Source organism: Eschscholzia californica, unplaced genomic scaffold (genome assembly GCF_041429995.1).
Source record: "Eschscholzia californica isolate CP2 unplaced genomic scaffold, dmEscCali1.0.p SCAF_4, whole genome shotgun sequence".
NCBI classification, from domain to species: domain Eukaryota; kingdom Viridiplantae; phylum Streptophyta; class Magnoliopsida; order Ranunculales; family Papaveraceae; genus Eschscholzia; species Eschscholzia californica.
This window is the reverse complement of record NW_028238461.1, coordinates 51,412,426-51,541,681: the sequence shown is the minus strand read 5'-3', so window position 1 is coordinate 51,541,681 and position 129,256 is coordinate 51,412,426. Positions and strand designations below refer to the sequence as shown.

Genomic DNA, 129,256 nt, shown 5'->3' with positions numbered 1-129,256 from the left:
TATACTCTACAAAAGGTGCTACATAATTCAGCTAATGTTGTACCCCATCCATTAAAGCACTCACACTTAAAGTAATTAAATTTTACATTTTTTTCTAAATATAGTGTCTAGTTATAAAACTTATTTAAATTTATTATAAAATAAGTTTTAGCTTCTACCCACACGAAGCTATATGAAATATGAAATTTTCAAATGTTATTATAAATATTTATTTAACTTTTTCTTTTAGTTAAAAATAAAGATTTTCTAATTATTTAAACATATAGATTACAGATTTGACTTAAAAGTTTTAAAATATCTGATACAAAATCTAATGATAGATTTAAATTTTTTAATTATCTTCATTAAAACAAATACTTTGTACTTATAAAATAAAGATTTTGTTAAATAAAAGTTTATAAAAAAGGATAATTTATAAACAAGTTTTTATAAAGTGAAATCATTTATCAAATACCTTTGTCCTTCGGTTCTAACACCATTTAAGAATGTGTTTACAAATTTAAATTTTTCATTATAATTTTCTCTTTAGGTAACTTTCTCTACAATTCACAAAAAATTAATGTATTATAATTTATTAGAAAATTACTGTATAATAGTTCAATAGAAAATTATATGTAGATGTAATAATCTCGGTTAATTCAGATTCATAAAATCTTACAACAAATATAGATTTTTTGGATTATCTCATATAAATTTTTTGTTAATAAGACATTATAAAATAAAAATAATTATGAATAAGGATTTTGTAAGATAAAAGTTTGACAAATTAAATTTTTTATAAAATAAAGAATATCGAAGAATGTAATAAAATCTTTGTTAATAAAAACTCTTTAATGGGGTGTCTTTAACACTTAAAATAGTGTCAATTAAAGAGGCTTACCAATTGCCTCTGATAAATTAATTTGAGAATGGGAGAAGCTAAAGCACCCGCAAAATTGTTTTAGTACTTGAGGACAATCTCCTTTGACCCTAACATATATGGGCATAGGGGGGGATTTTGGCCCGAAAACCCGGAACCCGCCCACGACCGTCCGAGACCGAAGGGTCCGTGACCGTCCGATGCCCGAATCGGTCCGTACCCGCCCGCCCGAAAGATCTTAAGCGGACGGACGTGGGCATAGGTCCTTTACCCGGTGGTCCGACCAAGTCCGCCCGCTTATATCGTCCGCTCGACCGAACCCGTCCACACCCGTCCGTTTATCCTACCCGTTATACCCGTCCGCCTATATGATTGATTTTAAGCCTTCATATTTGTAGAGTTAGCTACAACCATTAGATTTCAAGAGTAAAAATAAATAACCATAGAAATCACTTTTCTTAATTTTGTCTTCGTCGTTCTACTTCTTTAGTCTGTATCTCCTCCAAAATCTCAGTATCTCATCAATAACCCGAGAATCCACAATAAACCGGTCGTAATCTATGAGAAGAAGCATAGAAACCGATCATAATCCATGAGAAATCTCAATGCTTATCTTGCGATTTTGAATTCATTTACTTTTTAGAATTGTAAAGTGGGAGTTTTAGAAAGTTGTATTTAACGACTAAACATTTTAAGTTTCGAATAAAAGTTTCTTTATTTGTTCATTAGTGACCGGTGTCCGCCCGACCGATACCCGGTTTGCCCGACTATCAAAATGGTCACGGACGGGCACTTTGTTGGAGAAAAATCCAAAATGTCCGCCCGTTTTGTCCGGATGTCCGAGTGGACACTTAGGACTCGTGTCCGTTCCGCCCGGACCGGTTGAGTTAGTGTCCGTTTCCCGCCCGTCCGGACCGATTCCCACCCCTAATGGGCACCAGGGCACAGATCAACCCGTCCGAAATCCAAAGCAAGGCTTTAGACGCAAATCAGTCCGAGAGCTTTCGGGCTGGTTCAGTTCGGCCCCCTTGCTTTGAGTTTTAGACTAGCACTTTGCTTAAGCTATCCAACTGCCATGTCCGAAACTAATCAGACTGGTCTCATTCCGAAACCAGTCCATGAGTAGGTTGAGGGTATTTTTAATGGTGGATTTTTATTAAGGTATTTTCTCTCTCTAACTCCTCACCATAGATCAAGGTTGGTTTGGAATCAAAGTTCTTCCTGTCATGATTTTACTCTCTTTCTTTCTCTAAAACAAGATTTTTTTTTATCTCTCTAGCTCATCACTATTGATCGATGATGATGGGTTTGGAAACAAGATTGTTTCTATGATAAGGTGTTGATGATGATTGTAGGGGCGGGGGTAAGTGTGAACTAGGGCTCCAACCTGGGGGGGTACTATATTCATATTCTCCAACGAAGAAGTAGCGAAGTCGGTCTTGGCCCGGTGGTAAGAGGGATGGTTTTATGTGTTGATGATCTGAGTGTGACTCTTCCTTCAAGGGTTCAATATAATATGCCCCCGACTTTTGACTTATATTAAGAGTTTAGACCCTTGTATTTACCTAATGTTTTAAAATAATTTCTGAATCATATTTCTTCATGAGTCAACATTTTACTCTCTTTTTTTCTCTCAAAAGTATATTTTTTCCGTGTCTTTTCCTTCAATTTTCTGCTCACGTTAACTTAATCTTCTCTTTTGTAGGGTTCATTATAAGAGGGATGGTTTTATGTGTTGATGATCTGAGTGTGACTCTTCCTTCAAGGGTTCATTATAACAGACCCCCAACTTTTGACTTATATTAAGAGTTTAGACCCTTGTATTTACCTAATGTTTTAAAATAATTTCTGAAATCATATTTCTTCATGAGTCAACATTTTACTCTTTTTTTTCTCTCAAAAGTATATTTTTCCGTATCTTTTCCTTCAATTTTCTGGTCACGTTAACTTAATCTTCTCTTTTGTAGGGTTCATTATAAATGATCCCCAATTTTTACTTATATTATAGTTTAGTATTTTGCTCTGAAATCATATTTCCTCATGAGTCAGTATTTGTTTAATGTTTTAAAATGATCTCTGAAATCATATTTTCTCATGAGTCAGTATTTTGCTCTCCCTGAAAAATACTTTTTCCTATCTTTTCCTTCTTCCTATCGCAACAGATATTGAATATTGAAGATCTTCTTAAACTTTTTTGTTTCGATAATCTCTTTCTGTCTCTAACCAAATTTGAAATATAATTCAATAGTGAAATTTTTTAATCTTTGATGAACTGTATTCCTTATATTTAATTATTTTTTGTACTCATTCATTGTGAAACTTAAAAAATATCGATATCGTGAGATGTATAATACCAAAAAAAAAATTGTATCAAAAACTGCTTCTAAATTTTAGGTAGCAAGTACTAAATATTTTGACTTATTGTAGTCTTAAGTTGGCTTTTTTTGAGTTCAAATTATGGCTTTGCCCCGGCTAGATTGGATAATCTTACATAAACATTGATCCAACCTTTAAGCTAAGTAGAATACAAAAATTATAAGATGACTGGCTACGACATATAATATAATTTGACAACTCTCATAGTCTAAATAAGTTGAGAGAATCTCATTAAGATGTGACGTGAGCTGAGAGAAACCTTTTAACAAGAGCAATGAATAAAAATCATCAACAAGATAATTCCATCTAAGATTCACCTCATAAACAAGGCCAAATAACATGAAAAAAAAAAGGTTACAAAAGTCCATTCCCATAATTCTTTGAAACATTTAACCATGTATGTTCTAAATCCCTAGTAAAACTCAGCTCTCTTCCAAATAATACAGTATTATGATTTGCATTAGCGATGATCTTAACATCTGCCAAAGGCACCTTCATTTTCACATTGTCAATACACTCTAATGGAACCACTTGATCCTTGTCACCTTGAATAACAATTAGTTTAATTTCCGACGAATTCACAGCTTCCAGATAGTCATCCATTAGCTTTGCTCCTCCACATATCACATTGTGCATCGTGTGCCATGCTGAATGATGGGTGTGCCTTGTCAAGTCCATTAACATGAATGGGAGCTCCCTGAAAACATATAAACGTTGTTAGGTCAGAGCTTGCCCTGGCCAAAACCAAAGGGAGTTCAAGATTTGAGACTTCACATTGTTTTGACAGCCTTGGACGGATTTTGGGCATAAATTTTTGGAATGTGGCCGACCCGAGAACCCTAATAGATTTTAAAATTTAGTATGCACACGACCTGCCAGTCGCCTAAGTATCCAAGGGTGCAGGACCCATTTGCCATCCCTAACTCTGCCTGGTGAGGAAAGCATTTCAACAAGTAGGATTTGACATGTAAATTCTAAAATGAGCAAATCAAGACAATATAGGCACACTTGGCACTCTAGATATATAGGACTAAAGACATTGAAACATTGGAGATCATGTGTAGAAGATAAATTGAAGTTATGAAATTGATGTTGGAACTTGCCTTTTTCGAGTTAGTAGCTTGAGAAGCCATTCCCATGTCCTATGGTTTCTGCAGATGAAGAAGCAAATGCTTCTTCCCAAGTGTTCATACCATGACATAACTGAAGAACCAAATAGTAATGGTGGCCACAGTCTTCTCTCAGCAACTCTGTTGAGAGTTGTTAAACTTGCTTTCTCTTTTGATGAAGAAAAGTAAGGCTGAAAATAAAACAAAGAATCACCATGAGATTACAAGGATAAATAAGCCTAATCTGTGAAACATGCTTGCTTACCTTAAGCATCCTATATCTACGAAAGGAAATCGAAAGAAAAAAAAAAATCATTTCGTAACAAGGAATGCGGAAATTGTGAACTTTTTGTTTGATGACCTAGTTTTCATGACTTCTCGGATTCGAGGCTTTACTCGCTTCGTATTCCCTTAAACGTATGTTGACCTATACAAGAACAAAGCTGACTAACTACCCCACCATTTGGTCATTTAAGTTGTTAATGCTTATAATGTAAGGGAGTATTAATCAAACAGTACTTAGTATTAATTAGTGAACTTACAGGGGCAATCAAGGTGATTGTTTTGACAGATTTCTTGTACTTTGAAGCTAAAGCCAATGCAATTATACAACCCATTGAATGAGCAACTATATGAAAAGAATCACCTAATTGAAACTTATTGATAACAGATCTTTCCACCATTTCCAAATGATCTTTCATTGTGTATAAACAATCCCATGGTTTTGGGCTTTTACCAAACCCTAATAGATCCACTGCAAACAACCTGAAATTCTGTTTTCCATTCTCAGAGAGATTAGGAAACACTGATTCTGTCCAAAAGGATGAAGAAGAAAGAAACCCATGTAAGAATATCACATTTTCATTTTCTAGACATTCTTCAGAGGGTTCTTTAACAACTACATGAAGCTTCATATCTTCAAGTTTCTGCCATGAAAGACAAGATTCACAATCACAATCAGACCATCTATTTTTCAAAATCAATCCATCTTTCTTGTCAAAACCCTCTTTCTCTTTTTTCAAATCAAGAAAACCCATAACCTTGAAAATGTTTTTCCTCTTATATAGAGTCTCAGAAAGTTCAATTTCTCCATTCTGTTCATCACCATTAACAGAGCTTCCATGATTTCCTCTGTTTTCATTACAATAACATGATGAGAAACCATTTTCTTCCTTGATACCATCAATAAATCTATAAAAGTAACAAAGAAGAATGTCTAATAAATCCAAGAACACAAAAACAATGAAACTAATTCCTGAGATAAGATTGTTGATAGCTTTTTCCACCCATTTAGTAGTTGTAAATGACAAAATTTGGGGCATTTTTAGGCAAAAGAGATGACATTTTTTTTCTAGATTGGGAATTTATACAAGTTTTGTACCAAATGAAATTGTGATAGAAGAAACTCCACGTATTACACATTTTTCTAGAAGATCGCAGCGTATGGGGAATCTGGCTATAGTGATTTTATTCCAATAGAAAAGTGCCACTTGTAGTCATTTGGTTACGTTGACAATGTTATAAATGACAATAAGGAGACCATTCCTTCAACAAAAAAAAAAAAAGAACAGTTGACTATTTCAATATGATTGGTATTAAGAAATTACTAATACCAATTATGAATATCATCAACCATTTACTATATTTGCCTTTTTTTTTTCCTCTTGCTATAATTGTATACGAGAAGATTGACGGAACAACGGACTATTTCAATATGACTAGTATTAAGAAATAATACCAATTATGAATATGCTTGACCATTTACTATATTTGCCTCTTGCAACAATTTCTTTTTACTTTTTTTTTTTACTATACTTGTGTACGAGAAGATTGACATAACAATTGACCAGTATTTTAAAATGATAGTGTTTTATAGTTTAGGAATTACAAAATATAATCGATAGTTTGATTGTTGAAAAACTAATTTAATGTTTAACACTAATAAACACTTAACCATCAAAGTGCCAATAGTAAAGAGTGTGTTCTGTATTAGGACAGTAACTCGACATAAGAGAAAGGATGATATCCAAAATTGGTATGTTTAGCGACAAACCTTATTTATAGTTTGTCTGACATTGCGTATGTTAGCCATGTTGAATTGGAGATCCGCTGGTAAAAAAGAGAAATACTAGTAAATGATTAATGAGTGCATTCTAATTATGAAGTAAACAAAAATGTAATTTAATTAGGTTGTCTCAAATAAAATGTTGGTTCAAACAAGGGGTAGGAATTGGGTCGGGTTCGGCTGCCTATGTGTACCTGCGGTCTAGATTCAGACGATTCCCCGCAGCTAATATTAGAGAACAAGGGGGGGCGCTTTTTATAACAATGGGAGTGGTTTTTAGAACTTCTCTTTTGCTTCTTCTCCCACTCCCGCAATTTCTCCCCGGGTAGAAAGATGCAGCAGCAGATTCAGCAGCAGCAGCAGCAGCAGCCAATGGCAATCAACCAGCAACCGGAGACGATGGATCAGGTTGAATCCACCGCGGAGGCGCCACCCAAACAGGTAGCACTGGCAATGGAGAGACTATCAAGTGCCGCTCGTCTGATTGCAGATATCAGGTTGGGTGCGGATCGAATTCTCGAAGCACTCTTTGTTGTTGCTCAACCTTATCAAACCAACATACCCTTTCATCTAATCTTGAAAGAAGGGACTTCCATGACTCAACATCTTCAAGATCTTCGGAAAGTCGGTAATTTCCCTACCCTTCAAACAAAAAACCCTTTTTTTCTACTCATTAAATAATGTATGAAAACCCTAGGCGAAGTAACAGGTTCTGTTTGTTTAGTGTAAAAACCTTCAGTTTTTCTTGAAATTAATATAAGTTTTACTCAAAGGCAATTGTATAGGGCTGACGGGGAAGGCCTGAAAATGTAATTTTTGACGGCTCCTATTGTCACTCACAATCTTCTCCAAATTTTCATGATTGATTAACATTCCCCCAATTTCCCTCCATTTTCCAATGTGCTAGGTTATTCTCATGTTTTAGCAATCATTAGTCAAATTCATTAGTATTAGCCTTTTAGGGTTAAACTCACTACTTATAAACCCTAAATCTGGAAAAAGGGATTATTTGGTTCTTTCAGAAAACTAATATACACTTCAAGTAATTTATGTTTTGCTATCGTAACTGTTTTAGGACCCTTTAAGTTATATCATATAAGATCCATTATAAGGGAAATAGAGTTGTGTATGTATTTTATGTGAATATGTGATACAATATTTTGACTTGTTAAGTGGATATTTGTTATGAAGACGTGTTCTGGATCACAGGGCGAACAGACCCTAAGCCTCTTAAATCGAATACGGAAATAGTAAAATTTTCCAACCATGTCGTTTTCTATGAACCAGGTAGATATGAAGGGGCCCTGGTGGTTCGCCAAGTCTGTTTTCATTAAAAATAATTGTGTAAGGAAATTTGCAGAGTCTGTTTCAACCTTTAGTGGATTGTCGTTGACTGATCTCCATCTTATCCCGTTTGATGATTGATAATTTAACTATATCCAGTCTTTTTTTTTTTGTGTAAGGAAAGTTTTTTTTTGAAAACTATATCCAGTCTTAAGTAACTCTTAGATGTCTTCATTTGAATTAAAATCGTCTTGTAATACTAATAACTCTAGTGAACTAATGTTTCATAGTAAAATTGTACCTATATCAAGATTGCATTTCTAATCAAGAACGGTGAAGTATTTTCTGGGAGTACTTGGCTGTTCTATTACACGTAGTTTGATTTGGTAAAATATTAGTGCACTCTACCTAGAAGGGCTACTGAGTATTGGGAAGTTGATTTTTCTAGGGTCACTGGATGTTAATAATATTTGCAAATAGAGAGTTCAGGTTAAAATTTTGGATTGTCAATTGGGTGTGGCTAAAGAGATTTTGAGATTCCACTATAGGCTGTAGCTGATACATAAGTGAGTATTAGCGAATTAGGGTACTATATGCATCATCTAATGTGTAGTGACTTTTTATTTAGGAAAGCAACTGGAAGATTCTGGAGTTCTAAATGGATCTCTTAAATCACGAAGCAATTCTTGGGGCTTACACATGCCTCTTGTTTGCCCTGATGGCGCTGTTGTTGCATATGCATGGAAACGTCAACTTGCCGGGCAAGCTGGTGCATCTGCTGTTGACAGGACAAGGTAACTTTGACATATCAGCAAAGCTTTTCTGTTTGTTTTCTTTTCTACATTTGTTAATAAATGCTGTAAATGATCGGCAATAAAAGAGTTTAAAACCCATTCCTATCACTTTCTCTGAATCGTTTGCAGGCTAGCTCTGAAATCATTTACTGATCAGAAGAGACGATTCTTTCCCCACCTAGAAGATGAGTCATCTGGCCAGACTTCTTCTGCAGACTCTGGTTCTTCTAAAAAACAGTGTGGTCCTCAAGGATCAGTCTTGGGTCAAGGAGAAGAGCTAAGTGAAGATAGAACGTTGTCTGAGGTTTTGACACGTTTTGAAAAACAGGCTCCTAATATTAGAATTTTCACCTACCAACGCTTGGATTGGCTGAATAGAGCATCTTCTTTGTCATCTACATCAAGTGAGTCTTCAGTGGAGGGTTCCAAGGAACATAATTTTCAGAGAGAAAATAGACTAAGAACGGGATCATTGGGTGCTGTGGCTGCTGAACGGATTTCCGTGATTGAGTTACTTGTTCCTTCTGTTTTCAGAGCTGTCGTTTCATTACATCCTGCTGGTTCCATGGACCCTGATTCAGTGGCATTCTTTTCTCCGGACGAGGTAATACTTTAACAGATGCTATCTTTTTTTAGCTGACAAGTATATATGTAGAAAAGTTTCCAAATCTTCATATCATCAGTTGAGATGTATCAGCTTACGTTTGTGAGTTAAGTATGACTCTACCAGCAATCTGTGAAAAATATTTTTCTGTAACTCAAAAAAGTATGGTCTTGCGAGATTTTAAGAAAGTAAAAATATGCAATGGTAAGCTTTAGTGTTAATTGAGCTAGATTAACTTAAGTTCATCAAGTAGACCTTACTGGTTTTTTGCCGCCTTACTGGTTGTTGTCTTGGGCCTTGGGACACTTTTATTTTGAATTGATGATGAACTGAAGATCTCCTATCAGTATTGAGCTGTTGTATTGTGGTTGACTACTTCATTGGTTGTCTTGTTTTTTCTTCATATCAATCTAGACTTGTTCAAGTTATAACTGACATGAGACCTTAGACCTCTATTCTAAGAATTAAAACATTGTTTTGAGCAACAGAGGAAAGTTGCAATTGAAGAGCTTTGAAGGGTTATATGAAATAAAACACTCACTTGATTAAATTGATACATATCTCAAGGAAAAACAGTTCGAATGTAATCCATGAGTCTGTTAGTATTATGTGAGCATCCCAGTAGCCCTCTCTATAGATAAAATGTTGAGTCATCTTAGATATCTTTGAAATAGTTGCATCCTGCATGATATTCGCTTACCACTTTATTCACTACAATGAGATCTTTACTATATGTGACTGTTTGAATGGTTTATTCGAGGATGAAGGTAAGAAACTTGCTTAAACACTTGTAGAAAACAACCACTTGGCTTTTCTTTGACAATATATTAAATACACATGTTCTTGCATATATTAGTAATGTATTGTTTTGTATCCGTGAAAATCTATTTAAGTTCGCTAAGTTGCTAGGTATCACACTTCTTCATCTTTGGTATTGATTCTATTAATAGTTTGTCTTTAATAGGGAGGCAGCTATTTACATGCAAGAGGCTATTCTGTCTACAATGTTTTCAGACATTTGGCGGTCATCACTCTTTCCTTGTCCTTTACTTTTACTGTGTTTTGCCAGCCAGAGACTTAGATATCATTTATTTCGTTAATTTAGATTGTGTTTCGTTGCATTATTGCAGGGGCACGCTGTGAAGGCATTGCAGTATTTTGTGGGCACTAAACCTGACTCTGCATTGTATCTTCTTTTGGTACTCTCTCTCCTCCCACCTTTACTTCTTAAAATACTGTAAATTGCATAAGTTCCAAATTAAGTAATGTCGTCTAACTCTTTACTTCTCTGTTTTGTTTTCTACTTTTAGCACTGGATCTGCAATTATCAAACTTTATTCACTAAACCTTGCAGGTAAGAATGGGATCTGAAACTTTGAACTTTTCCTTCTTCTTATTAATTTGTTCTTGGTCTTATTGGTTTAACTTGTTTCATGGTGCAGCAAGTGCAAACGTCTTCTAGCAATGGACAGGCAATCAGCTTTAATATTGCCTCCCATTCAACGGTCATATCGTCATAATTTTGGGTCCATTCAATCATCAGTGTCAATAGATGACCATTATCCCAATCTTTTCAAAGCGTATCATATTGGTTGTTCTTCAGATGAAGGCCTGCCACACCATGGAGTTTAGGTGCGAAGGTTTGTTAGCTAAACCTTCTGGATTTCGAAATATAAAAAATCAATTGATTCAATTGACATGTTCTACTTTTTGTAAATATATACAAGGCAGACTAACTTGAACGAGAACGGTCATAAACTAATCTTGCAAGCGATTGGCAGTTGCCTAGTTGGGACCTAAAGTAACTCGAACTCTCCAGTGTAGGGCGGCCCGAATTGATATCGTGAACGCCTCCCAAGCCCATCCCCCTTTTGTTATTAGAATACTTTATCTTTCTTCCCCTATCTTAGGCCTTTAAGAGGGAAAAGAGGTGAAAGGAAGTAGGAATGTAAGAAGAAGCGTATGTTTGTAAAAGAGTACGGAATTTAAACACGATTGCGTAGTCCCTCTTTGGTGTCGCCTGTGGGATGAGACCTGCCCTCAGTGAGTCGGATCAAGTAGTGACGGCAGATACTTAGCTAAATGCTTTCTTTAAGATCTGAACCTACTTCTAGTATTCTACTTAGAGGCAAAAGCATTTGAAAAGGTCAGGATGAGTGGGAATTTATCAGCATTATGGTGTTAAAACTGTTCATATCATGCTTAGGGTGTCACCAAACTCCACCTGAACACATGAGATGTTTCAAAACCCAGTGTTGCGAAACTCACTAGCTACAACTATGTCAGCAAAAAAATTACACTTCTGTTAATTAGTAGAAGACCTTTGAGAGGTCACCTTGAACACTTCTGTTAATTAGTACACACCTATATTTTGCCTCGAGGCGTACGCCTCAATGCGCATCTTATGCGCCTTTTTGAACATTGGTTGTGCGAAGCTTTTTATTTATTTATTTTACCGAGGAACGTCAATATCTGATAATGAATCAATCCTTACTGACTTCGATTTGTTCTCTACTTTTCTTATGCAGTCGATAGTGATATCATCCTAGCCTGTAGTCTGTATCGTTGTAGTTCTATTCCACTATTCTTTTCTAAATACAGTTGCTTATAAACTCGCATGTCATTTTCTTTTCTCTGCAGAATTAGGTGCTTAGATGCAGTAATTTTATCCATGATAACAGTTTGAATTTGCTCGGTTCATCTCGAAAAGCACATATCGGGATTGGAGAAACAAAGACTGAGCACGGTTTGATGGTGCACTTTCTTTTGGTTGATTTTCTGTATGAAGTGTGGCAAAGACGAGGGAATACCTAACATTGTGTACAAATAGGCTCACAACCTTTGAGTTGATTGCCCGTCCAACTCTAAAGATATAAAAAATCATGTAATGCCAAATGGGGTATTTTCATAATTTACTAGAGTTATTAATATGGATGGTGATTTTCTATTGTAGAAACTGTGAGGGTCCCATTATAAAACCTTCAAATTTAGGGAAGTCTTGTTCTCTGTGGAATAACTTATCAAGTAGAAGTAATTGAATGCTCTTTAATTATTTTTTTCCCCATCAGGATTAAGGTCACCTTGTAATATATTTTGCATTGAAATTGTGTAATTTTCCTGGAGCTTATCCTTATTTCTTAGTGCCGTCAACTCGTTATCATCGTTTACTTTCTTATTACTTATTTCATTTTATCATCGGTTACTTTCTTATTACTTATTTCATTCTAACTGCTTTATTCTCCATCTTCCTATAACTCATTATAGTTAACATATACTTACTATTATAGATTTGTTTCATGATAAAAACAATCTCATGCTGACGATCTAGATAGCGAAGGAGATGAAGACTATCCTTGTTTTCAAGTATTATCTACCTTTAACAAACCCCCATCATGTCATCTTCGGCATTCTTATTCTTATTTTTTATTTATTTTTACTGTTTTATTCGATTGTTTTCTCCATTTGTTGTCTTTCTGAACTTTTTAAGCATCAATTATACTTAAAAAGTAGGGTTATTCTCTAATGGCCCCCAACTTTGTGACCAGCTTCCCGCCTGGTCCCCTACTTTACGAGAAATACCCATATGGCCCCCTTTTTCCGTTAACTTTAACTTTCCGTCACTCTCTCTCCTCAATCTCTTTTTCTCTCTCTGTCATGTCACGCCACATCATCTGCTACGCCACCTCATCACCTTCTCCGGCAGAGGTCGTCGGCCGGCCAAATTTTCGACCGGCGACCTTCAAACTAAAAAAAAAATTCTCTCTCTCTAAAATTACTCCGGCGAAGGTCTCCCTTCGCCGGAGTGGTCTGTTCTTCACTGAACAGACCAAGGTATGTCTTGAAGAACAGATCTCGGGTTTGTTCTTCAAGAACAGACCACTCCGGCGAAGGGAGACCTTCGCCAGAGTAATCTTAGAGAGAGAGAGAGGAAGAGAGAAATTTTTTTTTTTTTTTTTTTTTAGTTTGAAGGTCGCCGGTCGGAAATTTGGTCGGCCGTCGACCTCTGTCGGAGAAGGTGATGAGGTGGCGTAACAGATGATGTGGCGTGACATGGCAGAGAGAGAAAAAGAGATGGAGGAAAGAGAGTGACGGAAAGTTAAAGTTAACGGCAAAAGGGAGCCATATGGATATATCTCGTAAAGTAGGGGGCCAGGCAGGAAGCTGGTCACAAAGTTGGGGGCCATTAGGGAAATAACCCTAAAAAGTATATGAAATTGATGTTTTTTTCTAGTTTAAAGGAGACTTTTTTTATGAAGATTTTAACCTACTATACTAGTTTAAAGGAGACTTAACCTACTATACTAGCATTTTAGAAAACAATACAAAACCTCTAAGCTTTGGTTGGTTTGTTTTTCAATTTTCAGATTATATACCTTGAAAACCATATCTCTCTTTCTCTGTCTAGCAAGGAATAAGTAGTACACCAAAACAAAAGGAACAAAGAGCATAAAAAGGAAGTGACATAACAAACCAAAAGTCATGTCTCTTCAATAAGGCTACTGCAAATAAACTTGCTAAAAATGGAGTTTTTGATATGAAAGGTAATTGAAAACCTCTGCTTCTTTCATGTTCCACTTCAACAAGTAATAATCATGGCTACCTAATCTCCCTTTATTTCTATAGGAAAAGAAAGAACACACTTCCTATCCTTGTCAATATTTTGTTCCTTCTCAAAACCCCACATTGAATGTGAAATCTTTTTTGAGCTTCCTCTTAGTGATATCTATTAAATGTTGCAGTGGGATATCATAATTGAGATTTGGAGACATGAAGTCATGAAGACCTTGTCTATACTAGTCTATTGCATGTTAACAAGTTACCCTAACTTCATAAACACTCAAAAATTGGACACATAGATCTTGATATGGTTAATGGATTAAACTAAAAATTGTCATTGGATCGACGAAAAAAAAAAAAATCAGAAAACGAGTGCTCTAACACATAAATTGAAGACATGTCTTCCATAACTGCGTTTGATCCTCACATATTTAATATAAGTTTGTTAATTGCGTTCTTCTTCTGTGGTTGTTTTTACCTTCACGCTTTTATTTTGCTCTTATAATATCCTATATTCAGTCTTCTGTCTATTGGTATAAGGTCATTATCAGCATTAGTAAAATGATTGTTCCAACAACTTCCCCAAACCCATTTAATTTCATAAGAAAAACATGTCTTGGCTAGAACAGTAGTCTCTGTGACCTCATGAGAAAATCAGTTACCACTCCACTAATTTTCTAATACTATTAGTTAAACATTAGAAAAAACATTCAAACCATGTGAACTCTAATTCAAACATAAAATATTGTCACGATTACACGGAAATAACAACTATATATTTCAATGTGCACGTAAGTTATCATACCAAATGAATGACGGATTTTAGATCCATCTAATGTAATTAGATCTTAAAGCAAAACTCTATTAAAAACCTTCGACTTTCGACTGTATTCTATATGTATATTCCACTAATTGCTTACTTTAATATCTAATTTGTTTGTTGAGAGATAATTAGGATCCCTACCTTAAGGAATTAGAGTTAGACATACATATTCTCTTACCACATTAGAGTTAGAATATCCTTTTTAAAAAAATATTGAGGATGTACTTTTTCACCTGCTGTGTGCCTGTGTCACTCTTTTCCTCTCTGCTTTTCATCTGTTTTTGTTTGGTTATTTAATTACTTGCAGATTTGATCAAAATTCTTTAAATTATTTTAGCAGTAAAAATAAGAAACTAATCCTCATATTTCTTAAACAAATTGTGATTAAAGTACACAACAAATTGAACTAATCCAGATTTTGTGTGAGGACAGGACAACCTGAGATTGTGCAAATAACATTAGTAGAACAATGAATACCCATAAAATTAAGGGCTTTGGATTCCTTAGATAAGAAACACTGGATCACAAAGTGTGAAGAGGTATCAACCTCTGACAATGATGATCTCGGTTGAGGCCGAGAGATAGAGAGATCGAGTGAGAGAGAGAGCTCGTCTCGGTTGAGGCCGAGAGATAGAGTGATCGAGTGAGGGAGAGAGCTTGACTCGGTTGGAAGCCGAGAGTGAGAGAGATAGAGAAATCGTGAAGGAGAGATAGAGATGGAAGAGATCAAGTACAAAGAGTTGGTTAGTTACAGTTAACAATTGTATTCTCTTTGTATTGATAATTAATGAAGTTTACACAAGTAGTATATATAGGGTTTACAATGAATATAGGGTTTCCTATTCTAAATATATTGTTTCTATGACTAAAGATACTAAGAATATATATTATGGAAGTTTCCATTATGTACACAAGATAGCCCACTCGGTTGGCCGAGTGGACTTGGGGCGGTATCCCCTAATACTCCCCCTCAAGTTGGAGCAGTAATCGAAGTAATGCCCAACTTGCCAATAATAGTCTTGAATGAGTCAGCTCCTAAAGGTTTTGTGAATATGTCGGCAAGCTGATTGTCTGAAGATGTGAAGCGTGTGGCAATTATATTATCTTTGATCTTCTCGCGAACAATGTGGCAGTCGATTTCGATGTGCTTGGTGCGTTCATGGAAGACCGGATTGTCTGCAATGTGGAGGGCCGCCCGATTGTCACAGTAAACTGTCATCGGGCTAGAATGGTCGATGCCAAAATCGAGTAAGAGATATTTGAGCCATTGGAGCTCACAAGTGAGAAAGGCGAGAGCACGATATTCTGCTTCAGCAGAAGATTTAGCAACCGTATGTTGCTTCTTGGATTTCCATGATAATGGACTTGAACCAAGCATGGTAAAGTAGCCGGTGGTAGAGCGGCGAGTAGTTGGGCAACCAGCCCAATCAGAATCACAGTAGCCTGTGATGTGAAGAGAGCTGTCAGCGGATAAAAAAATTCCATTATTGAGGGAACCTTTGAGATAACGGACCACACGATGAGCAGCATCTAAGTGGACTTGACTTGGAGTCTGCATAAATTGACTCAAATTATTTACCGCATAGGAGATATCGGGCCGTGTAACGGTGAGATAGATGAGTCGACCGATTAGTCGACGGTAGACTGAAGGATCCTTTAAAGGAACTCCATCAGTGGGACTTAGACGCAATTTTTGTTCCATAGGAAAATCCGAGGGACGAGAAGCGGTGAGTCCGGAATCTTTGATAATGTCAAGGGCATATTTGCGTTGACCAAGAAATATGCCTTTGGAAGAACGGGAAACTTCGATACCGAGGAAGTATTGTAATCGTCCCAAATCCTTGAGGGAGAATGTATGGTCAAGGAAGGACTTGAGTTTGGAAATGGCGACTTCGTTATTTCCTGTAATGATGATGTCGTCGACGTAGACGAGAACGAATATTTGCGTGGATTTCGAAGAATATGTGAATAGGGAGTAATCACTTTTGGATTGAGAAAAGCCTCTATCTAAGAGGACTGAGGAAAATTTGGAAAACCATTGTCTAGATGCCTGTTTAAGGCCATAGAGCGATTTTTGTAGACGACAGACTTTGGACTCCCCCTGAGTGGAGAATCCGGGAGGAAGTTTCATATAGACCTCTTCATTCAAGTCACCCTGAAGGAAGGCATTATTGACATCAAGTTGGTGGAGTGACCACCCTTTGATGGCTGCAATGGAAAGAAAGACCCGAACAGTTGCTAGCTTAGCTACCGGGGCAAATGTATCGGTATAGTCTAAGCCTTCAACTTGAGTGTAGCCTTTGGCGACAAGGCGAGCCTTAAAGCGCTCGATAGAGCCATCAGACTTGAATTTTACTTTATATACCCATTTGCAACCAATTGGGCGTTTTCCTGGGGGTAAGGGGACGATGGACCATGTATTGTTAGCTTCCAAAGCGGAGATTTCTTTGGACATAGCTTCTCGCCAATGAGGAGATTTCATGGCTTGAGTGAAAGAAGTAGGTTCAACCGTGGATAAGACGGAAGAGAGAAAAATTTGATGAGACGTTGAGAAAGAATTGATAGAAAAATAGTTCTCGATTGGATACTTGATGTTGACGGATGGAGTGGAACAAACATAGTCCTTTAAATGTCTTGGCGGACGATGTTGACGGGTAGGTCGTTCCACGATGATGGGAGATGGTTCGGCGACCTCTACTGGTGCGTCCGGTGTAGCCGATGGAGTCTCGCGTTGAATCGAGACTCCCGGTGTAGCCGATGAAGTCTCGGTTTGAGCCGAGGGAGATGAATCGGGTGGTGCTATAGGCACCACCGTAGGATTTGACGACGGAGGTGATGAAGTCACCTCTGTCGGTTGGCCGATCGGGGAATTGGAATCGGTAGTCACCGATGGGACCGAAGGCGGGATAGCCGGAAATGTGAACGAACCATCGTCCGGAATGGAGATGAAGTGACGAAGTGAATCGGTGGACGGTGAGAGGGAGGTTAATGGCCGAGACATCGGAAATCTTGTTTCATGAAATACGACATCCCGAGATGTATAAATTCGACGAGAATGAAGGTCATATATACGGTATCCCTTTTGACCATTAGGGTAACCAAGAAATATACCGGCGGAAGCACGGGGATCCATTTTTGTTTTGACTAACGGGATACGGGCATAACAGAGACACCCAAACACACGTAAGTGTGAAAGATCGGGTGGAGAACCCATTAAGACTTCATGTGGGGAAAGGCCACGAAGAATTGGAGTAGGCAGTTTATTGATTAAATAGACTGCAGTTAAGACACACTCTCCCCAAAAAGAGAGAGGGAGATGAGCCTGTAAACGGATCGAACGAGCCACTTCAAGAATGTGGCGGTGTTTTCTTTCCACCACCCCATTTTGTTGAGGTGTATGGGTACAACTTCTTTGGTGAATAACTCCTTTGGAAAGGAACCAAGATTGTAAGTGATTATTCATGAATTCAGTACCGTTATCTGAACGGAAAACTTTGATTTTAGTGTTAAATTGAGTGGAGACGTAATTGAAAAAATTTGATATTATTTTGAATGTGTCGGATTTTGAACACATGAGAAAAATCCACGTGCAACGAGAGAAATCGTCTACGAGGGTAAGAAAATATCGACAACCGTTAGTGGAGGGAACCGGAAAAGGTCCCCAAACATCGGCATGAATTAAATCAAAAGAATTAGCGGAAGTTGAATTATGAGATGGAAACGGTAAACGGGTTTGTTTAGAACGGGGACAAACATCGCACGGCACTTTATTATTAATATTAATAGAATTCATACATGGAATGCGAGAAATAAAATATTGAAGACGAGACATAGATGGGTGGCCAAGACGCCAATGCCATAAATTAGATGAAATACTACTAGGACTACTATCCAAACTAGTAATTGAAAAAACTGGACGCTCCGTGCGAAGAAAATAGAGATCGTCGTGAAGACTACCATGCCCAATCGTTTTCCTCGTCCTTTTGTCCTGAAAGATACATAAGTCGGAGTCAAATAAGATGGTGCATTGGAGAGATTTAGATAGTTGAGAAATTGAGATAAGATTGACTTGAAAAGATGGGATATGTAATACATCTTGTAAATATAAATCATTAGAGAAAAAAATTGATCCTATATGGAGAACACGGACTCGAGAACCATCCGGTAATCTAACAAAAAGGTTAGGAGGAGCGCTTGAATACGTAGAAAAACGAGTAAGTGTCGAACATATGTGTTTTGCGGCACCGGAGTCTATAACCCAAGGAGGAGAAAAGGAAGAAGAAAACGTACCCGTGAGATTAATTCGAGGAGAGTCGAATGGATTAGCCGATTGCTTTTGTTGATCCAAGAGAGCAATGAGCGATTTGAATTGATCGGCGGTGAGAGAGGAGACGTTTGGAGTCGAGTTGCCGGATTGGTCTTGAACGGCGGCGGCTAGAGGACCCGTTCGGTTTCGGGTACGAGGACGATCACCGGATTGAGGTGGATAACCATGGAGTTGATAACATGTTGATATAGTATGTCCATGGATTTTGCAATGATCACAAAACGGGCGAGGACGTTTTGGGCGTTGTTTATCCGATCGATCAAAAGAGGAACGTCCATTGTCATGGGAGCCGACGGCAAGAGTAGCAGCTTCATTGTTGTTAATGGTGTTCAATAAACTTTGCTGAATTTCTTCTTGCTTAACAAGGGAATGAATACGAAGGATGGATGGAAAGGGGTCCATTAATAAGATTTGGCTTCGAATAGCCGAAAACCGGTCGTCAAGACCTTGAAGGAATTCCATAGCTCTATCTTGATTTGTACGATCAAGAAGAGATCTTGCATGTCCGCAAATACATGATTCAGTAGTCATGAGAGAATTTAATTCATCTTGGAGAGATTTTAGATTAGTGAAATAAGTGGAGACATCGGAACCACTTTGCTTGAGTGAGGAAATAGCCCGTTTGAGTTGAAAAACCTTCGGAGCATTGGTTTGATAGAACCGGTCATGGAGATCTTTCCAAACATCATAAGCATTGTCATCATAAAGAATTGATGAACGAAGAGAAGGGTCAACGGAGTTGACGAGCCAACTTGAAACTAAGTCGTTGCAACGACTCCAAACATGTAAATCAATAGGATCGGTAGGTTTGGGGATAGTTCCATCAACAAAACCTAACTTGTCCTTTGCCCGAAGAGCCTTGATCATTCCTCGAGACCATGAAGAATAGTTATCACCCGTAAGAAGTGGTGTGATAAGGACAGTAGTAGGAGAATCCGAATGGTGAACATCGAATGGACCACCAGGAATTGGTTGAGAATTAACAACGGTTTCAGAGTCGTTGGTAGACATGATTAAAAAAAATAACTAGCTCTTATACCATGTGAAGAGGTATCAACCTCTGACAATGATGATCTCGGTTGAGGCCGAGAGATAGAGAGATCGAGTGAGAGAGAGAGCTCGTCTCGGTTGAGGCCGAGAGATAGAGTGATCGAGTGAGGGAGAGAGCTTGACTCGGTTGGAAGCCGAGAGTGAGAGAGATAGAGAAATCGTGAAGGAGAGATAGAGATGGAAGAGATCAAGTACAAAGAGTTGGTTAGTTACAGTTAACAATTGTATTCTCTTTGTATTGATAATTAATGAAGTTTACACAAGTAGTATATATAGGGTTTACAATGAATATAGGGTTTCCTATTCTAAATATATTGTTTCTATGACTAAAGATACTAAGAATATATATTATGGAAGTTTCCATTATGTACACAAGATAGCCCACTCGGTTGGCCGAGTGGACTTGGGGCGGTATCCCCTAATACAAAGAGAGAGAGAGAGAGAAGAAACATAAGTCTAGAAAACAAAAATGTTTGTAGAATTATTGAAACACAATTAGTGGTACTTGCTTTTTTTTTTCTATTCATCATAAATTCTCTCTCTCTACCTTTTCTTCAATTTGTTCTGTTTTTTGTTCTTTCCTTCTTGAATGTTGTCTATACATTAAGCTCTAAAATTACCTCCTCTCACAAACCCTTACTCTTCTTTTATGGTCAGATTAAGTAGCTCCAACTCCTAGAAAATCAATGAAAGGAATGCATATCTTTTCACCCTCATTATCAATCTTCCTATCTTTACTGAGATTGTTCTTCTTGTTAATAAATTCAGCTACTGATACATCAAAATTTGATTCTGAATATCCGGTTTGATCCCCACCAATAACCATCATCATGGGTCCAGATTGATAGAAAGCAGAACCATCAAATTTCTTGAAAGACACCATTTTTCCTTCAGATAAACCTATAACAAAAATTAAGTTTAAGAAAATAAGACAAAACCCATATTGAATTAGATCATAAGAAACAAGATAACAAATGAATTAGAAACATACCCATTTGGAATTGATGATCATAGAGATGTGGGTAATGTTGTTGAGTACTAAATCTAGTGATTAAACCAGGATGAACTCTGCTTGAAGAAGAATTAAGAGAAAGATCAGTACAAGTTGAAGCAGCAGATTCATCAATAGTGCTTGATTCACTACATGCATTGTTTTCATGGGTGATTTCCATATTCTTAGGGATCTGAGAAGGACTAGAAGAAGAAGAAGAAGATGAAGTGGGTTTTCTTCTTCTATAAACACTTGATTGTTCTCTGTGTTTTCTAGCCATTATAACATGCCAATGATTCTTAACAGCATTATCAGTTCTTCCAGGGAATAAAGTAGATATCATGGCCCATTTATTCCCATATAATCTATGAGCTGCCAACAATCTATCTTCTTCTTCTTCACTAAAAGCTCTCCTGTTAATCCTTGGATCTAACTGATTAAACCATCTTAATCTGCAACTTTTTCCTGCACAATAACAGTAAACATCAAAACTAATGAATACTAATCAAACCCAAGACAGTTGTTTTTCATGAAGAACTCAACATTCAAAGTCTATTTTTTTTTATTACCTGATCTTCCTTCAAGCTTTTCAGCAATGAGATTCCAGTTTTGAGGACCATATTGAGAAACAAGTTCTTTGAGTTTATCATCTTCAGCTGGTCTCCAATGTCCTCTTGAACACAATTTATTAGATTGAACAATTTCATGATCCTTATTTGATGTAAAGATTTCACCTTTTTCATCTTTACCATCTTTCTTCATCACATTCATTCCTCTGTTTTCTTTTGAGATCTGATAGCTCAAATCCTGATTTTTTTGCTCTAATGGTTGAAAACCCATCTCAGATTTGATGCATAATCTTTTATTATGATAATGTTCCATACCCCCAAAGCTAGGTGGTGGTGGTGGAGGAGGAAGAAAGGTTTCACCTTTAAACCCTCTGAAACAACAACCTTCATTATCAAGTTTTTGAGAAACAGAGGAAGATTGAAGATGTTTTATCAAACTCATTTTCATCATCTAGAAAATGGGTTAAATTAGAAGTTTTAAAATAAATAGAAGAACCCAAACTTGAATCAGTGAACAGAGGTATATAAGGTAGATGAAGGACTCTAATGGTTTTTGAATTGGAAAAAGAGTGAGAAAAGATTAGAAAAACTCAAATTGGGTTATTTTTTGTTTTCCCCTTTCTTAGTTTCTCTCTCTAAATAAATCTGTTTGAAGGATGTTTGTTAATCAGAAAGAAATCAGAAAGCTTTTATATTTGAAATAAGTTACTACTTTTTTTTCAATGTGGTGTTCTTCTTTTATAAGCTAGAAAATGGAGAAAGGATGGGGGGGGGGGGGGGTTTGGTTTTCTATTTGGGTTTTCTGTTATTTGGGATTAACTTTAGGGACGTCAAAAGCATTTTTAGAAAAACAGAGTAGTGTGTAAGAGTTTACTAAGAGAGAGAGAGAGAGAGAGAGATCAAAACCCAAAAAGAAGGACAAACTTCTCTCTTTCTCTCTCTATAGTCAGGGTTCCTTACTTTGAGAGTGATCTCTCTCTCTTTCTCTCTCTAGTTTGTTGGGATGCATGCAACTCAAGAACCACTCGTGTGGCTTCTCTTTTCTCTCTCTCTCTCTTCATGTTTCTCTTGTCCTTGACAAAAGAAAACCAGGACTTGTTTGTCTCTTTTTGATATTTTATTTTATTTTATTTTCAAATGGAAGGAAGAAATAACAAGGAAAGGGGATAATAAACCCTATAAATTTTTATACTTAGGGGTAGTGGATAGGGATTTAGAAGGACATTCGTGGACAAAATGTCTCGTAGACATTTCGAGATATTTTAAGACATTTGTCTGTAGACAAAATGTCTTTATAGACATTTCAAGACATTAGATTCATAGACAAAATGTCTTTATAGACATTTCAAGACATTTGGTTTATAGACAAAATGTTTTGGAGACATTTCAACGTATTGAATCCATAGACAAAATGTGTAGTGGATATTATTATTGTTACTTTTTTTATTATTATTAGTATTATTAATATTATTATTATTATCTCATCATGGATGACAATTGGTAGGCATTTATTATTTTAGTATTATCATTATTCTCTAACCACACAAAATAATATATTTGTACTCATATTTTAAAAATATATTTTTCGAGTTTTGTGGACATCTGTGGATATCTGAGGAATTTATGGACAATTGGTGGACATTTATTTATTTAATTTTATTATTATCGTCTAATCATATGAAATAAAAATAATTTTACCATTATTTCGAAAATATATTTTTCGACTTTGGTAGCCATCTGTAGATATCTGTGAACATTGATGGACAATTGGTAAATATGTATTATTTTATATAGTATACTAATATATTAATATAATAATATAATAATATAATATAGTAATATGATAATAATATCATTATTACTATAATATAATATAATATAATATAATATAATATAATATGATATAATAATATAATAATACAATAATATAGTAACATATAATAAGATAATAATAATATAACATAGTAATATAATAATAAGATAATATTATAAAATATAATAATAATAATAATACAATAATATAATAATAATAATACAATAATATAGTAATATAAGAAAATAATGTAATAATAATAGGATAATAATAATATAATATAATATAGTAATATGATAATAATATCATTATTGCTATAATATAATATAATAATAATACAATAATATAGTAACATATAATAAGATAATAATAATATAGTATAATAATATAATAATAAGATAATATTATAATAATACAATAATAAGATAATATTATAATAATATAATAATAGTATAATATAGTAATGGCAATAATATCATTATAACTATAATAAAGTATTATAATAATTAATATTTTTATATATTATTTATTATAAATTATTTAATCTAATTTGATAATAATAATTATTTTTATCTTTCTTAATGAAATGTCCACAAGTGTCTTCCATATTTTGAGAGACATTTTCTCTCCAAAAGCTCTCCAAATTTACACTAAAATGTCCTCACATGTCTCCAAAACCAATTTGTCTTGAAATGTCCTTAATTTCGTGTCTCTAACGAATACCACAGACATTTCAGGACATTTGAAATGTCTCAAACGAATAACACGGACATTTACAGACATTTTGAGACATTTAAAATGTCCCCAACCAATAACACAGACATTTTGATGTCCCCAACCACTACCCCCCCCCCCCCCCTAGATTCCTAAATTGTTTTCATTTCAACAAAAAAAACTCCTAAACTGTTTTTTTAAGAATTGATGTAACCTAGCTTCATAATTTGCAGGCTAATGTATTATTTGACAAGCACTGTGTTTCGAACTCATGACTCATAAGGTGGAAGACTAACAAAGAACAGTTGGTCGTTCAGAACTTATATTATACCAATTATTTGAGCAATTTTAAAATGTATGGTTGATGAAGATACCCATAAATCGATTGAACTAGTCTAGATTACCAAGTATTGACCAATCTTTACATTTCTCATATAATATGGACAATTTTAGATGACTCAAAATGACTGAATCATCACTATTTTGTTCAGATAGCGACAAATTATTTAAGTATAGGTGGTAAATCTAAAGCTAAACAAAAAATTATTCCCTGAATTTAAGGGACTCTAATTATGACGGTTATATCATTCTCACTTGCTTATATTACTCCATATATATTTTAGGTAAAAGACTAATATTGTTTTCTTTTTTTTTTTTTTTTTTTTTTTTTGGAAGAAAAACTTCATTACAACTAAAAGTTCAGTACAAAGCAATGAAGTAAACAGAAGGACTAGAAGCCCAAGTCAGACAAGACGAGGGACTAAAGCAAACTAGACTCAAAGATAGAGGGCAGCTTGTGCCACGTTATGCGCTAACGTGTTAGCAGCCCGTGGAATGAAAAAGAAGTGCACAGATTGAAGACCCAATATGATGTTTCGTGCTTCCAGAACCCTAGATCTAATGCGCCAAGGTATGGAATCTGGACCGTCCGTTACAGCCGTGATGATGAGTTGGGCGTCCCCCTCTATATAAGCCTTGGAAAACCCTAAATCTGCCGCTCTTCTACAAGCTAAGAGAAGTGCTTCCGCTTCACTTTCCATGGCAGATCTAGGGTTTATTCTTACACCTTCTTCATGTATCTTTTCTCCACTAGCATTTCTTATAACCACTCCCACAGAAGCACCATGATCGTTATAAGCACCGTCGAAGTTGATTTTGACCGTGTCTGTTGGAATTGGAACCCAACTCAAATCTGAATTGATGGTTACGATTTCTGGAGCACCAAAAGAAGCATGCGTCATCCGCCAAGCTTTGAGGATGATTCGTTGAGGATGTATATCCATGTTGTTAAAATGTTTGTTGTTTCTCTCCAACCAGAAACTCCAAATCAGGTATAGATAAAAAGAAGCCTTCAATTGATTTTCTTTAGATAAGATAATAAGGTTCTTGATAGTAATAACTGGTTCATCTTCTTTCACACAAGGTTCGAACTCCTGGGCTGCTGTCCAAATTTCTGTAAAAATAGGACACTCCCCAAACAGATGGCGAGTTGATTCTTCTTCTTGGTTGCATAACAAACAGATGGTGGAGATGTGGATGTTACCCTTTCTTATATTGGTAAGGACAGGTAGTCCCTTGTTTATTAGCTTCCATATGAATTGTAGGACCTTAGGTTGAATATGTTTAAGTTTCCATAGATTCGACCAAGGAAAATTATCTCCTGCTCTAGGGTTTTGATGTGTCTGTGAAATTTCTTTAAAGAATGACTTGGTTGTGAAATTTCCATGAATAGTTGGAGTCCAAACCAATCTGTCCAGTGAGTTGAATTCAGAAAGTGGAATTTGTAGAATAGCTGTAACCGAACTCGGATCAAAGTATTCATTCAATAATTCACTATTCCATGTGAAATCCATATGATTTATCAAGTCTGAAACCCAACAAATATTTTCAGGTAGTTGTGTTCTACATTGAGGTCTGAAGTCTGACAAATCTGGAATCCATGGGTCTTCAATTATATTCACCCTAGAGCCATCTCCGATGATCCAACAACACTTTCTCCGGAGCACTTCTTTGACTTCCATCAACGAATTCCAAAGAGGAGTAGCAGTACTAATTTTATTTTCATTCCAAAAGTTATTTGACTTGTAATATTTAGATATCAGTATTTTAGCCCATGTAGCATTAGGGTTAGTCAGGAGTCTCCAGGCTAGTTTAGCCACTTTCAAGTAATATCTATATTATAATTGACCATTGTTTTCATGATTAAAGATTCAAAATTGAGTTTAAACTTTAAGTAGTACTTGATTACTTAGAGAGAATAAAATCGAACCCATATAGTATAAACTATATACATGTTGTACTTATTGAAGTTTACGTGAACTAACATTTTTTAGTACATGAATCATTTCGTATCTTTGAACCACAATAATTAAAAGATTTTGCTACAAAAATAATATACTTTTACCTACCGATAAACGAATATGCCCACTTGACAATGACTTTGAAAACTAATCCAAAAATATATTTCATAACTTATGAGATTACTTAAATCTAAAAGTAAAACACAACATGCACAAATCAATTAGTTCTAATCATTTTGTCTCGAGATAGATCTGCATTGGCGATTAAATATTTCACCAATAATTATTCTCAGAGAACATAATTTCAAAAGATGGGTGATTACTTAATGGTTGGAATCGTCTAATTATACAAGGTCATAGTAATGATTTTGGTGCTCTTTAATTTAAGTTTGAAGTCCATATCACTATTTGTAATGTGATATCTTAACAAAATTTACATGAATAATCTAAAAATTTAATTATCTTTATAACTAAAAAGAAATTAATCTTATTATCAAGTCGGTGTTTTATCTATCGAGTATTAAATTATTTTTAATTTACAACCAAATAAATGTAAACAAAATTTTATGAGTGTTGTGATATAATGACTTACGAAACAAAACTTACTCCATGGTGAAAACATGGAGTAAAAATACTTCATGGTGAAAGATTAGAAGTAAAAAAGCAAGAGAGGCAAAGAGGGCTCATCACAAGTTGAACACTTAAGAGTTTCTATAAATAGCTAACCCTAATTTTTTTCAGCTGGAATCCAATGACGTTCTTGTTTCCACTTTTCCACCTCTGCAATAATGTTCTTCTTTTGCCCACTTGAAATACTCATTCTTTTTTCTGCTCTTCTATTTTTGTGTAATGCTTGAGGAGGACTTTGATATTTTTTACTTGATATTTACTCCACCAAGTCCGAAAATAAACATTTTCTTTTGTCTAATTTCTTTTACTTAATATGAGTGTCTCAATCTCCACTATAAATAATGATATCCAACCTCAAGTTGTTAAAAAACCAGTGTGTAACTAAGAAATAGTATACATTTTTTGATGTAGTGAAAAACAAAAATATGGTCTTCTTAGAAAATACACACATGCATTGCTACTTTTTTTCTCATATCAAATTCGAAAAGTTATTACATTCGATACATCATGAACAAATATATAAATTGGATAAACTTAACAACTACCGATCATTAAAGATATTTTTTCAACAACAAAAAGAGAGATCACTAAAGACATTTTAGGTCCCAAAGACCATATAAGGACCGTTAAGATGATCCTAGGAGCATGACAGTCAATTCCTACACATACTTTTAGTATACCCTTAACACAACCAATAAATGAGCTCTACAAGATGATGTACTTATGGGATGTTATCGGCTTAAAGAATATAGGTAATTCATACATATTTTATACACATTTGTACTTCTACGTTAACAAAAAAAAATACACAATATTTGGTCCCTTATCATGTGTATTTTTTTAATTACACTAGGTTTCCTCCCCGTCCTACGGACGGAGAATATCTCTCTTGGCTAACGCCGTTAGATCGAATATTTCTTAATTTCTTCAACCTTACAAAAAGAATCTAAATTAAATTAATAGTGAAAAGTTTTTTTGGAATAGTAGTTTCTTTGTGAACAATTTTTTAGTATAATCTTTCGAATAAATTTGGATGCTACTATATGCAACTTCAGTTTTGCTAAAGACAACTATTAGACAAAAATAACTAAATAAAACTAACAAAAATATTGTCCTAAATTGCTAAACAACACCAACACCAAAATTCAAGTATAACCGAATTTCTCCTCCATTCTATACACAACTCTACAAAAATTATTAAACAAAATAACTAAATAAAATTAATTGAATTTCGTCTTAAATTGGTAAACCCAACACTAAAAGAAAAAAAAATCAACTATAATCGAATTTTTTCTCAAAATTCAAATTTCTATTACCATAATTAATTATTCATAAATAAAATATATTCGAACATTAAACTAAGAAGTTAACCAAATATTAACAAATAACAAAAAAAAACAAATATATATTTTCAAAAAAAAATCCAACGGATATTGTTCAACAAAAAAAAAATCCAACGGTTATATTTTCAACAAAAAAAATCCCACGGGATATTCATAAAATCATACTACATAAAATCACTATGTATATTTTTAAGCTTAGTTTAAACCTTAATAATGTATATTTCATAAAATCATGCTACATAAAAATAATGTATATTTTTTGAAACCTATAACACTACTTCTTTTTTTAGATAATACTAATACAACTAATTTTATTTTTGTTTAATTATTTTAATAGAGGAAAAAATTGTGGCTATTAAATAATTTTGGGAAGTTAACATTGTTGTATTTAGCAATCTAAGATTCAAAAATTATTTGCTAGATAAAACCAATAAACCGATCTCTGGTGTTGTTTAGCAATTTAATAAAAAAAATATATGGTTGAGTCTAGCAAATAGCTTTATGAAGCAATTATGCAGCTTCATTTAGCATTTGTCATAAATTTTGACATAAATACAGGGAGTTTCAAAATCGATTTTCAAAACTAATTTACCTCTCTTGAAGAGTAACCGTGAGGATTAGTGGAGAGATTTGAGGGCACGACCTCCCCTTTTTTCTCTATATTCTAAAGGTGGGGTACTTTTACTTAATTACCCCAAAAATATTTATGTAATTACAAAAATGTGTTTAAACCGTTTTTATTCATGAATTATCGTCCGTTGGATAAGGCTCAAACCAAATCTCTGGACGGCCGTACTTATCCTCTGAATAATTGACCGACCTGTTTTAATATAATAGATGGGTACACTGGACAATTACAATTACACATTATGGGATAAATTAGATTGGGTACGTCAAAAAAAGATGAAATATGCTCATAATTGTCACGAATTATCATAAAAACACCCATATACCTTAAAAGCTATCCCTTAATAATAACACAGAATCAATAATGGACGGATTTATAACCATACAAACTCACTTTAGTTTTCGTTTAGTTAGTACCTAATAAAAAATGAAAATTGATTATTCTTATTGTCTCTCTAAAAAAGAAGACATGAAAGGAGAGATAATAATCCCAACAAACTCTTTTGATGTCCCCTTTTCTCCCATCTTGTTTTTGCTTTTTTCCTCCCTCTCATTTTGTGTTTACCTTTTTTTCTGATGAAAATAAAACCGTTTCGGTTTCAAGAATGACGAAATATATCCGTTACACGTACATGTAACATAATCACCAAACACGTGTAACGGCCAAAGACACGTCAAAAATGGGGGGAACCGATGAAACATCGTAACGGTTTTTTTTTTCTCAATTAAAGCCAAAGGGTGTATGTAACTGGTGGGGGGTGTAATGAGGAAAAAGACAGACATGATATCCTTCAGGATACGGTTGGTACAAGATGGGTCCCTCTCACTCTTACATATTAACAGTATATGTCCCTTTTTTGATAATTTTAAATGTGAGGTCCACCCCTCTTTTTTTTTTGAGTAAGGTCCACCCTCTTTGGTGCAGTTGTTAGACATCTTAAGTCCATGAGATCGTGAGATCGAGTCTCGGTGAAAGTAGTTTGCCACCAAAATTTATCTCATGTAATTTAGACAATAAATAAAGTAAATAATGTAATAAATTTGTCGAGTTTTAGGCCTCTTTCATGTTGTTGGACTTTAGGCCTCTTTCATTAATGGTAAATTAGGCGATTATCGTGTTCATCACATCTTCACGATCGTAGTTGATTTCTCAAAAAAATTAAAATAAAAATGTGACAAAATATTTTGGTAATTTCAAATATTACAGTATCTCATATGTTTTTAAAAAAAAATTCATTATCCTAATTTGTTATACTGTCCAGTAACTTCTCCTTTATTTTTACAGTTGATTATCCCTTTCTAATAAGAGGATATGTGACATAATTGTAATTTGTAAAGGTCGGGATTTTAAAGGAAAAAAAAATCGGAGTGCAAATACTTTGTCAAAATGTGGTCAATTTTGTTTGACTAATTCTTTTCCAATTGTTAGAGGGAAGCAACTTGAAGTGGAACATTTTCACTTCGTCTTTTTGTTCTCATAACTCCACGACCATTTTTTTTATCTAACTCTGGTAATAGTCGCCGAGAAACGACCCAGTTCCGGCAATCTTCCATTTTTTGAGAACATTTATTCTCTTCCGTCCACTATCACAATTATTTTTCTCTCTCTCTTCTCCTCCCTCTCTATTTCTTCGATTCTTCTCTCTCTAGCCATTTTCCGACGATGAAAACATCGTTGAAAAATGACATTGGTTTGGGGATCTCCTAAACCAGTCAGTGGTTTGGGATTCTCCCAAAACAGATTGGTTTTGATACCCTTCGCTGAATTAGGTAAAGGTAGAGAAGAGAGGAATGAGGAATAAAGAGAAGGATACACCGAGGTGGTGGTGGACATAGAGACAGAAAAAACTTGGGGAAAATAGTGGTGGTGGTGGCCGGATTTTAAGTAAATCACTTTGTCTCCTACTTCTCTAGTAGATATAGCACATGTGTGTTAGGAAAGATTTTAGTAGTCAAAGAACTAGTAATACAATTATGAACCAGATTGCACAATTAACTAAAACCCAAATTGTCTAGAAAGGGATTTTAGGAAGCTCCATTAAACTCTCTATAGAATATAAGAGAAATCCAGACATATCCCATTTGATAACCAAATTCTTTTTTTCTAGGAAAAACTATATAATGTATAACTATGACATGTAAGTGCTTGATTAAGAGAATGTCTTCATAATATTCTGTCACATGTTATGCAAATCTCCCATATATTCTTTAAGCTCAAAACTCATTGTATCTTAGCTTAAATGTTAGTAGTATTTTATTCTATTTTAAATTAACATCATGTCGAAACTTTAGGATATAATCCACGTCATCCTTCATTAAAATTATTATTAAATACGTGTTATTATCATACGGGTGGGTCGGTACCTATTAATTATGAAGGGCAATGGACTTGTCCACGTCATAGTGTCGGTCATAGAACACATTCTTCAATCTCCCCTAGTATAATCAAATAATGGATCAAGGAGTTAACAAGGAGACAAATCCAAAACCCTAACCTTATTAGAGGAGGTGTACTCTCCATCTCTCTCTCTCTAATCTAATCTCCAACCATTTGTATGGATGGTCTGTCTGGGTGGGGTTAGTTGGGATTGTCCCTCTTTTAAGGCTAAAAGGCAAAGAATGCAGTCTTTGTTGAATAAGAGGAGGAAGAGGGACAAAACTTTGTGGACATCACCACCATGGAATTGAACAAGTAGGTTAGAACTCACTCTCACTTTGTTTTAGTTTTTTGTTTGACCCTAAACACAAAACTTTCAACAAACTTTTCACTTTAATTTCTTCCACTCTCTCTCTTTGCTCAAACCACCCCAAATTCCATATACTCCTTGACTGAGGGAGTTTAAATTGAACTTGACATGACAATAATTGAGTGGTGGTGGCAAACACTACTCAAATCTTTATAAGAAACTTTTCTTTGTCATACGAATCTTTAAGGTGATCTAGCTAGGATAGTCAAATTTAATCAACTCTAACTTTTCTTTTCTTTTTTTAAATAATGCACGTGTTGTTCTAAATCCTCGAGAAAGTATCTTTGGTCGACAAGTTTTTTTTTTTTTTAAGGCAAACATAACATCTATTGATTTGCAAAGTTAGTTACAATGATGTCATGATGAGATAAGGAGCAGTTAGGAATACAAGTAGACAACTCTACACAAGTTTAAGATCTTCAATGTGTCCCTAGAATAATACACCTTTCCACCTACTCATTAATTCACTCTCATCCATCAACTATTCTACTCACATCCAAATAGTAATAATAATTAACCCATATCTAATATGGGTTTTATTAGCATTGTCTCGCATCTTGAAAATAATTCAAAACTAAGTAACTTTAGTCCTACGTAGACGTAGAGGACAAGGGCTAAGTGACTTCGGTGTTGACCCTGAAGGAAGAATTGTTTCACATTGGCTGACACTAAAATTTTGTAGAAGCTACCTCTATTTGAAGGTATCGATTGAGAACTGGTTATGGGTGTTATGTTTTAGTTTTAGATGCTTAGCTTATGTAACCGTTGCTTCATTTTATAAACTGTTGTTAGATAAATAAGGTTTATATAGAATTAAGAACATTATCCTTTTCTTACAAGCTAATTTGTAAATGGTGTTAGGTCCAACTAGCTCTTAACATGGTTTTCGTTGATATAGTGTTGTCAATTAAAAAACAAGTGCTCGGAACTTGACATTAGTTCCAAAATATATTTGATAAATACAACAATTCTTTTTACCCAAGTTAAAACGAATCGCTTCCAACAAGAAAAAAAAGTTAAAAGAAACACTAACTAATCTGCAGAATTTTGAGTTCCATTGTATATCCAATTAGGTACGTGCGTTTTAGGAATTTGATATTTTATGTTTTCGATTTCCTCAAATGTGATAATTTCTAGGGTTTTTTAATTCCTTCTTTGTTCCTTTTAGGAACTTAGATTAGTATTTTAATTCTCTATTTTAATTTTGCAGAGTGGAGTGTTCACTACTATAACAAATAAAGCATAGAAGATAATAATTAACAAGGTGTGGGTAACTCTAATCTAAACCCTTTCTGATCTCTCTCTTAACAACATAATAATATTTCAATTAGAAACTAAAATTATTTTAAAAAAGGAAAACTAAATAGCATCCTATGTGTATTCACCATTTTTGGCCATGTTGGAAAAGACACTAAAATAGTAATAGGACAGAACATGTATAACAACACCAACTAAATTATTCCAATATCGAGATTTAGATGTGTATTATATATCGATAAATATGCACCGAACTCTTGTTTCGTTTAAATATTGGCGTAATTGGTATCAATAACATTATCCCAATTATAAAATTTCTTTCTTGAAGTTTCCCCTAATTTGGATCTCTATCTTGAAGGGTGTGTAAAGTATAACCAAGCCCAATATGGCAATATCTACATAATCAAACGGTATTTTTTTTATGAAATAATCAAATGGTATTTATTAAGACAAATGCTAAATGAAGCTGCATAATTGCTTCATAAAGCTATTTGCTAGACACAACTATATATTTTTTATTAAATTGCTAAACAACACCAGAGATCGATTTATTGATTTTATCTAGCAAATAATTTTTTGAATCTTAGATTGCTAAATACAACTATGTTAACTTCCCAAAATTATTTAATAGACACAATTTTTTCCTTTATTAAATTATTAAACAAAAATAAAATTGGTTGTATTAGTATTATCTAAAAAAAATAGTATTATAGGTTTTAAAAAAATATACATTATTTTTATATAGCATGATTTTATGAAATATACATTATTAAGGTTTAAACTAAGCTTAAAAATATACATAGTGATTTTATGTAGTATGATTTTATGAATATCCCATGGGATTTTTTTTGTTGAAAATATAACCGTTGGATTTTTTTTTTAATATATATTTGTTTTTTTTTATTTGTTAATATTTTGTTAACTTCTTAGTTTAATGTTCGAATATATTTTATTTATGAATAATTAATTATGGTAATTTGAATTTTGAGAAAAAATTCGATTATATTTGATTTTTTTTCTTTTAGTGTTGGGTTTACCAATTTAAGACGAAATTCAATTAATTTTATTTAGTTATTTTGTTTAATAATTTTTGTAGAGTTGTGTATAGAATGGAGGAGAAATTCGGTTATACTTGATTTTTGGTGTTGGTGTTGTTTAGCAATTTAGGACAATATTTTTGTTAGTTTTATGTAGTTATTTTTGTCTAATAGTTGTCTTTAGCAAAACTGAAGTTGCATATAGTAACATCCTTTATTAATATATTTTTTCTACTAGAAAAAGGGAAGATCCGTTTGCATAAAATAACAGAATAATTTGCCCTTATTAATAAGTTTTAAATAAATAAAAATGTTTTTCAAGAAATTAGAGTCTATAGTGTTCCTACTCAATCAACTCGAGGACGAAATATTTGTTTCAAGTGATTTTGGAAAATTCTATAAGCACCCGTAGAGCCTTTGACTTGGGCCAATGTGGGCAAGCAAGTTTCAAAAGCTCTGTGACGTGCCTATAGACTAATTGGTGTTACATTTAAGTTAAGCACACAAGTTTTCTAGGCAGGCCAAAAAGAACAAGAGAAATTATCCAAATTTTCCTTTTTGGAAATTATCTAAAATTACTCACGCCAAATTTATAAAAAAGGACTCGTCAACTTTTTTATCCAAAATTATTTCTGCACGAGTAGAGTTTGCACTGATTTCATTAGATTTGGCGCAGTTTGCACAGGTTTGCATTCGGATATCATGTCCGTAATAATATGTTGCAACGAAAAAAAATTGTAATAATATTCATGTCTTTTTAACGAAAATATGATAAATTATATTTATCCCTTCATTTTGGTTCCTCCCCCAACCCTCCACCGATGTGGCGACATATCACTTGAGTATATTTTCTCACAATCCTCTCTTCAATTGCTCCACACAAGTGATATATTGCCACATTCGCGGAGGGCTAGGGGAGGGACCCAAAATGGAGGGATGAATATAATTTCTCTAGACAGATATCCTCCCCCCATGAGCTTTGTCCAATGCTCAACAAAATGTTGGTAAGGAGTTGCTATCCAAAGTAGTTTACTTGTTTTATCCTAGTAAAGATCCACTTATCCAGAATCCTTTTCAAAGCATTTAATGGCTGCCATTCTTTATGCAAAATGCCCAAGATATGATATCCTCATTTCCCCAATTCTCCCCCAAACACTCACACACAATCTCCTCATACCATTTTCTAAACTCAAAATATGTTTTCTCCAACAACAACCATGGAAGCAACATTAGCATCTCTTTCTTACTATAAATATCAGAGAAACCCTCTTCTCTATCCTCCTTCTTCTTCTCAATCTTCAACCTTGGTCTCTTCCAATTCTGTGTGTTTTAAGAACTCAACAAGGAGTTCACTTCAAAGTGGGAAGTTGAAGAGGAGTAATCTGAGACCTTTAAATGCTTCTTCTAATGCTGATAGTATTTCTTCAGACCAAATTGAAGAAAAATGGCTTCTTGAACCTGTAGGTTTGTGATTTTTGCCTTTTATTAACACCTTGATTGTTTCTTACATGAATTGTTAGCTCAATTCAATCAATGGGTTGACATATATTTGAAGTATAAACAAATTCAATGAATTGTTAGCTCAATTGGATCAATGGGTTGTGAGTTATGGCTAAAAATGTTGGAAATTTACTCAATTTTGTGGTTTCAAGCATTTCATTTTCATAATCTTTGGGTCCATTCTTAGAATTGTTAGGTTCTATTAAAACCATAACAAAACTAGATGATTATGTTTCTATGGGTTGAACTTGTTAATATATAATGATCTCAATTTAATTAATGAAATACCTCAGAGACATTGAGTAAAACGAAAAGATACCGTCAGGTCCATTAGGCGAAGGTTGCCCGTTTCTCTACCCATTTACGAGATCCGATAATTATGTGAGATACATTCTTCGAGATTTTCTAGCAAATGGCAATTACCATAGTTCACCTTAGATAGTTTAGATAATACATTGATTTTCTTCCTAATCAAGCCTATTGTGTTCTTCTCGCGTCGTTCTTTTCCAATCCTTAGCAACCTAGATATATGACATATCGCATATTATATAAGAAGCCTTAATACTCATTATGTGGATCAATGTGTAAAGGTGATGGAGATTCAAGACATATCGGTTTCAAAGTTTCACTACCAGATGCATATGAAATAAACTCAGTAAGTGCTTTCTCGACTTCAAACAATCTTATTTACAACCAAAAAGTGGTATTATGTTAAATGAATGACTTCTTGTGGATTTCTCCAGAGTGTAGTAACTGTCGGACGTGTTCCTGAGAAAGCAGACATGGTAATTCCTGTGGCCACAGGTAATTCCGTACTTCAAAATCACACTATTACTGTAATATGCGATATGATCTCACCTATATATATATATATATATATACTTAATGTTTTTGTTTACTATAAACAGTATCGGGTGTTCATGCTCGGATTAAGAAGAAAGATGGAAGTCTTCTTGTTACAGATCTCAATAGCACAAACGGAACCTTCGTCAATGAGAAAAGATTGAGAGCCGGTGAGGTTGCCGAAGCATTGCCAGGAAATTATATTACTTTCGGTATGTCTCTCTAACTTACCCTTGATTCAAAATATATACTGATTTCCACTCTCTTTAAGTACTCTGATTTTCTTGACTAAGAATTAGTGTCCTTGTTAAAAAGAATAGGAAAAGGATAGATGAAGGAATATGCTTGAAAAGTGAAATAATAGGATTATGGAAGTAGACGATTTCTCTAAGAATTCGCTCAAGAAGTATTCCAAAAAATGTTGATCGTAAATGAAAAGATTGTTTACGTAGAAAAACAAATATGGATTCGCATTCATATACATGAGAGTTACATAGGAACAATAAGAATCTTTGATTCTCTTTTGAAAAAAGAGAAATAGCTTTCTTTTGAGTAATAAGACTATTCCAATTGAGAGATGCTAGAATCACAAAAGATTTTGACAAAAAAAAGTTCCCAGCTGATGTGGCAGTTGTGATTTTCATCTCTCAACGGCCTAGATTTGGTCAAAGTTTGAAACCACACCCGCCACATCAGCTGGGAACCTTTTTTTGTCAAAACCTTTTGTAACTTTATCATTTCCCATTCCAATTAGGATACTCATGGAGAAAGAATCGCAATAAATGCAAAGAGGGGGCATCTTGTATCCAAGAGCGAAGGGTTTGAACTAAAATTTCCAGATGGACGGGGTGGGGTATTAGTATATCTGACACATGATTTAAATATGATAATTTATCATCTAAAAAAGGAAATATTGAATGAATTGATCGTAAATTATGAGATTTTGTTATACCTTTTCCTTCTATAGAAGATCCCAATCGCAGTGAAAGTGGAATTTCCACAATAACTGCAAATCCCTCGGATATCATTTGATAATAAACATTTTTATTGTGTCCAACAAATTGATTTTGTTTAAAAACATTAGCCGAAATAATCAAATACGTCTGTTGATACATTCGAGTATTTTTAACTGTTTGTTTTTCGATATTGTTGTCTTTAGGTGATTCCAATCTAGCAATTTTTCGCGTTTCAAAGCTTAAGAAAGTTGATCTTCCGGAGGAACCGGAAAAATCTGAAGTTAAATTTGATGCTGATGTTCAAACAGATAATGCAGAAATAACAAGCTAAGAGCATGACTTGTTCCTTGAGAATTCTAGCCTTCTAGGTACAATAAACAAACTTATATTAAGGGCCGGATAGTATCCGAATTGTGTCTATTATGTACTTTATCGCCCTTTTGACATTGAAATATAATGAAATGAGGAAGAATTTTCGAGGAAGTTTTACTTTAGTAGGATCATAAAACAGGTTTCATTCTTTAGCTGCACTCTCTGTAAAGAGATCACATATTTCACCAGAAACGAAAAATGAGAAAAACAGGTATATCTAGTTATGCTGCGCATTCTAACAATCTCCTGAACTCGAATATATCGATCTTCCCATCGCCATTTTCATCGAAAGCATTTATCATTTCCTCACAGTCTTTTAGCTCTATCCCTTCTTTCATTCCCAATTTATTCAAGACTATCTTCAACTTTCTCCCATCAATATACCCTTCTCCATCATTATCAAACACTGCAAAAGCTTCTTCCAATTCTTCAATGGTGGCTACTTTCTCATCGAGAAAGACACTGATGTCGTTGGAAAGTCGACAACCTCTACACTTATTATTATCATTGCATTCTTCCTCGTTATTGTAAGGAGTATTATTGCTTGTGATTTTTAGCTTTTCCAACACTACATCGATATCTCTTTTCATTAGCAATCCTTCATTTTGCTTGCAACACTTAGAATAATAATTGATAGTACAAAATTTATCATCTCTTATGCTTTGTACTTCATCCTCCTTGGTGTGATTAAACCATAAATTCATGTGACCATAGAAATGTTGAAATTCAACAAGTAGACAAACTAAACTGCGAAAAAATGATGACATAACAACGGTTTGGATCAAAACGGAGAACGGGTTTCTGAGTTCTACCATGGGGTATTGTTTATCTTGAAGAGGGTTTTAGTGAGAGTATAGTTGCTTATAGTGAAGTTTAATTGGTTCTTAAGGAACTTATTTTGTTCAATAATGGCTCTATCTCATTCTGTATAAATATGGATTATGGTGTTGGGAAAAGCACTGAGGTTATAAAATAAAAAATGCTTTAGGAAGATGGCAAGAAAGTGCATTGTGAATTGATGAAAAAACTCTGAACTAAACTAATGAGTTTGCTTTCATTTTGGGGAATAAAGAAGGAGGTCAAGGAAGAAGTGTGAAGTCCTTTTAGGCAAAGTCATTTTGAAATTACTTAACTATTTACTTGCCCAGTCTTCCTTGTTGACTCCACTAAATTGGGTAAGAATATTCTTTTCCCACTTTCTCCAACCTCTTTCTCTACTGTTCAACAAATATGATTGCTAGTTCACTATGCTCATCGTAATTTCGAGGAGTCGGTCGTGCAATTTCTCAGATTCTATAAAGACAGGAATGTTTACAACCAGACCTCCCAATTTCTACTCTCACATATGAAAGGGGTGTGAGAGTAGACTTACATGGACATAGTGCACTCTAATAAGTAAAAAAAAGCCAAGAATTAATGTAATATCGAAGTGTTTTTTGTTTATGGTCAATTGGTTTTGAGTTGAACGACCACATACTTAAAATCGTATCTGAAGGCCTCTACAAGTAATTGGTCTAACGGCTACAACTGCACCACATAACCCAAAAACGACACGTATTTAGATTCAAAGAATGCCACGCAGAATAAAACATGTGAGAGTAGTATCACGCGTGAAATTGATATTTTCGATATAATACCCAAGTCATCTAAGGATGATTCCCAATCGAGAATTTCTCAATTGGATGAACATAAACTTAACAAAAACTCAACACTTTGTCTTCTTTCTTCACCAAAACCCTATCCATGCTCAGAGCAGAGGAATCCCTTAATTTGACATAATCAGCTTTAAAGTTATATTTTGTTTGATAGCAAATAAAAAAAACAGCTAGCTAGCTAGTGTTGTTGTAATATATGAGAGAATTCAACATGAATGAATTGATGATGCCTCAGTGTGTGCGTCACAGAACCTGATGCAGATGAACTTCAACCCTAAAATCCATTCAATCAAGACACAATCAATCAATTACCTCTCTTTTAAGTATGTGAATCCTGTGAGTATATGTATAGAAATGACAAAAACCATTAGAAAGATAAAGAATCCATCTGTTTCCCTCACTACCCATCTCTCTTTCTCTCACTAAAATTAGTAGTTTAAATTCTCACTCACTATTTCTCTCTGATCAATCATGCATACAACATTAAAAAGAAGAAAGAAAAAAGGCCGGCCTGGGGAGGCCAGTAAGCTGCCAGCATGTGAGATTGGTACCCCCTTTCACTTAAAAGCAAAGTTTCCATCTTTGGCTAAAATCCAAATAAACTCCTCAATCCTTATCAAATAACACCACACATCTATGAACTGAAACTCTGAACTCAAGTCAAAATTAACAACAGACAGACAGTAGCAGTAGTAGTAATACCATAACTGATACTCATTTCCTATGTTACTTCTACTTTTTACTGGTATAAACTCAGACATTAACCGACATTTTGTTGTCATTTTAGGTAACATCCATTGAACCCCACATACTTCTCTCTATTTTACACCCAACTCATTGGACCTTTTCCTATCTTGTTTTTTTTTGCCAACCATGGCATAAAAATATCTAAGTGATACCAACATAGAACTTTAGCCTTCCAAGTTTGTTGTTATCCAACTCAAAATTAATCAATAATCAGTCTGTTTTCGAGAAGTATATTTTTGATTACTACATCACCTTTCTATAGTACGACACTATTCTCAAAATATCTACTCAAAATGTCAAAATAGAAGACCATTACACATTGTTGTTATTATCTTTTAGATCTATAATAAGAAAATCTGAAGTGAACAAACAAGAAGATGAAGACTCCATTAACAACAATTCCATCATCGGGTGGTTTCGTCACGGCATAAAGACGGTTTGAAGAAGATTCAAAGACGGATTTGATGAGAGTTCCTCACTCTAAGAACGGATTCAAGGACGGTTTTTGAAGTTTTCATAGGCGATTTATACATGGTTGTGATTCGTGGAGAAGAGAAAATGGATTTCGGATATGGTTCGTACATGAACATCAACGAAGATCTGGATTGCAAGAATTAAATCAAACGACGAGAATTGACTAAGTTATCTCTTCATCGGATTGTTATTAATACTAGTATCATCATAGTACTACTTCTAATTTTCAATTTTATTTGTATTACGAATTCTATTTTGTCGACCTTTAGGGTTTTAAGTCTCAGATCTTCAAGATCTCCTTTTGTCGGCCTTTAGGGTCTTTTCTTTGGGTCAATGTCGTGTCAATTTCTTTCCCTTCATGAGGCACTTTGCATTCGAAAGTCCTATGAATTTATCTTGTGTAACTCTCATGAAGTTTTCAGATGAGATGAATAACAATTATCTACCATGTAACCTTGTGATTGTTATCACTAATGAATGAAAGTATGGTTTTACTAAAGAAAAAAAAAAAAACACATTGTTCTTATTATATAAAATAAACCGTAATTAACTGATACCAGTTTAACCAAGTGGGGAGCTAATATATTAAGTACGAAGAGACTATCCCCAAATTTGCCTTAAGATTACAAAATGAACTTATATATGAGGCGTAGTACTAGCTTAATATGATGTAGAGGTAATTTTTTAAGTTTTTGGTATAGGAAGAGCAATGTTTAGTTAAGGCAGTGCATTAGGTAGAGAGAGCGTCCTTCTAGAATAAGGAGAGATAAACACTATTTTCTAAAATATTCCAAAATTAACTTGCAGAGTCGGTTTTAGAGCAATTATTTTAGAGTAATTGTAAAAAACTTTGAAGTTTGAAAAAAGAAACAACTGTGATTTTTCGACAACTGTGATTTTTCGGGACGACGGGATCTTCATTGTGTTTAATACCGGACCGAAAGACCGATTTCTAAACGGGTGTCTATTTTATTCTCTACAGACTTTTGGTCGGATTTTTATATGAAAACTCTGACCATCATAATAGATACCCGTTCGGATATGTCAAAAACCGGTCCATCCGGACCGATTTCATCCCGAATTATACAGATAAAATGTGTTTATTATTGCGATAGAATGGTTGATAAATTTTCACTTCGACTAATAATAAATTATAAAGTGGATATTTTAACCGCTAGTAAAAAATAATGAAAGGTAATTTTTTTAATCTTTAAAATAAGATTATCCTCAAAACTAAATGAAATCAATTAAAATTGTGAGTTTGTTACAAAAATTCTCATCCATATTTCTAAGAATTTTGATATAAACAAGGAAGATTTTGATTTGTCACGTATAGGGTGACATTAGCTTAACAGATGAGGTGACCAAGAAACATTAGTTCAACAAAAAAAAAAGAAACATTTGGGGGTATAATACTTAGTGATGAAGGATGAACCGTACTGGAGGGAGTACAGAGAGAAAGTGGACTAGGGCACAAAAAGGCAAGCAAAACGCGTACTGTACATGGTCGGTTGGGTTTTTTCTCAACAGTAATAAAACTGTTCGATCTTTAAGCCACCCTTTGTGACGCATCTCTGTCCTATCCTTTATTATTTTATATTAATATGCAAATGGAAACTAGAGAGAGATTGAGGCAAGTTAGAACGATTAGGGGCTGCTTGTCGGTGTCCACACTCCACAGTGAACACAATGCCCCAACAATCTAACTTCTCCTTCAGCCCCCAACTCGCATAACATTTTTTTTTTCTCAAGTGGTAAGATCCCAACCATAATATAATTCTGAGATTCTATTTAGTCCCACATTGGTGGTAAGACAAGAAATAGTTATTTTTAAGTGGGGAGGAATTTTTTGTCTTCTTCACTAGTTTTTGCAATGAGATAGATTTTTTGGAGCAGGTAAGACCCATGGGCTACATCCACAAATGACTTAAATGTCTAAGTTTACCACAATCTTTTAGTCTGCGGTTGAGAGGAAGATAGTCTTTGACGTCCGATGCGTGAAAAGAAAGATTGTTGGAGTTAATTCTACCAGATGTGGGAGAGAGTGGTGCTCATTTTAGACGTCCGAGAAAAAGACACATCTCTTGAACTAGCTTTTGGAGTGAGATATGTTAAAGAATATTTTAGACAAGGCAAACGGACTACCCCTACAATAACATCTTGTGGAATAACAATGGTCGTAGACCACTAAAATGAGTGTTTTAAGGCGCATTCAATTGAAATGCAATTTTATCCTATAAATTGTTTTAATTTTGTTGTACTATTAGTTTTTCTCAAAACAATTCTTTTCCTTTAGTAAAGATGTTTTTTTGTTGGAAGTTCTTTAGAAAAGATTGGGAGGTAGAAAGATTTAGTACTCTTGCACTCGTGATATTTTTATTTTTATGTTTATTTTTTTTCATAAAATTAGTTGAAAAATTGATCGATATTTTCTAAATATTTTTGGGGAGTACGGTCATGTTGCTCTATAAAAAGTCAAAAATGTTATTCTGCCCATCAGTAAGCAAGCAAAATTCAAACGGTCTGATAGATAGGCACGATTTAGAAAAATATGTGAGATTCATTTATCTCTTTAGATTTTGTATGTCTATCTACTTCGGTCGGCTTTCATAAAAAAAAAATCTACTTCGGTCGAGATTCTGACCACTTAAAAATATTGAATATCTCTTTTGAATAAACTAATTAGATAAAAAACAACAGCTATGAGGAGTTTTGGTTGCCAAAATTTTCAAAAGATTGCAATAGAGTCCCAACCTCCATCACATGCAGTTAAACAATCCAGCCGAAAACCAAGCTTCTCTTGTTCCTCTCTTATCTCTCCATGTCCATTTAAAATGACCTAGTTTTTCCAACTTCTTGCCTCTTAAGGAACTATCTTATATCTTAAGAAACACATGTTCTTATAGATTTATGTGTTGTATTTGTGTCTGTCTAACATCATAGCAACTGTACTCCTCTTCTTTTTGACAGTGACTTGTGAGGTTCCCATCATATATGTTTCTATCAACGATTAGAGTCAACTAGAGTCAAACAACTCTCGGCTACACCACACTTACACTCGGTGGAACTAGTCAATTAACTAATTGGCCATAATATCTTGATGTATCTTTTACTTAATCTTATGTAAATCTTATGTAACCAAACCTATATATACTTTTGTAACAACATTGATTTGATAATAGAGAATTGAGTTTGAATCTCAACTTTCCCTCTCTTCTCATCTTCCCATACTCGGTTCTCTCTCTCACTTTCTATCTCACAGAGACTCAACCGAGTCTCCCTCTCTCATCTCTTCTTATTACTTCTTATGGTATTAGAGCAAATCACGATTTTTTTTTAAGCTATGAGTTCATCCGACGTCTCGGGCACCACTGTCAACCCTCACCAAACCACCACCACCACGTTTGATGTTCATCATTCCGACTCCCCAACAACCATTTTGATCACTCCTTTGCTTTCCGGCGACAATTATCCTTCATGGTCTCGTGCCATGAAGATGGCTCTTCGCGCCAAAAGCAAGTTCGTCTTTGTTGATGGAACTATTCCTCGTCCATCTTCTCCCACCGAATTGGAATCATGGGAAAGATGCAATGACTTAGTCACTAGTTGGCTTCTGAACTCCGTTGAACCGGACATTCGTCAATCAATCTTGTATGATGAAAGCGCTGCAGAAATATGGAGAAATCTTCATGAACGTTTCCATCATACAAACGCTCCCAAAATCTTCCAACTCAAGCGTGCCATCTCTTGTTTAAAACAAGAAGGTTCTGACGTATCGGCTTACTTCACGCGTTTGAAATCTATTCAAGACGAACTTAACTCGCTTATTGCTATCGAACCATGTATGTGTGGACATGGTAAGTCAATTTTCGAACGATACAATCAAGATCGTTCAATGGAATTCTTACAAGGTTTACATGATCGTTTCTCTGCGATTAGAAGTCAGATTCTTATTATGGATCCATTCCCTTCCCTTCTTCGTATTCACAGCTTGGTTAAGCAAGAGGAAGTGCAACAAAACTTAAGTAACGATTCCTCCATGAATCCCGAAGCTGCTGTCCTTGCTGTCAACAATGCAAACCGTGGTTCTTTTCATCATTCGGATCGTCCCGAACGATTCGAGAAACAACGAACCAAGAGGCAACGTCCATTCTGTGATCACTGCCGTGTCCATGGTCATTTCATCTCCACTTGTTACAAGCTTCATGGCTTTCCTGATCGTCACCGTAATCAAGCAACTGCTGCCTCGGTTCAGCCTATCGGTAACCCTAATGCGGCGCCTTTAGCGACTTCCTTTACACCCGAACAGTACAACCATATTTGCAACCTTCTGGCCCAGCCGAAACAGTCTGCAGGCACCTCTTCTACACCACCTCCTTCGACTCCAACAGCAACAGTCAAGCTCGGCCAGGATGCTAGTGTAAACCTCACGGGTATGTTTACTACCTCTTCGTCTTGGGTCATTGACTCGGGCGCTTCTAAACACATTTGTTCCGATTTATCTTTATTTTCTACTTATAACCGAGCTCCTCCGGATTACTTTGTTCGACTTCCGGATGATACACGGATACAAGTCCTTCATATTGGTAGTATTTACTTCACTAATAATTTTTATCTTCACAATGTTCTCCACATTCCTTCGTTTAAATTTCATTTAATTTCCGTATCGGAAATCTCTCGTTCACTCGCTTGTGACGTTATATTCAATTCTTTTTCATGTACCTTTCAGGACCCAGTGACGGGCAAGAGGATTGGACATGGTGATCCCAAGGATGGTCTCTATTTTCTTCACACGGAACCCAAAATTTTATTTTCTGCTTTTCGTACTTGTAATTCCGTTTCGGATTTATGGCATTGTCGTTTAGGTCATCCTAGCTTATCTCGTTTAAAATTCTTGTCTAGTAAGTTACCTTATGTTTCTTTGAATTTAAATAATAAGATTCCGTGTGATATTTGTCCGTTATCTAAACAGACTCGTTTGCCATTTCCTATTAGTACTAGTAGCTCTTCAAAACCTTTTGAATTGGTTCATGCAGACTTATGGGGACCGTTCTCTGTTCCCTCCTTTTCCGGCAATCGTTATTTTCTTACGCTTGTCGATGATTTCTCGAGATGTACGTGGGTTTTTCTTTTACCTCACAAATCAAATACTAAGCAATATCTTTCCAATTTTCTTAATTATGTCCGTACACAATTTAGTACTGACATTTCTTCCCTCCATTCGGGAAATGGTAGCGTAATATTTCCGAAAATCCAAACACTTCGTTCCGATAATGGAACCGAATTTTTAAATAAAGATGTTCAAAATTGGCTAAACTCTAATGGTATTCTACACCAAAGATCATGTCCCTACACACCCCAACAGAATGGGGTGGTAGAACGTAAACACAGACACATATTAGAAGTGGCTAGATCTCTTAGGTTACAGGCACATCTACCCCTCGAATTTTGGGCTGAATGTGTTCTGACTGCAGTATACATAATAAATAAATTACCTTCACCTTTGCTTCATGGGTTATCACCACATGAAAAATTACTCGGTTCCCCCCCATCTCTAACTCATTTAAGAGTATTTGGTTGTCTCTGCTATGCTCGTCATCCGTCCCCGAAAACAAAAATGGATCCACGTTCCATTCCCGGCATATTCATTGGATACCCACACGGCCAGAAAGGCTATAAGATTTTTTGTTTTTCCTCCAAGAAAATCATCGTCTCTCGCGATGTTATCTTTCGAGAAGATCGTTTTCCCATGAGTACCCTTCTTCCGCCTTCTCCAAATTCCTCTCGTCCCTTCATCAATATTCATGATGACGGCTCTTTTCATCCCCCTTTCGGTTCGACGTCAACTCCAATTTCGGATCCTTCTTCTCCCATCGTCCCTGGTTCCTCTACAGGCACACCGGTCACTGATCCTATTTCCTCTACAGGCACACCGGTCAACGTCCCTGTTTCTTCTACAGGCACACCGGTTATTGATCCATCAGTATCACTTGCCAAACCTCCTGCTTCTTCAGGCACCACTCCTTCTACAGGCACCTCAGCTCCACTAGTCTCTGCCGACCACTCAACTTCTCCTTCTGCTTCTACAGGCACCTCCCCCGCCTCCAACAGTGAGGTAACCGTCCCATTACATCCCTCTCGTCCAGCCCGATTACGTCGTGTTCCAACACGCCTTCATGACTATCATTGTAATGCTTTACCAACGCCGGATTCTTCCTCTTCTATCACTTATCCATTGATCAATCACATTTCTTATGACAATTTTTCACATGATCACAAAATATTTCTCACTTCCGTTCTATCTCAAACGGAACCTCGCTCATTTTCCCAAGCAATGACCTCTTCTCATTGGCGAGAGGCAATGTCTAAGGAAATAGTTGCCTTAGAATCTAATCATACTTGGTCTCTTGTCGATCTCCCTCCTGGAAAAAGACCCATTGGCTGTAAATGGGTCTATAAAATCAAACATCGCTCCGATGGTTCCATCGAAAGGTATAAGGCACGTCTTGTGGCCAAAGGTTACACCCAGATTGAGGGATTAGATTACACGGATACCTTCGCGCCAGTTGCAAAATTGGTTACAGTCCGTGTACTACTGTCCATTGCTGCCGTCAAGGGTTGGTCCCTCCACCAACTTGACGTCAATAATGCCTTCCTCCAAGGTGATCTCGACGAAGAGGTCTTCATGAAACCCCCACCCGGTTTTTCTAGTAAGGGGGAGCAACGTGTTTGTAAACTTAACAAGTCCCTTTATGGTTTAAAGCAGGCATCGCGCCAATGGTTTGCGAAATTCTCCTCTGCTTTGCTATCTCATGGTTTTTCTCAATCTTTTGCAGATTACTCTCTATTCACCTATTCCAAGGGTTCAACTGTAGTTTATGTTCTAGTTTATGTTGATGATATAATCATCACAGGTAACGATACTACAGCAATTTCAAAGCTGAAATCTTTCCTCGATACCACCTTTTCTCTCAAAGATCTCGGCCGACTACAATACTTCCTTGGTATCGAGGTTTCCCGTTCTACTCATGGCATATTTTTATGTCAACGTCGTTATTCACTTGATATTCTCGAAGATTCTGGTCTCACTGCTTCCCGTCCTTCCGCTTTTCCTATGGACCAGAAACTTCGGCTCAATTCAACTGATGGTGATTTACTTCCTGATCCCACTATATATAGACGTCTCATTGGTCGTCTGATTTATCTCACGGTCACCCGACCCGATATTACTTATGCAGTCAACACTCTCAGTCAATTTATGCAATCTCCACGTAGTACACATCTCGACGCCGCTCACAAGGTATTACGGTATCTCAAAGGTTCTTTTGGTAAAGGAATTTTTTTATCTTCTACGAGTTCCCTACATGTTTCGGGTTTCAGTGATTCCGACTGGGCTGGTTGCCCCACTACCCGACGCTCCACCACTGGTTACATCACTTTTCTTGGCGATAGTCCCCTCTCTTGGAAATCCAAGAAACAATCTACGGTCGCTAGATCATCTGCAGAGGCCGAATATCGTGCCTTGGCATCTCTGACTTGCGAATTACAATGGATAAAATTTCTCCTTCAAGACCTCGGTATTTCTCATCCTGCTCCAATGACTGTATATTGCGACAACAAGGCTGCTCTACATATTGCAGACAACCCGGTTTTTCACGAGAGAACGAAACACATCGAAATTGATTGTCATCTGGTTCGTGAGAAGATCAAAAGCAAACTAATTACGACAAGATATACACCAACAACGGAGCAACTGGCGGATGTCTTTACAAAACCGTTGGGTTCTGACGTTTTTCAACGATTAATTGGCAAGTTGGGCTTATCTTCGATCTCCGCTCCAACTTGAGGGGGAGTATCAACGATTAGAGTCAACTAGAGTCAAACAACTCTCGGCTACACCACACTTACACTCGGTGGAACTAGTCAATTAACTAATTGGCCATAATATCTTGATGTATCTTTTACTTAATCTTATGTAAATCTTATGTAACCAAACCTATATATACTTTTGTAACAACATTGATTTGATAATAGAGAATTGAGTTTGAATCTCAACTTTCCCTCTCTTCTCATCTTCCCATACTCGGTTCTCTCTCTCACTTTCTATCTCACAGAGACTCAACCGAGTCTCCCTCTCTCATCTCTTCTTATTACTTCTTAGTTTCTACCAAAATCCAATCATTTTTTTTAACACAAAATGAAAATAGTGGAATTTAACATTAGTTCTGTTTTCAGTTTTTACTGTAGTTGTATTTTATATGATCAAATATCGAATTTTGTATGTGATTTAGATATATGTGTTTGTTGTCCACTTTGTGAGAATAGTCTCACATGGGAGAATGGGTAACTAGCAACCAAGAATATAAAGAATAGGTCCTCTACACTCATTGTCGATTGGTTTTGAATTGGATGACCACAAACTTAACACACTTGTCCTTCTGATGTATCGAACAAATCTCCACTTAAATTGTGAAGTTACATAATTTTTGTTATTCGCATATAATTTTTGTTATTCGCATTTCTTTCATACAAGTCTCACAAACATCAAGACAGAGGTTGTGGATACAAGTGTCAGTGGCGACCGTTATCGGTGATACTGTACTATTGACTACTCATTAATTTTGAAGTCATATGTCTTTTTGTAACGAAATATCTAGTACCAACGAGTTGATTTTGACTCGTGCATCAATATGGACCATGGGTATGACGACTTTGTGTGTCATGTGTTCCACTAAAAGGTAATCATCAATCACTTTTTTGTCAAAGAAAAAAATCACTAGTATCCATTATAATTATAGGAAGATTCAAAAGAAAAAAAGAACATTTAGTGTTAGTGTCATAGAAAAACACTGATATTAGCATTGGAGTCAAGAGTTTGTCTGTTATAAAGTTTGGGTCAAAGACTAATCATTGACCCAGTTGACTAGAGACGGTCGTTAACAAACGTTAGTTTGTGACCCGAATGCTAATGCCGGTATTTTTTCATTAACCCTAACGCTAACATTACCTTTTAATCATTGGAACATGTGCGCCATAAGGAAAATTGATGAAAGATGTGTCGATTTCAGGGGTGTACGCATTTTGATGGAGAACTTGTGAAACGTAGAGCGGAGCCTAGTCCTAAGCTAGCTCTCCACCATCGTTAGCACTGCGAAGGGCATGAACCCTCACCACAAAACCCGCCAATAGAGAGTCATGGACACCAACGACCTACCATTGGTAGAAAGACAAGTTGTATTACTAAAGGTCACTCCAATTGATCTACTGCTTAGCACGTGTCCCTTCAGTATATCAAGGAAATAGTCGTAAGAACTCGTTCGATGAGCTTCCCAGATGGTAACTGTATCAAATATTTAGGAAGAAACTGAAATCCATGTGATATTTGTGAAAATATTTTAGAAAGTATAGAGAGTAAGAAAGGTGAGCACCATGAGAACAAAGAAAAAATGATCTAGAAAATTTGTAAGGAAAAGAATCTCATATTTCGAGACACGGGTACAACAATTTCCACATCGAAAAGACGCAACAATTTTAGGACGCGCATTAGGTGCAGAATAAAACATGTTCCCTCTACGATCGACATATTGAATTCGATGAACATTTATGTTTTTGAATTACATTGTACTTTTGCTAGATTGATCAATATGCCTTAATTTGGTATTACAATTTACTTCTGAGATATTTACTGTTAAGGTCAACGTAAAGTACCGACATTAGCATTTGAGGGACAGTAACGATTGTTAACGACCGTCTATAGTTAGTTTGTAACTCAGACTATAACAGACAAACTCTTGACCGAAATGCTAATGTCAATTTTGGTTTGAGCCTCGCACCAAAAAAAAGAAAAGTTGGATGGGATGTATTTTTTTTTTTTGTTGAAATGGATGGGATGTAGGTTTTAGTGAAATTAGAGAATTAAAGTCACTTATGTTTTTTGTCAGTGTGTGGAGCTTGTACCTAGTATTTGGATATTTCACCTTAAACCTCCATTAGAAGGGCAATATAGTCATTTCAAAATGTAAAACTAGCTGCCAACCGTCTTACTCTATATCATCAACATTCCCTTCTCCCCTGTATTTAAATACCACCATATTCATCTCTTTCAATTCTGTTTCTGTCTGTGTTAATCTCTCTCTCTTCTTTTCTTATTCATTTTTGGGTAATTTTTGAATTTGGGTTTCAATTTGTTGATTTCATTGATTTCTGAGAGAGAAGAGGAATAAGAAAATGGAAGATCATCAGGCAGTTCCAGACTCAAATAGTAGTCCTAACAACAACAACAACAACAACAATAATAGTAGTAATAACAGCAATGGGTCTTCTAATAAAACAGGAGAACCAGTTAGATCAAGATGGACACCAAAACCAGAACAAATATTGATTCTTGAATCAATCTTCAATAGTGGAATGGTTAATCCACCTAAAGATGAAACTGTAAGAATCAGAAAATTACTTGAGAAATATGGAGCTGTTGGTGATGCTAATGTTTTCTATTGGTTTCAAAATCGTCGGTCAAGATCAAGACGTCGTCAAAGACAGATTCAAGCTGGTTTACTTAATGATTCCACCGCCGTCGCCGCCGCCATTAGAGCTCCTCTTTCAGCAGCAGCTGCTGGTTCAAATAATACTGGTGGTGTAATTCAATACAATCATCATCATCATATTCATCATCATGAACCCTTACCCATTTCTTCACCACCTTCAATTTCAAATTCAAATTCTTCATCTTCTTCATGTTTTGTTCCTACCCATTCTTCATTTCTTGTTGGTTCTTCTTCTTCTTCATCATCATCTTTTGGTGGTGGAGGAGGAGGAATTTGTGGTGGTGGTGGTGGTGGTGGTGGTGGTGGTGGTGATAATGGTGGTGTTGATGATTTCTTCTCAATTTCTCAACAAATGGGTCTTTCAGAAATTGATCAAAATTCAATTTTGAGCATTTCTGATACTTCATCAAATTTGCATCACTATCAAACTCCAGGTAAAGAGTTGCATGGATTTACTGTGTTCTTATTTTTCATGCAAACAGAGGAGGATCTTCTTTTTTGTACTATTAGGTTTAAGAGAACCTTATAATTTCTTTCTTTTTTGATCTTCTCTATATTTTCGGGACCACTAATTTTTTTTTTTGATTTGAATTTGTACTTTGTTTTTTGATCAATTTTTTTGGGGACCACTTTGATTTTTTGGACTTTTAAGCTTCAGGTAGTATTTGATCACAGGATTTGGTCATTTGGGTCTTTGTTTTTTTTTTTTTGCTTTTCTAGGGTTTCATTTCCCCTCTTTTGTTTGTTTTCTTCAGCTACTTTCTGAAAATGGGTTTTTTAGTAACAAAAGAAGAAGAAGAAGAAGAAGAAACCCCTTTTTGATTTGAGAGGTTATTTTGATGAGTCTGATGATTTTTCCCAAAACCCATCTCTCAATTCTTCTTTGTTTCTGAATTTCTACTAATAAAGAATCTGATTAGGTTTGAGTTGTGTCTCAATCACCCATCGTGTAGAATCTAGTAGAAGCTTTTACTAAGGTTCCTTCTCAAACACCCATCTTTTTAGGGCAATTTGATTTTATTTATGTTTAAGTCCTTTTCAGAAAACTGTGGCATTTGAAATAAGGGTTTGTATTTGAGAATGAATTAAAATTGTTCTTATCATTATTATTGAATTTTATAATTGCAGAGTTCATAACAGTGTTTATCAATGGAGTTCCAACTGAAGTTCCTAATGGACCATTTGACATGAAAGCTATGTTTGGTCAAGATGCAATGTTGGTGCATTCTTCTGGAATGACTGTTCCTTTCAATGAATATGGATTCTCATTGCAAAGCTTGCAAATGGGTGAAAGCTATTTCTTAGTAAGTTTTATGTTTCATTGTCTTTTTCGCTTCTTCGGCACATCTTGTTTTAATACTATATACTAGAATTTAGTTTCGAACTTACTTCGCTTGGTGAACAATTTTCTTGTGAAGGTAATCTTCCGGAAAAAGTTTTTAGGAGATAAACTAAACCAAATCAAATTGTAAAGTGTATTTGATCATTTAAACCCAATCTCCATGGATTGATTGTGAAGACCTTAGTGTTATCGACTCAAGTCTAGGATCTTCGTGTTAGATAGACCACATTGTCTGACCATTTGACATGTCAAGTGATGTGTAGATGCCTCTAATTCAACAACAAAAAAAAAATGTTAGATGCCACTAGCATATGTGATCGGTCGTGTGGTGGGAGTTACAATTTGTCAATTTAGATGAAATCCTTGATAGGCAGCCCCACCATGAAAAATTTAAGAGCTAAACCAAATCAAATTATGAAGTGTATTTGATCATTTAAACCCAATTTCCATGGATTGATTGCGAAGACGTTAGTGCTATCGACTCAAGTCTAGGATCTTCGTGTTAGATAGACACACCGTTTCAGGTAACACATCAATCGGGCGGTGGGACATTGTCTAGTGGAATGTAACACGGTATATTTAGTCGGATAAAATGGTTGATGTGTCTCTGTTGAATATTATAGCAAGGGAATTTGTACATCGATTTCTTAGTAATGATTGACAGACAATTTTTAACATGTTTTTATTTGTTGGAATTCAAAATATTTTTCAGATATGTACAACTAATGATATTTATAATTTTAAAAATTGCAGATTTCGAGATCTCTTTAATAGTAAAGGAGTGCCAAGTTGTTGACAACCTACAAATAAAGTATCTACGGATTACGATACTCGGACGGAGTCCTCGGATAAAAAGTTCCTACTTCCTACTGCAAATGCTGAAGAGAGTAGCTTGCTTGTTGATTTTATTTTTCTTTCATCTTTCTTTTCCGTGTAAGCTTCTTTATTTTTCTTTTTGGTTTCATCTTTTGCTAGTTAGCTTAGTTAATCAATGCTCTTGTTCTTCAATTGCCCAATTAACCAAATTAACTGTGTTATGCTTGAAAATTTTCAAACAAACTAAATATGATCACATAAAAAAAAAAAGAGAAAACCACATTTGGAACTTTTGATCTCAACTTGCAAGTAAATTACCAAGCCGAGAACAAAACCCTAGTTCTTGGAGTTCTCTCTGTCTGATTGTTCACTTCTGACATACGCTTAATAAACTACAATTAGGAATTTGACGAAACCCCAAAATCCATACTAAATTAGATTCCTATAACAAGTAAAAGGTCGCTCTGAACCGCGTCACGACTCAGTCCATCACACACCTATAGACAGTTTTGCACATCAATTGAGAAGGGTCATGTGAAAGAAAATAATTTTCTAATTTATTTGTCTAATAAACAAATGCAACATGTATATCGCACTGAAATTATTAATTTTTATACTTCTATAAATACCTTTCACTCTTCTCAATTCCACTATTATTTCCGTTATATTGTACTATTTTCTTTAGTTTAAGAGATTACCATATCGAATGTTATGATATAACCCATATAGTAGTTTTTTTTTTTTTATGAGAGAACCCATATAGTAGTTTGATACTAGCCTTTTTTAATAAGCACATAAAGTGTCATAGAATATAGATCTCGAAGGACATAAATTGTTTAACCTCAAAGGTGGCGACAGTAATTTTTTACTTTATTTATACATTTGAATAGTTCAGAATAACCACGAATACGTGACATCGACCCCAAATAGCTACTTGATTTTGGAGGATCCCATGAGCTAGAGTGTCATCAAGCCAATTCAAGTAGTTTTATGTTAATACTAGGGTATATCCCGTGCCCTAGGGCACGGACACTTGTATAAATTACACTTGAAATTTATTTTGTTTCTTTTTTTCTTAAATTAGAATTTTTATTTCAAGGGTATATCCCGTGTCCTAGGGCACGGACGCTTGTATCAATCAAATGTTACGAAATTTATTGTTATATTATATTGAGATAGAGAGATTTTTATCAGTATTTTTTTTGTTTCTTTTCTCTTAAATTAGTTATTATTTTATAGAGAGAGAGATTTTTATTAGTTATTATTTTTTTGTATTATGTTTTTGTTTCTTTTCTCTTAAATCAGTTATTATTTTATTGAGAGAGAGAGATTTTAATTTCTTTTTTTTAACCCTTGAAATTTATTTTGTTTATTTTTTTTCTTAAATTAGTTATTTTATTTCTAAGAAGGAAAAATTATTGTTTTCTAAATAGGTAACTTTATCTCTACGAAGGACTATATTTTAAATTTTGAGAAGGGCTTCTAGACAATATCCTTTATTAAAAAATGATGTTTGTCCCAGTCATCGTTTTCCCTTCTGTTTTATATAATAGATATGTATCATCAGAGTATCCAAATTAATTAAATTATCCAAACTACGTCTCTTAATTCTCAAATTAATTAAAATTTTCAATATTTTGTGAGAAAATTTTAGTGTAAAGATTTCCCAAGGATAAATCCTAGAATTTCTTTGGTTTTTTGGATTTGGAAAAATGCGGACTTTCAAGAACGAGAATCTTATGATATCTCGAATGCAACATTTGTTCTTACAAATTTTATTCAAAAAACTTGCAAATAAAGGTGACATATTATGACATATAGATAATATGCTGCAAACGACTAACTTCGTTTTGAAAGATTGACAGGAAAAGGTGGATGTCATAAATGTCAATGAAATCTATCACCTCTTTAACCCTTGTTAAGTATCGAAAGGGAAAATTCTAATTAAATGATGTTGCAGATGCAGTATACTAATATTTACGAGTCTACGACCTTTTTTTTTTCATTTTTTACAGGGAAGACTCATTTTCAATCCGAACATTACCCAAAAGTGTGTAGGAAAAGAGTTAGGTAAGCCTATCAAAGAAATAATTTGTTGAATGATGCCTTTATTTTTCCAACAGTTTGGTGGGAATTATCAATAAGTAGAATCAAGTTTTTAAATTCAACAAGTTAGGTACTTAGTGTGAATAGGTTATTGACCAAGTTAGGTACTAGTTCTTGGACTTCTATCATTAAGGTTAAGCTTCTTGGGAAAGGCCAATCAAAAGGGAAAAAGATTAGCTTGTCTGAAATTAGAACGAAAATATGGCCACTAATAGTTTTCTAAGTGTCTCCCAGTATAAATTCAAGACTGAAACACAGTAAACAGGAATAGACGGATTCGGAAATAGAAATTTCAACATATAGTAGCAATTAGAATTTGTAGGTTTAAATTAGTACAGATAGATATTAATCGACAACCAAACACAAACAGGTACTAGAAGAGTTCCGTAAGCAGTTTTACTTCACCTCTAGCGAATTGTAGTAGCAAGTATCTGCTGCAGTTTGAGCCTGATAGGAATACATGAGTCCGCAAATTTGTAGACTGTAGTCAATAGTTTAGAGAGACAAACATATGCATTATGAACAACGTCGCGCTTCCTACCTATGTCTACTATTTACAGCAAGAAAAAAAGGACATTGTTCACAAGCCGATGACTCCCTTTACGATTTTGAGAAATCTTGCACTGAAGATCGAGTAAAATAACAGTCTTAACAAATTCAGTAACTAAATTTTTTTTCATGTATGCATGAATATCTTGAGGCGTATAAGTTTGTTACGTGGGAAGCAGTGAGGAATAACCTTTTACGTGGTTTCCTGGAAGGATTTAGAGCGGGATAGAGCGGCCGGGTTTGCTTGTAAGACTTCGTCAGCATCTGATGCCTGATCTTTGGGTTCTGCTTTCGGGCTAAAAGCTTTGAAAATGCCACCTTTTGTTATGGGTTCCTTCTGATCAGGCTTAATGCCCAAAGTTGCCCAGATAGAACTCTTCATAGCGTCATCTGGATCATCAATTCTCAGTGTCTTGGGAACCCAAAGACACTTCTCTGCTTTCTCTTCACCTTGTAACCCTACATCTCTAGAATGCTTACCTAAAGTTGGAGAACCATTGCTTGAACATCCACTGTTGCTAGGGGAGGAAGATGGAGAAATACTGCCATTAGTTCCGATCCAAGGCATGTTCCATGCACGAGCAGCCCAGCCAGGCATGCAACCCCAGTAAGAAGCAGGTATAAATGGGATGGGAATGCTTGGGGTGCCCGCGGGAGGAGCCGCCAACATGGACATCGAAGCCCACTGAACTGGCCTAGGGTTTCCATTTTCCGTACCACAAGCATTATCAGAAGAACATCGTGGGGCGGACATAGCAGCTACATTATTCCAACCAGGAGCCCATGGGTACGCCCATGGAGGTCCAGGGTAACATGGCATTTGAGGTGGAGGACTAATCACGCCAATACAGTTAGGAATACTGCCTTGTCCCATATGATTACCATTTCTTAGCATCTCTTCTTCACCAACAGAAGTAGCAGAGCCACAAGAGGAGGGTTCCTCTCCATTTTCAACACAAACCACTGGACTCATCTCGACATCTTTATTCTGGTCACCGAGATTAAGTACAGTCGACATTGATTCACAGAGAGGAGCATCCGAACCAAACTTTAGCACAGTACCATTTCCCTTTAGAGGCATCGAAGGTGCACAAACTTCTCCTGGTTGGAGTTGCTGATCTGCTGACTCCGATGAGTAGACCTGGCTAGCTGGTATTCCTTCAGAAGACATCATTAAGTGGCGATACTGCGACACTATGTGCTTATTCTTCCGGCGCCCCGCCCCAACAGGCACATTTCTCATAGTTCCTCCAGCAGTCCAATATCTCTGGCAGTTCTTGCAGAAATGCCTAGGTTGATTGACGTTGTAATTATTGTAGTAGCAAAATTTTGTATCTAAACTGTTGCATCGAGGACAGGGCAAAATTTTGTCTGGTTTCTTAAGAAGCTTATCTTGACCGGCTGAACAGTCTTCACTTTGGTCTTCCTCAATCTTAGGTAACTCCACTACCTTGTTTTCCTTACTATGATTTTCCTTGCCCATATCCTGAATAGGTTTCTCAACCTTGTTGTGGGTATCTTGCAGATGAGAAACATCGTTTTCTGCTTTCGCTGTTTCTCTACATCTATCCTGTTATTCAAAATGACAGAACATTTAGTCTCACTCTAACAAACAAATCACTCACAAGCAGAAAATCGCCTATTAAGCCATCTTAATCGAAGTTAATATCAGGCGTGCCATAACGAAATTCACAAATGCACTCAAAACCATAATATAGCAGTAATCGCTATTATGTTGACACTAAGCTAAGAAATACCTTTCGCCTTCACCTGTCTAGAACACACTCTGTATATAAAACATCCGGATTTAAAATACCGAAATGAAAACCCCAAATTGATCAACGACAGCCGACATATAACTAAATCTTAGAAGAAAAACTCAAAGTGATCAGCAAAAACAATCCCAAGTTAAGCAAAAAATTCAACAAGATTTGGGGTTTTTAGTCATGTGAAGTCAACCCACAGTGAAATTAACATCAATAACCAAAATCTTATACTGGGTTTTGTACAGAGGTACCAAAAATCATAGCTTTATTTGGTTGAGTATCTTTGCATCCTGAGAAAGATACTTGATGCATAATTGAGACCTTAAATTCTCACTATTTAAAGAAGAAAAACTCAAATTAAGTAAAATTGAGTCCTTAAATTCTCCATAAATAAAGAAAAAAAAATATGTTTATTGATATTAGCTGATCAAACTCAAAAAGATAAGCAACAAAATTTTTCAAAACTGAAAAGGGACAAACAAAGACTGCAAACCTACAATAATTACAAAGATAAGAACAGTAAAAGTTACTGAAAACAAAAAAAAAAACCCATTTAAGGGTTTCTTTTGAAACCAATTTCTACCCTAAATATGCACATATTTTTTACACCACCCACAATAACAACAAAAAAATGAAGTCCAAATGAATAGCTCAAAAGAAAAGAAATAGAGAGAGAGAGATTAGGAGTACCTCCTTATCTTGTTGAGAGTTCACCGGATTCAGACGACTTTGAATAGTATCAGATTTGTCTACTAAATCAAGGTGGGTAATCTGAGTTTCTTGTAAAGGAATCGTCCTACCAAAGAGTTTAATAGCTGGATCTTTAAACTCAGACATTTTCTTCTCTAATCTTCGATTTTATAAGTCGAAGAGATCGAAGAACATAACTTTTCAAGTTTCAACACCAAACAAACACACAGACAGACAGACAGACAGACGAGAAGAGTATCGAGAGAGATATAGAAAGTTAGAGAGAGAAAATGAGAGGAGAGTCTTTAAAAGAAACTGAGATGGATTAGAGAGAGTTGAGAAAACCAGTAAAGAAAAAACACGAAGAACGTGATAGAGAAGTGGGATTTATTTTTAAGATTTTTCTTCCCCATTTTAGTTTTATTATTATATTATTATTATATAGTCTCGTTAACTGCAATTTGGGTTTTCTCTTTTCTTTCTTTCATTAACTTTACCGGATATATCGGTCACCCTTTATGTCGATTGGCGTCCTAGTCATCATAAAGGATAGCTTCTTAGCCATGAATTTCGTGCACACGTGGTATCAAAAGGCTGACGTCATCTCTATGTACTCATTGTGTCTGACGTTACTCCCTAGGCCCCCTACCATTGTTCATCAACAGCACCCTCCCAAAGTGCTGTTAGCACCCGGATTGTACATGGGATAGCTCCCAGTTTGTGCTTCGCCCGGGTGCCAATGACAGCTTAGACGGTTGCTTTTAGCCGCACCTAAAACAAATGCCAAGGTTTTCTTCCCCTCGACAGTGCATGACTAGGATAATCAACATTAGGTTGTATAAGTGGTTGATAATGTTGTCATAAACTCTAAGACGTAGAGGTGCCAAAGTCAATTCTCATTGTCATTGTAACTGCTACCCTTCCTTGGGACTAAAAGATGAGAATAGAGAGGGAAGAAACAAGAAAGAAAAGGAGAGAAAAAAAAAAAAAAAAATAGTAGAAATAGTGTGTGTGTGTGAAGGGAGAGATGCAAAAGAAGAGAGCGAGAGAGCTAGAAGAAGAGAGGGAAGCAGAGGAGAGAGAGGAAACAGTCCATACTCTAGGATGACTTGATTAGGTCAATTAGGTAGAGCTAAGACCACCTCAAATGTAAGAATTTTTAATGTAAAATTCATCTTCAGTCTTAAGATGATGCGCCAACAATCAACTCTAAAATGTCTTAAGAAGAATCTTAGTGTTGTATTTGAGATTCATCTTGAAGACAATTTTTCACTCAATATTAAAAATAAAATTACATATTTAGGAGTCTTAATCACTTGTCTAATACAAACTTCATTTCCCTTCATCAAAAAAAAAAAACTTCATTTTAGATATTTGCAAAAATACATTATTTCGGTTGTTCAAATTGGTCAACATTCCTATTTTTCCGCTTTACTATCATTTATCAATTTCTACTACAACCTTCGTTTCAGTATGTTTGTTTGACTCCAAATTACAAATATAACTAATGATAAAATTAGAATGATGTGAAATTAAATTGTCTAACAAAATTGTTAGATAAAATAGCCCAAATAGACAGTCCCAAAACCGAATAAGCCCCGTCATACAAATTTTAAGCTAAATGACCGACCTGTTTCTCATAAAGCAACCAAGAAAAGAAGATACTGCTATAAAGTGACCTTTATGCCGAACCGGCTATAGTCGGTCACTCCACCCCAGCGACTAGGGAGCTAACTCCCCACCCCATACAAAAATATTAAAGCAAAAGAGAGTGGTGGGACCCACTCAAAAAGATAAAACGATGCGAGAGACGAAAACTAGCTCGTGTCATTCAAGACTTCTCTCATCAACTTTTTTATCCGTACAATTTCTCACCCCTTCACACGTGTCAGTTGTTTTACGTGTCATAGAACTTGAGGAATCGGATATTTAATCCTACGTGGCAAAGTGTAAGCCTGTAATACCCAAATCATCAAGACACGTGGAGGTTAAAAGCGACAAGAACTTATTAAAAAGCTAGTACTACTTTTTCAGAAAAAGCGTTTTCTTTCTTTGTTTGCTTTTAGTATTTGCTTTGCCTCGTTTAGGGTTTCCTTTTTTTTGCTTTTCGCCTTTCCTTATCGTATAGAAAAGGAATACTCTCCTTATTAATTAATCTGAGAAGACTTTTTGCCATCTCATTTCTTATTGTCCTCCTTAGAGAGTCGATTAACATCTTTTATCCTCCCTAGATAGTTTAAATCTCAATGAAATCCAACGGGTTAGAACACCTGGGAATATATGAGTTTGAGTTTTTGCAAGGAAGATGGCATCATTTGGTTGTGGATTCTCTTCCTCTTCTACCACACGCTTTAATGAGCACCGTATTTTGCTCCACAATTTAAAACGGGATACTGCTAAGTCACTGTCAGGAAAAAGTGGGTATCATTTTTCTAAATTGACATTAAGGGGGTAGTGGAACGGGACTTTCACAGACTTTCATAGACAAAATGTCCCGTAGACATTTCAAGACATTTCGGATGAGTTATTATAGACAACATGTGTTCATAGACATTTTCAAGACATTGAGAGTTTGTAGACAAAATGTCTTTATAGACATTTCAAGACATTTGATCCATAGACAAAATGTCCTGGGGACATTTTAAGATCTTGAGTCCATTGACAAAATGTGTAATGCATATTATATTTGTGCTAATCAAAAATATATTTTTCGACTTTTATAGACATCTGTGAATATTTGTAGACATTGATGGACATTTGGTAGACATTTATTATTTTAATATTATTATTATTATTTAATCACATGAAATAATATATTAATACTAACATTGCAAAAATATATTTTTCGACTTTCGTAAACATCTGTGAATATTTGTGGACATTGACGGACATTTGGTAGATATTTATTATTTTAATATTATTATTATTTTTTAATTACATGAAATAATATATTTATACTAACATTTCAAAAATATATTTTTCGACTTTCGTAGACATCTGTAAATATTGTGGACATTGATGGACATTTGGTAGACATTTATTATTTTAATATTATTATTATTGTTTAATCACATGAAATAATATATTTATACTAACATTTCAAAAATATATTTTTCGACTTTCGTAGACATCTGTGAATATTTGTGGACATTGATGGACATTTGGTAGACATTTATTATTTTAATATTATTATTATTGTTTAATCACATGAAATAATATATTTATACTAACATTTCAAAAATATATTTTTCGACTTTCGTAGACATCTGTGAATATTTGTGGACATTGATGGACATTTGGTAGACATTTATTATTTTAATATTATTATTATTGTTAAATCACATGAAATAATATATTTAATACTAACATTTCAAAAATATATTTTTCGACTTTCGTAAACATCTGTGAATATTTGTGGACATTGATGGACATTTGGTAGACATTTATTATTTTAATATTATTATTGTTTTTTGATCACATGATGGACTTCAAATGTCTCTTGTTTTTTGAAAGACATTTTGGCTTCCAAATTTGTCCCAAATCCTTCACAAATTCATCAAACTATGAAGTCCACCAAAGTCTGGGACATATTTTGTCTACAATCGAATGCCTCAGACTTTCATAGACTCTCAAATGTCTGGATTTGAATGCCTCAGACTTTCGTGGACTCTCAAATGTCTGGATTTGAATGCCTCAGACTTTCGTGGACTCTCAAATGTCTGGATTTGAATGCCTCAGACTTTCGCGGACTCTCAAGAGTCCGCGAAAGTCTTGCTCCACTACCCCCCTAATTATCTTTAAGAATATAAAATCCAAAACAATTAGAAATAAAAACATTTCTAAATTAAAAAACTGTTAAGCAAGAACTTGAATTAGTTAATTAGAGGCAAGACTTCAATTTTATAGGAGACTGGATCTCCATGGATGGGATTAATAAAGATAACTAATAAATATCTGTCCTCCTGTCTTTGGTGAAGTGGTTTGGACACCCCTCTTAAATCCATGAGATCGTGGAATCAAGTCTCTATGAAAACAATTTGTAGTCAACATTTGTTTTAAATTTCATGTAATTTAGGCTAAAGATAGAATAATTAATGTAATAAATTTGTCAGCTTTAGACCTCTTTCATGTGACCTTTAGACCTCTTTCATACATGGTTTAAATTAGACTGTTATCGTGCGTATCACATCTTCATGATGTATCAATGTCTTGTAACGACTAACATAGATGATAGTCGAATACTCAAAAAAAAAAAACTAATTAATATTTGAGCTATTAAGACACATAAGAGTTAAGAGTATGGTAGACTAGCATGGAGATTGTATTACTATGCTGGTTTCTTTTTTGAATTGAAATTTAGAGAAAGAATATTCTTTTATCGTCTTCAATTTGTTCATTTTATTTAAATAGGTTTTTTTATTTATGTTTATGAATTCAACAAAAATAAAATAAATTGAAAGCAAAATAATTGTTAACAAAGTTTAAGAAAAAGATAGTGATAACAATGACTAAAGATAAAGAAAAGGTAATTGAAAAAGTACCTTTGATTTCATATTTTATTATTTAAGAGATGGAAAAAGTTTGTTCAGAGAGAATTTAGGTTTTTTTGAACTTACCCCTTCATCACTAATTGATAATTGAGTTTGTCTCCCTGTAATTGAGCTTACCCCATAAGATTTACTATTTTTGACAAAGACACAAAAGTTGTGTTTGGCGTACGTGAAATAAACGTAACTACCAACGACAATTATCCTTCAACATGATTCTCGTAGTTATTACACCTTACTTTATTGTTTGATTTGGCCGGTAATATGATTAGCAAAGATTGAATTTAGTTCTAATTTATGATTTTATTATCCCATTCCAAACACGTCCTTAGTATTTTTACCAAAAATTTTGAACTCAAGGGGGTAAGCTCAATTACTGATTACTAAAAGGGGTAAACTCAATTACTAATTAGTTTCGAGGAGGTAAGCTAAAAAAACCCTAGAATTTATATAGAATTTTGTAAATGTATGATTTTATGGTGCTTATTATTCCCATGGTTATTTTTCTAAATTTTTTACTTTACAAAAATTTAAGTTAATGTGAGATCCGATTTTATTTTTTTGCATAATAAGAGTTGATTTTTGGAATACATCTACAAAATTTCTTTCGGGTTGTAGGAATTAGGATACACTCTAATTGCAATTCTTAGTAAAAAAAATTCAATATATCACTATCAGTATCTCCAGTAGAAAAATACGTCGTATATTCAGAATTATTGTTCACACCAAGAAAAAAATTAGATAACTTCCCATATTATTGGTCCATAAAATATAAGAAAATGTGAAGTTATAATTTGAATGGTGGTAAGAAGAAATTGTGGTTTAAATTATACCATATTGAACATTTCAAATGGATAGGAGTATTTTAAAATTATAGCATTGTCCATCTCAGAATTGTCTATTAACCCATCCTCCATCGACACATGTCAAGCATTTATACCAACAAGCCACAATAGTGTCCACTTAGCAATAAACAAGATCTTGAATAAAAAATTAGCCACCATTCAATTGACTAGAATCTCTTTAAGAATCATTTCAATAAAGGACCACAACCAAGAGGGTGAAAAAATAAGAAGCCTTACTAAATTGGACCACATTACCGTTTAGAGAAGAAACCAGATAAACTTGTAGGTTTTGATAAAATTGTACATATCTTCATAGTCCCCGCTGTATTGCTCTCGTGGTTCGAGATTAGGAATAACTCAACAAGAGTATTGGTTGTTAAAGATTGAAGATGTTGAGGTTGGATACGCTGTTTATAGTCCAAGTGAGATTATTCTCTGACAATCTCCGGTTCAAGTTTTCTTTTTCTTACAGTCGAAAACCTAACTCTAATAAATTTTAAGGTAAATAGGCTTCAAGTAGAAGACCAATCGACACAGAGTAGTAAGTGCGTAAATCTTGATTTTCTTATTCTTCGAAAATGATATTGATTTTTCATCCATGTTGTCAAAAAAATTTGTTTGGAGTTAGTAAGAGTAGCTTGAATTTTAGTAGGCAAAGGATTTATGGTATGGATATGTTGAAAGTTAGAAACCACAAGTTTGCAATTGCCTTAGATTTGACTTTCTCACTCAAGTTCAAATTCAATATCTATCTCACAAGCAAAAGACTTTATGTTTTGTTGGATAGGGCATAAGGAAAGAAAATGAGAGCTAAAATTACCTTTATTTTTATGGTTCTCCTTTCTCTTAAAAGAGATTAAAAGCAAAAGTTCTCAACTTCTAAGTTGGAAAAAAAGAAGAAAAAGAAAGAAAGCACCACTTTATCCCTTCTTTAGGTTAAATGTGTTTTTCAAAAGTTGTTTGAGTAGGTTCAAATGCACACAGGTCATCATCCATTTTATGGAAATACAAAACTATGGCTTTTATGCCTTTTCTTTTTTTGTTATCTTTTATTTCCCTTTTTCCTCCTTTTCTAATTGTTCTGTTTTTTCGGTTATGGGTTAAATTTCATGGGCATCCTCCAAGTTTAGAACAAGGTCTAAAGGGGTTTCGCAGCGATTGGAGTGAAAGGTTTGATACATGTGAAATTTTAGCAGACCAACCCAATTATGAAGAAACCGCTTAGAGTTAGTAGTAGTTTATATACGAGATAAGTGTCATCGACTTTTAAACCTAGGAAAGAAAGGACTCAAATTCTAATAATAAAGGAGGGTTCGCATCATAAGTTATAGGCCCATTGGGTTTTTACCATGTCTGCACACCATCACACTTGACTTGGTCCGAAGAATTGGATCATCTCCGGTTTCTTCACCACCATCACCAACTTCCACCACCACTATCACCTTCAGTTCTTACATCGTTGTCCCCTCGTCTTCCGCCCTTGCAAACGCTTGACCGAGGGTTCTGAAATTCTCAAGACGAGGGTTCAGTCTTAGAGAAGGAGATAGAGAAGATGGTTGCGGGTGATGGTGGTCGGAGATGGTGTTAGTCAAAGGTAGCGATGAAGATAAAAATCTTGTATATTTTGTAAGTCGATTGAGGTCACATGAGTGTAGAAGGGTAAACGGGGTCTAAGCGGTAAACAAGAATATCAATTGGGAAATTTATAGACACCCCCTCTAAGTGTTAAAAGACGCCTCCTTCCTTCACAAACTTCCTCTCAAATTTGCCTCGAGGTAGAAGCGTTTAACACAATTAAGGAGCCTCTTTAAATTCCAGTATCAATCAGAAAGTGTAGAATAAGTTTTCCATTACCCATAGTACTTCCTAAATCCAATGCCACAGCTGAACCAGTTAAAGTACATGAATCACTCACAAAGTTTGTCTGTGGAAGGGCGTTAATAGCACTAAGTCCGGGCGCTGATAGAACTTTAATGGTGCCAATAAAATCCGGGTGGCAAACGGTAGCGAGAGGGAAGCGCGGGAGAAAGCAGCGCGGGTAATTTCTGATTTTTATCCTCCCGATCTCCGTTTAGGGTTTAGAATTCAAAAGACATGCATTTTTTTTTTGTCTACTTCCATGTAATTCTCCAATTACGGTTTAATCCACATTTTAGGGTTTAAGTATATCCAGACAATTTCTTATATCTAAGGATGCTATGGCTCTAATGGCTTCCTATACGCGTTTAATATGCATCATCTTAGGGTTTTTTTTTTTAACATTTACAGGCTAAGAGGACATCTCCTTTTCAGGCTTTATGTTCAATTTTGGTTTAGGTATAGCATTTTAGGGTTTATTGATCCAACATTAGCAGATCAAAATGCCACCTTTTTTGTGATAGTGTTTCTTGGGCTTTCATTTCCGTGTCTTTCGTGATAGTCTGAATCTTGTTTTCTCAACCTTCTTCTTCTTCATATTGGTTTTCTTGTTTGTTTCCTAAATTGCATGATATTAAGAATATAACGCATTCTTGCTGATTGAGGTGATCATAGACATAAACATCAAAATTTACAAATTGTAGCATTTAATTACTCATAGGTTACAGACTCTCACAGGAATTTGAAACAGTAGGATTTCATCGCAAGCAATACTTCTTACTCACTCCTACAGGTAAACCTAAGGCATATTTGCAACTTTTGCCCTCTCATTGAATTTTATTCTTATCTTTATTGATATTTTCTCCTGCTTGAGTTAACTACTAATGCTCGTTGATCTGTTTTACCTGGTTTCAATACTATAACTAAGACACCATCAAGAAGATGATGACGGTGAGGCATATGCTGTTTGTTAACTTAAGCTGAAACCATTCAAGTCAAACGGTCTGCAATTTGTCACTTCATTTTCTTCATTGGCATTCAGATCAAGGTCTGAATTTGGGTAAGGAAGTTCAAACTCTTTTGGGATCTCCTCATTTTCCAGTTCAACAACAGAGCTAGTACTGTTGGTATCGTCAAGAAAATTTATGTTCTTGCATACCCCATTTTCTCCTTGAGCTCTAATGCTTAAAGTCATATCAGTGGAGCTTCTTTGGACTGGGAAAATCATCATCTCTGTGTCTCTTCCTGTTGGCGAACAAAATATTTTGTTTTCATTTGGTTCAGTTCCATCGAGCCTAAGTTCTACTTTATCCTTTAAACCCAATTGTGTATTATCATTATAACATCTCAACCCCATAGAAATATGTTGCATCTCTTGATCCTTTTGAAGCCCCTCACACGAGGTCAAGCAGCTGTCAATTGAACAATCTGCAAGTTGGGTTGTTTGTTTTTGTTGCTTGCACAAACCTGATAGATCTTTCAACTCACCAAAAGCAGAACTTATGCATTCTGGAGATACTTTAGAGACCAGTTCAGATAGCTGCAGTTTAGTAGCCTCTAGTCCAATGGCACCAGTGTTCTGCCGTCCAAGTGTTTCCTGGGCTTTCTCCAGCACAGACTGTAAGTATTTTCCCTGGGCCTCTATCCTTAGCTGCAAGTGTCGCTGCACCTGGTTTAATTCAGAAGATATTCAATTGAGGATAAGGTATAAATGTTTATACCAGAAATAACAAAAATATCTGCTGTTATGTACGTTCAGCCATTAAAGAAATTCTTGTGGACCATCTTCGGTCGAAGAAAGGAAGCCTCCTGTACAACAATTTAAAGGTTCATAAACATGGAGTTGAAACGAAATCATGACATCCATAATCAATTATGTAGGTAATAGAGAGTTATATCTAACTAATTTCTTGTCTTATAACGTTTCATTTTCCTTTTACTCTTAACCCATGCCATTAGTTCTGGTTCTTGTGGCATAGTTTATGTAATTCATTTGTATTGTAATACATTCATGTTAGGTTCTAGAGCTTTTCTTTTTGAAACTTTGAATGAATATATATTACCACATACATTTTCTCATTTAGTCATATAATTTGAAAGAGCCCCTTTTGTAGTGTTTACACAGTTTTGTAGGACCCACATGATTATAAATCCAACGACTGATTTCTTTTAAGGATGTTTCCTAACCATGAACATCATCCTCAAAGTTAATCGACCCTTTTCTACAGTTTTGCTCTCCATTAACAGTTTATTGGAAAGAACAACTTAATATAATGACTAGCAGTTGGATTCAAGTGAGCAAGATCTACTCATCGTGTATACAATATCAATTTAAACTTCTCTACCCCTCTTAAGACCTCAAAATTACCGCTTTCAGCAGTGGACGGGGTAAAGTTGTAGAATGAGTCATTTCTAGATATTATTGTTTAACGGTGTGAAGCATCCTCACCCAAATTCAACCCCTTGGATGGAGGCACTCACTGCTGTTTATTTGTTGTCTAAAAAGATCTGCTCTCATAGTGTAACAACTATCTGGCATTATATTGATAGCCTTGACTTTAATAATCATATAAAATTATAGAGGGCTATTTCCTTAATTCATTATTTTCTAACATTTAAGTGTTATATTCAGTTTCCGTTTCATGGGAGATTATTTTTTTCAAATCAAGGTACAAAAGAACATGTTTCCAAAATAAATTTCTCTCTGAGGGCTTTGCTTTGTCCTAGTGAGTTTTTGTAGTAATTCATCGGAATTTTTATGCTTTGGTGTCATAGTTAGCTCACATGAGTTTTGGTAAGATTGAGTGCGGAATTTGTTTTTCTAAACATGGCTACAGCCTACAGTCATTGGCACCAATTTGTCAAACTCATTTGGAGTAACTATAAATTAGCCTTTATGCTTGCACTGAAAGAGAACATCAAAGCATAGCTTGGACTTGATAATTGCAAAAGCTCACTAACACCAAAGGGAGCCAAAAATGTAGTGATTGTTACAAATAATACCTCAAGCTGTTCATGCAGCCTTCTTTGCACTTCAATTTGCATCTGTAGTGTCTCACTTATCTGGAAGCTTCTGAAATTTAGAACTGACTGTTAGTTTAAACTTTTTTAAGGAGAAAAGTCGTATCTAAAGAAATATAAACAAATTTAGTTCTTTTACTTGTTTGTATGAGGCCCAAGGGAATTTTTGCTCATCATTGTTGCTGTAACAGCACACATCCTATCTCCTGTCATTACATCTTTGAAAGATGTACAATAAATCAGTCTCTTAGATGATTAGTATTTGATGAAGCTTGCAAGCTAGATTTATCACAACATTACTTGCATAAGTTATGTGAAAATGATGGGAATGTCTTCTTACCGTTCTTGTTGAGCCCAAAACCAGCTTGAGCATGGATGTTCTTACCAAGTCTGTACTTCTGCAAGAGCAAAGCCACTTTATTTTTTGTTTCGAGAACTTTTCTAGTCTATTACTTACATGTGATGGTCATGCACTAGTATTTATATTTGCATATAATCATTACGGGTTGTCTATTTGTGGCTACCTAGTGCAGATTTCTGACGCCATATATTAGCTAGTTTGTTATATTGGGACTTAGTAACCAAATTCATAGGTGATACATGTCATAATGTTTTTTTTGTTGGGACTTAGAAAGCGTAATAAAAATGGTCTAGCCGTCTAGGTAATAATTTCTTGAAACTACTTTTTTAGAAATGTTCAGTATCATTATGTACCTGAAGATGGCTCTTTAGGTGGTACAAGGTTAGTCCTGGAATCCCCATTAACTTCATAACTGTCTTTGGTGTAGCTTCTGTAACATAGGAAAATCTCTGAGTTAGGTGCATCCCTTCATACACATTTTCTCATGTAACAATGAGCTGCAGTTTTTCCTTCATGTCAAAGGTGTTCAACAGGACCAACACACATGGTCATATAACTGGTTAGTTGCCAATTCTCTTACTGCTGTATTACTATTGTATTTATTTTAATTTGGAGCTATGTCTTAATTTGATTTACATCCAGTTCTTCATGCAATCATGCGTTGGTTCTTTACTTCTCAACAAGTTGCTGCTAACCTTTGAAGTCTAGCTTCTCTAACATAACCATTTCATTTTCTCTATGTTAACATGGATATATGACACCTTTTAGTATTTCTTATTGGATACATGGGGTACTCATATCGGACCATAAAATACCTCTTTAAGTTAGTAACTAGCCGATGCTCGATTAAAGAAAAGATGGTTTATAGTTATTTTGTGGAAACATGTACATGGATGTATCGCCGTAAGGGAATGTAATGTTACTACATGTGTGTTTTCATGTTTTAGTCATTACATCTCATTACTTTCTTGTGTGTGTAAACAATAATCATGCTGTTCTAGATTGGTATAGTTTGTAACAAAATGCCAACTGTAACCGAAAAATAATCCATTGGTTTTTGTTTTGAGTCAGTTATTCTTACTATCTGCCCCTCCAAGCTGATTGACTGCTTCTATGAATCGTTCATGAAGCTCAGGTGTCCATTTCAACCGGGGCTTAGCATCAGTTGAGAGAACCAATCCTGTACCTACATGACCATTCCCACGCCCGGGGTGCATCTTGGGTGAAGGTAAATTGTTCTTTACTTAATTTCCTGTTATTAAGATCATGATCAGTTAGATCGACCCAAACAAATATTCATAATTGGGAACTGAGATAAGTGAACTCTTCTTACCTTAATTTCCTTTTCTTATGATCCTTTTGTTTGCTAGTTAACTCGCCGGAGAAATTTGTAAGAACTTAACAGGAAGCTATCTTATGAACTCTACGCTCTGTTGGTTCTCATTCTTGACCACTTCTTATCAAACAAACAGGTTACGAGACTGTCATTTAAAGATGAAATTTAGAAGGAAAGCATAGAATCTTCGAAGAGAAAAAGACACCACGGGAACTTGAATCCATCCAATCTTCATATCAACTCAAAAATAAATTTATTACTCCTGCTTTGGGTATCTGCGGGCCCTTATCCAGAAATTCCACTTTCCATTCTCAGGAAGCCATTCATACATTTCATCTCCTGCACTACAACTATTTGGGATACCCCAGACTTCGCAATATGTTCAAGAATATATCCGTCGAAACTTTTATTTTTATTCTCATTCATCATCCCTTTTGAAAACGCAAGAACCTTATGCGAAGAAAGAGAGAAATTTTTTGACACCGTTTTGGATTCTGTTTTTTTCTCTCTCAACTTTGTTATAAGTCTGCTGCGGATTCTTAAATCTTTTTCAAGGACAGACCCCACATTCGTTGTTTAGTTAATTATGCTTTTGGGATCTGCTACATCGATAAAGTTTAATCAGATTTGCAAATATTTAGGTGCTTAAATTACAGATGGAACAACAAACTAATCATAGCTCCTCTATTATGTAATTGGTGGAAGGCTAAGGATTCTGTTGACTTGAGCATCTAAGAACAAGGGCATTAGATGCATTTAAGAGAGAGAGATTGAAATGAATATTTTAGTAAGATGCTTTTCTCCTTGGAAACGGTTGGAAGACAGGAATGGAATATTTAATACAATTCTTTATTGACTCCTAATGTAAGTTTGGTACTTATTCAACTTATTCTTGATCAAAGGGGATCAAAATGTATTTCTGGTTGGCCCCTTGTTGAATGCCCCAAACTCATGAATTTGAAGGAAAATACTTGTACACTGTGTACACCCTTCCCCGGGCCGAGTTACAGGACGCCCTTGGCTTTATCTTGACTTTTTTATATGTATTCTGTTTGGTTCATTGCGAAAATTGTAACGGATCAAGTTAAAATAATTTATTTGCTCACTACTTGTTTCTTATCGCAATTAATCTACGGAACTTTGTCTGACAGAAGAGGTGTCACGTACTCACGTACAGTGAGTGGAGAAAGGACATTGCAGAGATACAGCCGTTCACATATTTCTTGTCTCGGATTTCAACAACAAAAAAAAATATTTCTTGTCTCGGTAATTCGGTCCTCTATTTTAGGTACACCGTTTACTTTTCTATCAATATTTTAGGTGGTACTTTTTGTTCCCAAATTATTATTTTAAAGTACACACAAAATATACATACAAAATCTCATTCTATACTGTCTGAAGTAGCTTCCGGTACACTAATGTCTGACGGGACAAAAGTAAAACCAAAGAAGTATCCGTGTTAAGTTGCAATCAACCCTCTAGTTGATAAAGTCGTGTGCATTGGGCAGTAGTTGATATGATAAAGCCTTAAAATAGGACTAATTAAATTTATAATATCATATATTTATATTTATATTTATATTCTATACATGTTGTAAAGTTTTTATGCTCATAAGGTCATGCACAATAAGCATAGAGACAGTAGACCAGCATGCTATTAATTCATTAATACCTACCTGCATACATTTTACATGCATGCTGTCTTAGTCAATTAGGTTTAGGTTTCCAGCTTTGAGTTTTAATCTTGATATGCGAAAAGCTCTAGTTTGCGACTTAGAAATGGCTTGTAAACTGTTGGATCAGCTTGGCACAACACAATTATTTTCCCACCGAGAATCGTGAAATAGAAGGATAGAGCATTCATCAAGTTATTATTACAAACAGAAACATATCACCCACACTTTAGTAGTTTGTTTCATGAGACAATATTATAAAATTGAATGGAATCTCATCATATTATAGAAACCTCATCTTCTGAAGAATCATTTTAGTTAGTGTAGTATAAAGCGAATGAATTTGTATTTTATATATCAACAGATAGCAGAGAATATAATTTATGTAGATGAGTTTGTAACCTAACTAGAGCCTCGTGTTATAATGCTATCACTATATGATTCTTTTCTTTTTCTTTTGTAGATTGCGATTTGCGAATAAGACCCACAACTTCTACTCGCGAGAAGTGCGAGGTAAATATAACCAGCTCGAACAATGAAAAGAGATGTTTATGTGTAAGTCTTTGGTTGGTCATTGTGACTTGACCAGGTACCTGAATAGTAATTGGTGAGCGAAAAGTAGATAATGGTCACGGAATATTGTTTGTGCAAAAGAAAATAAAAAGTTCTAAGATTCCATTTGAAAGAATGGAATTTGAGAATCTCTCTTATTCTAGAATACATATCACAACCTCTCGTATGGGTGATATTCATCACCAGTCAAAAGATGTGCTTATTCTTTTGCCTCTCAAAACCACAAAAAATGGGTACCTGTTCTATCTCTGCTTTATCTATTTTTGCGTAAACACCTTCCTCTTTCAACTAAAGAAGCTAACCAATATATTATTCAAAGTACCCTTAAGCACAAAAACATGGTTTTTGAGTTGTAAGGACATTTTAAGACCGTCTCATCAAAGCAAAAACAGGCCCAGTTCAAAGATTGTTTGCCTGAAATTTTCTGATGAAACCCGGCCTCTCCCTTTTTTTTATCAGTTTAGGTGGCAAACCATTTAGGTATTGTCAAACGAATCTAGTTGGAATCCATCAACTTGGTTTACAGGCTCATTGCTCTCCTTATTTTTTTTAATTGCTTCATTCCAAGTTTATTTATTTATTCACTTTTCTTCTTCAGAAGATTATTTACCATAATTTTTTTTCCTTCTTTGCAGCTTCTATGCTTCTGTCAGCCAAAGAAGGTAAACAGCTTAACCCGCAATTTTTACCCTAGACAAATTACAAATTTTATTATAGGACTTAAAAAAACACTACACTACAAAGGCAAAACACTGAAATTTACAATATACCCTTCTTAAGTTGCGCCAGGGACCCTTTAGCCTGCTTCATTTGACCATGTCAACCTTGTGGAAGGGTGAGGTGTGTGTGGCTTAGAAATTTTCAGCTCAACACTGATCCAGGGTTTGATAGTTTACTTTCCCAAGTAACTCTGACAGTTTAACCCTATATATGCAAAAGAATGAGAAGGTTAGCTCACCTTGATAGAGTTGATCTGTCAACTTTATTACGCCATGAACTTAGGGGTTTAGATAAAAAAGGTTAGGTGTTATAATCATTGTTTGTGGAACTTCTTTATGCTTAAGGGTTAGTGACCCTTTCACTAGTTCAAACAAAGAAATAGACAGGTAAAGTACAACATAATGGGCACTTTTGCTTAAACAAATTCTTCTGTTCATGAATTTGATGTTCCGGGGATTTTAGGTGTCAATTTCATGCGCATATTGTTATACCCACTTCTGTGAGTGCATGAATGTTCTTCCTATAAGTTCTTAGGAGATAGAAAGAAAGATATGTTGGGTCAAGTTGATGGTATGGGGCCCAACTAAGCGTGAGAATTTGACTGGGCGTACTTAAGATTTTCTAAGTCACACCTGATCGGTAAAATAAGAACATTGTAGAATCTGGTCCAATTTTTTACACTTATCACCCAAATATCATTTTGTAGTGTAATGCTAATCAACTCTCAATAAATATTCACAGTGAGGACCTATTTGACAGGACACAGAATCTTAAATGGTTTAACAAAACCAGGACTTGAGAAATATCATAGGTGTGCCTTCCCTTCTCATTCACTTTCTTCTTAGTATTCTATTCATTAGAAGGAACTAAAGCGTTTTTAGAAAAGGAACTTATAAATCAAACTGGGCAGTAGTATCGAATCCATAACCCAAATCTGACCCCTTTAATGTCCTGGCTGGGTCGGCTGTGCCCAGATTGAGTCATTGACTATCAGGCTGTCATTGGCCACCCCAGAGCGTCTACCGTCCAATTACTCATCTACTTGTAAGGGTGTCAATCTCTATCATTTAACTAAACAAAAGCTGGAATAATGAACATTGGAAAGATGCTTATGAAAAGTTGGTCAGTATTCCCAAATGATAAGATCCTTACTTTTCGAAGAACAGATTGTGATTCGAGAAGTAGTTCGTTTGAAAATACTAACATATATAGGTAAGTGAAGATAGTGGAATATTTACTTAAAAAACTATATTCTCCCTTATGATAAGGACAGATATGAAGTACGTAGTAGTTGCAGTAGAGGTGGAACCCTACATTTCAGTCCCATCACAAAAATATAGAATCCAACTTAATTTAGATATCTTTCTATGCCACTAGGAGAAAGTGGCATGCTATGTTATCTCTATTATTAAAAGGTTCTAAAATTGAATTATATGGGTGAAGACCCAAGTACACGTGCAAAACGAATCTAGGGTGTCACCGGAGTCCAAAACTTTTCCTCTACCGTATTTCTGTGTGTATCCATTTACTCGAGAACTGAAAAGAATAGTTTGTACCTGTCCTAATTTTATAATTTCATACGTTTTAAGAATTTAATATCTGTGTATCCAATGGGTACTATTTGATTGGAACCTGTTAAGATTTTAAATACAGATTGTGTGGCATCCGATAAGTTCACTATTGGTACTCTGTTTCCTGTAGGTTATCAATTGAACTTTTAGAAGTTTCAAGGTCTCGACTATTTCATTTACTTTTAATACATTATAAGTTTCTCATCTGGTGCAATATTCCTAGTTAATTGTTGGAAAATTAATAAGTAACAAATCTTATAATATGTTATGATGTATATCAAAATTTATTTCAAATTTTAATGGCTCAATCATCTGTTTTTTTTCCACAAATGGCTCAATATCCATCTTCTATTAGTTAACATCTAATTGTTGAAATTTTGCATTAAGTGTAGTCTTCCTAATTAATGGTAAATTTTTATTAGTTATTAAGTTTTAAAGATACACATAATGGTGCATCTAGTCTTTTTGTTTAAGCATTTAGATTAATAATCTAGAAAATACTCAAATATGTTGTTTAATAACTTCTACACCTAATTAGAAAGATTGCACTCAATGAAAATGCAATGATGTATTAGAACTTTATTAATATAGGATAGTTAATCGAGCCATTAGAAGTACAAAGCAAATTTTGTTACATATTGTAACTGGTTATAAGATTTGTTATTTAATATGTTTGACATTTAATTAGGAATATTGTACTAGATGAAAAAAATCAATAGCGTAATTGAAGTACTGGATATAATTGAGACACAAAAATTTAGCTACTTACTGGAATAAGGTAAAGGGGTTGCTATTGAATACTCATCAGGTAACTAACTTGTACTAATCTTAGTGGTTTCTCAATTACGTAATATCCGATGGACTCGGAATTCTTATATGGGGATTTGGAAGTACAACCAGTTCTGGTGCACATGAATAAACGGGTACATGTTGTCACCACTTGTTTCTCAAACGAGAGTTGATTGGAGCTCATGGAGGATATTTGGCACCGCTTTGCGATTTTGTCTTAAAGTAGACCCGGTTTTAGATGAAGCAGTTAATGGCTATTTCAGCCTCTTCTTTTAGCGAATTCTATATTTTTGCTCTTAAAACTTCAATCACATTATCGATATTAGATTTTCTCGTAAACCTTCTCTATGTTTGCTTTCTGTTGTTATTTAAAACATCTTCGATTTCACGGGTTATTTTCTTTTAATGGTTGACGTATAGCTTCAATGATCTGATATACCTTCTTCTTTGTTGCTCATTAGCTGGAATCCACAGTTTGCTTTTTCTTTTCTCAGGTTGGTTCTCTTTTGGTGATTCGCTGAGTGCATTGTGGGGAATTAATCAGGGTATGCTGATGTTTTTGTGTTCTTGGTTCCTCTGTCTAGTCTTTAATTATGCTAGTTTAGGTCCTTGATTCTATGATCAATAGGTATTTATAGTCTGAAACTTTCGGTAGAGGTGGTTTCCTTACTAATTCAAATATCAGATTAATGCATCATGAAACCGAAAAGATTATTATATCCCTATGTCGGTTATTGTCATTATGCCTAACCTGAACCTTAAGTTTATAGTTAACACCAAATATCAGATCATGTTCTCTTTAGAATCAGAGCCCTCTAATGGCTTTTGCTTGTGAAAACCACTTTCGGTTAAACTTTGGTGCAATTGTGTCATTTGTTCTGCTTAAATATGGCATTCACATCTATCGAACTATAAATATATGTATATAGATATCAAAGAAATATTGTTGAAGTGTACAGCACAAACTTGATATTGGTAAGTAGATAATTCGAGGATATCAAATTTCTCTGAGATCTTATTGCGTACTTCTGCAGTAATGCCCGGCGTTCATGCAGTTTATTTAATTGTGCCGTTACACTGAGCCCTTCCACCTAGCTTGGAATGTTATCTTTAGACCATTTTTATTCTTCGAAAATGTGAATGCAGGTTAAATCTGTAATGGTCGTCTACTCTTCAGCTTGGCTCAGGGTTGGCAGGCCATGCATATATAGACAGAGAATATATCGGCCACGCCAATACATTTCTCTATGTAGCAGCAGGAAAGAGTGTGGTTGTCTTTGTACATAGATTCAATCATTCAAGTATCTTCTTTTTATTTTTGTGTAGTTTGGAATTTGAAATAAAGCTATTAGATTTATTATTAGAGCCTGCCATTTTCGAAATACGAGTGAATCATGCTGAATTTCTTAGATGTTGATTTGAATTACCAAAATTTTTATAAGACACCTTGCTCAATTTAGCTGAATTTCTTTGCAATGTGTGTTCCCTGAAGTGAGATACCACTTGTCCGACTGCCTATTGGATATTTGATGCTCAAAAATGACTAATAGTATGGTAAACCATGATTCTATTTGTATAATGATCAGTGTTTTTAGGTACTTAAAGTTAAGTCAAGTTCGGACCACAGAAAATTGAGTCGATTTAAATTTACTAGTTTCTCAACTCAGGTTTTGCGCGACAAGAGTTATTTTGCGAAAGGACACTTCACCTCAAGTTGAACCGGCTCAAAAAGAGTATCTTTGAGGGTGTTAGTTAATGAATAGAGTGGGGCGTCTTAAGATCGCCCGCTAAAAGTGCTAAAGACGCTTCCTCAGAGATAATTTTGAAAGAAAGTTATGCAGAGTGAAGGAGACACACTTCTTATAGGGGTGCCTTTAGAACTTACCGAGTGTTAAGTATAAGTGACGCTTTCCTCAAGTGTTAATTAACAATCTTATGGCTGCGATTCTCGAGTGCCTATGGGTTATAACATTCATCGGGTCGAGCTGGTCGGACTTTTAAATTCTCTGTCCATTCAGGCTCTCGGACTTAATTGGACGAGTTATTTTAAAAAATTTAGTTGCCAAAACCGTACAATCCTGTCAAACTTTTTGGGTTTATGGTGTATCGGGTGGTCAGACTCTCGGCTTTTCAATATCATAGTACATTTTGTCTAAAAATTTATTATCTATTTTACTCATCTTTTTATCGGTTCACAACAACATTTTGATAACGAAAGTATGTTGTTGTGAACCACAGTATCAAAATGTTGTTGTGAACCGATAAAAAGACGAGTATAATATATACTTGTTATACAAACATACACATAATTGCATAGGAATATTAAGTAAATAGATGACATTTTTCGAGCAAATACTAACGCTCGGGCTCGGGCGGGATTAGGGATGGGAAACGGTCCGGACGAACAGTCCACGGATACCTATCCATACGGTTCGGGCAGAACGAACGCTACTCAAACTTATCCTTCAGACAACCAGACAAAACGAACGAACATTTCGATTTTTCTCTGTAACAATGTTCGTCTATGTTTGTTTTTTAGTCAGGCATGCCGGACGCCGGTCGTGTGGGCACAGGATCATCATACACCGAGATAAAGGATCGTCAATTAGAAAGAAGCTTCTCATAGAACAATCAAAAGGGACGGAAACATCGATTATGATTTCGAGGGTTATATCTTATATGTCATAGCCTAATCTAATCAAACACTACCATCTTACTTTAAACATTTAACAAGTTCATATTTATTATGGGTGGATATCACTAACGAGTAAACAGACAACCTAACTGTACACCGGTTAGGCTCCCTTGCCCGCGCCCGTCCATTAAACATTCATCGGTCGGGCAGGTTTTGACCGGCTCGGTCACTGGACGTCCACGAACCCTTCGGGCGCAGGCGAGTATCGAGCCACGGGCCAAAATCCCACCCCTAAGTGGGATTCTTCAAAACCCAAGTCCAACCCGTTTATTTCATCTGGTCGGTCAGACTGAAACCGTTTTCGGATTTTGGGACCCGTGGACTCTAACGGACTCGGATGTCAGACGGGTTGTCGGATTTTTTTTTCCAGCCCTTGTTGATTCTAGTGAGGATCTGACCGATCCGTATGGAGTCGACTCGCTTAATGAACCCAGTCTGTCACTGTTCGTGAGTATTTAAGATTTCTAAAAAGGAACGAAACTGGTAAAAATGAGATTTCATCAGAAAATGATGAAAACCCATCGATCACCTCTCTTCCTCCTATTGGGTTTCTTCTGTTTACTCTCAATTTCTAGATCAGCTTCTTCTTCTCTTTCTTCTGTCTCAAGAGAATCACTTGGAATCTCTCCTGAAGGTACAATTTTCTAATCACCCAACCCCATTGTTTTTTTTCTCTTCAAAGATCGATTCAAATTGATTAACATGTTACTTCTTCTTTTCTTACTTGTTTTTTGATTGTTACCCCAGATTTGAAGTACTTCAAATCAGATATCATTAAATGTAAAGATGGATCCAAGAAATTTACAAAAGCTCAGCTAAATGATGATTTTTGCGATTGCCAAGATGGAACTGATGAACCGGGTACTCATTAACCTCTTAGGGTTTTGTTTTAAAATTCATGAGAAGAAAATGCTTCTGCTTTTCCTTTCTATACCTATGTATTTTATGTTGCAGCGTTTCATTTTGATGGGAATTGCATAAACTTATTTGTGATTAATGAAAAAAAATGGTAATTAAGTTGTTTCTCCCTCTCGTTATGGGAAATTTGATAGTTGGTTAGATTAGTTTGCCCAATACCCAAGTGATGGTGGAAACTAAGATTGGTTTGGTTTGTGGGAATGTGAGGGTTATTTAGTTTGGGACATTGTTTAAGGTAATAAATTCTGTTTGATTAGTTCAAATGCTTCATTTTCTCACCCGAATTAGAAGTTCGGAGAATCGTTCTAGGCATGTAGTAGGTATTATTTTTTAATGGACGTGCAACAAGATTATCAGTAGGCAACCATTTTGGTTTAAGACAATGGGTATATCGGTATTGGTTTGGGATAGGTACAAGGGCGGAGCCAGGAATCAGACCTAGGCCTGGCTAGCGTAGAAAAATATGGACTAGGTCAATAGTCGTTAATCGGTCTACCAATCGAAACGATATAAGCATTTAAGTTTTTATGAGCCAAAATATAAAAACACCAAGGGAATTAGATAAATTTTAACATTCATTGAATTAATTATCTTTAGGAGATTAAATTTTTTATCCATATATTTATAGATGTTCGTTCGAAATCTACACTGATCAAGTGAGCTATGAAGATATTTACACTGACATGTGCGTGTTCTCTTTAAAAATAAATGGCGGAAGACAAATTAACATCTAAAAATAGAAGAAGGAAATAAAATAAAAACACTAGTCCAACCATCTCGAGTAACACGGAGAGAGGGAAAGGGAATGAAACTGATCCGAAATAATCATTTCTCATCCTGGCTTGTTTACTCTCTTTAGTCTCTGCCTCCCTCTCTCTCTCCAAAACCAGCAGAAAAAAACATAAAAACGTTCTAATAATCGAACCGTTTCAATATTAGCCCTAGAACTATTTAGATTGGATATAAGCAAGAGGATAAAATTACTCAAAAAACAGAAGCATTGGAAGAGTCGAACTCCCAACCTTTCACAAGTGCACAACATAGACAAGATAACAAACCAGTTGAGCTATTCATTCCCGGATGAAAGTTCTAAGCATTTTTGTTACATATTCATCCCTGGCTGCTATGAAAGTTTTAAGCATCTATTCTTACAAATTCAAAAATCCATCCCTGGCTGCAGCCAGGGATGGTCTCTGCATAGCTCCGCCCTTGGATAGGTAGTTTCTTCATTTACCTTGTATAACAATGCGAAAGTAGAAACTTCATTGTGCTCCGTTGTTTTTTGTGCTAAATTAATGTCTTGGTATTTTTTGCTTGTTGCAGGAACATCAGCTTGCGCTAGAGGAAAATTCTATTGTAAGAATAGTGGACATGCTCCTCTCTCTATATTCTCTTCAAGAGTGAACGATGGTATCTGCGGTAAGTAACACAACTGTATAATTTAATGGTGGTAATTGTTTCTCTTATATCTACGACTGAAGTCTCTTGAAGATCTATAATACAAGTTTGAGGTTACATCCATATCAAACACAGTACAGAAGTGATGAAGTCCTTGTGCGTTTGTTTGCATAGTCTGTAACATAAATAGGAAGATTCGTTTCTGATTTCTACGATGGATGCCCTTATTTATTGTAATGGCAGAAATAACAAATTCTCTTACAATATAAAGTTATAAACCACATGCCCAGTCGATGTATTTGGGTGTAACTTGGCGATGCTTCATTTCGGTTTCAGTTGTGGCTCATATAATAGTTTAGTCATTTGAGTACACTATGCTCATGCTAAATACAAAATTTATTCTTGTTTGGAACGTTTTAGCATGTACAGCATAAGTGTTCATTTACTAGCTGATTATGATTTGCTTCGCATGGTTAACTCCTAACTTCTTGTTACTTGTATTTATGAATAGTCACTATGTTCATTTTACATTTTTCCTTACCGATTTTCCTTTTCTGTGTGAAATGGATAGACTGTTGCGATGGTAGCGATGAATATGATGGTAAAGTGAAATGTCAAAATACATGTTGGGAGGCTGGCAAAGCTGCCAGAGACAAATTAGTGAAAAAAATCGCGACATACAAGAAGGGAGTCATTATACGGAAGAAAGAAATAGAACAAGCAAAAGAAAGCATACCCAAGGATCAATCAGAATTGTCAAAGCTAAAAAGTGATGAAAAGATACTCAAAGGCCTTGTTCAGCAACTGAAAGGTACTCTCTTGCCGTGATATTGATGCTTATTAAAAATTCCATAGGTGGGACTATTTATGAATTATGCATATGTGACTGCGGGAGTCTGGGAGGATAATCATACTCTCTAGGGATTCACTCATTGGCAATCAGTTCGAGTTTGATTGATGCCCACAAACTTAATATGTATTAGAGTGAGGCTGGGCATGGTAGGTTTAGCTGTCACATATACTCCACGGTACTCACAAAGAGGCACATGTTAGGCTCAAAGAGTGCCACACGTAAGGGGGCACATGAGAATATCTAAACATCTCCACTCATTTCCAATTAGTTTTGACTTTTGAGTTGGATGCGCACAAACTTAGGTTAAAACCAAGACACAGTTGAGTGTTTCCACCGTGGAGTAATTGGGTTACACTTGGCTTAGGGAGCTTCACATTGCAGTGTTTGTATTGGTGATTGGTGGGACCGAGATTTATAAAACATTTAGCAAATCTTTTTCTTCTCATAGATCGACAATATACCAATATCATTTCATGGATTAACAAAATTCATAATGAAGGGGTAATATGAGGTTTATGTTTATGTTTATGTCTATACCTTGACTATGCATATAGACCGCAAGGAGCAAATTGAGAAGGCAGAAGAGAGAGAACGCTTAGAAAAAGAAAAGGAAGAGAAGAAGAAAAAAGAATCTGAGGAGAAATTGAACGGACAAGAAAAGGAGTCTACAGAAAGCCAACATGATGAACATCACGACACAGTCGAATCTTCGGAGGAACCGTCTCTGGAACAGGTTAGCCAGTGTTTTGACTTTCCATATGCTTTTTCTAGATGGTTAACTAGTTCCGTATTACTCGTACTTGCATGTAATTAAACATGCATTCTCTTTGTGATCACTTTTTTCATGTCATCACTCCGATTGTTTACTACCTTTATAAATGAGTATAACACACCGTTGCTGGTTAGCATGGATTTACTGCACAGTGGTCACTTTGCACATTAGCTCTATTAAGGTTATGTTATTCATCTAATGATCTAATTATTGGTTATGTTTGAAATTATATGTATTTAAGTTAATATTTAATATAAGGTGTCGGGGCAAATCACGTGAAAACCCAGAATGTTGAATGTGCGTATATCTACCGAAGAAAACAACACCAAGAACGGTGCAAGTAGTTTAAATGCGAGAGCAGCACCATGTGAAACCAACCTAATATGGGAGGAGCGTATTTTTTCCCCTTCCTCCCAAAGGTTCAGATTAGCTCTCCCAAATTAATATTTAATGGCTGCAGTTTCAATTTTTGGGCTCCATAGGTGACGCCAGAACAATCCCATCTCTCTCTCTCTCTCTCCCCGTTATTATCAACTTCAGTTGTCAGTACACTACTTCCTCTTTCTCTCTCATTCTCTACAACTTCACTCTGACTGAAAGTTGTCCTCTGTGTTTACTAGTAATTTTGAAAAAGGAAGGACAAACAAAGTTTTGTCTCGAAAATTTCAAGGTTTTCCTCCTTAAATTCAGTAATTCGGAGTTCAGGCTGCCGAGGCACTATTATTGACTACATATAATAATTTAACGACTTGTACAACCGACTATCTAATATTAAGCGATTGAAAGACGTTCTGTTTTTCCTGTAGAAAAGATTATCGCAACTTGATGGATGTTAATTCCTTGACACCCATTTACATGTAATTGAATCAAGTTGGTCTATTATGCTTTGAAGTATTTTTTATTTTTCTCACAATGTTCTAGTCTTGTTACAGGATGAATCGGAATTTAATGACCACGATGCAGTTGAAGCTGCAAATGATGATGATTCTGATCATGAAACATCTCACAGTCATGGAGCAGAGAAGGTGAACAGAAAGTCTCTCGCTCTCAGGAGTTACCATTCGATCAAAAAATAATTAGAGTGCTCCTTTTGGGCTGTTCCTTTACCTTATCTACATCATATTGAGCGTTTATTTTTCTAAATATCATAATCTACGTTGCGACAGCATGCAGCAAACGACCAGAAGACCATGGTTGAAACTGAAAGTATTGAAGGTGTTGATGAAAGTAACAAATTTGCAGATGAAGTAGTTGATGAAAGTAATACATCTCCCGATGTAGCAAAACAGGTAAAGTTTCTTGTCCAAGTAGTCAATGCAAATTACATGTTTTCCGCTACCTAAGCCTTATCCCTTTCAATCCCAAGTTTCTATCTTTAGTATATAACATTACTTGATAATGGAGCATTGGAGCCCTCTTCATTGTGTAGAAGAGTTAGAGTTTAGAAGTACATTTACATTCATGAAGGCCAGGGAACAATACAAAGAAAGAGGGATTAGTCAATTAAAAAAAAAGGTGGGTTACTGAATTAGATTTTCTGTTGTTTTGCAGGCGATAGATGAATCAGAAAATACAGAAGGATTATCTAAAGAGGAGTTAGGTCGACTTGTTGCTTCACGCTGGACAGGAGAACGTTCAGGAGATGAAACCAAGGACGTCAATGATGCCAAAAAGGAGGAACAGACAGAGGCACAAGAGACAGAAGAGAATGAACCCGATGAGGACTATGATGGTTACAATTCATCAGAAGATAATGAGAAATATAATGAAGATGTGCCAGAAGAGGAAGACGTGGATGACGACTTTGATCACTCCAACTCTGATGACTCGTATAAATCTGATGTGGAAGACCAGGCTGATTTTTCAGGTTCGTGAACTTATGTTGATCAAGATTTTTATATATGTTTTGTTTTTAAAAGTGGGTCTCTATCAAGTATCAAGTATAAGAGACTTATTATATGGTATTTTGCTACACCCGTCAGATATAACGACCACAGGAAGCTCATCATGGTTGAATAAGATCCAACAGACTGTACGTAACATTTTACAGGCAGTTAACTTGTTTCAGACTCCAGTGGATAAATCAGGTGAGGATGAAAGATTTAATAGCTTATACTTGAATGTTGTTTCCACGATGATGACCTTACATTTTGGATTTTATTATCTGCAGAGGCTGCTCATGTTCGGAAGGAATATGATGATGCCAGTGCAAAGTTGTCTAAAATACAATCAAGAATATCAAGTCTAAACCAAAAGCTTGAACGTGATTATGGTACGTGTTAGGGGAAGGTGTTGTTTTATATTTATATAACATGGATGCAGTGCGGGAATTAGATGTGACAGTAGTAGTAGTAGTAGATGTCGGAAATGCTGAGTCAATGTGACGGTTTGCAAAAGAAATGTGACTGAGAGTGATATTTCATAGTCCTAACACAATTTTGTGCAAGTTCACTCAAGTGACTGGAACATTTGAGAAGGGTATCCAAGTCTGACACTGAAAATATACTAAAAGGAGCACCATGTTACGTACTTTTATATGAAATATGGACCGTCCTTTAGTTTTCATGGTCATGAAGTATCCAATTACCCGATCACTGGTATCAAATTATTGTCTTGACATTTATTTTCCCTTGATTTTAGGGCCAGAGAAGGAGTTCTATTCCTTTTATGATCGTTGCTTTGAAAACAAGCAAAACAAGTATGTACACTAATGCTCTGTTGTGCTTATTGCTTGATGTTGTTCATCTCCCGTTCTAGCTAAGTTAGGCTAACTGTTTCTCTTTTTCCCTTTTGATTTCAGGTACGTGTACAAAGTTTGCCCATTTAAAAAAGCTTCCCAGGTGGAAGGCCACAGTACAACTCAATTGGGGTAAGTTTCAATCCAACAATTTTTATATACGTGATAGTATCGCAAAAGCCACCGAGAGCTTATTCCTAGTGCCTGGAAACAAGTTCATGGAATGTACTTCTTTTATTTAGGTGGTTTTCATATCAACAATTATATATATGATTTCCACATGTTACTAATGATTCACTACGACACTAAAGTATAATGTGACAACGTCATCTTTGTTTGTCAATAATTCATTCAAACAAATAACAGAGGAGTCTTTTGCTACACCAGTATATGTAGTCCATAGTGGTTTAATCTACTATATAACTCAAGCAGGGTTAACAAGTCAAGCTTTTGAAGCCTTACATCAAGCTCGTTACTAATTAGTTTTTTTTCATTTTTGGGTATAGGCACTGGGACAAATTCGAGGACTCTTACAGAACCATGTTATTTTCAAATGGTGATAAATGCTGGAATGGCCCTGATAGAAGTTTAAAGGTAATGGAATCTTTTCTTGGAAGCTAAGAGGCTCAAACGTGAGATCGGTTTTCATATTTATTTTTTATTACTTCAGTGCATCGCCATATCCCTTAAAGAGTAACATGTTGGTGGGTAGTTAGTTTGCTTTCCTTAGTTGGATCAAGACCCATCCTAGTTCAGGGAAGATTGGCCTAGGACCGAGTTTAGGTCATGTAACTCTTCTTTTAATTGGCCTCCCGGATATGGATAAGTTGTAAGAGTGCCCAATTTATTTAATGTTGCAGAGAACTTAATGTGTTATTCAACTAAACTACAAACAAAATATACCCAACTAGATTACACTAGGAAAAGCCATTAAAGAGAGCATAAATAGATATAGGCGATAGATTTTTCAAAGACAGATACAGACTAATTGTGCTATATTTGCACTAGGCTAAGGCCATAGGGCCAGGCGATTAGATAAACTACTAAAGTGCCCCAGTTTACATTCTTTGAATCTTTAGGCTCCTTATTGAACTCTAATTTTCTTTACAAGCTTATTCCACTGAATACATCCAGCAAGAGAGCAAATATAAGCTCCTAACAAGTTGCGGATTCTTACAAATAGAGAACTTGGAGACGTAGAAATACCCAAAATATGCCCGACTCAGACTGTCTGGACAAGTATGTGGCGTGGGCCTTTGACTGCTCTTGCATAACTCAGCAGCCTGAGCGGACCTGGCAAACCTCACCCATACCCCAGTGTTAGGGATGAAAATATATATTTTAGCTGTAGGCCAACTGGACAAATTCCATGCTACATTAAAAACCGACTCCTGACTAAAGCCTGATATATTGTCAGTATGCATAGACTTCTCTTGGAAAAGCTCATATTCCGTGGTACTTTGCAGGTGAAGCTTAGGTGTGGATTAAATAACGAGCTCACTGACGTTGACGAGCCAAGTCGTTGCGAGTAAGTATCCCTCTCATTCCGTTTCCCTCTTTCACGTTCTTCTCTCTGTCTTCACTTTCTGTTTGTCCTTGCAGATACGTAGCGATATTGTCCACCCCAGCTCTATGTCAAGAAGAAAAGCTAAAGGTACTTGTTGCTACCCAAGTTATCCTTTCTGTTTTTCTTTTCCCTTTGCATCAAGAAGGATCTGCTGATGTTCTGTAATTTCTCAATGTTGCAGGAACTACAAAATAAACTAGATTTAATGAACAAAGAACAACCTAATAGCCACGACGAGCTTTAAATCTTTTAGGTCTTCCTCAAATTATATTCGAGTACAATTGATTTGGTGATAAATACTTCATGAGATTCAATTAGCTTGCGTGGCGGATTTGCTGAAGTCTTCAAGTAAAAACTGTCTACTGCCTAATTGCTCCCTCTGGAATTTTTGCTATTTGTAGCCTTTCACTAAATGTGACACTTAGTAAGTTAGAGAAGGTGATGGGATCAGGTTAATGTGAACTGGTTGGGCTAGATCTTGAGCATTGCTCATCTTGTTCTACTTGTTTGGACTGAGCAAAGTAGATTAATATACTAACATTTGATCCATCTTCTACATTATATTTTACTTTTCTTTCTATAAGATTGTCGGAAAATCGTAACAATGATCTATAAAACGGTAGCGATGCCAACCTTAGACAGCCCAATCCAGCGAACCCTTTGAAAAGAAAACTCAAGTTGTGTGTGATAGCAAGAAAACGAATTTTGTGAAAGTATTCATTTCAACAAGTTTCAGGAAATTGTAGTATAGGTAATCATATTCGAAACTCCTTATAATTGATATCGTCTTCGAACCCTACGGCATATAACGTGTCATATAGCATATGCTTCATTTTCATGTGTTAGGTTTGAATGTTAGATTATAAAACAGGAAACTGGGCCGATGACCAAATTTCCTGAAAATTTTAGTTAAAAAGAAAAATTAAGTTTACGTGTTTTATTTTTTGGGCATCACATAATTTTTCATATACTCTTCAAGCTCAAGCTTTTATCTGGAAATTGGGCCGAATGCGCTGTCAAACACAACTTCAAACCGAAATGAAGGCACTATCAAAGTATCAAACACTACTTCAAAGTTTCAACCAATTGGGCCGAATGCGCTGTCAAACACAACTTCAAACCGAAATGAAGGCACTATCAAAGTATCAAACACTACTTCAAAGTTTCAACCAATTGGGCCGAATGCGCTGTCAAACACAACTTCAAACCGAAATGAAGGCGCTATCAAACACTACCTCAAAGTTTCAACCGGGCCATATTGTTCGCAAAAAGAACCTAACAATGAAAATAGTCTAAATTCCAAGCAACAAGCTCTCTTCCTCCGCTTGATCTCTTTCCTCTTCTCTCATCACCTATTGTAGCTGACTAGCTGTTAGATTTGCATGCTCAATTGATTCATCTCCATGTTTTAAGCAAGGAATACAAACAGGAGCGGAAACAGATAACAGAAAACTGATTACTAAATAGATCAGATATATATACCCACCAAAACCATCCAGACAAAAATACAAGTAAAATGAGAATGAAGCAATCAACTAAAGTGTAAAAAAAAAAGAGACGATTCTTCAATGATGAAGTTTTCCACAAAGGGAAAGATATTTTCTTCCCAAAATTCAGTAAAATGAATGGTTATATACAATCCAACCATGATAATGAATTAGATGATTATAAGTAACCAAAAAAGCCTCTTCAATTCCCATTTGTACTAGTATCGCCTTCCGAAGAACCTGTTGGTTGAGAGACAGAATTGGCGTCACCATTCTGATTAGTGTTACTAGTAATAGTTCCTGACAAAGAAAACAACCCAGTAAAAGGCCATGAAATTGGAAGCCATGATCTTATACCATTACCATCTTCACTGTTATCTCTCTCTTCACCATTGTTTTCGACCCTGTCACTACCATTCCCAGACTCATTAGTATCGACCTTTGGTCCGTCTTCTGAAGCAGCAATCTGGAACCTGCAAACTGGGCAAGAACTATGAAGCTCAAGCCATGGCAGAATACACCCACTGTGGAACTTATGCTTACATGGCATCTCCTTAGCTTCGGAACCAATTTCAAAATCCTCTAAGCAGACCGAACACTGCAAATTCTCCTCAATTTTTACTGTTGGCATTGCTTCTACTGCCTCTTTCTTCGCTGGTGGAGTCCCGTATCTGTTTGGGTCATTTTCTGCTAAATGATGAAGTAGTAAATCTAAACCTGGCCCGATTAGATAATCACCGAAAGAACCAGGAACATTCTGGTGTAAGTTTTGGTTATGTCCGAATGACCCTTGAAGAATTATGGCCTGGCTGAATGGATTGATCAGAATAACACGATCACTGTTATTCACTCTTTCTCTTACATTTTCAGAGTTTTCTTGCTCAGACACGATTCCTGAACGAAGGGTATGAAGCAAACGAAGAAATGCAGCTGAACTTCTCCTCCTACCTGGAAGAGCCAATGCAAGACCACTCTCTTGTTCTGATTCTCCTCTTTGTGATTCTTCACCCTCTTCTACAGACTCCAATTCTGTTCTTGATAATCGACGATGATTACTACCTCCTCCCATCATGCTAAGCAAGATTGGAGCCCAAAGAGAACGTGCTCTGTCCGATCCTGGACCAGTTTCACGGTCCACCCGATTATCCATTTCTTCGACAAACCCACTTTCACAAAATGGGCATTTTATCTCCATTTCCATTACTGGGTTCACCATTTGTGAACACATATGGCACCAGTATCTAGCAACCAAAGCTTCATCCATCTCTCCTCCCACTACTAATCCTTTTCCCTCTCTGCCTCTGCAAGTTGAAATAAAAATACGCTTCAGAAATGAGAAAACATGGACAAATATCTAAAACCCATAGAAGCACTATATTCTGCTATCCAATCACTAAATATCGAGCACATTTTTCCAAATTCCACAAAGCCATAAGCATGAATCATATTAAATTGCACGTGGGTTTTAGCCGAGTTGGTTGTGTATGTATGCCCTCCAAAATCCCGGAGGTCGTGGGGGCGTTGTTTCTCTTGTATTACTCCATACAATTTATAGGTATAAATAAAGTTGTAAGTAGTTATCATGGCGATTTGTGGTTCTTCGGTAGATGTTTCATGTATCTCATGACGATGTGATGTGTTAATTCCATCTCAATGATGTCTTTATGCCATATGACGTAAGGCGTGCTCGTGCAATATGACATATTGATCAATTAAGAAAAAGAAAATAAACAACTTCCACAATAGGAAAAACCTAGAGAAATTGCTTCACTTTCAAAATCAGAACATCCAAATACATGAATCAACCCATGGAATCCTCGTGTGAAGCCCGCTTTGGTTGGGTAGCAACACGTGTTTTTCTGTACTACAATGAGCATGACCTGTAATACCGGTCGTGGAGATTCGTGGTCATTCGTGCAACCGCTTTGCCATATAGGAAAATATCCTAAAACTAATATATGAACACATAGAAACACAATTTTAGCCATTTTTCTCTAACTCTACTAACATATTTTCCACAAACCAGAAACCCATTTCGAAATAAAAAGAACCACCCATATACCATATGAGAAATAAGATTTATCAACACATTTTGCAACCCAACAAGCAGAAATGAATCAATTCATAAATATATAAAAAACCCATAAAGATTAAATCCCATCTTCTCACATTTCAAGTAAATAATCATACCTGATGGAAGATAATCAATCAGAGGCCTCCCTGAAGAAATTTCCCAACCAAAAAAAAAAAAGAAAACGAAAATCAAATCAATACTGTATTAAGAAGAAGAAATTGTATTATCACATACAAATGGGTTCTATCAGAACAATGCATAAATACCCTAGACAAGTTAGGTAAATGGAATTAAATTTGATTAGGTAATAATACCTTTGAAAAGAGAAGAAGAAGAATCTAGAAGAAAGAATAGAAAGAGATTGAGACGCCAACAATTACTACAAAGGTTAATTGGAAGGATCGTGAAAGCTGTGGAAATTTTATGTTTTTGTTTTTACCTTTGAAAAAAAGACAGAGTCTGGAAACAAATTTGATTCTGAGAGGGTTTTTGTGTTGGTGGATGAAAATGGAAGTTGAAAAGAAACAACCACAACCAACTCTCATTTTCCTCTGTTTTTATGTCCTTTGGTTTTTCCAAGGGCCTGTTTGGGTGATACATACACAACAAAAACATTTCAAAATACCAATAAGTGATCAGAGAGTAGATACTCTACCCGCACGTCAACACTTGGTTGTCCAAGTGGTTCAAGGTGTTGACGTAAACTCCATAAACTTGGAAGTCCTAGGTTTGGTTCTCACGAGAAGTGGAATCTATGATTATTGAACTTTGAGTTATTAAATAATGTAAAAAGTATGTCGATTTCTCAAAAAAAAAAAATACTATTATACCGGGACACAATGTTGGCCGGCTAGCAGGAGATAGTTTCTCTCTAAACTTCGTCCGCCCGCCATACTACCGTGTGATTCAACAAAGGTTGTGATTGGACAAACAGTACGAGTGATGATAATTTACTTATATTCCTCTTATGAAAATATTAGTTCATAACCGTTATTAGTTTTCAGTTATAATTTTAATCTTATCTTGAACTGAATGTTTGCTTTTAATTTTTATCGGACATTTTTCAAGTTAGATTTCGTTTTACTCTTTTGCTTTCATATACTGCTCTGAGTTGCGTCTAGCCTAATTGCAAAGTAAACTTTGTTCTTTTGCGAGTTTTGTTAGTTGCGTCTCGTTAAATTTTTTTCTTTTTTGTTGCAAGGCGTCGGGGCATTCGTATTGTGGTGGAAAAGGTTTAGGGACTAGGGTGTGGAATCATACAACAAAAGTGGGCTAAATTAGACATAAGCTAGATCCCTCAAAATTTAGAAAAGGGGCGCCTTTAGCAATAACAGGGTGCATCTCTACCACACGTATGAATTATGAGCACGTGCTAGTTAAGGAGGGAAAAACCCTCGTATCTATAAATAACAGAAGATAGGTAACCCTAAAAACTCAACTACTTGATCTTATCCGAGCAGGAGCCGCCGTTCACTCAATCGTCACTCATCAAGGTCTCAGCTTGAATCGGTTGCGCCGCTGCCTGAGACGCTCCTTTCTCCGGTTTGGAATCGTTTCACTCGGCATAAACCCTAAGTTTCAAGCTGCCCGAGAGTGTGTATGGTTGGGGTAAGAACGGCAGTTGTTTCTGCGATGACGACTGCCCGCGGTCAGAGTCTCATTGTTCTCCTTTCAAAGTTAAAGAGAGTAACAGAGACAGTGATGGCATCAGCGGGCTCACCACCACTACCATCCCCCAATCCAAAACAAAACCCTAAAATTGATTTATTAGTTTTTCATCCCTTCCAATTTCTTATTTGCTTACATGGTAAACTAGGGTTTTTTTTTTGGGTCTGTTGCAAACGTACTTAGGCATTGATGATTTTACATTTTTGGCTAATAATAAAAATTTAAATGTGCAAAAAGTGAATTTAGGGGATCCGCTTTGCTGCTTTGACTATTAGATGTTTCTGCTGCCTGTAATGCCCCAACATCTTTCAACTCAGTGGTAGAGATAATTTGTCTAGATTTCTTTGTTTTTTCAATGTCAGATCTGAAATCTGACTCATGGTACTATTTAATTCTAGGTGTAGTATAGTTGGAACGTCACTAGATCTAAGTTTTGCAATTGTATTGGGCAACTCCAAAGGTTTCCCATTTCATTAACATCACTAGGTGTAGTATACTTGGAACGTCTCTTATTTTTTTATGGGGTAATTTCTATATAGGTCAAAATAATATAGAAAATAAGTGAAAAAGCATAAAACATTTGAAAATTATTATTCAGGTCAAAAAGTGTGCAAATACTAAAATATCCTTTTTTGTCATTTTGTGTAACTAAATTCTTTTATTTTTCTTTAAACTTTAAATCGATATAACTTTTGTTTGAGATGTCGGATTTCTATAAAAATTATATATTTAGAAATGATTTTTCATTAGCTTTCTAACAAGATCCACTTTCAATACTTTTTTTTCAAAAAAAAAACTCCGAAAAAAAACGGCGTTTTTTTCCTTTACGGTTTTATGCAAACGTGTTTGCAAAAATCTGTTATGCAAACGTGTTTGCAAAAATCTGTTATGCAAACGTGTTTGCAAAAATCTGTTATACAAACGTGTTTGCAAAAATCTGTTATGCAAACTTGTTTGCAACAATCTGTTATGCAAACGTGTTTGCAACAATCTGTTATGCAAACGTGTTTGCAAACAATCTGTTCTGCAAACGTGTTTGCAAACATTGCATATGTGATTTCGGGTTGGAGATCTTACAAAATTTCGTGAAGAAAATTCAAACTCCAATTTATAATCAACAATTTATTACATTCGGTCTATTGGGTCCATCATCAATACACAATTGTAGTCCTTGTCCACATCATCTTTAAGTAACAGTCAGACATAAAAGATGTCTTTTACGGTAAAATTGACACCTTCTGGTAAATGGGAAGCAATGAGGAGAATCTCGGAGCAATGATTATGCTTTTTTTATCAACCACAATTATTACTAAATGCTTTAATAACTTCTTTGTGACATCTCCAAATAGAAAGCTCTAAATAAACACATCAAATATCGAATTAGGGGATGTCGCTGCTTCATTTAATATTGTGAAGATAATGATATTATCTCTCGAAAAACGATGAAACTACAAGGACCTCGAACATAGATGTCGAAGCCCCAACCTTGGAATCAAATCTCTTATGGAGACAATGTTGGCATCTTACGTGCACAACGAACGGAACAAGAAAGCTATCGACTTATTTACCGACCTGCATAAGAAAGGGTCTCTATGATTAGACGTCTTCACGGTTTCAAGTATCTTACCAGCTTAACTTGAATTAGCTTCTTTAAGAGAGGGGAAGCAAATTCATTCTTTCATAACTACATTTGGTTATAACTTAAATACTTTCATATCAAATTCAATAATTGACATGTATGCTAAGTGTGGGGATCACCAAACAACTCGAAAGGTTTTCGGAACAACACAATAAAAACTAGATATACTACTACGAAATGTTTTCGGAACCTTAAAAATAAGTAATCGAGATAGGAAACAAATGAAAATATACAGAGATACCAAACCTTAAGAATATCAGCAATTGTAAAATATACATTCTCAGCAGAGCTATTATATAAGTTAGAATCTTGGAGTAATTGCGATCACAGTAATACACATAATCCGACAAATACTTAAATCTCAACTTCTAAGAAACTTTTAGTGAAAATGAGCTAGCTCGAAATGTGCAATGTAAAAATATACAGGGATACCAAACCTTAAGAATATCAGCAACACTTGTTTAACAGAATTTTCATATTATTCAGGTACACATTAGTGAGCAGAGAAATCAATGATTTATATATACTTGGAGGAGCTAATACATTCAGATCTTGTTACATTTAGAGGTTGCAATTTGTTCTAATGCCTAAACACAACCCACAGTAGACCTCTAACTAAGTAGACCTCCACATCATGGTAGAAGCTGCAATTACATCCTTCTAAACAAAGTTTTGAAAGACAATCGACGATTATTGAACACTGCCTTTGCCAATTGCAACACACGGAAAGGCTAACAAGTAAAAATTTCCCCTCTGAAAGACAATAAACAATAAACACAAGGGAAGAAACTTGAGTTCGTGCATTCCCAAAGTAACAACATTGGCTTCAAGTCTCTCCACAACTCTGTACATTTTACTAACCTCAGGAATAAGCATCTCAAATTCATTCCTACAAGACTGCAACAATCAGAAATCTAATTTAACTAGTTGTACCTAGAAGTAATACATGTGTTAGAACAAACCATTATCTGTTAATGGTAGGACAAACCATTATCTATAAAAAATATGCGCAAAGAAAAAAGTAACCAGGGAACCTGGTGACAAGCTAAGCAACAAATCCGCTTCATATTGAGTCGAAGGCCGCCTTCCTGATTTGCAACACTCGCGACATCATCTAAACAGATGGAAATATGGAGAATTTCTGCAATATACTCATTGAAGCTTCAAAATATGCTTCAGTATTCAGAGGCATTTTCACGAACAGGTGGTGTGCATAATTTTGCTTGATGTCCAAATGCATCACATTGAGTACACTTTGGAAGCTCCCATAAATATTGACGAAGAAGATGATGGCGACCAAAATCCCACGAAGATGATGGTGATCACAAAATCAGACGAAGAAGGAAAAAGAAGCATTGAAGAAGAAGAAGCATGGAGAAGAATCATGATTTATAACTTCTATCAATGACTTCGAAGATGTTGATTTAATCTATATTAGGTTTAGAATGTTTTTGTTGATTGAAATTGAAGAAGAACATAGAAGAAGAAGGATCACGGTGAAGAAAATGGCAAAAACCCTAAAAGCTTTTGAGTTTTTTGAGAGAGAGAGGTATGTCCTAAGGGTAATTTAGGAAGAAAAATAAAATAAAATGACCTGATTATTAATTACTCATATTATTTTCAACTATTTGCATCTTTACCAATAATATTTTGACAACTATTAGTTAATAGTAAAAGATTAAGGTTTTTATAGTTATTAAGATAAATTTTTGCACCTAAATAGTCATTTTCCCTTTTTTTATTTTAGGGGTGGATATTTTTTCTTTATTTTCTTTGAACTTTGTGACAATTAAAGCTAAGTTTTTGCGACTTAAATTGTTTACATAATTTTTATGTAACTGTATCACGACTCGTTTTTTGTTTTTAATTTACAAAATAGAAACAAGAAATGAGACGTAGATTTAGTTAGATAACAATAATCTAAATAATTTAGTTTCAAAATTTTGATTTATTTGTCTAAATTTAGTTTGGGACTAGTGACAATTGTATAAGTAATTCAACATTTGAAATTTTTTGATGAAAGTTTTAAGTTTTTTTTTTTTTTTTGTTGAAATATGAAAGTTTTAAGTTGTTCACTGAATATGAGTTGGGAACCTCTTTAGCTTGAAAATAAACAAAACACTCCATCTTGGAAATGATGTTCTAGTAATGTTTAAATTTTGCATTCTATATCTTTTTTTAATTGAGGTTCTCTATAATGTCGTTACATTTGGCATTGATACATCAAAGATGTGATAAGCTTGATAATCGTCCACTCCACTCACTCAAAGTCTAACAGAACAGGGCATATAACCCAATTAAACAATGGCTTAAACCCAACTACATTATTTATACCCTATTAATCTCAATTCAAATAGATCAAAGATTTCACCTTCTCTGGGATTTGAACTTGGGACCTCCTGGGCTTTTTAGAGTTTATGTAACACTTTGGAACCACTTGGACTACCAACTGTTGACTTCTATTTTCATTATTAGTTTCGATTTGTTTATTTTTTTTTCTCTTTCAGTCTCTTTTTTTCAATCCTTTTGATGTTCTTTTTGTGTGTTTGGACTTGTAAATTTTTAACTACTCAATGACATTATGTTAAAGTTTTTTTTTTCTTTTTTTCCTGAGAGAAGCATTCCATTGAAACTAGAAGTTACATAGTTTAGATTGACAACAAGATTACAACATAAAATGGACTAATTTGTGGCAAGGTTCACAATAAAAGGGGTAAATAACAAGACACTTCTGTCAAAAGGTTAGAATCCCCTTAATTAAATTGTGGGCGGTTTGATTGGAAATTTTGGGGCAATGCCTGCTTATTTGATGTCCTTTTACTAAGGTATTGATTTTGTTAAGCATTTCACTAAAATATTCATAAAATATTATCCTTGATCATTTTATCTATATTTTTAATACTCCCTCCGTCTCAAATTAAGAGTCTCATTTTGAAAATACAACTTTTTTTCACAAGTTTTGCTTTTCCGTTTTTACACATATTAATTAAGCGTATCTTTTTTGAAATTCAAGGAATTATGGTATGGTATTATTTCTCTCACTTCACTTACCATAATAACTATTGAAAATAAAATGAAGCACTAAACTAGAAACACAATAAAATGTCATAATCTTAAAATTTGAAATTGGTTAATTTTCAGTATTTTGAAATGGTGGGGGTTTTGGGGAATAAAGAAAAATCTGAGGGGAATAAAGACTTTGTCAAGCAAAAATGACTTATAATACATAATTACTCTTTTTCATTGATAGAACTTTGCCCTCAAATCTTCACTTTCTCCGTCATAAAGAAAAGTCTCTCCTCTATCTCACTGTCTATTTCTCTTTTTCACTGTTTATCTCTTTCTCCAAAAATTAACATTTTTTCTCAACTTTGAAGAATCAAACTCACCCTACCTAATTTTGCAACTCACCTTCTTAAGTATGAAGAAGAGCAATAAAGCATGAACTTCACATCTTCTTATTTAGACATCTTCAGATAATGTACTGCTTCAGATAAAAATTTTGATGCTTTCAAATGATCTTCAGTACTTTGACATTGTTTATCTAACTTCATCTTGGTGATGAATCACGACCTAATCCAAAAACTAAGAAATTACAGGGAGATAAAGATTTAAGAACATCAAATGAAACCCTAATTTCATCAATTGAATCCCAGGATTTATTGTTGACAAAAATTATAGGGAGATAAAGAATTAAGAACAACAACGAAACCCTCTCTTTCCTCTATCTTCTCTCATTCTTCTCTTTCCGGTAAAAGATGCCCACATTAATGAATCACGGCCTAATCCAAAGACTAAGAAATTACAAGGAGATAAAGATTTAAGAACATCAAATCAAACCCTGATTTCATCAATTGTTTGTTGTGGGATTACCTTTGATGTTGCATAATGAAGGATTGAGAGGAGTTGAATTGATGTTGGGTTTGAATCGGTGGTGGTCAGTTTAGAAAGGAGGAAAGAAGATGGGTTTGAATAAAACCAGTAATAAGAAATTGAGCCGATTACAAAACTAGCGGTTCCGATTACTATGAATCGGAAATTTTGTGGGGAGATTTGGGTTTTCTTCATTTTATTTTTGGAGAGGAGAGAGAAGAGAAGAGATAGTGAGAGGAGAGAGAGAGCCGAACGACAGTGGCCGGAGATAGAGAGTTGGCCGGAGAAGAGAGAGAAGAGAGATAAGGTGCGTTTGGATTGAGTTTTTTTTGGTTTTTTAACCGTCTTCCCAAGAAACTTTTTAGCTTTTCCAAAGCGGTGACCAATTCTTAATCAGCTCTTGAAAGCAAGTGATAATGGAAAATTAGTAAGAAGTACAATTGGTCGTATAGCCGAATTATTTTTTGTGAGTAGAAAAACATTGCATCGAGTTTGGAAATGTTCTCAAGAATGTCTTGCTAGTATAGAATTGTTAATGTATCCAACAAATTTGTCGGTCAAGTTGGTCGTAAAAGTTCTCATCAAAAAAAAAAGTTGGTCGTAAAAGAATTCAAATTGATCATAGCAAAATTTTGAAAACTCCTCTTCATCGTTGAACAAATATTCGATCCATGACCAACGCTTTAAACGTTTCAAAAAACACACTTCATAGAAGAATTAAAGAAGGTATGCTTATACCACATTCAAATGCTTTGAAGTTATCTTTGAACAACGAAAGTAGAAAAGCAAGACTTTGATTTTGTTTATCAATGTTTGATCAAAATAGTCTCAATGACAATCCTATTTTTCAGAACGTGTACAACTATGTACATATTGATGAAAAATGGTTTTATATGACCAAAGAATCGCAGAAGTATTATCTTCTCCTAGAAGAAGAAGACGCATATCGTACTTGTAAAAGCAAAAGATTCATCTCAAAAGTTATGTTCCTTGCAGTTGTTGCTAGACCAAGATTTGATTATGCAAGTAATGAATTTTCTGAAAAAATTGGAATTTTTCCTTTCACAAGTAAAGTGGCAGCTAAGATAAACAGTAAGAATCGAATTGCGTGTACTTTAGAAACAAAAGCAATGGTGTCCGTAAATAAAGACACAATTCGATCTTACTTGATCGAAAATGTATGCCACTAATCAAAGAAAGTGGTCACTTGATGCAGTGACGGATACAATTTTTATCCAACGAAACAACGTTAAACCGAAAAATTCTATAAACTTGATATTTGGATTAATTGTGGGACAAAGATAGAGGATAAAATTGTGGCTCTAAAAACTCCTCCAAGAGCTCCACAACCGAAAAATAAAGCAAAAGAAATAAATGTGTTGCTTCCATATCCATTAGCAACAAGGGTCTCGGTCATACTTTGAAACCATGTTCACCTAAATACAGAAAGAAAAACCTTTAATTTTTTTCTTCATCCAACATTTTAACATTCTCTTTCATTAAAATAAAAAAACCATTTTAACTCTCTCTCTCTGAGGGTTTAATGTTGGTAGAGGGAATAATCTTGATGTCAACAACCCTTGGTTGGAGTGGTAAGAGGTATAGTCTTCCATCCTAGAGGTCAAGGGTTCGAGACACGCTGAACAATTCAAAAAAAAAATCTTGGTACATTTGAAAAATTTGTATAGTACTCTTACAGACAAAAAATCCTTTAGCATAAAAACAAATTTGAGACATAGACCTCAACTATGACAGAAGTTTCAAATTCTCTCTTAGTAAATGTTTTTTTTTGAAGAAATCGATTAGAAGGCTTTGATACATCATCAAGACGTAATAAGCACGATACTGCCTAAGTTAACCAAGAATTAAAGAGGCTTAAAGCCTGACAATATAGAGGCTAGAGTCCGGTCTGAAAATTGAAAAAGGGACCTCCAGAGTTTTGAAGTTTATGCCAACATAATCAACTACTTGGGCACCAAGTGTTGACCTTTCATAGTAAAGGTAAGGTTAGAAAATATCAACAAAATCAAATCATTTGTTTACTCTTGACATAACAATCTAATCATACAAACAAGGTTCAGCTTCTACAAACAAGAAGTATAAGAATCAAGAATTTTGATTCAACTCAATTACTAAAAGTAAATTACATTTAAATTGCTCAAAATTGCAATGAAGAAAAAACCTATCTCACCTTTCATAAACAAGCAAAAATTTACACCGACGATCATGAAATAAAGACTAACATCTGCAGAAGGTTAAAAAAGAAGAAAAAAATGAACGAAACAAAATTTTGAATTTTCTGTGGAGGCAATTGTTCTTTTAATTCAACTCTCGCCATGAATGCTTTGATCGTGACCATGGGACTATCCTAGACGGTCTCTTATTCCCGTCCTTGTTCCGAGAAAATCTCCATGACCTATGTAACTTCAACTTTATATCAGGCACTTTTCGTGCAATTGCTTGCCAAATCATTTGAACAGCATCGTTTTCCTTCGATGGGTATTGAAATTCAAAAAACCCTTCGATTTCTTTTAGCTTATTCCACATTCCAGTCCACTCCTCTTTGGTGATTTTCCTAATCAAATTTATGAGGAACTTTTCTTTAATTGCATCTGAAGTACGAACAAATATGCAAAACTTGGAGTAGTCAAGAACGTCTTCATAGGGGAGTTCTATTTCGTCGCTGATAATGACAGGTACACAATGGCTAGCAATGGCATCAAATAGACGGTTCGAAGATGGAGTATCACCTGCGATGTTGAGGCAGAACTTCGAAGCGTGCATGCCCCTTGTAGCTTTGTGAATTCCATCCTTTTGCACACTACCGAAAGAGAAATGAACGTCTTTTTCCTCTTTTAGAAGATAAAATAGCTCTTGTCTAACAAACCCACCCTGAGGAAGAGAGCGAAGATAAGTTTAAACAGAAAATATTTACTCCGAAAAAGATGAATTTACTAAATTACGATGAATTCAACGATATATGAATATATCTTTTAATGAATGTATCTGTTAATGAATGATTGCCTATAATGATAGTCATAAAACTCACTAAGTCCAATTATAAGAACCAAGAGAAACTTAAAGCAACAGGGAACAAAGTGGAAAGAACATTAAAAATCGTAGAAGGTTGATCAAGTTCGATGAAAGAGCCAAGAGAAGATTTAAACTTGAGATAGATAAAAATGATTCTAGCCGCTACAAATACTACAAAGACATCTATCCGTTACAGAAGGTTCGGTTTTCAACAGATATAAAACACACACACAGACGCGCGCGCGCGCGCACACATATATGTTGCTTTTTGTAATCCATGGGACAAACTTCCGCGATCAAATATAAACATTCACAAGAATAATCGACCAAAATTATAAGTGAAGAAGCCATGGTTAACAATTTAACAAACATCGTGGAATTGATTAAACAATAAGGAAACAAAACATAAGCAAGAAAAGCAGTTCAACAATTTAAATGTAAGTTAATAAGAGTATAGGAAATCTTACATCTTTCCTGTAAATAGCTCCTTGAAAATACAGCAAAGTCGGGCGATCATCAAATCCAGACGAATCATTGACAAAAGTTTTAATCACATGCTTATAAGGAGCAATCACATCTTTCTCAACATTAGCTATATTCGGAGGATACCGTCCAAAATCCGAAAGTATAAACATGGATGGCCATAGTTTCATTCTTGCATCTAACATACTATTAGGATGATGAGCCATAACTATATGATCTCGTCCTCCCGACCTTTTCCATTCCTCTTGTTGACTCAAAAACCTCACTAACTTCTCTTGTAACTCATAATTTATACTCTTCTTATGGGGTGGTTTCACCTTCGAATTTCGATTATAACTCAATGAGGAAAAAAACGGCACGAAAATCACATCAGACTCACTAGAATTGAATACTCTTATAGCACTAGCATACCCATTTCGATTCGGAAGTGTTGACGAAAGAAGATCTAATGTAAGCCAATATTCTATACTATGTTGCAAGTTTAATCCACCAGGATAATAAGGAATCTTAGTTTTAATATCAGGCCAAACACTATTTCCTTCAGGTTTCCAATCTAAAAGACCAAAATGAAATTCAGGATTCAAATCATACATAAATACTTTCAAGGGTACCTTATTTGATTGACAAATCACATCCTTTTTCACTGGTTCTTCCACATTCTGATCTGAAGAATCAATGGGTATTGAATCTGATGAAATGGGTATTGGGGAATCAACAACATTTTCATTTTCATTTTCATTTAGGGTTTGGGTATTCTGAGAATCAATTGTTGAAAAAAGTCTTGAATTTGGTAAGAAACTATAATCAATTAATTGAGTATGGCCAGTGGAACGAAGAACAAAGAACCAAGAAAAAATGAAAATCAAAGTTGTAATTGTGAAGAGAAATAACAGAGATTTTCTAGATATAAGTATAGATGAATGGGTATTCTTTTCACCCATATTGATTTACTAATAATCCAAACTGAAATTTCTTATTATCTATCCTGAAACAAGAATGAAGATTGAATACAAAAACATCTAGGAAAGAATCAAAGTTTTATTGGGTAGGAATTAATTCACAACTTTATTTCATTTAATTCAAATACTGTACAAAAAAAGAACCCATGAGGAAAAATTTACATCAGGGTAGCGGATTTCTGAGAAAATTACTGATACCCATAATCTGAAATCCCTTCTAAATCTCAATTTCAATCAGAGAAGATTCAAACTATGAATCTTGAATATTTCCAAGGAAGAACAGTTTCATTTTTTGGTACTATAATTTTTAATAAAGTAACCGAAGAAGAAACTCTCAAATGAAAAGTAAACAAAATTTCAATGACCCACCAAAGTAATTACAAAAGATAATCTGTAAGAACTGAGAGAAAAGGTAAAAAGATAGAAAAAACTGGTGAAATTTGACTGAATAAAAAGATGGGTAGATCAGAAAAGGAGGAGAAGAAGAAACATTGTCACTTGAGGGACAAAGGGATTCTCTTTCTCTCTCTCTAGGTTTTGGTTGATGGATTCAACAAGCAAGATTTTCGGGTATTTGTTGAAACCGGCACGTTTCTCTCTCTCTCCTGTTTATATGCCTTTTCCGGGTTGAAAGTTAAGTATGAGAATCACTCAATCTTGACCGTCCAATTTGTTTCAAAAATATGCAGGGAGCAAGTTTATTGATCGAGGTCCACGTGCGTTTCACGTGATTGATTGAGAAAACTAACAAAAATGAAAACACAAACTTAAAAGATGCGATTTGAAATTTTTGTCTTGTGTTTTAAGGTTTGGGTTATTAAATTTATAAGATGTCAGGCTAATTTAATTTACTGTATAAATAGTTTCGAAGTGAGAATAATCTATACCGTAAAAAATACAATTGGGAGAAAAAAATTTATTGTACGACTATTTTAAACAACTGAAATTTACAGTATGTTACTGAATCAAATTTTTTGATTTTTTTACATATTATATGTTTATAATTCAGATAAAAACTTGAGCCCTATCGTTGTCGGACAAAATTGTGATTTAACAATCTAAGGTGTTAATGCTTTTTTCAATTCAATGATCTAGATCATAAGATTAGTGTTTAAATCTACTTAATTAGTTACCTACTCCACTGCCATAATTTTGTTTTTTCTCCTCCTAAGCGTGGCCACAAATGTATATAACAGGGGAAGGCTTGTTTGTTTCAGCATCTTAGGACTAAACTAATACTATATGTGTTTAAGTGTATTTGGTGTCCTTTTCCTTTCGTTTATTTTCTTTCCCTATGCTTTTAAATAGAATCTTGAATATCCAACCAAACAAGCTAAGACTTTGATGCTATTTTTTCACAAAGATTTCCTATTGATAGAGTCCATAAGTTTCTTTACATGATATTCACAAAACTAGTGGAGGTGTCGATCCAAGTCATCTAGAAACTAGAACACTAATTATATTAATTAATTAAGATGGTCCCCAAATTGCTAGGAATCCCCATTTATTATAATTTAATTAAGATGATCTTCTTGGCTCAAATGCAAGGAATCCCCATTAATTATGTTCGGGGGCGGCCCTGACTTTTCGGTGGCCCGAAGCGAGGTCTGAAAATGTGGCCCTTTCGATCAAATTGTAAAACGTATAAATGTATTTACATGAAAATCGTAACTACCCTAAAATATTTTCATCATATTTATATAACAAAATAATTTTTTGATAATTACAATCACTGAAATTTTGTTCTTCTTAAATTTTTCGCTTCAAAGTCACTAATAATCGTCGAATAATCAAGACTGTCAGCCATATCTTTCTCAACAGATAATATAGCTAATCCGTTTAAGCTTTCTTGTGACATAGTAGATCGAATATAAGACTTAATCAACTTCAACTTAGAAAAACTTCTTTCTGGAAAGGCAACAATAACTGGTATCGTTAACATAATTCTATAAGAAACCCATGTGTTCGGTTAACAACCTTTCATATATTTCAAAAAATCTAGCACTTCAGTTGGTCTTTTGATCTCATTTGGTAAAAGACGCTTCAACACTTTCAGTTCAGAAAATAAATCTATTCCGTCTATGTCATATGACTCATTATGCTTGAAAAAGGTTTCAAGACGAACACATGAATCTCTCAAATCACCATCTGTTAAGAATAAATAACAGAACACTAGAGAACTCTGCTGAAAACTCACATGGTTTATTATTGAGCAATTAGCTTATTTATAGCCATATAATCTTAGGCTAGAATAAAGGAATAACAACTAGGAGAAAATAAAGGAAGACTAACCCACTACCCTAAAGACTAGAACTAACTATGACTTATTCAAAACAGAAAAATAAGACTTCTCTTTCAATCCCTCCCTTAAACTAGTTTCTAGCTCCAACTAGTTTAATGGAACTTGACAGACTCCCATTTGACTTCGAAACTTCTGAAATTCATCCACTGTAAGTGGTTTGGTCATCACATCTGCCAGTTGATCGTGTGTTCCACAATATACCAACTCCACTACTCCTTCTCGCGTGAGGTCTCGAAGGAAGTGAAACCGAACATCAATGTGCTTGCTTCGTCCATGTAGTACAGGATTTTTTGATAGTTTAATAGTTGAACTATTATCACAGAAAATAGTAGTACACTTAGCTTCCTGGAGACTTAGTTTTTCAAGTATCCTTTTCATCCAAATTGCTTGACTAGCACAGAAGGCTGCTGCTACGAACTCCGCTTCAGTGGTTGAGAGTGTCACTATAGGTTGTTTTCTTGAGGACCAGGCAACAGCTCCCGATCCCAACTTGAAGACATAACCTGATGTGCTTTTCCTATCGTCGATATCTCCTGCGTAGTTGCTGTCTGCATACCCAACTAGTCCTTCACACCCTCCCTTCTTGTACAACACTCCAAGTTCAATGGTTCCTTTCAAGTATCTCAAAATCCTTTTGGCTGCCATAAAGTGCAATTCAGTTGGCTTAGCCATGAACCTGCTGATCGAACTTACAGCATACATTAAATCCGGTCTTGTATTTGTTAGGTACATGAGACAACCCACCATCTGTTTGAATAAGGATTCATCAACTTGAGTCCCATTTTCATCTTTATGAAGCTTACAACCTGGAACAATTGGGTTACTAACTGAGTTGCTATTTTCCATCCCAAACCTCTTCAACAATTCGAGAGCATACTTTCTTTGGCAAAGATAGATTCCATCCAACCGTTGCAATACTTCTATACCAAGAAAGAAACTCATTTTCCCCAAATCAGTCATGTCAAACTCTCTCAACATTGAGTTCTTGAATTCAGCAAACATAAATTCATCATTGCCAGTAAATATTAAGTCATCAACATATAAACTAACAATAAGAATCTTACCTTCCTTGTTTGTCTTTATGAACAACGTATGCTCACTATAACATTTTTCAAACCCTTCCGTTATAAAATGAGCTTTTATACGACTAAACCAAGCCCGTGGAGCTTGTTTCAGTCCGTAGAGAGCCTTTTTCAATCTATAAACTTTATTAGGATTGTTCTTTTCCTCGTAACCCTTAGGCTGTTCGACATACACTTCTTCACTGATTTCTCCATGTAGAAAGGCAGACTTGACGTCGAGTTGAAAAAGAGTCCAACCTTTATGGGCTGCTAAAGCCACAATCATTCTCACCGTATCCATTCTTGTAACTGGTGCAAACACTTCTGTGTAGTCAATCCCTTGTTGTTGCACATACCCCTTTGCCACCAAACGAGCTTTGAATTTGTCCACTTCTCCATTTTCTTTCAACTTAGTCTTATAGACCCACTTCACTCCAATTTTCTTTGCACCTTTAGGTAGGTCAGTGAGTTCCCATGTGTGGTTTTTCTCTATAGATTTTATCTCCATGTCCATAGCCATTCTCCATTTTTCATGCTTTACTGCCTCTTCATAGTGTGTTGGGTCAGCTGAAGCAAATAAGACCAAATTTGCATTTTCTTCTTCTGAAAACTCTTCTCCACTTACATAATCGTTCATCCACACAGGAGGGTTTCTATTCCTTCTTCCGGAATTAGAAGGTTCGTCGGCATCTTCGATGGCTGGTTCTCCAATATCTCCTTCTTCTCTTCTTTCTACTTCTTCATCTTCGCTGGTTGGAACTCTGTTATTTTCTTCATCTTCCCATTCCAGATCAGCTATTATATGTTCTTCATAACTTTTATCCCAGTCCCACGATTTATCCTCCTCAAACACTACATCTCTACTAATTATAACTTTCTTCGCAACTGGATCATATAGTCTATATGCTTTAGACTCTTCACTCACTCCTAGTAAAACACATGTGAAACTTTTTGCATCCAACTTAGTTCTTTTCACATCTGGAATATGCACATGAGCAACACATCCAAAGACTCTAAAGTGCTCAACTGATGGTTTGATGCCACTCCAAGCTTCTTCGGGTGTTTGGTTCTTTACAACAAGTGTGGGACTTCGATTTAGAACATATACTGTCCAATTTACTGCTTCTGGCCAGAAAGTCTTGGGGATTCTCTTTTCAGAAAACATGCATCGAACCATATTCATCACAGTCCGATTTTTCCTTTCTGCTACTCCGTTCTGTTGTGGGGTGTATGCTGCAGTTAATTGTCTCTTAATGCCGTGTTCTGAGCAAAACTCATGAAATTCAACTGATGTGAACTCCCCACCTCGATCTGTTCTCAAACACTTAATATATTTTCCTGCTTCTTTCTCAACAGAATTCTTAAAACATTTAAATGTACTTAACGAATCAGATTTTTCTACCAAGAAATAAATCCAAGATTTCCTCGTAAAGTCATCAATAAAGCATAGAATGTACCTCTTCTTGCTATTGGAGATTGGGGAGATTGGTCCACAAAGATCGGCATGAATAAGCTGAAGCTTTTCTGTTGCCCTCCAACTGCTCATCTTAGGGATTGGATCTCTATGTTGCTTCCCAACCATACATTTAGTACACACGGTCGATGGAGCCTTGAATTGTGGTATGCCATGCACCATCTTCTTAAATTGAAGGGTTCTTAATCCTTTGTAGCTCAAATGCCCATAACGACAATGCCATAAGTATGCCAAATCTTGTGCGGATGTGTAAAGACACTCTGATTTTCTTGGCAAGGAATTTGCCAACAGCACAAACATTCGATTCGTTGTCATCTCAGTTTGTATAATAAGCCCTTTCTCTTGATGATAAATCTTCAACTGCCCATTTTGAATAAGAATCGCTAATCCTTTCTCTTGTAGTTGACCAATGCTAAGGAGATTGTTCTTCAAATCAGGAACCAAATAGACTTCACTGATAATATGTGTAAATCCACTTACTTTTAATCTCACATTGCCTTTCCCAAGCACATTCATCCTTGTATTGTTTCCCAGCTTTACCGTATGTCTGAATTTTTCATCGAGATCGCAGAATAAACTCTTGTCACCACACATGTGATTGCTACAACCAGAATCCAGGAACCAAACATCCTCCCTTCGAGCGTCGTTCATCTCCACATATGCCATGAGTAACATCTCTTCTTCCTCTCCTATCTCAGCGTAATTAGCTTCTTTATCCCACTTGGACATTCTGATTGGAAGTGTCCAAGCTTGTGGCACTTGTAACACTCTATGATTGCTCTATTGTAGGAATAACGACCTCTTCCTCTTCCTCTGCCTCTATATCCACCTCGACCACGTTCTCTTGCACCAAACTTGTCGTCAGAGGTTATCTTTAATGCTTGTTCATCTCTTGTATGTCGCTGGAATTTTTGCTCATGAACAATAAGAGAGCTCTGCAACTCATCGATGGAGAGATGATCAATGTCTTTGGACTCCTCGATTGAGCAAACAATATAGTTGAACTTTTCACTCAATGATCTGAGGATCTTCTCCACCACTGTGACATCTTGCATTGCTTCTCCATATGTTCTCATCTTATTGGCCACAGACAATACTCTTGAAAAATATTCGGAGACTCCTTCTCCAACCTTCATCTCTAAGGTTTCAAACTCTCTGCGGAGAGCTTGTAGATGCGATCTCTTGACCCTAGCACTTCCTTCAAACTTCTTTTTCATCGAATCCCAGATCTGTTTGGAAGTATCCTTCACAAGGATTGTTTCCAAGACAGTCCGGTCTATAGCTTGAAAGAGATAGTTTTTAACTTTCAGATCTTTCAACTTCCACTCCTCTAACTTCTTAACTTGTGCTTGTGTCTGCACCACTCCACTCTCTGGCTCGACATACCCATCTTGTACCAGTTCCCAGTATTCTTTAGATCGAAGGAAGTTCTCCATTAACATACTCCAATGGTCATAATGACCATCAAAGCGAGGAATAGCCGGCTGCACAAAATTTCCTTCAGTTGTCATCTTCCTTGCTGCAAAGACTTCAAACTTGGCTCGGATACCAGAATGTTAAGAATAAATAACAGAACACTAGAGAACTCTGCTGAAAACTCACATGGTTTATTATTGAGCAATTAGCTTATTTATAGCCATATAATCTTAGGCTAGAATAAAGGAATAACAACTAGGAGAAAATAAAGGAAGACTAACCCACTACCCTAAAGACTAGAACTAACTATGACTTATTCAAAACAGAAAAATAAGACTTCTCTTTCACCATCATCTTGTGAGTTTAACTTTTTTTAACTCAAATAGAAAACGAAATATTTCTTTGTATTTCTAGTTTGCTCGAATCTACTCTTAAACGAAGAAAGAGTCTGATCTGATATGTATATGTAATAATTAACTCTAAATGCTTCTTCAGGTGACATTGATGGATCTTCACACACATTCTCGTCAAACTGTTTTTTTCTTCGAATAATACGTTTTTCTCGAAATGTTGTTTCAGATCCCATTTTAATGGCAATCTCTTTAGCTTCAACCATGCCTTCTTCAAATCTCACTTCTCATAATCTTCAAGATAACGAATGAGTTCATTCAATTTCCACCTTTCTTTAATGCAACATCAATATCTATATCTTCAGTTTGAAGTGTTTTGCTAACAGAGTTTACCACAAATAGTATATTATGCCAAATAAACATGCTCAAAAGGAATTCAAAATTTTCAAAGTCTTGTTTTAATATATTTTTGGCATCATAAATTGTTTTTGAATCATCACTTGTCTCCACCAATTCTTCTAAAGCTTCTCGTAATTGTGGAGCTTGAAACCTAATGTCTTGATGACCCTTTTTTACTTAACATTTTTTAAATGGGTTAAGCTTCTCGTAATCATCACTTGTCTCCACCAGTTTTTGAATCAACGCTTTCTACTCTGCTTTCCCATAAATCAAACAAACTTTGAGCCCACCTCTTATTTAAAGATCAACAAATTTGGTGGCTCTTTTTACTTAACATTTTTTAAATGGGGCCCTTATAATATTTTTTAGAGAGTTGGACTTCTTATATATTTCTTACAAAAATTAATGTCTTGGTGGCCCCTAAAAACCGGTGGCCCGAAGCGACGCTTTGTTCGCTTTGGCCCAGGGCCACCCCTGATTATGTTTTTATGGTGTAGTTGGACGATAGAATTATGATTCCGTGGATTCATGAATCCAAGTAATATTTTTAGGTTGTTTGACAACTCATAAGAATCTTATAATTTATTATTATTTGAGTATTTTTAAACACTTCTTTAGAAAAAGCGGTTGTCGAAAAAATCGGATTTTTGAGAAAAATCGGTTTTTGATGAAAAAAATGATTTTCGAGAAAAAAATGATTTTTGTGAAAAAAAATATTTTTAAAATAATTATTTTGTAGAAAGAAATATTTTTTTTTGTTGATTTTAAGTTTGAAATTTAGGTTTATTAATTTGAAATCCTAGCAAATCTTAGGGGGTAGGGTGGGATTTTGGTCCAATACAAATTTTGGAATTAGGAATCCTTAGGATTTTTGGTAGCCAAATAAACCAAAGATTCATGATTTCTACCAAATCTCACTTTTAATAGTAATCCTGCGACCAAACGCACCATTGATGTTTTTTTTACAGAGTTATCTTTTAATGTTGTATTAAGATTTAGGGGTTTTAATTGGTAGAAGTCCATGTTGATTGTATCCTAGATTGATCTGATATACGATGTTATTCAAATACTTGTCAGTTGATAATCTTATAATGGTTATTTTATTAAAAAAAATCGCAAAATAAATTTATTATTTATTATTTATTTTGCGAAAATGACATGCAATAATATTGTCTATGATTTAATAGGAGATAAATTTAAACTAACAAAGATTAGGTTAACTTAAAAATCTAAGGTGCAGGAGATGATTTCAAGGGGAGTTTTAAAGACAACCTTATTAATGTTTTATTTTTTGAGAAATCGACTACGATCTACATTAGTCGTTACAAGGCATTGATACATTATGAAGATGTGATAAACACGATAACCGCCTAATTTAAACCATTAATGGAAGATGCCTAAAGCCCAACAACATAAAAGAGACCTAAAACCCTTTATTTATTGTTTAAACTACATGGGATAAATCTTGATGACAAACTGCTTCCATCGGGACTCGATCACACGACCTCATGGGTTAAGAGGGGTTGTCCAACCACTGCAACAAACGGTGGTGGACACGCCCTATTAATGTAAAAAGGCGTCTCCCTGAAGGCAAATCTGAGAGTTTTTGTGAGGCGCCTTTAACTCTTACGAAGGGCCCTTTTAAAACTTCCTTTGAACATAACACAAATGGTGCCCTTAGATTCTGCTCTCCCCGATTTTTTTTTTTTTTTTGGAAGTCGACTACGATCAACGCATGTCGTTACATATGGCATTGATACATCAAAGATGTGATACGCTCAATAACTGGCCACTCAAACTGAAACAAGAACCGGGCCTATAGCCCAACATGACAATGGCCTAAAGCCCAACTACATTATTTACACCCTAATAATCTCAAATCAAATAACCAAAGATTCCACCTTCTCTGGGATTCGAACCTGAGACCTCCAGGGATTTCTGGAGTTTATGTCAACACCTTGGAACCACTTGGGCTACCAACTATTGACCTTTTTTTTTTTTTGAATGCTCTCTCCAACTTAAGTATGTCAAAAGCGTGGTGCCTTCTAGAGTTTATAGTGCTAATAAAGAGGAGAGTGAAGATGTTTTTTTTTTTGTTGAGGAGGAGAGTGAAGATGTTAGCAACAAGAAAAAAAACTAGAAAATTAAAAAACTATGTAAAGATAGAAGAGAAGGAGCCTGTTAACTTATGGGATAATTACAAGGAAGAAACCCACTGAACCCAAAGAAAAGAACTCACAAGAACCAATAACTTGCTTTCTCAAATTTTATTCTAAATTCCCATCCTTTTTGTTGTCCGTCTCTTTGTGCTTTCGTATTTTCGTTCTCCCATACTTCTCTTCTATTCCGTACAAAGAGCATATCAAGATTCTTTGTCGCAGAAGGTTTTAGTTTTTTACAAACTTATTGTGTCGTTTTGAAGAACTATACCTATATGTTTTTTTTTACAAATCCATTTCACCTCGTGCATCATGTCACACTATAAAAACTATAATTTTGAACTAGTCATACGACAAGGATGGGATTTCCACACTCCTATAACCGAATTGAGTTGAAATTTTTGTGAAAATTAAGAGAAAAGGTATTGGTTGAGCTCCATAGCCATTTAGTCAATTCTAATTATTGCCCCACTACAGATCAATTCATAAACACATTGTCTTCTCTACAACTTACCCAAACAAAAGACAAAAGATAATAAAAACAGGCAAAACGTGCCGGACCTACCCTTTTCGTTGGGCGGCTAGGCGCTATATATATATATATCTTCTCGATCACAAAATTAAATAGCTCGATTTGGTGCATTAAATTGGAATCTAGTTTGACTTGTAACTGTTTACTCGACCGACAATTTGAGGCATTGCTTTAAGAGGAGGTCGAGAATCAAACCTAGATAGGCCCTTTTCTTTAATCGATTACATTCTAGATACTTTTGCCCTTAAGGTTCACTATATGGAACTGTAAAATCCGTTATCTTGTCTAAACTCCTCTCAGCGTTGTGAGTCTTCAAATAATGGTATCATCTAATTCTTTCTATGAATAACAATATTAATCTATGATGGTTGAAATATATATATATATATTTTTTTGCCAATCTTACAATTATATAAACTTAGTACGCACGTCACCATTTGGAGAGACGAAACTTGACTAATTGTCGAGCAATTGGAATCAATTTTTTGAATACACAATTAAGAAATGAAATTTACATTTTTATTGAAACCTTTACCTAAATGCAAACAGCACAAATCTACTAAACACAAAATATGCCATAGCTGCCATAAATAATAAGAAGTACTGAGGAAAAAACCAGTAGTTGTTGTAAAGCAATCCCACATTGGTGGAAGACAGGAGTGTGGTGCTCCTCTTAAGAGGTTAAGCACCCTTCCTTAGTGAGGCCTTTTAAAACCGTGAGGCCCAAGTGTGCCAAAGCGGACAGTATCACTAGCAGCCCGGAAGGCTGGTCCGCACCATCCTATAACACGTTATCAGCACGATTCGCTCTACTATGATGTGGTATTGGGAGGGTGTGTTGTAAAGCAATCTCACATTGGTGGGAGACAGGAGTGTGGTGCTCCTCTTAAGAAGTTAAACACCCTTCCGTAGTGAGGCCTTTTAAAACCGTGAAGCCCAAGTGTGCCAAAGCGGACAGTATCACTAGCACTCCGGAAGGCTGATCTGAACCATCCTATAACAGTAGTTATAACTAACCTAACTATCTTCAAAAAAAATAAAAAACCCTAACTGCTAGTAAATATCACCTAAAAAGAAAAAGAATTGATACTGGCAATTAAGTGGACCATTCTTTAACAAAAAAAAAAAAAAATTAAGTGGACCATTTTTTTTATCACAGCTCACATGGACAAAAATGTAAGCAAAAGGCAACATACCAACCACCATTATAAAATGTTATCTTCAAATGCTAACCACCAATTTCCAATCTCTTTTCCTATTGGGTATTTATATATTTTGTTTATTTGATGTTTGATATTAAATCTTTTATTTTATTTGAGAATAGAAGATTGAAAACTTAGAACACCCACTTCATTCTTGGAAAAAAAAAACAGGATAAACTATATAGCTCACATTTTGTCTTCCTTATCCATTTTGTTTATGAGAAACTCATTGATTATTCATGCATCATGCTGATCAAAATGGTTTCGATCATTTCTAAGTTTTATTTTGTAAAATTAATATGGTAAGAGTAAAGTAATTCTTAATTATATACCTAGTCAGACTTTTACGGACGCAAGACAATTCTCACTAGTTGTAAATTAAATGAACGTTTAGTTATATGTCTATCAAAGTTAGAAGAGTAAAAGAGGAAAATACACAAACACAATCCAATTAATCAAAATCAATGATCATTGATTAGAATATGAAATTTGAGCTCACACTCTCGGTGACCAGAATGTCTGAAATAGACATTAACTTATGAACGAGGCAACTATTAGGAACCACTAGTCAAATAGGTGTTTGTTCACGAACCACACTCTTAATTTATTGTGAGTTTGCATTATTTTGTCTGCAAATGCGAACAAAATAATTAAGGTTGATTGCCTATCTTGTCACTTAAGCTTTACATATATTTTAAAGAGAAATGTGGTCCGTCGACAATGGAGGGAAACTCAACTCCGACAAACAGGATAACACTTTGCCTAATGCTCTACCACCGTCACCTTTCCTTCTTCTCTTCTTTCCTATCTTTTCTTCCAACAACTATTCACTTTTATACTCCTTCACCTCAAGATTATCAGTTACTCTAAAATATGAATTTAGCTTTGTTCATTAGGAGACTGAAATTCTATATTTAACTACGAAATTCTTTGTAAGTTTGACATTCCTTTGACAATGGCAGCCATTACCACTCTCCTAACTCAAAACCAAGGCACAGTTTTGACAAACTATATACTAGTTTGGTCATGAAGTTTTACTCGACTAGTTATACTTTGTAATTCTATATTTAGTTAAACCGTATGACTTACTACATTTTCTGCAATAATTTTGTTTACTACAAAATGTCATTGTAATTTTTTGTTTACATTTATGCGATGTTTTTGGCATAGAATCTTATTTTATCTGAGTGGTACTGATTTACACGAAGTATAACGTTCTGACGTACCAATACTCCAAGTATATAAAAACAAACCTCAAGTATAAACATCTTGTGGCTTATATTTGTTCTCAGTCTTAGTTGGGTATTTCCTTGTTATAAAAGGAAGGAGAAATGATATTTGGGTAGATTTAGGAGGGGGGCCTTTGTTTAGGGCTCTTTCATGAATGATGGATTAAATGATTAGGCCCCAGTGAAGCACACATCAAACTCCTAGAATCAGTAGTTTGTAGTTAGGGCCAACCTTCTTTAATTATACTGATAATCAATGTAATTAGATTTGGTGAAAATGATATTTGATTAGTACTTAGTACCTACTTTCTATCTAAAATGCTTATATATATTTGATAATAATTACCATAATGTGTATGGTTTAAAGTTACAAACTATGTTAATGCTACCTCTAAACTCCATATTTTGGGTTCCGTCTCGTAGTTGTGTAGCCTCTTGCAAACTATTACGAATAGAAAGAGAACGTTCTAACTATTACAAACTATGACATCGACTGTAGAACCTCCAAGAGTGCTAGTGGTCAGCAATAAGGCCGATAAAAATTAAAATTCTCTCTAAGTCAAAATATTATAACTTTCTTATCTATGGAAAATATAAAATGGTTAAAAGAACCATTCTTTATTAGTCTTAAAAACATTTTATTTTAGTTTATAAAACGAGACCGCCATTTCACGACCACTTTTGCCCATTTTATATAACCTTCTTTGACTTGTCTCCGTTAGAATAAAACTATAATATCTATTTTACATTAGGACTTAGAGCATCTCCAATGGGAGCTCTATCCCTCCAAAAAGTACAACTTTTGGAGGGATGGAGCTCCAAACCTTCTCCAATGGTTCTCCAAATCTCCAAAGATTTGAAGAACCATGAATAGTACTTCTTCATACATGAAGGGGCACTATTCAACTTCTCCATATGAGATGAGACTTTTTATTTGGTCCTTTTACTTTTATGTGTTTAGTTTAAGTCCTTTAAATTATTTTTTTAGTCCTAATTTATTGTATAAGTTCTTACTTATTCATTTTAAGTCTCTACTTTAATTCTTTTTTGTATTAATTAAGTTTCATTTCAACATATATTTTGATTAATAAAAATAAAATATATTGTAATTTGTTTTATAAAAATTAACATAACTAAATTTTCATTAATAAAAATACATAGTACAACTCGGAAACGAAGACAAATTAAACTGAAAACTACGATAATTCTTCCAAACATCTTTAACAATTTAAAGATTAATCAGTTATGTGAAGCCTCACCTTTTCTTGCCCACAAATGGTCAATCAAAGCATATCGTAACGCATAATGAGCCTGATTATCTCTAATCTTCCTGTGTCGAGATAAAAATTGTTGAAAACGTTGAGTCTCATTCTCAAGGATATTCACATTGTGAGGAGATGTTCCATATAAATTCTTACCTCCATATTAATGAAGAAATTTAAGTTTAAGTAGTGCAATGTATTTTTTTTTATCTATTTTTAGTTTAATTTTCTTTTCATGCAATCTTTTTTTTTTTCTAATATATTAGTGATTTTCAATATAATTATTATGTCTTTTTTAATTTACTATATATGTAGTAAATGAGTTTTTGTTTAAATATTAGATTAAAATAATGTAATAAATGTTTTGGAGGAGTGGATAGAGATGGAACCATTGGAGAGCCCCTCCAAAAGTGGGCCCCAAATTTGGAGAAGATGTTCATTTGGAGGGGCATTTGGAGAACAACCATTGGAGATGCTCTTAACTCTTTTTTTCTTCATAAAATATAATGAACCAAACAAGTATCAAATTAAATACTGTATCATCATAAAAAAAAGTAGTATTGTATATATATAGAATAGAATAAGACATCCCATCACTCCAAAAGTTAGAAGGCCCTTCTTGATATGTATAAATGTAACCTATAAGGCATTGTTGAATAAATGAAAGGTACATTTGTTAGGTTCTAATACTTTGCCTATTCAACCCTATTTATACCAATTTCTTCTACCCATCTCTCTTTCCAATTGAATAAAAAGAAAACCCAACTCCAATTTCTCCTCTTATTCTTCTCTTTCTTCTTTTACTTCTATTTTTTCCTAATCTTGTAGTTGAAGAAGAACAACAAGAACCAAAATTTCTCATGAGACCTAACCAAGAACCCAAAAAAACTTCAAATGGTTTTATGAGTATCAAAAGTAATGGTACTCATGAGGAGAATGGAGTAAGATATAGAGAGTGTAGGAAGAATCACGCTGCGAACATCGGTGGGTATGCGGTAGATGGTTGCAGAGAATTCATGGCTGCAGGAGAAGAAGGAACTAGTTCTTCCCTCAAGTGTGCTGCTTGTAATTGTCATAGGAATTTTCACAGAAAGGAGGTTCAAAATGATGGAATTTTAGATTGTTCTTCAAATTCATCATCTAGGAAATGATTCAGATGGATCTGAATTCCATCTATATAAAATGGGTATTTGTTATTTCTTGTCTTTGCTTCCAAATTTATAATTATATGTGGTTTTATATAATTGATATTTGTATATACTATGTGTCTGGGTGTGCTAATTTATCCCTATTGATTTGTTTGAAATGGGAAGTAATGATTGAATATTAGTTTTCTTGTATCTATATTGTCTCTTGAATGGGATTTTTTTATCAAGAAAATATTAATTAAACATGTTAAGATATTTTACTCATTAATTTTGGTGGGTGTATGAAAGGTCTAGTTTACATCAACTTGATCAATAGAAGTCCCGAGTTGTCTCAATCCTCGGTTATTGTAGTGAAAATTGAAGTTAACCTTCAACATCGTTTTTTTTTTGTCTTAAAAAGTTCTAAGATGACAAAAATAAACTCTCAGTGCCGAATGTTACTTTCATATTAAGCTCATTACTAATCAAACCTACAAATTAATATATATATATATATGTATAGTATCTAGGGTTGAAGGTTTTTTCCCAATCAAAACCCTAGTGATTTTTATAGGTTGTAAAGACTAAGCTTAGAGTTCTAGAAGTAGGAGTTATGCCAAAATGTGAGGCAATTGAAGGATAGGTATGAATGAAAGAGAGACTTTAGGTATTGCATATATGTCAAAATGTCATGATTCATAAGTAGCTTTTTTCAATTTTAATTGATGTATGCATGCATTTCAAGCTAAAGGAGTTAAAAGTAGGTTAAAGAAAAGGACCTGAAACGAACTTTAAAGGAGTTGATATATATAAATATCAACCAACTTTTGTGACTTTTCAATGCCTATGTACTTCTTACCTAATTGTTTTGTAGATTGGAAATCTAACATACATTTTGCCCTAATTAATTGATGGTGACTACAACAAAATTTAATTCAATGTACTATGATTTGGTGGTGATTGTCTTTTGTGAAAGTTGTATTTGGAATCTGGTTTAAATTCGAATGGTATAGATTCAGATTTTAGAATATTTGATTATGGATTTATGTCTCGTATAAAAGACCAACTCAGATTCATTCAAGTCGGACTTGATATAAGTCTGCATTAGATAATATATTTCGGTTATATGCACATGAGTACCTTTCACAGTCGGGCTCTATAATTTGTTAATTTGGCCGGTGGCTGAACCACGTGCGGTGCAGTCGGCGCCCATCTCCCTCAGGTGCCCTATGGGCTCGTCAAAGATGTCCGCTGGTGCCTTTTCCCAGAGAAACCTGAGGTGCCTATATAATTTATTTGTAATGGCTGCAGTGCCTTCAAATTTCCAACTTCCATTGCTCACAACCCCAAACTAAGTGAAATGGGATTATTCTACACGATATTACGATAACTCAAGCCCAATATGAGTTAGGATTTGAGGTTTAGCCCATAAGATTGCACACTGCTAATTTGGTTGGGAATTTTTAAAAGGAACCCTCGATTTGTTCTTTCGGTCTTCCCCTCGCCCTCGGTCTCCATTTTTCCTTCAAAAAGTCTATTCATCCCTCCATTTTGGTCCCTCCCCCACCCCTCCGCTGATGTGGTGACACATCACAGGAGTGTGGAGCAATTGGAGAGAGAATTGCGAGAAAATATACTTTACTGATATGTCGCCACATCAGCGGAAGGCTGGGGGAGGGACCAAAAAGGAGGGATGAATAGAATTTCTCTTTTTCCTTTCTTGTCTTGACAATAGAGGGATTACTTTGATCTTTATCTCGCTCTTCCTCTCTCGCACAATCTTTTGCTCCTGGTTGTACACCTGCCCATCTCACTTTTCTTCCCCGTTTTTTTTACAAAAAATGAGGTGTTTTGCAAGTGGTTGTCCTTAAACTTTGGTGGAGCACCCCTATACGTGATTAAATTTTTCAAGACTTGTGGTGCCTGTATAGTACTTCCCCGTCACGGATTTCTCGAGAGATGCATGATAAATTTCGAAATCCACGTGCTAGAATCTGTTGGCTTACGCCTTACCATGGTTGTGGATTTGTAAGTGTAAGATTACTTATTTATCCTTACTCCCCCCAACCTAAGTTATTTAAGGCAAGTTCCACCACAAAACTATGTAAATTGACAAAAACCCCAATCATAAGACCCTTTTTTTTCAAAGAAGTGAAGACATTTTCAACATAAAAAAAACAATTGGATGTTGTGAGATGATGCCCAACGACTTTCAAGACTGGTAGTAATATGGTTTGCTTTTTATTTTAGAACACACGCTCCCGATATCACATCAAAGTATATCGATTCCTCTTAATAGCATGTTACGGGATGATGCAGGCTGGTGGACTACTGATATTGTCTGTTTTGCACACGTGACCCTTACGGTTTTAAAATGTGTCGCTAGGGAAGGGGGCTTAACCCTTAAGAAGAACACTATACTCCGTCTCACAACAAATGTGAGATTACTTTACAATATTGGAGACATTATGCCGTGTGAAATCGCTTTTTTTTTTTTTTCAAAGTGTGACCTTAATTACTTAGTTGAAATTCTATTTCCTTTGGTCCTAAAAAAATTTAAGCCTCAATATTATGATTAAAGCTTAAAACTATGATCTTTAAGAAAAATCAAATTCACGCACAATATTTGATATAAGGGTACTATAGTAATAATCAGCTTTTTAGGCGAAATGAAGATTGGAACTGAGGACGCGATTTTTACCCACTCTAACGTGGGTGATATTATGCAATTTGCTAGCTACATGGTGTTCCGTTACAAGTCCAACTATGAACAAATTATCCAATAGAAAAGTGTAAGTCCGTCACGCACTTCCGTTTTGCGTGAACAAACACACCCTTTTTTTGCATCAGAGATTCAGAGGGGGAAATGGGACCCACAAAGTGGTAGGTGAACAATTGTAGCCACTAGCGAGACCAAATTTCCCTTTCTTCAACCTTCCAATCACTGCAAGAGTAAGAAGAACACAAAACCCTAGAAAATAATCTCCAACTTGTGTGTTGTTGGTTTGAAGTTACCATTTTTCTAGGGTTTCTAAGAAATCTTCTTCTAGGGTTTACTAATTGATTGGTGGTTGTAGTTCAGATGGATTTGTTGGAGAAACCTGGAATCGAGATTGTAAGTGTCGCCGTAGCACTCGTCGCCATTGGTGCTGGCGCTGTTTATTTGTATCTCAGCAAGAAATCCAAAGGTTTTAACTGCATTTAACTCTCTCTCTCTCTCTCTCTCTCTCTACAGTTTCTCTCTCTAGATTTTGCTCAGATGTTAAATGTAATTGATGTGATATTTTTGTTCATCCAAGCAGATTTATTCTTATTAGGTCAATATTCTTTGATTGCTCCTACTGAATCTCATGAACTTATCTAATAGACACCTTAGTAATGTGATCCAAGAAAGTAATGGATCTGGATCTAATAAAGATCCTGCATTTTTGCATGGTGAAGTATAAGAACCCTAAAATAAAGGGAATTATTTTCATCTAAACCAATACAAGATCCTCAAAACTTAATTATTAATAGGTATTGCTTCCTTTTTTTTCAGCTTGCTTAGATCCTCAAAACTTTAGGGAATTCAAACTTGTTAAGCGCGATCAGTTGAGTCATAATGTTGCCAAGTTCAAATTTGCTCTTCCTACACCAACTTCAGTTTTGGGTCTTCCTATTGGACAACATATTAGTTGCAGGTAAAACGTTCATCGTCTATTAGTATCGTCCAAGACCCGCAATTATAAAATACTAGTTGGAACTAAAAGAAACTTTTTTTTTTGTTCTAAACAGGGGAAGAGATAGCCTCGGCGAAGAGGTTATCAAACCTTATACACCAACTACATTAGACACAGATGTTGGATACTTTGAACTAGTTATAAAGGTAATCACTATAAGAAATCTTCTGTTGGCTGGTCTAGCCAGTTATTGTATTTTTCTTAATTCGACTTGTTTTTGTCTTATGTATTGGTTGCTGGCACTAAGTAGATGTACCCACAAGGAAGAATGTCTCACCATTTCAGGGAGATGCGAGTTGGTGATTTAATGGCCGTTAAGGGGCCCAAGGTATGTTTTCTCATCCTGATGATTTATTTTATATATCATAAAGTTTGGTTTCTTTGATATGCTTAACGGTCATACTTACAGGGTCGTTTCAAATATCAACCTGGCCAAGTTAGAGCATTTGGCATGCTTGCTGGAGGCTCCGGTATTACCCCTATGTTCCAGGTAAAGGGAAATTCCGAGAGGGTTATATATCATCTTGATAATCTTATAACAGTTTTAGTTCTTATAGGGTTTCATATGGTTAATACATGCATTAACTTCGTCCGTGACTGCAATTTAGGTTGCTAGAGCCATACTGGAAAATCCGAATGACAAAACAAATGTACATCTTATTTATGCCAATGTAACAGTTGATGACATCCTTTTGAAGGTAAAGTTCTTTTCTCTATGTTCTTTGTATTGTCTACACTTTACAGTCAACGGATTCAACTCAAGTAAAGCATTACTAGACTACTGATAGATTTACATTATCTAATAATCCGAAAGGAGGAACGGAAATTGTTTTCTTCTTTCTTTCGGCTTGAAATGGCTTGAAATGCTTATTTATCTTATTTATGCAGGAGGAGTTGGAAAGCCTTTCTAGCAAATACCCAGGCCGCTTCAACGTTTACTATGTCTTGAATCAGGTAAAGTGCTCTCTCTTAAAATGAATCCAGCTTTCTGATCTTAGATATATTTATTTGGAAAGAAGTCGAAGAACATCTCATTATATTTGTTCACATTTTATGGCGAAATGACTGTACTATGAATATAAATCACATCGACCAGAACCAAGGAACTACCTAAAGTTTCATGTTTCGGCTAAGTGAGTATTAAAGTGTGGCCTCTTATTCATTGGTATAGGATTCTCTATCGTTTGTGGTAGTAAACTATCTGCCAGAGACCTCATTTAGCACATATCATATTACTACCACCTCGAGGCTATGCCTCGGCAAGAAAACCTCGTTGATGCTGAGAAAAATGAATTTTCTTTTAGCTTTGGGTCTGACACAACTCTCTCTGTATGTATCCAGCCTCCTGAAGAATGGAATGGTGGAGTAGGGTTTGTCTCTAAGGAAATGATTGAAGCCAACTGCCCAGCACCTGCATCTGATATCCAGGTTTGACATTGTTTTTCTTCATTTGCACAAAAGAAGGAACCTGTAGCCGTCTACAAGGCTTTGAGACTTCAAGTTTGCAATTAACAACTGTTAATTTGATTTATTCGATTATTGTGAGTTGTAGATCCTGAGATGTGGTCCACCACCGATGAACAAAGCCATGGCTGCTCACCTTGAAAGTCTCGGATACACACCGGAAATGCAGTTCCAGTTCTGATGAATTAAATGGGTCACCAACCCTCCTGTTATTTCTATCCCCTAAATGGGTTGAGCTAGAAGAAGATACATTTATGTTTGTAGTTGAGTTATCTGCTTCTCTGAAATGAGCTTTTATTAAGGGAGCAGGTGCAAATAATACTTACTATCTTGTCATGAACTTTAGAAATCAAAATAAGGGGTTCTTTTCTGTTGCCCTTTCAATCTTTTGTATGATGTGTTAATTACTTTTAATTATAAAGATTAGAAGTCCTAATAAAAGGGATGAAAAAAATATCAGATTCACCATAAACTTGATTACATTGTCATCCCTCCATACCCAATATGATGTGGTTATGCACAATAAATAAGTTTAGATTACAGTTCAAATTAGAACCTTTAGTTATTGACTTGTGATGCGCAAGGACTTTTCATTGACCTAGGTGCTGTTTGTTTTTCAAAATTTTCAGATCTGAAATCTGAATTGAGATCAATTCAGATTTCAGATGTTTGTTTTTTTAATTTTAAAAAATCTGAAATTTTGGCTGAATTTAGTCTATGTCTGAATTGGCTGAAAAATACTCCATAATTTTCAGACTTCAAAACAAGTCTGAAACAATGGCTCAATATCTGAATTGTGTCAAATGACACTTGTACCCATGATTTTGAAAATATTTCTTTGTTTCAAAGTTTTCCCACCATCCCACCACCACCACCACCACAACCACAACGGAAACCACCACCGTCACCCACACCAGAACCACCACTGTTTCCAACCACCAGCACCACATATCACCAACAGAAACCACCACCATCTCCACCACCAGAAACCACCACCGTTTCCAACCACCACCACCACATATCACCAATAGAAACCAACACCGTCACCAACGACCACCGCCGTCACCAACAATCACCACAGAAAGCACCACCGTCACCAACCGCCACCAACATAAACTACCACCGTTTTCAACCACCCCTACCACACATCACCACCAACGGAAACCACCACCATTATCAACCACCACCACAGATCACCAACAACAGAAACCAACACCGTCACCAACTACCACCACAGATCACCACCAACACGACCACACAACCAACTAGCACCACCAAAAACCTAGCCGCCACCAACACAACGAACTAGCACCACCAAAAACCTAGCCGCCACCAACACAACGAACCAACACCACAAACTAAACCGCCATTACCACAAACTTATGTCTAGAGAGAGAGGGAGAGAGAGAGGGAGAGGGAGAGAGAGAGAGGGAGAGAGAGAGAGAGGGAGAGAGAGAGAGGGAGAGAGAGAGAGACTCCTACCAGGCAAGGAGAGAGAGCGAGCAGTAAAGAGGGGGAAAGGTTTAAAAGCTAGGGTTTCCTTTGGGCATGAAATGGAAGGAAAAAGGATAAATTTATAAATTAGGGTTTTTTAGTGTTAAAAGATGAGTGAGGGTAGAAATGTCAATATTTTAATTCAGACTCAATAATTCAGATTTCAAAAACAAACATCTAACTCTAAATAATTCAGCCCAATTCAGATTCAGCTAATTTAGTTCAGCCAATTCAGATTCAGCCAATTCAGATTCAGTCACAAAATAAAAAACAAACACAACCCTAGACTATCTGTTTCTCGATTAAACTGTCTATTTACGCGAACTAAGAAAGAGACGTGCATAATTATACTAATTTTTTCCTTCAAATGATAGAGAGGTCAAGTGTGTTTGGGTAAATCTCTAACTTATTAGATGTTTTGTCCATGTAGTTTAGAACTCCCTCCATTTTGTGAATAGGCAAGTGGACGTGTTTAGACTTGGATTATGGACTTACCGTCCAGACAAGAAAAGACTCATTTTGTACAGTGAAAACAGAAAATTGGATAAACCCTTTCAAAACCTCCATCATACTCGAGCTAGTCAGTCATGGCTATCATATCATCATTATCTCTTCTTCCTTCTTCCTCCTTCTTTCCTTCTCCTTCTAGACGTCTTCCATCCTTCAACTTTTCTTACAATTTTTTCCATCCTTCAAATCCTCAAGTTTCCGCAATTAGAAGAAGACCTAGAAGAAGAACAATAACCGTCATCTCTGCTGTTGTTTCTTCACATCCCCTTTCTCTACATGCCAATCAAGAACTCGATACTGTCAACATCGCTGACGACGTTACTCAGGTTCTCCCCCTCTCTCTCTCTCTCTCATCTTTCATACCCATCTCCAGTATAGCAGTAAACATCTAAATGCATAACCTTTTATGAGTAGTATTTGAAGATACAGCTAGGGTTTTTCCATTATAATTCAAAACTTGTATTTCTCAATTATCTTATTTTTCCGCTCAATCTGTTCAGGGTTATATAATATGTGGTGGGTACACTTACCTTCTGTTTAGGGTTTTCCTCTTACAGTTACATGAATTAAATTAGTGATAAAAAAAACTAAGAATTATCTCCCACATTATTCGAAAGAACAGAAAAAGGAAAAAGTGGGTTTTGCCCTGCTGTTAATAATTTACACTTAAATGGTCGAGGGTACCTACTAACATTTCAAAAGCTTGATTGGTAGTTGATTGGGAACACACCAATGGTGTACTTGAACAGAGTTGTTGAAGGATGTGTGGCTAATGTAGCTGCAAAGCTCGAGTCTATGGAACCGTGCCGAAGTGTTAAAGATAGGTAAATTATCTATAGAAAACCCTTTTCCATATTTCGTTGTTTATTATGTGAGTATGCTAGTGCTGGATGGGTTCGTAGCATCTTGAATAACAACATTTTTAGCAATTTACATGATTGAGCTACCACACATAATTTGGCAATTGGACACAGGGATTTCGTACTTGAAATGGGACTTAGTAGAATTTTGAATTCCTTTTATGTAGTGTTAAAAAAATTATTAAGATCTCCTAGTTGGGTTAGATTTATTTAACATGTGTAGTGCTGAGTGCCGTCATTCCAGATTGTCAACTCCTAGTAAGTCCTGGTGACCCGTCTATGCCTCACAGTTTGCGCTATATGGATCATCCCAATAATGACTAGGGATATCTTTTTGTGCCACCCTGACAAATGGATATTCACTACTTGGGCAATTTTAATTTTGAACAAGTTATGTGTACATTGAAGCTGATTCTACTGTTTAAGATTTGTGGGGGAGTATGGAACTCTAGTTTAGTAGTTGTCATTCAATATTTCAGTCAGAAATACAAGTATAACCTTGAAATATGACTACAAAGAGAGCATCTTAAACATCAATGCGTTGATACTGTTCTCGGTCCTGGGGCCTTCGAGATCCTATCCCAACATTGTTGTTGTTATGTTTTTTTTAGTTAATAAGATGTGATAGTGAGAAGAAACATCAAGTTTTGGAGCACATTATCTATCCCTTTTTCCCCTCAAGTTCCATGGTATCGAGGTTAACAGTAAGACAGTCCCAGTGTTGTGGTTGCTTGCATGTTCTCTCAAGTTAGTAGTATAGATGAAGACTTAATATGTCATAATTTCTTATGAGTTATGTGTTGCTTTGTGGCCTACACAACAGAATTGGATATAGCATGATATCTGATGCTGAAGATAGTGGAGCCATTTCTCCTGGGAAGGTTGGTCATGTTCTGAACTGCATCTGCTTGAAGTTTATTTTGATCACTAAATATGATATCTGATTTCTTTTCCATGTTCTGTGTATTCTCAGAGTATTTTAGTCGAACCAACTAGTGGAAATACAGGGGTTGGAATTGCTTTTGTTGCTGCAACTAAGGGATACAAACTTATAGTTACAATGCCCGCATCCATAAATATTGAGAGGCGGATTCTTCTTCGAGCATTGGGAGCAGAAATTATACTGACGGATCCGACGAAAGGCTTAAAAGGGGCTGTTGATAAAGCTGATGAAATAGTTCAGAAGACACCAAACGCGTACATGTTTCAACAATTTGATAACCCAGCGAATACAAAGGTTCTTTCTCTTTTCGTACCAAGCTTTTATTAATGCCTAATAATTTGTTTATTGCTTATTTATTAAGATTGTCTAGTATACAGATCCATTTTGAAACAACGGGACCAGAAATATGGGAGGACACCATGGGAAGTGTTGACATATTTGTTGCAGCTATTGGAACTGGTGGTACTGTCACGGGTACAGGGCATTATCTGAAAATGATGAACAAAGATATTAAGGTGAGAATCCCTCATAGCTTTAGGACTTATGTAATGTTAAGCTTTCATATCATGATAAGCTGGTTAAGAAAACAAAAATATTATTGTCCTGGATAACTTTATAATTCATCCCTCCATAAATGAATGGGAGAAGGCGAAGCGTTGAACTAAAAGTTAACTTGATTACAACTAGTACTTCTGCACTTAGTAACGTTTCTAATGTGGAAACTGGAAACCCATGCAAAAGCCTTTTCTTGGAGAAGTCGACGCCCCAAAATCTTCGTAACATTATACAAGAGAAATTTTGTAGTTCTATTTGGCATTAGGCTAAGGATTCTTTGGCCAGAAGGAATTTGATCAAAATACATCACGTTTCTTTCGAAGGTAGCAACATATTCTTCTCGTAACTCTAGAAATGAAAAGAGTTATATGGTACTCTTGCATTCCAACAAAATTAGGATAAGTTGCGGAGGCCATGATCTTATAAAATTACGTTAAGGTCTGTCTTCATGTTTCTCTTTTGTCAATCATTTTAGTTTCTTAAGTTTGCGTATATCTTAAGACACTCTTTTTGACCGTAAATTGTGCATGGTGATGTATTTCATTCCTTCTAATTTCTGTCCTCTCACGATGAGGCTGGTATGTGTGTGAAATGCTTTAATACCAGCACGGGAAATTGTGACTTAAAAAAAATCCTTGAATGTGGGTTTTGGTTTAGTTTCTTTGCCTTCCCATCTTCATAGGTTTCATTTTTCCCCTTCCATTACTTAACGGTCTAAACCTTTTTTTTCTTCTTTTTCTTGGATTTTAGTAGCCTGTTAGTTTTATATCTTCACATGTTTCCTTTTGCCTAGGTAGTTGGAGTAGAACCTGCTGAAACTAGCATAATCTCTGGAGATAAGCCAGGTTAGAGAATTAATCAACCTTTTGTACAGTATGAATACGATTTCTTATTACTCTTACATTCTTAGAACTTCTTGACTACGCTTGAACGCTAAATAAACACATAACCTATTGGGTCAGGTTACTTACCAAGCATTTTGGATGTCAAATTGCTCGACGAGGTATTTAAGGTAATAGCCATTATCTTTATCTTGCATTTTAAACAACTTGTTTCCTGATTTGTTCTTTCATATCAGGGACAATCCAGTTTTCTACGTCTAGAAAAGATTGAAAACCAACTGATTTAGTTAATTTATAACTGGCAGTAACATTTTTATATCGTAAATTTGTAGGTTACCACTGATGAAGCAGTTGAAATGGCCAGAAGACTTGCACTGGAGGAAGGTTTGCTCGTAAGTAAAACACGTTTATGTTTTTTTTTCTTCCGAAGTTGTCTATTGAAAGTAGAGAAGTGCATATGTACATATATCGAGTTATAACATACATGGTAAAAGGAGACTTGATTTTTATCACATGAAAGCTAAAATTCTGGAAGCTGTCAATTGAACACATGATATCAAACAGTGGGCAGTAAAAGAAGCATGAATGGATGGTAATGTTAAGATTAGTACAGGGAGTTATATTTGAAAAAAATTCTTCTAGTTCAGTTTTAAGAATCAGAAATGGTTCTTATTGGGTTAGGCTAAACTTTTCTTTCATCCAGTCTAGTTTTACTACTGCTGTACATTCTATTCGCCTATGTGACATGACCACATCTAGGTATTGGTATATGACATGGTACAAGGTGTAAGAACAGCCTAAAAAATTCCAAAAACAGGGACAGATACGTGCTCATATGTCTTACTCTCTTCGGCTATAGTGGCATCTCATGTACCGAAAATGATTTTGTGCAAATACAGTAAGGACATATATAGAAGATCTAAGGTTTTATCCCTTGAAATGATAGTTGAAATTTGACAAGTTTCCCGTTCTCAGATACACCATTATCCATATCTGAGACTGAAGAAAAAGAATACTAAAAAGGAGTATCTATGACTATGTTAGATACCTATTTGGTATGAACCCGAAACAGTCTTGATTTATACCTGTTTTGACACGTTCTAATCGTTTCTTGATATTCCTTAGGTTGGTATTTCTTCCGGAGCTGCAGCTGTAGCTGCCATCAATATAGCAAAAAGACCCGAAAATGCTGGAAAACTTATAACAGTAAGTTCATTTGTTTTTCTTTTACATTTTCGTTCAATAACAGATTCAACAAAAGGAAAATTTTGAAGACAATCCCAATTTATGGACGTCGATGAAGTTTAAAATCGTGATTGGAGGACTAGCAAAACTAATGGGTTAATTTTTACTTATTTTCCCTCCGTTTAAGATATCTTTTGCTTTCTATCTAACAAATGATCATATGGTTTTGGTTTTTGAAGGTTATATTCCCAAGCTTCGGCGAGAGATATATTCCTACTGTCTTATTCCAGTCTATCCAGGAAGAAGTCCAGAAAATGCGAGAGAAATAATGCTCCAACTTCCTCCCCTCATGGATTCTCTGTCTTGCTGGTGCACTAGTTTCGAATTTGGACCAGAAGCATAAACACAAACATCAAGCTCATGGTGTGTATTCTCGAAGAATGGTATAAATTCCTAAACATTTTTTTTTTCTTAATTGAATTATTGTTGTTCGATGTTTGTAGAGGTCGAGTTTTTTTAAATTCCAATTTAGAAATATACCTTTCTGATAGAGTGTTAGAGAAAAAACTAGAACTGCGAGATAGGGAAAACCATGAATGCTATAATGTCGATATTAGAAAATGTATTTCATATTTGAGTTATTTTTCTAATGAATATATACAAGTTTAATAGAAGTTTCAGATTGAGATTCACCCATTTTGGGGGTTATCTGTTTCTTTTATATTTGTTGAATAAGTGCTGTTGTTTATTTCATTTTTCTAATAAAATTACTAAGCAGTATTTTGTCTCCTAATCTTCATCTACGCCTCTCTTTCCACAACTTTCGACCACAACCGACCACCACTGCCATGTATTCTCTCTCTCTCTCTTTCTTTCTCTCTTTTAAGTCAAATCTAATTAACCAAAGACTTTTTTTTGAATGTCCCAAAACTGCCTCCAAATATAATAAAAAGTTACCAACTATTCTGATTAGTAAGTCCGTGCTGGGACTGAGATCAGTCATGCTTAACTCCGGGCTAGGTCTGGGCATTGGTCTAGGCTAGTCTATCAGTAAATTTAAAACAAAAATTAGAACCTCCAATTTTTTCTTTAAAACTTTGAACTTTTTCTTTAAGGTTTCACAGAAGAGAAGTAATTAGAAGTTTGTTTCTGGAAATCAGGTAGGAAAAACAAATATTAACACTTGCAAGTGCATAAATGATCATATTGGTTATGAATGGTCATGAGTGTCTCGGAAAAAAATCGAGACGAGCTGCGCTGAGTTGACGGACTTTGCCCCAATTAGCGCTCGCTGTCGAGGCGGGTCAAACTGCCCTCGGGGCTCGAATTCAAGCCCATTCCAGAACCGGGAGATAACTCGGGCTGGCTTGGCCCATCTGACGTCCAAGCTAGACAGGCCGCCGTAAAATGGGTTTGGGCCCAAATTGGTCCCCGCATATCCCAATCCCATAAGCACCCCTACCTTATACATACATGTTTGGTTTGA

The 129,256-nt window shown here is 35.3% G+C and overlaps 16 protein-coding genes, 2 long non-coding RNA genes and 1 pseudogene across 30 annotated transcripts; 9 read left to right on the top strand and 10 right to left on the bottom strand.

Moving 5' to 3' along the window:
- Window positions 1-3,495: 3,495 nt before the first annotated feature.
- Window positions 3,496-5,741, bottom strand: LOC147545860 (putative lysophospholipase BODYGUARD 4). 2 transcript variants are annotated; one of them, XM_086637845.1, is made up of 3 exons: window positions 4,887-5,741; window positions 4,339-4,535; window positions 3,496-3,932 (listed from the first exon to the last, which is right to left on the bottom strand). In XM_086637845.1, exons 1-3 carry the CDS (start codon window positions 5,664-5,666, stop codon window positions 3,590-3,592), a joined length of 1,320 nt encoding a protein of 439 aa, XP_086493971.1. In that variant the 5' UTR covers window positions 5,667-5,741; the 3' UTR covers window positions 3,496-3,589. The 2 variants fall into 2 exon arrangements, with proteins under 2 accessions (XP_086493971.1, XP_086493970.1); XM_086637844.1 differs by having other exon boundaries at window positions 3,496-3,928; window positions 4,335-4,535; window positions 4,887-5,693.
- Window positions 5,742-6,627: 886 nt separating this feature from the next.
- On the top strand, window positions 6,628-12,241 carry LOC147545859 (mediator of RNA polymerase II transcription subunit). Of its 2 annotated transcripts, none has more exons than XM_086633977.1 (8): window positions 6,628-7,037; window positions 8,322-8,487; window positions 8,617-9,091; window positions 10,056-10,115; window positions 10,222-10,290; window positions 10,402-10,445; window positions 10,534-10,731; window positions 11,732-12,241. In XM_086633977.1, exons 1-7 carry the CDS (start codon window positions 6,743-6,745, stop codon window positions 10,721-10,723), a joined length of 1,299 nt encoding a protein of 432 aa, XP_086490103.1. In that variant the 5' UTR covers window positions 6,628-6,742; the 3' UTR covers window positions 10,724-10,731; window positions 11,732-12,241. The 2 variants fall into 2 exon arrangements, with proteins under 2 accessions (XP_086490103.1, XP_086490104.1); XM_086633978.1 differs by having other exon boundaries at window positions 6,654-7,037; window positions 10,534-10,723.
- Window positions 12,242-18,424: 6,183 nt separating this feature from the next.
- On the bottom strand, window positions 18,425-19,809 carry LOC147545858 (uncharacterized). The gene is made up of 2 exons (XM_086635874.1): window positions 18,762-19,809; window positions 18,425-18,459 (listed from the first exon to the last, which is right to left on the bottom strand). The coding sequence occupies exons 1-2, from the start codon at window positions 19,807-19,809 to the stop codon at window positions 18,425-18,427; spliced, it is 1,083 nt and encodes a 360-aa protein (XP_086492000.1).
- A 498-nt stretch (window positions 19,810-20,307) lies between these two features.
- LOC147545857 (uncharacterized) lies at window positions 20,308-22,487 on the bottom strand. Its single transcript, XM_086637099.1, has 3 exons — window positions 21,409-22,487; window positions 20,840-21,304; window positions 20,308-20,748 (listed from the first exon to the last, which is right to left on the bottom strand). Exons 1-3 carry the CDS (start codon window positions 21,857-21,859, stop codon window positions 20,507-20,509), a joined length of 1,158 nt encoding a protein of 385 aa, XP_086493225.1. The 5' UTR covers window positions 21,860-22,487; the 3' UTR covers window positions 20,308-20,506.
- Window positions 22,488-24,711: 2,224 nt separating this feature from the next.
- LOC147545856 (uncharacterized) lies at window positions 24,712-25,218 on the bottom strand. The gene has a single exon (XM_086635873.1). The coding sequence runs from the start codon at window positions 25,216-25,218 to the stop codon at window positions 24,712-24,714; it is 507 nt and encodes a 168-aa protein (XP_086491999.1).
- Window positions 25,219-34,850: 9,632 nt separating this feature from the next.
- LOC147545855 (SMAD/FHA domain-containing protein) lies at window positions 34,851-37,658 on the top strand. The gene is made up of 5 exons (XM_086637194.1): window positions 34,851-35,340; window positions 35,967-36,031; window positions 36,120-36,180; window positions 36,285-36,431; window positions 37,379-37,658. Exons 1-5 carry the CDS (start codon window positions 35,073-35,075, stop codon window positions 37,504-37,506), a joined length of 669 nt encoding a protein of 222 aa, XP_086493320.1. The 5' UTR covers window positions 34,851-35,072; the 3' UTR covers window positions 37,507-37,658.
- A 110-nt stretch (window positions 37,659-37,768) lies between these two features.
- On the bottom strand, window positions 37,769-38,137 carry LOC147545854 (putative calcium-binding protein CML46). Its single transcript, XM_086635872.1, has one exon. The coding sequence runs from the start codon at window positions 38,135-38,137 to the stop codon at window positions 37,769-37,771; it is 369 nt and encodes a 122-aa protein (XP_086491998.1).
- Window positions 38,138-50,533: 12,396 nt separating this feature from the next.
- Window positions 50,534-53,427, top strand: LOC147545853 (WUSCHEL-related homeobox 11-like). The gene is made up of 3 exons (XM_086636271.1): window positions 50,534-51,401; window positions 52,096-52,271; window positions 53,063-53,427. The coding sequence occupies exons 1-3, from the start codon at window positions 50,651-50,653 to the stop codon at window positions 53,078-53,080; spliced, it is 945 nt and encodes a 314-aa protein (XP_086492397.1). The 5' UTR covers window positions 50,534-50,650; the 3' UTR covers window positions 53,081-53,427.
- Window positions 53,428-55,505: 2,078 nt separating this feature from the next.
- LOC147545852 (cyclic dof factor 1-like) lies at window positions 55,506-58,725 on the bottom strand. Of its 2 annotated transcripts, none has more exons than XM_086637182.1 (2): window positions 58,237-58,725; window positions 55,506-57,350 (listed from the first exon to the last, which is right to left on the bottom strand). In XM_086637182.1, exons 1-2 carry the CDS (start codon window positions 58,381-58,383, stop codon window positions 55,974-55,976), a joined length of 1,524 nt encoding a protein of 507 aa, XP_086493308.1. In that variant the 5' UTR covers window positions 58,384-58,725; the 3' UTR covers window positions 55,506-55,973. The 2 variants fall into 2 exon arrangements, with proteins under 2 accessions (XP_086493308.1, XP_086493309.1); XM_086637183.1 differs by lacking the exon at window positions 58,237-58,725 and adding an exon at window positions 57,538-58,046.
- A 6,856-nt stretch (window positions 58,726-65,581) lies between these two features.
- LOC147545851 (uncharacterized) lies at window positions 65,582-66,489 on the top strand. The gene is made up of 3 exons (XR_015223753.1): window positions 65,582-65,666; window positions 66,224-66,278; window positions 66,414-66,489. It is a non-coding gene; the product is annotated as an uncharacterized LOC147545851 (long non-coding RNA).
- Window positions 66,176-70,329, bottom strand: LOC147545850 (myb-related protein 2-like). The gene is made up of 7 exons (XM_086636480.1): window positions 70,178-70,329; window positions 69,949-70,119; window positions 69,221-69,297; window positions 68,847-68,904; window positions 68,646-68,724; window positions 68,489-68,558; window positions 66,176-67,154 (listed from the first exon to the last, which is right to left on the bottom strand). The coding sequence occupies exons 2-7, from the start codon at window positions 70,082-70,084 to the stop codon at window positions 66,456-66,458; spliced, it is 1,119 nt and encodes a 372-aa protein (XP_086492606.1). The 5' UTR covers window positions 70,085-70,119; window positions 70,178-70,329; the 3' UTR covers window positions 66,176-66,455.
- LOC147545849 (uncharacterized) lies at window positions 67,235-77,002 on the top strand. Of its 5 annotated transcripts, none has more exons than XR_015223751.1 (9): window positions 67,235-67,362; window positions 69,295-69,426; window positions 70,003-70,095; window positions 71,355-71,491; window positions 72,340-72,389; window positions 73,085-73,111; window positions 73,911-73,980; window positions 76,024-76,074; window positions 76,676-77,002. It is a non-coding gene; the product is annotated as an uncharacterized LOC147545849 (long non-coding RNA). The 5 variants fall into 5 exon arrangements; XR_015223752.1 differs by having other exon boundaries at window positions 67,245-67,366; XR_015223750.1 differs by having other exon boundaries at window positions 67,245-67,366; window positions 69,939-70,095.
- Window positions 77,003-78,521: 1,519 nt separating this feature from the next.
- PSL4 (calmodulin-binding protein) lies at window positions 78,522-87,018 on the top strand. Of its 3 annotated transcripts, none has more exons than XM_086632215.1 (16): window positions 78,522-78,858; window positions 78,972-79,085; window positions 80,466-80,561; window positions 81,112-81,351; window positions 81,948-82,126; window positions 83,098-83,190; window positions 83,332-83,454; window positions 83,717-84,032; window positions 84,148-84,252; window positions 84,336-84,437; window positions 84,806-84,863; window positions 84,966-85,034; window positions 85,409-85,496; window positions 86,369-86,430; window positions 86,505-86,556; window positions 86,651-87,018. In XM_086632215.1, exons 1-16 carry the CDS (start codon window positions 78,714-78,716, stop codon window positions 86,711-86,713), a joined length of 1,905 nt encoding a protein of 634 aa, XP_086488341.1. In that variant the 5' UTR covers window positions 78,522-78,713; the 3' UTR covers window positions 86,714-87,018. The 3 variants fall into 3 exon arrangements, 2 of the variants coding, with proteins under 2 accessions (XP_086488341.1, XP_086488342.1); XM_086632216.1 differs by having other exon boundaries at window positions 78,609-78,858; window positions 78,972-79,553; window positions 80,360-80,561; XR_015223057.1 differs by having other exon boundaries at window positions 78,660-78,858; window positions 85,409-85,857; window positions 85,930-86,430.
- Window positions 87,019-87,922: 904 nt separating this feature from the next.
- LOC147545847 (E3 ubiquitin-protein ligase SIRP1 pseudogene) lies at window positions 87,923-90,569 on the bottom strand (annotated as a pseudogene). 2 transcript variants are annotated; one of them, XR_015223055.1, is made up of 3 exons: window positions 90,345-90,569; window positions 90,147-90,176; window positions 87,923-89,257 (listed from the first exon to the last, which is right to left on the bottom strand). The product of XR_015223055.1 is annotated as an E3 ubiquitin-protein ligase SIRP1 pseudogene, transcript variant X1 (transcript). The 2 variants fall into 2 exon arrangements; XR_015223056.1 differs by having other exon boundaries at window positions 90,470-90,569.
- Window positions 90,570-99,308: 8,739 nt separating this feature from the next.
- On the bottom strand, window positions 99,309-102,753 carry LOC147545846 (putative arabinosyltransferase ARAD1). Its single transcript, XM_086636956.1, has 2 exons — window positions 100,711-102,753; window positions 99,309-100,102 (listed from the first exon to the last, which is right to left on the bottom strand). Exons 1-2 carry the CDS (start codon window positions 101,665-101,667, stop codon window positions 99,530-99,532), a joined length of 1,530 nt encoding a protein of 509 aa, XP_086493082.1. The 5' UTR covers window positions 101,668-102,753; the 3' UTR covers window positions 99,309-99,529.
- A 4,458-nt stretch (window positions 102,754-107,211) lies between these two features.
- Window positions 107,212-108,033, bottom strand: LOC147545845 (uncharacterized). The gene has a single exon (XM_086635871.1). The coding sequence runs from the start codon at window positions 108,031-108,033 to the stop codon at window positions 107,212-107,214; it is 822 nt and encodes a 273-aa protein (XP_086491997.1).
- Window positions 108,034-115,710: 7,677 nt separating this feature from the next.
- On the top strand, window positions 115,711-116,464 carry LOC147545844 (mini zinc finger protein 1-like). Its single transcript, XM_086637006.1, has one exon. It carries the CDS (start codon window positions 115,932-115,934, stop codon window positions 116,220-116,222), a length of 291 nt encoding a protein of 96 aa, XP_086493132.1. The 5' UTR covers window positions 115,711-115,931; the 3' UTR covers window positions 116,223-116,464.
- A 2,396-nt stretch (window positions 116,465-118,860) lies between these two features.
- On the top strand, window positions 118,861-121,751 carry CBR (NADH:cytochrome B5 reductase 1). Its single transcript, XM_086673216.1, has 9 exons — window positions 118,861-119,386; window positions 119,737-119,878; window positions 119,973-120,063; window positions 120,168-120,245; window positions 120,327-120,407; window positions 120,526-120,615; window positions 120,806-120,871; window positions 121,259-121,345; window positions 121,470-121,751. The coding sequence occupies exons 1-9, from the start codon at window positions 119,281-119,283 to the stop codon at window positions 121,560-121,562; spliced, it is 834 nt and encodes a 277-aa protein (XP_086529342.1). The 5' UTR covers window positions 118,861-119,280; the 3' UTR covers window positions 121,563-121,751.
- LOC147545842 (S-sulfo-L-cysteine synthase (O-acetyl-L-serine-dependent), chloroplastic-like) lies at window positions 121,733-128,466 on the top strand. 2 transcript variants are annotated; one of them, XM_086673214.1, is made up of 11 exons: window positions 121,733-121,983; window positions 123,162-123,711; window positions 124,100-124,209; window positions 125,069-125,126; window positions 125,219-125,482; window positions 125,566-125,703; window positions 126,537-126,588; window positions 126,706-126,755; window positions 126,918-126,977; window positions 127,711-127,791; window positions 128,010-128,466. In XM_086673214.1, the coding sequence occupies exons 2-11, from the start codon at window positions 123,463-123,465 to the stop codon at window positions 128,097-128,099; spliced, it is 1,152 nt and encodes a 383-aa protein (XP_086529340.1). In that variant the 5' UTR covers window positions 121,733-121,983; window positions 123,162-123,462; the 3' UTR covers window positions 128,100-128,466. The 2 variants fall into 2 exon arrangements, with proteins under 2 accessions (XP_086529340.1, XP_086529341.1); XM_086673215.1 differs by lacking the exon at window positions 121,733-121,983 and having other exon boundaries at window positions 123,450-123,711; window positions 124,088-124,209.
- The last annotated feature ends 790 nt before the right edge of the window (window positions 128,467-129,256 follow it).

Bases quoted from the DNA above. Each gene is read 5' to 3' on its own strand.
- LOC147545845 (XM_086635871.1), bottom strand. From the start codon at position 108,033: ATGACAACTGAAGGAAATTTTGTGCAGCCGGCTATTCCTCGCTTTGAT.
- LOC147545842 (XM_086673214.1), top strand. From the start codon at position 123,463: ATGGCTATCATATCATCATTATCTCTTCTTCCTTCTTCCTCCTTCTTT. The intron at 125,127-125,218 runs GTTGGTCATGTT...GTGTATTCTCAG, and splicing joins GAGCCATTTCTCCTGGGAAG to AGTATTTTAGTCGAACCAAC. The intron at 127,792-128,009 runs GTAAGTTCATTT...TGGTTTTTGAAG, and splicing joins ATGCTGGAAAACTTATAACA to GTTATATTCCCAAGCTTCGG.
- LOC147545859 (XM_086633977.1), top strand. From the start codon at position 6,743: ATGCAGCAGCAGATTCAGCAGCAGCAGCAGCAGCAGCCAATGGCAATC. The intron at 7,038-8,321 runs GTAATTTCCCTA...CTTTTTATTTAG, and splicing joins TCAAGATCTTCGGAAAGTCG to GAAAGCAACTGGAAGATTCT. The intron at 10,116-10,221 runs GTCATCACTCTT...GCATTATTGCAG, and splicing joins ATGTTTTCAGACATTTGGCG to GGGCACGCTGTGAAGGCATT.
- LOC147545854 (XM_086635872.1), bottom strand. From the start codon at position 38,137: ATGAAAAGAGATATCGATGTAGTGTTGGAAAAGCTAAAAATCACAAGC.
- LOC147545846 (XM_086636956.1), bottom strand. From the start codon at position 101,667: ATGGGTGAAAAGAATACCCATTCATCTATACTTATATCTAGAAAATCT. The intron at 100,103-100,710 runs GTAAGATTTCCT...TCTCTTCCTCAG, and splicing joins GAGCTATTTACAGGAAAGAT to GGTGGGTTTGTTAGACAAGA.
- LOC147545856 (XM_086635873.1), bottom strand. From the start codon at position 25,218: ATGGATATACATCCTCAACGAATCATCCTCAAAGCTTGGCGGATGACG.
- PSL4 (XM_086632215.1), top strand. From the start codon at position 78,714: ATGAGATTTCATCAGAAAATGATGAAAACCCATCGATCACCTCTCTTC. The intron at 79,086-80,465 runs GTACTCATTAAC...TGCTTGTTGCAG, and splicing joins AGATGGAACTGATGAACCGG to GAACATCAGCTTGCGCTAGA. The intron at 81,352-81,947 runs GTACTCTCTTGC...CTATGCATATAG, and splicing joins CCTTGTTCAGCAACTGAAAG to ACCGCAAGGAGCAAATTGAG.
- LOC147545853 (XM_086636271.1), top strand. From the start codon at position 50,651: ATGGAAGATCATCAGGCAGTTCCAGACTCAAATAGTAGTCCTAACAAC. The intron at 51,402-52,095 runs GTAAAGAGTTGC...TTATAATTGCAG, and splicing joins GCATCACTATCAAACTCCAG to AGTTCATAACAGTGTTTATC.
- LOC147545855 (XM_086637194.1), top strand. From the start codon at position 35,073: ATGTTTTCTCCAACAACAACCATGGAAGCAACATTAGCATCTCTTTCT. The intron at 35,341-35,966 runs GTTTGTGATTTT...CAATGTGTAAAG, and splicing joins ATGGCTTCTTGAACCTGTAG to GTGATGGAGATTCAAGACAT. The intron at 36,181-36,284 runs GTAATTCCGTAC...TACTATAAACAG, and splicing joins GGTAATTCCTGTGGCCACAG to TATCGGGTGTTCATGCTCGG.
- LOC147545858 (XM_086635874.1), bottom strand. From the start codon at position 19,809: ATGTCTACCAACGACTCTGAAACCGTTGTTAATTCTCAACCAATTCCT. The intron at 18,460-18,761 runs GTACGTTTTCTT...TGTATCTTTCAG, and splicing joins TCCTCGAATTAATCTCACGG to GACAAAAGGACGAGGAAAAC.
- LOC147545852 (XM_086637182.1), bottom strand. From the start codon at position 58,383: ATGTCTGAGTTTAAAGATCCAGCTATTAAACTCTTTGGTAGGACGATT. The intron at 57,351-58,236 runs GTACTCCTAATC...TTTGAATAACAG, and splicing joins ACTCTCAACAAGATAAGGAG to GATAGATGTAGAGAAACAGC.
- LOC147545850 (XM_086636480.1), bottom strand. From the start codon at position 70,084: ATGCACCCCGGGCGTGGGAATGGTCATGTAGGTACAGGATTGGTTCTC. The intron at 68,559-68,645 runs GTAAAAGAACTA...TCTAAATTTCAG, and splicing joins CTTGGGCCTCATACAAACAA to AAGCTTCCAGATAAGTGAGA. The intron at 67,155-68,488 runs GTATTATTTGTA...GAATTAAACCAG, and splicing joins GGCTGCATGAACAGCTTGAG to GTGCAGCGACACTTGCAGCT.
- CBR (XM_086673216.1), top strand. From the start codon at position 119,281: ATGGATTTGTTGGAGAAACCTGGAATCGAGATTGTAAGTGTCGCCGTA. The intron at 119,387-119,736 runs GTTTTAACTGCA...CTTTTTTTTCAG, and splicing joins TCTCAGCAAGAAATCCAAAG to CTTGCTTAGATCCTCAAAAC. The intron at 120,408-120,525 runs GTAAAGGGAAAT...ACTGCAATTTAG, and splicing joins GTATTACCCCTATGTTCCAG to GTTGCTAGAGCCATACTGGA.
- LOC147545844 (XM_086637006.1), top strand. From the start codon at position 115,932: ATGAGACCTAACCAAGAACCCAAAAAAACTTCAAATGGTTTTATGAGT.
- LOC147545860 (XM_086637845.1), bottom strand. From the start codon at position 5,666: ATGCCCCAAATTTTGTCATTTACAACTACTAAATGGGTGGAAAAAGCT. The intron at 4,536-4,886 runs GTAAGTTCACTA...TTTTATTTTCAG, and splicing joins CAATCACCTTGATTGCCCCT to CCTTACTTTTCTTCATCAAA. The intron at 3,933-4,338 runs GCAAGTTCCAAC...ATATGTTTTCAG, and splicing joins AAGCTACTAACTCGAAAAAG to GGAGCTCCCATTCATGTTAA.
- LOC147545857 (XM_086637099.1), bottom strand. From the start codon at position 21,859: ATGATGAAAATGAGTTTGATAAAACATCTTCAATCTTCCTCTGTTTCT. The intron at 21,305-21,408 runs GTAATAAAAAAA...GTTATTGTGCAG, and splicing joins AAAGCTTGAAGGAAGATCAG to GAAAAAGTTGCAGATTAAGA. The intron at 20,749-20,839 runs GTATGTTTCTAA...TTTTTGTTATAG, and splicing joins TGATCATCAATTCCAAATGG to GTTTATCTGAAGGAAAAATG.